Source organism: Vulpes lagopus, chromosome X (assembly GCF_018345385.1).
Source record: "Vulpes lagopus strain Blue_001 chromosome X, ASM1834538v1, whole genome shotgun sequence".
NCBI lineage: Eukaryota > Metazoa > Chordata > Mammalia > Carnivora > Canidae > Vulpes > Vulpes lagopus.
In genome coordinates, this window is record NC_054848.1 from 116,288,182 (window position 1) to 116,432,360 (window position 144,179).

Below are 144,179 nucleotides of genomic sequence, written 5' to 3' on the forward strand. Positions count from 1 at the left end.
GGTGCCACCATCCGTATTAAACACATACTCCTGTCTGTGTACACATAAATATACCCTGCCATTTGGAAAACACTAAATGTGTCTATGTAGTTTAAAAAAGAAAACAAAACTTTTGATGTCGGTTTCTCCATAATAAAATAAATGATGGGTTTGTAGGTAGAAGGTGCCTGAAATGGCTGTTGTGGTCACTTCAAGAAACTTGGGCATACCCTAGAAGAAAGGGTAGAAATGGAGATGTGATCAAGACAAAGTTCTCCTCCGTGTTAGAATCCAAAATAACTTCCTGATGCAGGACAGTCTCTTCTACATTGATGGACTGCCTCTCCCTTCCCCCGACGCCTCCCTTGGAAAAATCCATCTTCATTTTCTACCTTTCTGGTTTTTCATTCTCCTGCTGGTTCTCTGCTATCTCTTCTGCCTGGTTCTGGGCTCTTCCAGGGCCAAAAGAACTGAGCACAGTCCATTAAATATGGTAGGTAAAACCAATCTACGAGTAATTTGATTGTGTTTTCCTGGTTTCACAGTGGGCTCCAATGCTGCATGTGAATAGCGTGTTGACATCAGCCTTGAGACTCCACTTGGCTTACTCAGGCATTTCTCCCATCTGATCGCGATCTTAGAGCTCCTGCCTTTTAGAATCAATATACTGATTTGATCCCTGTTGAGTCCATTTGTCTCGTGGCCAAAAATAGCATCTTTCCCTCATGACCTTCTGATGCCTCTGTAACCAGTTATTCTGAAATAGCCATTAGCAGATGCGAATCTTGATTGCTCAGAAAGCTTAACAGGTACTAATATTTAAATCTTCAGCATCTTTTCCACTGTATGTTTATTTAAGGCTGTTAAAAAATTTTATTTGGGGGCTATTTAGAAGTCTTTACAGCGCTCCTGGGTGGTACAGTGGGTTAAGTGACTGACTCTTGGTTTCAGCTTGGGTTGTGAGATCGAGCCACACATCAGGCTCAGCACTCAGCAGCATGGAGTCTGCTTGAGATTCTGTTTTCCTCTCCCTCTGCACCCCCCGCTCATTCTCTCAATAAATATTTCTATTTAAAATTTTTTTCTTTCCATTTCTGAGTACTTGCCAGAAAGAAACAGGGAAATCCTTTTTTTTTTTTAATGTTGACTTTTATGTTAGTGAGAGAGGCCTTAAAACTCTTTGCAAGCTGCACTTGCTAAATGATTAAAGACTAAGCTTCAAAATGGAGTGCTTGAAGGCTTTCCCACCAATTTGTGTATACCATAGACTTGATTACAGGGGTAGGTTGAAAATTGGAAGGAAGATTGTCAATAAGAGATGGTTACACAGAATCCTGGAAATTGGGGTATATGATGATTCAGCATCATTCAAAACTTCGATGGCTCATGTGGGGAGGGAAAAAAAATCCAATGTTATTTCTTCGGGTATCCAGTTTCTTTGGTAAATACTAAGGCATCTTTGTCAGATTTCCCTGGAAATCAAAACCTATAAAATACTGCATCAAAGAACAGAGTGCTAGTGCTCAAGGAATATATATCATTAAAAGTTGCAAATGCAGTGTAGCTACTACATGACAAAAAGGGACATCGGGAGTTATGCTGTGGAAAAGGGAATTGTGGAGTAGATTCCACCCTTGACCAGGGCACAGACTAGCTCTGTGGTAACTGAGTAAGTCATTTCATTTCCATGTGTAGGCTTTTCCATGGGTTAAAGAAATGGTTGCTAATAAGTATTTGTGTTTTATATGGAGAAAGCTACAGAGTCAGTGGCCATGAACCTCACCCCTGGTTTCATCTGGCTCTCTGTGAATAGTCCCTGAATATTTACTAAATAGGCACTTCACAAGCTTCTTGGGAAAATGGGCAGTATCTGAGACGTTCCAGAAGTTCACTGTCAAGTGGGAGAGCTAGAATCAATGGGCAGCTGCAGCATCTGGTATGGAAGATAATAAAATGCACAGGGTGAGGTGGGAGCATGTAGAGGGACCTGCCCAAATCAGGGTGGTGTAGAGCCAGTAAAGGGCTTCTCAGGTGAAGTGAATCTTACTTAAAACAGATTGGAGGTGTTAGCCAGGTATAAGGATACTGTGGGCATTAATCTAGGCATGAGAAACTATTTGGGAAGTTTCCAAGAGTTCCTCACGGCTAAAGCACAGAATTTGAGGAAGAAAGAGAGAGGAGATGTGCTGTCAGAGGCCTACGGTGCCACGTTACAGGTTGGACTTCAGAGAGCCTTGGAAGGGTCTTAAATGATCAGATTTCCACTTGGGGTGTGGTGGGATGGGCAGGATTTCCCCATGGCTTTGGGAGCCCCTGTCAAGTTACCTTGTAACCAGCTAGCAGGAGGGACTGGGCCCAAATCCAACTTCCAGGACGCTCCTCTGCCCCACAGTCCAAATCCAGCTTCCCACAAGGTCACAGGTGCCAGCGGTCTGTGTTTCCAGATAGCTCCCCTGACAGCCGGCAGTTTTAAGTCCTGACTTGATCCTCCGAGTACAAGGCTGCTCCCAGGCTTACCGTGTGGAAGGATAGGCGCCCAGAGAGGAAATAGCCGCCTCCCAGAGTACAAACCCCAAGGTGCAGCCAGCAATGCTGTGACCTTCGCATCTCTGCGAGAGAACATGGGCATCAACGTACCTCTCCTTGCTGGTAATTTTGCCTTATGAAAACCTCTTGCTTTTGTCTGGTGGAGTGCTGTTTGCCTTCACCCACTGTTTCACAGATGGTGCCCAGCGTGAGGCAAATGCCACTTACTCCAGCTCCGACCTCTTGGAAACTGCAAAAGGGATCAACTAAGCCATTCCAGGATGGACAGCGGCCCTCCAAGAGCTAGTGGGAATCCAAGGGTAGTGGGAAAGCTGGCTGAGCTGAAATCACAGGTGAACATGTTTTTCCAGTGGCCATTCCACGTGCCACAAAGGCCATGGAAAGCTCTCTGTGTATGGCAGATTGAAACAGTTTGATCCCTCAGCACTCTCAAGTCAGCCATCCCTGTGAGCCCTAAGAAGGAAGAAATGGGAGGAAAAGAACCTTTGGCCCCAAGTGCCATTAGAAGAGTCGATAGAGTCTAACCTTTTGGATCTGAAATCTGTCATCGTGCCATGTAGCACCCAGGGGTTGTCAGAGGTGGGATGGAGGTGCATTAACAGTCACAGGGATCCATTGAGGTTTGAAGTGCTTGCGGGATGAAGAAGCTGCATCCACGAGGTAAGTGACAGAGTGGCCAGCATTTGGGGTTTACCACGGGATTCCCTTTAGCGGAATGAATTCGCTAGTAGAACCAATGAGGAGGGAGCAAATGTGCCTGCCCTGTGCTTGAACTGGATGCTCATGGAAATCCGATTCACACAGCTGCAAGGAGGAGACCTTCCTGAGGCACTGAATGCAAAGTGAGACATGCCTGCTGAGGCCACAGCAGCTTTGGGGCACCCAGGCACTATTTACATGGTTGTAGGAAAACTCTGGGCATTGAGGATAACTTGTAACCAAGTGACTTTAATTCAGAGAGTGCTGGCAAAGCTGATGGCATCTTACATGAGGAAAAGATCCCTAATTTTACCCCCGCCGGGGAGTGAGGGGTGGGATAGTCTGAGGGCTGACTTAAGCCCCATCCAAAGCCGGAAGATGAGATAAGGGCCCTGTAAGTGCACCAGGTCTCGACAAAAGTGGAAAGGCGGAAGAGCACCACTCCAGGCCACTTCTGAGGCTCTCTCAGGCAGCATGTTCTGGCTCTGGGTCTTGAATGAAGGGGTTCCTAAGTCAGGAGATAGATGGGGAAGGTAGAGAGGCAAGTGGGGTAAGTAACCTGGATCACTGTGAGGTTGCAGAGAGAACACAGGGAGGTATGCAGGACAATAACTTACTCTTTTAAAATTCATTATTTTAGAGAGAAAGTGAGTCAGCGGGGAGGGAGCGAGGGCAGTGGGGGAAGGAAGAGAGAATCCCAAGGAGACTCCTCATCGAGCACAACCGGAGCCCGACTCAGGGCTCCATCCCACTACCCTGAGATTATGACCTGAGCCAAAATCAAGAGTCAGACATGCAACCAACTGCACCACCCAAGCACCCCATTCATAACTGATTTTACACCAAGGACACCCCTATAGAGAGCTGATGCAAGGAGGTCCTGGGTGGGGGGATTCCCCTTGGAGATGGAGGCCAGTTGTTTTCCCTACTGCCTGGCCAGCAAATCAGCAATTCAGCTTCTCACGTCCTTGGAGAAGGCTCCAGAAGAGGAAGTTCAGTGGTTAGCCACATCGTAATGCTGCTGAAAGAAACTCAAAGACCCCATCTCCAACAGACCTCCGTGCCACTCAGGAGACTGATTTTCTAATCCAACTGCTGGAGGGCCTTCCAATTCAGATTTGAGTTCATTCCCAAGCAAACTTGGCCCAGGGCCCAATCCTCTGCCCTCTTCAGGGGGTTGCTGACTTTCTGTCCTGGTCCATGTCGCCTAGAGCATGTGTGGGGAGGATCCAGCAGACCTGGACCTACCAGACACTAGCGCCCGAGGAACCGTTGTTCTGGGACCAGTAAGTGCATGGTCAATGAATTTCCCTGGGCGGCTTTGGGGTTGGTTTTATTACAGCCAAGAGACTCGGCACAGTTACTGCATATGCTGTTGGTCCCCCTGTCGGACTGCATGACAGGTATGGACGTGCCGGGCTCCCTGGACCCAGCGCAGCGCACTGACCCGCGGAGTGGGTGCGGGTATTGCCATCTTTCCCTGTGAATGCAGAGCCTCTTGTATTTCCGAAGCCTGCCGGGATCATGCAGTAGGTGAGAAAGAACACATTTGAGGCCTATTCCGTTGCCAGGAGGCAGTGGTAGCCCCCCCAGTACCCTCCAGTTCCCAGCCCTCTTCAGCCAGTGAGTAAGTCCAGCATCTGTGGCCCCTGATTGCAGATCATCGTGTTTTTAGTAGTGGCCACCAGGACACCCAAAGCATCTGATTCACCAACAGGCCTTACTGGCGCTTGGTACGTGGCCGTAGAGTTGCACTGTCCAGTTCTTCAGCCACTAGACACATGTGGAGGCTGCTCAGAGCTTCTAACGTGGCTGGTGTGAACTGAGATATCCCGCCCTGAGCCGAAGGCCGACTCTCAACCACTGAGCCACCCAGGTGCCCCAACAATTCAGTACTTGAATATAAAGAATAATTAGGAAGTCTTCAAAATCCATCGTATATTCTCTCAGGAATAAATAAAATCTTAAAAAGAATAAATACTGAATTGTTAATATTTTGGACCTGTTCAGTCCATTAGTTATACCTACCTGTCTCTTCCTGTTTTTCTTTAAAATAGGTCTACTAGAAAATTTTAAATTCCATGTGTGCCTCACATTATATTATTCTTGGACAGAATTGCCCTACATTTTGCTAATGTCGTCTTCTCCAGATTTCTCTAGGAAGAAAAAAAGTACTTTGTTTTCATCTGGCAAAATGTTAATTTTACCTTTATCATCGTGCCTCGGGCATTTTGAACTTCCCCAGCAATAATTAATAACTGGAATATATCAGTAATGAGTAGGGTAATTCATTACATTATGTTGATGATATTTTAGGGGTTTTATTGTTTTTATTATTTTTATTTTTTTAATATTTTATTTATTTATTCATGAGAGAGAGAGAGAGAGAGGCAGAGACACAGGCAGAGGGAGAAGCAGGCTCCATGCAGGGAGCCCCATGTGGGACTCAATCCTAGGACTTCAGGATCATGGCCTGAGCCAAAGGCAGGCGCTCAACTGCTGAGCCACCCAGGCGTCCCTATTTAAGGGTTTTTAAAAAATATTTTATTTATTTGAGAGAAAGAGAGAGAGAGATCATGAGGTGGAGGGGCAGAGGGAGCAGGAGAAGCAGACTCCCCGCTGAGCAGGGATGTGGGGCTCCATCCCACTGAGATCATGACTTGAGCTGAAGGCAGACACTTCACCAGCTGAGCCACCCATGTACCCCAATATCATCTTTTTATATAGGCTCCATGCCAAGCCTGGTGCCCAACACAGGCTTAAACTCAAGATCCTGAGATCAAGACCTGAGCGGAAATTGAGTTGGACCCTTACCCGACTGAGCCACCCAGACACCCCTATTTTTCTGGTGGCCCTCACAGCTCTCTAAGCACAGCTGTGCACAGATGGCTACACCTTGAATTAGGATGGAGACCAGGACCAGGCCACTTGAGTGCCCAGCTTGGGGGCTACATGAGCAGCTGTCCAAAGAGCTATTCCACAACCTAATAAGAAAAATTGTTGCCCTTGCAAACACTAGCTACACAAAACAGCCCTTCTCACCTGTTTGGCCTCTGGGTATTAGAGGCAGCACATCCTGCACCCAAGAATGTTACTTAAGAACCCACTAAAGTCATCAGACAGGTAGACAAATGTGATTGGAGGCCTCTGCAGTAAAGCCATGGAAGGAACACAGGTAGCAGTAAAATAATACCTGCTCCACCCCCAGAACTCCTTCTGATCCCATGGAGTTTTAAGTACCGGGAACCTGTCTCACATCTGATGCCTCTGGCAGTAAGACTCTGCCAGTATATGGATGGGTCATACCTTTGCCATGGAATGGTACATGCCTTTTGGGACAATTACTGGTTCTGGTGGGGACAAATTGTCTCACTACAGAAGAAAGTGTGATTCTCAGTTCCAACATTCCCATCTTGCCATGGGGTGTGGTCACTAAACCAATATTGATCACGGTCCAATCAGGAAACCAGAAATCACACCAGTGTTTTTAATGGGAAATTTAATACAGAGATTGGTTAGACAGACATTAGAGGATTGAAAATTCAAAACAGGAACATTAAGGTAACAGCAGAGGTGGAGTCTGCAGGAAGCATCTGCCATCTTGAGGCCTGGGGGAATGAAGGGATGAGGCTCAAAGGAAAGGCCCACAGATTTAAACCCCTGAGCTCTAGGAAAGGGATGCTGTTGGTTGATACTGGTACCTTGGTAACTCATGGGAAGGCCTCCATGGAGCTGGGACTTAGACCATTGAGGAGGGAGTGGCAGCCAACTGGTTGATGCTGGTGTCCCTGAGGAGATGTGCTGATGCTGGTTCTGATGGGGGGGGTGCAGGGCGGGATCTGGAAATTGAATTCAGCTGCTGTTACTGGAGCAAACCGTTCCTGCCACGGTCTTCCAGCCTGCCTCCCTCTAGAGCCTCTTATCAGCAGAACCTAATAGGCAGCACTGGCAACGGAGAAATATGGTGTGCGGAGTCCTAGCCCCAGCCTCAGAGAGCAGAGCAGAGGATGGAAAGATGGTTTGGGACTGAGAGACAATAGCTTAATCATTGACAAAGTGCAACAAGCTGAAAAAATGTTAAATGGAAGCACAGCCAATTGGGGGTTAGGCCACTTGCAAAAATAGGTTGGCTACCCTCTCAATAGGAACTGAGATGCCCCCATTGGCTGCTTTGCTTGAGTTACTGGCTTAATAGGGGCCTCAATTTTGAGACTTGGTACCATACAAGGAAACATGTCTCACTGATGGGTGAATAAGTTCAGTAGAATACTAAGCCATCTGTTATAATGATGGTTAGTGCTGACAACCCGTGGCATTAGTTGCTCTGCACAATGGGTGGAACTGCAAAGTGCTGCTTTCAGCAATAAAGCATTCTGCTCCTCAACGAATGAAATACACCTTTTCATAGACTCATGGGCTGCTGCTAACGGCCTCACTCCAGTCAGGCCATTGAGCGACCCAGGATGAGACCAGTAAAATCATACCCTATGAAAACAAATACAACTCACCCACAGGCTCAATAAGTCACATAGGTGTTTGTCTCCTAGAAAGGGCCACATCCTGAGAAAAGCAAGGCATCTGCAAGAAGTAAGTCAATTGAGGCCGCGAGACATCAGTCATACCCATATCCATGATGACCTACTAGATCTATGTACAGACCCACAACAGTAACAAAACCACCACGAAGGGCTGTCATTTGACATACAAAGAAGCTACCATTGCCACCCCCACCCCCACCCCCACCAGAGCCTGCACTCACTGACAGCTTCCTAACCCTGTAATTCAGGGTGAACTTGGTCACACTACAGAAGACCAGACTGGCTGGCTCATGCTGACAGACAGACTTCACAGGCCCCCTGCCCTCATGCCATTTGAACATGCTCTCTGGGTGTAGGGTTGCTGTCCCCTCCTCCAATCAGATAGCCCATAGAGATTTAAGGCTCTGATGGACCACCTTGCCACATGGCAGAGGAGGTCAAGAGAGACTTTCAGACCATGATGCAGATCTGACATTTAAGAGGGAAAAGGAAGGAGGAAGATTGAGTAGGAAGGATCTTAGAGTATAACAAGGTTCCAAGCAAGTTTCTACCAGGCTGATGGGGTTTCTTGAGCCAAAGTCACCTGTTACAGGGATTCTTCTCCTCATGAGAATGGATCCACATTTGTCCCCCGCCACTGTGCTCAATTATTGGCTAGAGGTGGTCTATAGGAAACATGACCTTGGCACAAACAGCCATGAACGCAGAAGGGTAGCAAGTGGGGCTGTCAGACAATCATGCTTGCCACAACAGACTGAAGTGGCACACTTGCCACTTGAAGTGGGCACCACACTACATAATAATAATTCCCCCTTTCTTTGGACCTCCATTGACTACAGTGAGTAGCTGGATAATTTTTACTACATAGATGAAGGAAATGTGGATGAACACAAATTTAAAATGGCATCTGGTGTCCTTTCCCACCAGGCAGACAACTCTGACACTGGGTATGTCATAGACCTCCTTTGCAAGTCGAGGACACTCCTGGGGCTCTTACGCTCATGCAGTAAGTCACTTTTACACCGTAGCCATCTTCCTTGATTTCAAGAGACTGCCTTTGGTAATTGAATTGTTAGCCCTGGGTCTCTGTGGAGCTTTTCACTCCAGCCTATAAAATAAGGCCTGGTTCATTCCTGAGGGGAGCTCATGGAACCCAACTGTTTGGGCATGGACAGATTCAATTCTAGGAAGCAAGTAGAGGATTAAGGGGCAAATAACCTCTCTTTTGTGAAATAAGTCAATCGGAGAAGGACAAACATTATATGGTCTCATTCATTTGGGAAATATAAATAATAGTGAAAGGTAATAAAGGGGAAAGGAGGAAAAATGAGTGGGAAATATCAGAAAGGGAGACAGAACATGGAAGACTCCTAACTCTGGGAAACGAACTAGGGGTGGTGGAAGGGGAGGTGGGCGGGGTGTGGGGGTGACTGGATGGCGGGCACTGAGGTGGGCACTTGATGGGATGAGCACTGGGTGTTATTCTGTACGTTGGCAAATTGAACACCAATAAAAAATAAATTTATTATTAAAAATAAGTAAATAAATAAATAAATAAATAAATAAATAAATAAATAAATAATAAAAAATTCATTACTTGAAAAAAAAAAAATAACCTCTCTTTTCCTAGGCCAGATATGGACAGATTGTTCCCATCTGGGGCAGTGACCATACTGCCAACTATCACAAAGCTTGATATGTCACCCCCAATTTGATTTGACTGTGGGGGATCTTATGACCACCCCACTATCAAACAGCAGCTCCAGTGTTGCTTCTACCAGGCAGAGGACTGAGCCACTCTTTGCCTGGATTTTCTACACTCATGTACCCATTGCCCATGATGTCCATGCTAAATGAGTACAGACGTTCACCTTGGACTGAACTCAAAGCAGGCTTTGTGTTCTTTTCACTCACTTCCAGGGACAGCCTCCATTGCCTCCCTGCCTCCTGCCTGGACACAGAGCTTCCTGAGAATAGCCATACAACTCTTTGGTAACCAAAGACCCAGTGGGCACAGGCTATATATCCGAGATTCCGGTGCCTTTAGCAGGATCTATCTGGGGGCCTTAGGGACACAGTTTATCATCATTTTATATGGGCTTTCCTCCCACCAGGAGGTGTTTCTAAGGTAAACTTGAGGAGATTCCCAATGAGATAGCTGGGGTCTTAATATCAAAGATATTCTTGATCCCTCGTCTCTGCTTGTGTTGGATACCTGCCCAGCTTTGCATTATTTACTGACTAGACAGTTTGCACTCTGGCCAACAGCTCCTGCTGTTTCTGACTGAATACCTCACTGCAAGTGAAGCTAACGTCAACTATAGGCACTAGCCACATGGCTCTAAACTGCCTCCCACCTAAGCCCTACAGTTTTCACGATGAACTTTGTGTTCTTCTTTAGGATCGTCTTCATTTTGCAGTGTCTTGTTTGCCATTGTCACCATTTCCAGAAACTCCATTGGCAAATCCAATTAATGTCTTAGTCCAATGGGAAGGCAGGTTTCACTGTGGGATAATGACAGAACATGAGACCATGTGCCTCATCTCACTAATACTTAGGCTTCTGAGGTACCCCAATTAAACCTATTCTTGTGCCCACTGTACAGGACTGGCATCTTCTTTCACTCACCTTCCAAAGATAGATTAAATGGAGCAAAACTAGAGGCAGGGAGGCCACGTTGTTGGAGTAATGAGTCACTGAGAATGAAGATGGTGGGATCACTATGATATTTAAGAGCTAGAATCAGTGAGACTTGGTGATTGATTATTATGTATGGGGAAAGAGAAAGGGAAGAAACTAGGGTTACGATTTACATGGTTTGGGCTTGATTAATAGTTTTCTTTCAGAGGAATGGAGATTTATTCATACAACGAATGTTTATTAAACATATACCATGAGTCAGGCAGTGTATTTGATGTGGAGATGCAGAAGAAAATGACACTCGGAAACAGAAAAATCAGCATAAAATAATATATAATTACAGGGACAAAGAGATAATTGTGCCTCTTCATATGATGCAATGAGAAGGGCACAACTCACTCAGCAGTGTTCCTGTTAAAAAAAAAAAAAGCTTAACCTAATAATTCGGAAACATCAGACAAGTTCAAATTGATGGACATTTTACAAAATAAAAGGCTGGTACTTGTCATAATTATTGAGGTCATAAAAGACAAGGAAACACTGAAGAACTGTTCCCAATCAAAGCAAACTGAAAAGACATGACAGTTAAATGCAACATGTGGTCCTGCATTGGATCTTCAACCAGAAAATACTGTCATCTTCTGTTACAGAGGACATTATCGGGAAACGTGGCTTATAAATCAGGTCTGCAGATTACGTGCTAGGACAATGCAAATTTCCCATTTTTGATAATTGCGCTGTGATTATATAAGAGGATGTTCTTGTTTTTAGGAACTACATGAAGTATTTAGGAGCAAAGGGCTCCGATATGAACTGAAAGAAGTTTTGAGCAGCAGCATAGCGGCTAAGCATGCTTAGGCTTTGGGGTTAGACTGCAGGAGTTCCAATCCCAGCATAGTTATTTACTACCTATGAGGCTTTGGCTTTGGGCAAGTTATTAAAACATTCTATAGTTTAAGATTCCTCCCTGGTAAAATGGAAGATGTTAATAATAGCACCTAACTCACAGAGATGGCATGAGAGAGAGATTGCCATATGTAAAGCACTTAGCCCCGTGTCTGGTATGTATGCATAACCAATGCTGGCTGGATTTCAGCTCTTTTGCCTCTACCCTGGAAATACAGAGAGAAATGGGATATGGCTCCCTTGTTCAAAGAGCCACAGTCTAGTGGGAAAAATAAGGTTAATAGATAATAACAAAACCACGTGATGAGTGTTCTGCTAGGGATTTGAGCTGAGTGCAACTGAACCTAGGACAACGAGTTCTGCAAGAGGAAGTCAGGAGAAGTTTCACAGAGGGCTTCTGGTTTGAAATGGATCACCAGGGGTGAACAGGAGTTTGCCAAGAATGCACTTTTTCCCATTTTTGTCAGGCCCAGGACATCACTGGTGCAAAAGCACAGAGCTCTGGGAAGGGCATTAAGTAGTAAGTAGAGTACAGCTTTGACCATGCAGTAGTGGTTGGCAGAAGGGCCAATATTGACTGCTAGTCAGTTGACACGGGTTGAGATCCCAGCTTAAATATCACCTACAGCCTCAAACAAAACAATCTCCCTAAACCTTGATTTCCCTGAAATATGGAAATATTAACACTTCCCTCATGCCTGTTAGGAGGAATAAAATAATATGCTTAGCCCAGCGCCCAGGACATGGCTCATCCCCAATAAAGGATCGTGGTTAGTACCAATGCTAGTGTTAGATATTTCTAGGGTTTGCCACGTTTCCTGATTCTTCTTTCCTAGGCACAGGCCTCCTTTGAGTGAGGCTTGGCCCTGTAACTTCCTCAGGCCCACGAGGTGAAAGCAGAAAGGATGCATGCCCTTTTTGGGTCGAGGCATTCAAGAGCCAGGATGCTGTGATTCTCCACACTCTCTTCCCCTGACACAGCGATGTGGAAGCTCAAGATGAGAGGGTGCCATCAGAAGACAGGGGCACATCTGTCAATCCAGTTAACGGTGACAACAATGAGCAGAGTGCTGCCTGCCAATCTGTGTTGGGCATGTAGCTTGAGCAAGCAATAAACCCTTGCTGTTTTAAGGTACCAAGACTTTGGCATTTTATTATCTTTATCCACCCTTATAAGCCCTGAGGAATAAGTGACTTTTTCTAGATCCTTTGGTGTCCCATGCCTATTCCAGCTAGGGGAAAATAGGCATTCATCACTCTCCCACTTTGTTGATGGGGTGATAAAAACGGATGGAAGATTTAGAAGCATGTGTGGTTAACAGAGGAATTCAAAATCATTGTAAACAAAGAAAAGTCATCCTGTCTTGCAAAGACTCAAACAGTGAGTGGAGGAGGTGATAAACATGGAGCAGATCTTTCTTTCTCTGAATTAACTACGAATTTGGTTTTTCACATTCAAGCACCATAAGATTAGTGATGTTATAACCTAACCTTCTAGGGAAGTATCAGGAGGGACTATAATCTTGTCTGGGGCTCAGGAAAAGTCTCACGAAGAAGTGATATTTGGGGCGCCTGGGTTGCTCAGTTGTTGAGCGTCTGTCTATCTTGGGCTCAGGTCGTGATTCTGGGGTCCTGGGATCGAGTCCCACATCAGGCTCCCCACAGGAAGGACTATGTCTCTGCCTCTGTGTGTGTGTGTGTCTCTCATGGATAAATAAATAAAACCTTTAAAAAAAGTGATATTTAAACTGAGGCCTGAAGGAGGAAGAGGACAGGAAGAGAAAGTGTGTGAAAAGGTAGCAGAGAGCATCATGAGTCTGGGCGAGCTGGGTGTAGCCATAAGAGGAGGAGCTGAGGCTGGGGTGGTCAGCAAGGCACAGAGCAGGTGAGGTCTCATGAACCAGGATCCAAGGAAAGGAATTTGGGTTGTCAGGGCAATAATAACTGTCGAAAGGTTTCCAGAACGGGAGAGGGATGTGATCCGATTTATGTCTCTGCAAGTACACGGGGGTCACAGTGCGGTGAATGGACGGGAGTGGGCAAGGCTACAGGTAGAGACGAGCTGAGACTATCTCAGGAGTCCAGGGACAACGAGGGGGAGGCATTGGAAACAAGAACAGCGGAAGGAATAGAGACCTTGTGTATCAGTCAGGGTTCTCCAGAGAAACAAAACCCATAAAATATGTAAAATCAATATAGATTTAGTTTGAAGAATTGGTCTATGCGATTATAGGAGCTGACAAGTTCAAAATTCCTAGGGCAGGCTGGTAGGCTGAGAACTCAGGCCGGAATTGATACTGCTATCTTGAGGCAGGATTTCTTCGTCAGGGACATTCCGATTTTGCCCTCAGGGTCTTTCAACTAATTAGATAAGGTCCGCCCAGATTATTGAGGCTAATGTCCTTTACTTAAAGTCAGCTGATTGTAGATGCTAACACACAGCTATAAAATACTTTCACAGTGACACCTAGGCTAGTGTGATGGACTGACTAGGTTCTACAGCCTGGCCAAGTTGACACCGAAAACAAATCGTCACACATAGTTTCAGAGTTAGAATAGAGAGCTGTTGGTGACTGAATGAATGGGGATTGGAAAATATGGAGGACTCAGGGGCACCTGGGGGGCTCAATGGTTGAGCATCTGCCTTCGGCTCAGGGCGTGATCCTGGGGTCCTGGGATCGAGTCCTGCATCAGGCTCCCAGCAAGAAGCCTGCTTCTCCCTCTGCCCTATGTCTCTGCCTCTTTGTCTCTGTGTCTCTCATGAATAAATAAAATCTTGGAAAAAAAGAAAGAAAAGAAAAGAAAAGAAAAGAAAAAAGAAAAGAAAAGAAAAGAAAAGAAAAGAAAAGAAAAGAAAAGAAAAGAAAAGAAAAATATAGAGGACTCAGAGAAGACTCCCAGATTTCCCACTTGAGAAACTGGACAGAAGGTAGTACTGCTGATTAAGATAGTGAACAGTGCAGAAAGTGCGGGTTCGTGGTGGAGAATCATTGAATTTTGGATGTGAGCTGTTTCAAGTGCTGCGAGTCAGCCAAGCAGAGATGCTTAAGTGAGGTTAGGGAGAGAGATCTAAACTGAAGTTTTGTAAGTAATCAAGATGTAAGGGCAAGTCAGCTGCTGGAGCGTAGTGATCCTTTGAGGGGACAGTGTAGAGTGAGGGAGGAAAAGAGAAGAAGGCCTAGCAGAGGGCCCAGCGGAGGGGCCTAGAGGAGGAGCATCCAACAGAGTAAATAAAAAACACATAGGAAAGGAAAATGAGGAGGCAGCAATCTGAAAGTGCCAAGGGCTTCCTGAAGGAGGGAACAGATTTATTGTCATCATTTAGACTGTAGCCTTTAGGGAGCCAGCAGAGGTTATTTCAGTAGGAAGAATCATTTGACTGCAGTGAGTACGATGGGTTAGAACTGTGAGACTGTGGTGGAGAGATCCTTTAGGAAACTTTTGCTGGTCGAGGGAAGAAGTAACTATGCAGGTCTAAGCTAGGACTGTTTAAGTAGAAATAGAAGGGAGGAATGGGACTGAGGAGTATTTTGAAGCAAGATCAACCGGCATCTAATTGGACATAAGGGATTAAGAATCCCAAAAAGCTCAGAGGTAGTAAATCAAAGGGATCCAAAGGATGAGAACATCTACAGGAAAAAGCAAGTCAGGAAGAAGTACTGGTTTGGGAGAAAAAGATCGGAAGGCCAGGTTTGTACATGCTTCGAGGTATAGCAGAGTATTTACACCTGCCTCCCAAACACACCATATCTATCATGTCCTTCCATTCCTCTGGGTCTCTGTTCGGCCTCTCCTCCATGAAAAAAATCTCCCCCATCTTGTTTGGCTGGACATTTTCTATTCAATCTTCAAAACTTAAATTAAATGTCACTTTTCAGTAGCTTTCACTGACAGCCTCAGGCTGAATTATTTGCCCTCTCCTCTCTGTTCCTATGGCACTCTGATCACACCTTTGTTTCTAAGAGCATTCATCACATTGTGTTATAATTGTATTTTACATGCCTGCTTCCCACCCTAAAGCAGAGCTCCCAGAGCCCAGGGCCTCTGACTTATTCCATCTGGTTCTCCTAGAAGCAACAACATTGAACTTGCTTTGTTGATCTCGAGTTTAGAGCTCAGAACAGGGGTGAGGCAAGATATATAAAGATGAAAGCACCACTGACACAGAGTGATCAGCGAAGAAATGAAAATAAATATATCACTCAGGAAAAATCCAGCACAAATAAGTAGCAGTGGGCTAAATCTCAGGGAATGCCTACATTTAGCCAATGGGCTAGGGATTAGAAGGACATGAGATTTGTGCTTTGTCATAGCAATTATCCATTAAAATCTATTTATTTAGTGGATTCTGTGTGCCACTCACTGCGTAGGCATTAAAACTACATCAGTAAATAAGAAGCAAGATCCCTGCTCTTACAGAGCTCACAGTACTGTGGGGACACATGGTTTCCTCAGGGAAGGAAGAAAATTAACAGTTTCAAATGCTGCAAAGTGTTTCAAGGAGGATAAATACTTCAGTGGCTTTCGGGTTTGAAAATTGGAAGGTGGAGGAGCCATCTAGCCAGTTTCATTGCAAGGATAATGGCCAAGAGTTGTGATGGAAAGGAAGTCAGAGAAGTAGAGAATACAATTTTCTGGAATGTAGTAGGCCCTTGAGATGCAGAAAACGAAACAGGTGGTAAAATCAGATAATGTGAGTCCCAAACAGAGGAGATTGACCACAAGCATTGAAACCATGGTCTCAGAGAGCAAAGGGATCTAAGGTCTTTTACTGACACTTTCTCTTTACCTGGAAGTAGAAGGAGGAGCAGCGTCCATCACAGAGGGTTTTCAGGACAGTGATGAACCCAGGAAGGGTTTGTCAGTAGGAAGCTAAACTTCAGCTAATTCAAGGGGAAGGAGAACAGGGAAAAGGAAAAGTGTGAGGATTTAGAATAATTTCTCTGCATTAGGATGGAGAGGTAGGATTCTCTATACCGTAGGAGGCGCAGTGGAAGGAGCTGATAGAGCAAGTCAGATGTGGAACGTGCCTGGGTGGTAGTAGCCCTGAACTGGCTGGGTATGAGGCTATTGAAGGCGATAGAGGCTCACTCAATCTTTGGGGGTTTGCCTCCCTATACTACAGAAACTAGAAAGCTAAACACTACATTTCCCATATTTCCTTGCAGACATGGTTTTGGATGTGACTTAGGTATGACCAATTAGACAAAATTATATTATGCTTGAATTCCAAACTGAGCCAAATGTGGAGCAAAGCATCACACGCAGGGCATTCATTTTGCTGGTGAGAGTCTGGAGTCAACAGTTCTGGCAGCAAGTTCCCAATCCCCAGGTCCCAGCTAATGTAGCATTTTCCTAGAACCACCAGTTCTAGAGCCCCAGTCTCTAAACTAGAGCAAAGGTAGTAGTTCCTTTTATTGGATGACAAGGATATCTCACACGAGATACACTGGAGTGGATTGTTTTTTAACTTGGCTCTCTTCTATAGCACACAATTACTTTCAGCAATAATCATTACATGAAATGAATAAATATAAATAGCCAGGAAAGAAATGCACCCAGTGTGAAAATTTTCTTTTACTGAACTTCATATGTATCTATATATATATATGTATATATATATAGATATTAATAAATAATAAAGGAAATATTAGAATCCGAGTGCAAAAAAGAGAAGAAAAACAATGGGTTAATACTTCTTAATTACACTGATAATTTTTGGGGGGAAAAAGGGAGAACAAACTTACATCTATATATTGGTCTGTTGCAGTAATGAATAATAGCATTCTAGTTTAATAAAAATCAAATAACAAGAATAGCACTGTACAAAGAAGGATCCATCTCAATTTTAAAGATTTTCAAATTTGGTAAAATCGTTCGTGAATGAACTGTCATTTCACATTTACACTTACTAAACAAGCACAAATATTAGAGACATGAACTATACCTGAAGTGAGCTTGCAAACTGTGATGAACTAATTCTCAAAAACGAGCGTATGTTGTTGGGTCCAACAGGTGTTAGGGATTGACCAGTTGGAAGTTCTCTAAAACTGGAAGTTCTGCAACTTAACTTCCATGTAAATACAATGTTGATTAAAGGATATGTCATTAAGATGTGCTGAATTGAAGCTTACAGATCTATTATTATGACTCAACAGTAGTCGCAGCAATTTGTTTAGAATATAGTCCAATAAATGATTTTTTTTTTTCAGAAAGTAAGCCAGACAGGAGAGCAAATGCTTTGTGGTCTCATTTATATGCAGAATCTAATTTTTTTTTTTTAAAAAAAGTCAAACTCGGGCAGCCTGGGTGGCTCAGCAGTTTAGGGCCGCCTTCAGCCCAGGGCGTGATCCTGGAGACCGGGGATCAGGTCCCACATCGGGCTCCCTGCATGGAGCCTGTTTCTCCCTCTGCCTGTGTCTCTGCCTCTCTCTCTCTCTCTCTCTCTCATGAATAAATAAATAAAATCTTTAAAAAAAGTCAAACTCCTAGAAAAAGAAATGGAGATTAGAAAAGAGATTGCCAGGAGCAGGGAGATGGGGAAAATAGGGAGAGGTTGGTAAAAAGGTTATAAACTTTCAGCCATAAGATGAATAAAGTCTGAGGATCTAACATGAAACAAGGCGACCACAGTTGGTAACACTGTATTATACCACTGAAATTTGCTAGGAGGATAGAACTTAAATGTTCTTGCCAAAAAGAAAAAAAAAAGAAAAAAAAGATCCCCCCCCCCCAAAAACAAACGAGAAAGAAAAGAAAAAAGAAACAAAACAAAAGATGAATATGTACGGTAATGGATGTCTTAGTTAACTAGATGGAATCCTTTCACAGTGTACGTGTATATCAAATCACTATGTGCACATTTTAAATTTCTTACAAATTTTTTTTAGCAGTTATACCTTAATAAAGTTGGAAAAAGAAGAGGTTGGCTTAATAGAACAGTGAAGTCACCTCTTGAAAACCTAGTATGACACCACCTAGGAGAAGGCACCTTGTGAGTTGTACACTCTGAACTAGGGCCAATACTCAACATACAGTGTGGTTTCTTCCATAACCGGAGACGTGAGGCTAAGAACTAAGGGTGGTGGTGAAAGATACCTGATGACTCACTTGCAAAAATTTTGTGCTTTGCTTCTCATCCCCACAACTCTGGTTCCTGTCATTTTAGAAGCTTATTATCTAAGAGAGGACTTTTTCTTTCAGGGAACACAACAATGGTTTGCACTGAACTAGAAGCTGGGACTGCCACTTCATGCCACCAGGCAAAGTAGTAAAAAAGAAAAAGAGAATAACTATGTTGGCTAGGGTGATCGATCCTGATCACCATTAAGTACTATATGCTTAGGGGAAGGAACTACGCTGTGTTTCCATTTCCCTACTGAGGCATCCTTTAGATTGCTTTCACTAAACCAATGAACATCTTTGTACATGTCTCCTTTTACACATGGATGACAGGATAGATGCCTAAAAGTGGAATTTCTGCATCACAGACTATGTGGATATTTAACTTTACAAAGTGTCATCAAATTGCATTCCAACGTGGTTGTACCCACTTCCATCGCCACCAGCAATGACTGAATTTCTATTTCTGCATATTCTTATGAATATTTATTAATTTTTGCCAATCTGATGAGCATAAAATGATATCTTATTGTTGATTAATTTGCATTCCCCTGATTACCTGAGGTTGAGCATCTTTTCATGTCTGTCTATAGCAATATTTAAAAAATAGTGTCAATTCTCAATTTCCCACAAGAACAGTAGTCACATTCTGAGCAGTGGTATGTACCACCTCATGAAGCAGTTCTTGTATTCATGCCCATATGACAGATTTTCCTCCCTAATTAGGTCTGGGTTGACTAGTATCAAATTTAGCTCCCTCAAGAATATAGAATGAAAGAGGAAAGCCAGTGCAGAATTTTAAATCACCATCTGATAATCTTCAAAATGGCCACATCGTATGGCTTTTTGTGTCCCCAATCTTGAATTAGTGTTATGTAATCCAGGGATTGCTCAGGCATAATCTTAGGGATTTTGTCCCTCTGAGTTCCAGTTAGTAATTTGGGTTTCTTTTTTTCTAAGATTTTATTTATTTATTCATGAGAGACAGAGAGAGAGAGAGGCAGAGACACAGGCAGAGGGATAAGCAGGCTCCGTGCAGGGAGCCCGACGTGGGACTCGATCCTGGGACTCCAGGATCACGCCTTGGGCTGAAGGCAGGCGCCAAACCGCTGAGCCACCCAGGGATCCCCGTAGATTGGGTTTCTAATGGCTTAGGAGTACTGGCATTGTTGTAGAACTGCTGTGTCTTGCCTCTTTGCAGCAACTGCAAATGCTACCATCCAGGACAAGTCACAGCAAGCTAGAGCGAGAAGGAATCTTCGTAATCAGGCTGCCCATAGCCCATGCTTTGCAGAAGGGGAAACGGTCTCAGAGAGCATAACCTGTGAAGCGGTCAAGAGCTGAGTGCCCAACCTGCGTGCTCTGGCTTAATCCCCTGAACCCTCAGGGTGGTTGTGTGGTGCTTGGTCACATGATCATTCTCCACATGTGCTATGACATGAACAAGGTTGCTGTTGGGAGGCAACTGTTCATGGATTTCTCAAGTTTCTGCATGTCTCAGGGGAGCTTTTGTCGCTTTTGTCTTTTGTCTCTGACCCACTTGTGTTGCCTCTTCTGCCAGCATCTAGGAAACTGCAGCAGGCCACCCTGTTACTCGCAAGTAGGCTAAAATCTCCAACACTTCAGCTTCTTAGAGTTGCAAGCAGTAGTTTCAGAAGCTGTTAATAGCGTTTTGTGGGGCAGGTGTCCTCTGGTTAAATTAGTTTGGGAAAAGCTGAGCCCAAAAAAATCATAAAAAAAAAAATACAAGGAAGGAAAAGCAGGTTCTTTTCTTGTCAGATCCTTTAAGAAACTAAAGAGCCCTGTGAATTGCTCCTGGATGTGGGGATGGGGTTGAGCGGGCTAATTTCAAGAATTATTTGCATAGAAACTTCCCTCCCTCCTTCCCCCTGAGGAATGACTATTAACAGTGGAAAGAACAACAGGAACAATAGCATAAAATCAGCAGAAAACCATTTGGAAATCCAGAGTAAGATATTGCAAGAATAGGGATGGAAACGCAGTGGAGAGGGCCAGTTTTCACATCCCTTGAAAATTGAAATGAGGCAGGCTACAGTTAAGCCAGCATCAAGCACTCGCTCCTCTCGCAGGCCTGTCCAAACCGTGCAAGCTACTGGGATTTTGCCCGAGAGTCCGATTCGAGAGTCAAAAAGGGGGCTTAGAGACGATGCTGACTCTCTGTTTAGACATTGCAGTGCTAAGGCCCCAGGAGGGAGGCACTTAGGGCCCCCCCCTCCGATTCTTTAGTGGCAAACGATGGGAATAAAATCTAAGTGCTCTTAGAGATACTCTTTAGTGTTCCTCGCACGTTCTTTGCTGTCACGTTGTCCTGTTTCATCTGTTTGTACCCAAACCTTCAAATCTCTGCAGGCAGGTATCATTTCGGTCCGCTTAGAAGCTCCGAGGACTGGATTGGCTACAGTCACTGCGCACGTCCAGCGCCGCCCGCTCCAGCTGCCTGCCGGGCCGGAGTCGGCCCAAACCCGCAGGGTCCCTCACGGCGATCGAGCGCTGCGTACGTGGCTAGTGTGACTGCCAAAATGGCTTCTGGATTCCGTTTCATTTTAGTGACCTAGAGTTAACATCTAAGCAGCCCCAGGGGGTAGCGGCCACCGCAGGGACTAACGGTAGTGACCGCAGAGCGCAGAGCGGGACGCAGGGGCCGAAAGCGAGCGGGGACGAGGCAGCAAGGCCGGAGTCGGAATTCTCGCGAGGCACTGGGCGGCTCGGGGACGAGCAGTCCCGCCACAGCGGGCAGGCCTCAGGCCGCATACGTTCGCCGACAGCAGGTTTCACAAGCAGCAGGAGGGCCAGGCTGCGGCGGGGGGGGGGGGGGGGGGGGGGGGGGGGGGGGCGAGTGGCGCGCAAACGCGGACAGTCGTTAAAAAGGGGCGGGGCCTGGGGGCGACGGCTGGCACGTGCCACGTGCAAAGTGGGCCACGTCAGCGTCACTGTCCCGGGGGATTGTGGGGCGTGAGTCAGCGACATTCGAGGTCTCACCTCAGCGAGGCGGCGACCTCTAGCCATGCCTTCCGAGGGGAAGTCGATGCGGGGGAGGACCCGGTCCAAGTCCAGGGTGCTGCGGGGAGCGCGCTCCAGGCTCAGCTCTGAGGCGGGGTGCGTTGCGGAGGATCCGGCGACTGGGTCGCATCCCGGAGGTAGCCTCCCGGGCCGCCAGGCCGTCATGGCTGCCACGCCTCAGCCTGGCTGGCAGGCGTCTCTGTGTGGCCTCCAGGCCGAGACTCGCCACTCTCTGGGAAGGATGTGGGCCCACAAGCGCTTCGCGCTCCTGTTGCTCGGCATCTGGGTCTTCGTGCTGTTCTGTTACTACCTGAACACCGGTGAGTGAGGGTGGCGGGCCCCTGGCAGCCACGCGCTCGCGCCGGCTCTCCTGCCCTTTGACTTCTACCTGCCTCGTTGCCCCTGAGAGCCCCTCAGAAAGCCCTTCCCTCCCCGACTTCCCCGCATGAGATTCTAACCGCCCTCACCCCCCCCCCCCCGCTTTTTGTTCGAAAAGTAGCGGTGACCTTCGCCTCCCGTGAAACGGACTTGGCGGCGAGCAAGTGAGGCTGTTTAGTAGATTCCAGCGTTGCCGAGCCCCACGCTGCCCAGTTCCAAAATGTGCTCGTCGCCCCGACCTGAAGCCCGCGTTCGTTCGTAGAGCGGTTGCTCCTCATCTCCCGGCCCCTGGCAGCCACCGCTTTGCTTTCGGTCTCTGTGGATTTACCCTCCCTGGACATTTCGTATAGACTTAACATAGAATATTTTTTCTTTTGTGTCCAGCTCAGTTTACTTAGCATAATGCTTTCGCGATTTATGCCTCTGCTACTTCGCTTCATCTTAATGGCTGAATATTATTCTGTTGCATGAATATACCGCGTTTTGTTTATCCATTTATCATCTGTCTGATGGGCATTTGGGTTATTGCCAGGTGTTGGCTACTATGAATAATATTGCTGTGAATATTCATGTACAAGTTTTTGTGTCAATGTGATGTGAATTCGCTTGGGCGTATACTTAGGAGTCGGACTGCTGGGTCATAGGGGAATCCCATGTTGAATTTTTTGACGAAGCCCCAAATTGCTTCACAAAGTAATCGAACCATTTTACATTCCCACTAACAATGTGGGAGGGTCCCAATTTCACCAACATTTGTTACCACCCCTTTTTTTAAATTTTTTATTTATTTATGATAGTCACACACAGAGAGACAGAGAGAGAGAGAGAGAGAGGCAGAGACACAGGCAGAGGGAAAAGCAGGCTCCATGCACCGGGAGCCCGACGTGGGACTCGATCCGGGGTCTCCGGGATCGCACCCTGGGCCAAAGGCAGGCGCCAAACCGCTGCGCCACCCAGGGATCCCACCACCCCCTTTTTGATCATCACCATCCTAATGGATAGAAGCGGTACCTTATAGTGCATTTCATTAGTGTTTCTATAAAGACTACTGATACTGAGTATCTTTTCATGTGCTTTTTGGGCGGTTGTATGTCTTCTTTAGAGAAATGGCTGTTCAAGTTCTTTGACCATTTTTTAACTGGATTGTAATGTGGTTTTGTTATTGAGTTGTAACAGTTATTCATGTGTTTTGAATGTATTATTTGTACATATTGTCTCCCATTCTGTAGGTTGTCTTTTTTACTTTCTTGATAATGTTTTTTTTTCATGCACAAAAGTTTTTAATTTGAGGTATCCCGGGTGGCTCAGCGGTTTAGGGCTGCCTTCAGCCCAGAGACTGATACTGGAGACCCAGGATCGAGTCCCACATCGGGCTCCCTGCACAGGGCCTGCTTCTCCCTCTGCCTACGTCTCTGCCTCTCTCTGTGTCTCTCATGAATAAATAAAGTCTTTTAAAAAAGAGTTTTTAATTTGAGGAAATGCAATGTATCTGGTTTTTGAATTTTTTTATTTTGTCACTTGTGCTTTTGGTGTCCTATCTAAGAATCCATTGCCAAATCCAAAGTTAGAAAGATTTATTCCTATGATTTCTCTAAAGTATTTTTTGGTTTTATTTTATTTTTTAAGTTTTTTTAATTTTTTAACAAAATTTTTGGTTTTAGCTTTTCTATTTAGGTTGTTGATGCATTTTTGTTTTTTTTTTTTTGTTTTAAAGATTTTTATTTACTTATTCATGGGAGAGACACAGACAGAGAGAAAGGCAGAGACACAGGCAGAGGGAGAAGCAGGCTCCATGCACCAGGAGCCCGACGTGGGACTCGATCCCGGGTCCCCAGGATCGCGCCCTGGGCCAAAGGCAGGCGCTAAACCGCTGCACCACCCAGGGATCCCCTGAATTGATTTTTTTAAATAATAAATTTATTTTTTATTGGTGTTCAATTTGCCAACATACAGAATAACACCCAGTGCTCATCTGAATTGATTTTTGTATATGGTGTGTGTTAGGGATCCTACTTCATTCTACATGTGGATATCCAGTTGTCTCAGCACCATTTGTTGAAGAGACCATTTGTTCCCCATTGAAAGGTCTTGGCATCCTTGTTGAAAATTAGTTGGCCATAGATGTATGGGTTTATTTCTGGACTCCTAAGTTCTGTTCTGCTGATCTGTGTATCTATCCCTATGCCAGTACCATCCTTTTTTTGATTACTGTAACTTTATAGCAAGTTGAATAATTGGGACATGTGAGTTCTCCGGTTTTGTTCTTTATTCATTAGGTTTTGAGCATTCAAGATCCTTTGTAATTCCATATACATTTGAGAATCAGCTTTTCCATTTATGCAAAAAAGCCACTAAAGTTTTGATAGAAATTGCAATGAATCTGTAGATCAGTTTGGGCATCTTGCCATCTTAACAGTATTAAGTCTTTCAGTCCATGGATATGAGATGTCTTTCCATCTATTTATGTCTCTCTTAATTTATTTTAGCAGTGCTTTGTAGTTTTCAGGGTACAAGTCTTTAACCTCCTTGGTTAAATTTTATTCCTAGATATTTTGTTCTTTTGAATGCTATTGTAAATGGAACTATTTTGTTGATTTCCTTTTTCGATTGTTCATTGCTGGTGTATAGAAAAACAATTGATATTTGCATGTTGATCTTGCAGATTCTGCAGAGTTGCAGGGTACAAGGTCAACATGCAAAAATCAAAGTACTAGCCTCCATTTCCCCTCTCTTAAAGTTCTTCTACCTCTAACCTCATCTTACTAATCCCCCTTACCTCACCTCTCAAATTCCTTTCTCCATCACCTCCCTTCACAGAGACCTTTCCTTGCTCACTTCCCCCACACCAAGGCCTTTCCTTCTTTTATGGTTTGCCTTCCCTGCCTCCTCTACTTTCACAATTGACTTCCCTCTTTCACCTTCTGCCTCAAAGGCCTCGTTTCCTCAAGCCCTCTCACAAAGTGGGAACTTCCCTCTCCTCACATAATACTAAACTTTCACCTCCTTTCTTTTTTTTAAATTTTTATTTATTTATGATAGTCACACACAGAGAGAGAGAGAGGCAGAGACACAGGCAGAGGGAGAAGCAGGCTCCATGCACCGGGAGCCCGACATGGGATTCGATCCCGGGTCTCCAGGATCGCGCCCTGGGCCAAAGGCAGGCGCCAAACCACTGCGCCACCCAGGGATCCCTTTCACCTCCTTTCTTAAAGGAGTGCTCTTCTGTACTTACAGAGGCCTTCTCTCTGTCACCTCCCTTCACAGATGTATTCCCTCTCTCATCATTGCTCCAAAGTTCTTAACTTTTAGTCAAGGTCCTTTCACTTTTCACCTCCCCACAATGACTTTCCTTTGCTCACGTTATAGGCATCCTCTTCCCTCACTCAAAAGCCTTTCTTCTTTATCTCACAAAGCCCTGAACTCCCTTCACTCATTCTTCCTTTGAAAATGCCTTCATTCACCTCACGCTGTCTTCTCTCTAACTTACTTTCACAAAGCCCTTCCTTGCCTCAGTCAAAATCCTTGTCTTAGCTCCTTATTTACCCTTCTCCAGGCCTTCTTCACTCACTGTCCTCTTAGATGCCTCTTTCAGCCCTCCAAAAGCCCTCCTTCCCACTCACAGCTTTCCGCTCCACCACTCAAAGGCACACTCTTCTTCCCCATAGTCGACTTTTCCTTCTTCTACTCAGTGGTCTTGCTGCCTCACTTTCCTCAAAGTCTTCCCAACTTTCTTCTCCAAATATGTCTTGCCCCCTCACTCAAGTACTTTTCTTTTCCCCACAGCCTTCACTTTTTAGCTCCAAGTTGGCCTTTTTAGAAGCACCTTCTCTACCTTACCTCCCATGGCCCACCCTCCCTTCCAACTCCCTCTCAATGGTATCCTATCTCCTCATCTGTATAAAGGCCTTGGCTTTCCCATAGTCTTTCTCCCTCCCTCAAACTCTAGCCTCAAGCTCAGCCCTTCCACCATCCACCTCTAATCTCAATGACTTCTCTTTCCCTGCCTGCTCCAGGGCCATCCATGCCCTCAACCAAGGTTCTCCCACAGCCAAAGAAGGGGGCAAAACATGGGGAGATGCATTGTGAGTAAATGGAATATAGACCTGTATATACTATGTTGTAACTTTGTGGGTTTATGACTTTTGGTGAGGGGTGAAATTTAAAACTGAATAAAGTACATGCTATGCATTCTTTTCCAGCTATTTTATATAAGCTGGGAAAATAGGATTTTTGTTCTTTCACAAATATCTCAAGATACTTTTAAAATGATTGCTTGCAAATCATATTACTTCAAATTATTCGTATTTATTTTTCTTACTATTCATCTAAAATACCAGAGTATTTCTGAATTACTTTTACTGTATTTGTAAATGTTAGTTACAAATACATTTGAAAGCCTTACAAACTGAGAGCTTTTTCATTCTCTGAAAAAGTAAGTTAAAAACAAAACTATAAATTGTACATCATTTTTTCTTAGTCCATGATTTCTTCATTTTCTATTTCTATTTTGGGTAGAACTCTTACAAAAAAAGAATACTGTTATTCAGTGTGATTTCTTTATTTCCATGGGGACTTTTTCCAATATAGGCTTAACATGTTTTCTCCTAAAATAATCCATGATTCATTCTTTATATTGTCAGATTTCCCAGATTCCCAGGAGGTGATATGACACTGGATGGATTAAGTACCATTTTGCATTTTAAATGATTTAACTTAATTAATTTAACTAAATGCGCTGTGTTATGGGTTAAATTGTATCCCTTCCACAGAAAAAGTTGGAATTTTAAACCAAAGGACCTCAGAATGTGACCTATTTGGAGTAAAGGTCTCTATAGAAGTAATTAAGTTAAAATGAAGTGAACCCTAATCCAGTATGATTGGTCTCCTTATAAAAAGGGGAAATTGGGACACAGAATTAGACATTCATAAAGGAAAGACAAAATTAATAGAATAGGGAGAAGACAGCTGTCTATAAGCCAAGGAAAGAGGCTTTTTTTTCTCAGCCCTCAGAAGGAACCAATCCTGTTGACATCTTGATTTTGGACTTCTAGCCTCCAGAACTGTGAGACAATAAGTTTCTGTTGTTTAAGTCACCCAATTTATGGTGCTTTGTTTCAATAACCCTAGGAAACTAATACACACTGAAGATTTAAATAATTTGGCCATGGCCTGGAGTATTATGGTGAAAGCAAGGCATGTGGTCTTAGAGCTAAATTCCCCTTCTGCTTACTAGACAGACCCTTCTGAGTTCTCTCTCTCTCTTTTTTTTTTTTCTGAGTTCTCTTAGATTTAATGCCACCAATGGAATTTGAGGTTGAGGGACTTGAGGTAGATCTGGGATATCTCTAGTTTTGTATTTTCATTTGGGCTCCCAAGACACTTTGCTTTTCAGGTTCTGTTTATGTAGAAGATATGTAGACTAGAGGCATACAGAATGAGGAGACTAGCCGATTGAGGACTGGGAGTTTGATCCCACCTATTCCACCGATTCTCTGTAACCTATTGAATCAGTCCTCATTGCACATTTTTTCAGGGAGATTTAAAAAATAAAATAAAGATTGAATAATAGGTAATATTTTCGGAATGCTTTAAAAGCTCTATGGACAAAACCATGTGACTAGTTTCTCTATTATTATATTAGAATACTTCACTTATCTCCTATCCTTGGGAAATGAATGAGACGGTGCATATGGTCTGGCTACCTGCTGTGTACCTCATTAGGCATCAAGCTTGCTCTTGCCTTAACCATTTTTGTGTGTGATATGGTTAGAGAAGCTCTGAATTAGGAGTTAGGAGACCCAAGTTATTTCGATTCTGCCACTGACTTGCTGTGTGACCTTTGATGAGTCACTTTACCTCTTTAGGTTGCAGTTACCTTGTCTAAAAATTGAGATTTCACTAGATGAGTGTTTCTCCTGACTCAGTCATTTGTATAACACCTGCCTGGCTCTTGGTTATCTTACTGTTACCAGTTTTTCATATTTTGTTAAACTGCCTATTTTTTTACATAAGTATATTTATTTTAAAAGAAAGCTGTAGCACAACTGTATGTGGAAAACTGATCATATTTGCTATCAAGAGAATTATTTATAAAAATAAATATCCTGAAAACAAAGTAATGTTATTACATTTACAGTTCTAAGCAATAAAAATAAACAATGAAAGACATATGCCAAAATATTTACTCGTTCTACATTGTACTTCATTTAATCCTTACAATCCTTCAAAATAAATATTATCCCCATTTTGCAGATGAATAAAGTGAGGCAAAGAGAAGTTTACTGACTTGAAGTTCTCCGACTAGTCTGTGGCAGAGCCAGAATGCAAATTCAGGTCTATTTGAGGCCAAAGCCCAGAAAGACTGCAGCATAGATAGACCCTCAACTTACCAAAGCCCCAGCAGAATCTTCTCCAACGTGAAAACATGAGCCACTGTTCCCATTCTGTCTCCTCACTCTTTAATTCAGTTCCTCATCTGAGAGACCTCCCTGCAGAGTAGGGCTGACAGCATAATTCATATAAAGAAAATTCAGGGTCCTTTGTTCAAAATTTATTATACATTTCAAGATGATAACAGAACCATGAGTAGGGTCCTTCTAAGAGCCAGACTCTGTAGATTGTGCAGGTCTCATACCCGTGAAGCCTGCAGCTTTGAGTCTGTTGTTTTTTTTTTTTCTGAAATGTAGTTAGATTTTCAGTCTTTTTTTATTTTTATTTTTTTTTTCAGTCTTTTTTTATAACAGGGAAATTAAAAAATGAAATTCTTTGTGATGGGGAAACATAATTGGTCCTTTACCATTTCTTGCTGCCATTTAAGGAAGCTGGCTCCTAATCTTTTGTTTGCTGAGCATGTTAATGAGTGTACAGATGCAAATTAGAGGTAGAGAGGATGGAATTATTCTGCCTATGAAAAGCAGTGAAGGAGGGTAAAGAGTCTGGAGTCTACTAGAGTGAAGAGGAAGATCTGAGAAGACTTGGGTGAGGGCTGATGGGAGATTTTGGAGAGAGGAAAGGACAGTTGAATTGCTCCCAGGGATGAAAGAACAGAGATGTTAAGGAGAGTTTTATAAAGGCTTGCCATATGGTGAGTTATGTCAACCTTGTTGGGTGTCATGGTAGTTTTGATATGCTAGATTGATCTATCTACCTATCAATCTGTTGTGTGTGTGTGTGTGTGTGTGTGTGTATATACATATGTGTGTGTATATATACACACACATATATATATATAAATGAAAAAGAGAGGAAGAGAGAAACAACCATATATTTCTTTCTGTGCTTTTAAAGTAAATACATAAATAGCAAAAAATAACTACATACGTAGATATTCAACTGTGTTCCTCCTAAAATTAACTCATGTAATACTTTTGGTACTCATGCCACACTTTGGGAAGTACTGCTCAAGATAATTTGTAAATAATTATCTTTCAATATAGGGAAGAAAGAAACCAGTGGTAGAGTGCACCTTAAAACATGCTGGAGAATTTTGTTTCAGGCTGTCACCAATGGTGCCTATCTGAGTAAAATGTTTAATTGTCTCCTCTATTTCAAATGTCCATTGAAATGACCAAAAGATCTGTAATGGTTGAAAACCAAAAGAACGAAGAAGGGTGCCATATGCCATCAATATGCCAGAATTTTGGAGGGTTTTCTGAAAGATAGACAGGAGGCCAGGCCAGACACTACTAAGGAAAGTTGCAGCAACCTGTGTTTGACCTCAGGCTTAGGCCAAGCCTATCTGGTAGGGCCTGGAGACTAGGGTACTTTGAGTTGGGGATCGATCTCTGTCCTAGAGGGACACCAGAAAGTACAACCTACTATAGAAGTTAACCTAGAGTGGAAAACTTAAGCCACATTGTGCTATACTGCCAGCCAATGCTTCCTTCATATGATGCACCAACAAGGACAGTCAGTTGGGGAAGAGGAGCACCAAGTGAACAAACGGCAGTTTCTGGTCCTGTCAAAGCCACTTATAATTGATTTCTTTTCTGTATGGTGTACAACAGTGAGCCCTCTACTCTATTGAAGTGTGCCTGGCAATATTAATCTCATTTTTTTGTACCCAGTGCTGGAAGCACTCTTCTAAGCCCTTGGTGTGCCCAGCTGCTTCTAATCCTTTTTTGAAACTTAAATATCATCTCAGATAGGCCATCCTCTAGTTAAAGTAGGTCCCTTACCTTGTACTGTATTGGTATCCCCTTTCTTCACAGAGCTCATTACAATTGGTAATTATTTAACTTCTTAGTTTACTTATTTTTTTTCTGTTTGCTCCACAATACTGTAAGCTCCAGGAAGGCAGGGTTCTTATTTGATTTGTTGTATTCCCAGAACCTAAAATATAGTAGTCATTAAATACATATATGAGTAGGAGTTAGGAAAAACAAATAGAACAAAATGGGTTATTTTAAATATTGTCAAGATATGTAATATACAGTGAAGATAAAACTTTAATGAATGAATGTTTATGCATAGTGTTAAAATACATACAACAAATGGTTTTAGAAATTCAAGTAGAAATGGACAAAAACCACAGTCACTGTGGGAGACTCTAATACATATCTGTTAGTCCTTGACAGAAAAAATAAAGATATTGAGCATTTGAATAATACCCTGTAGCTTGATTTAGCATTTATAATAAAGTTCATATTCATGTAATGCATTTCATATCATAAGAAAGTACTCTACAGGTTGAAAATACACACTCAAGTGTATGTGTATGGAAATTGGTCTCATTAAAATGAGAAGGGTTATTTTCATTGATGTAAAGGAGATTTAAAAATTATAAGTGGATATTATTATGATTCCATTGTAATAATTATTTTGTAAGTGGCTGATTTCCTAGAAAAACATGAAGAAGTGAAATGCTGTTCAGGAACTATTCTCTCTACAAAATACAGTCAGACTATTTATGGTGACTTTTCCCAAACTTTTAATGGATCATGCATTTCTTGTTCTGTTTAAATTGTTTCAGTATAGAAAAAAGGATGGGAAGCTTCCCAGATTATTTTATGAAGCAAATATAAACCCCACACCAAAACATACAGAGAGATAGCACAAAAGGAATTGCAGGCACACTTAGAAATGTTGATCCACAAATCCTACGTACAGTGTTAGCACTATGGGCTTTATTTCAAGAATGTAAGAATATTTTAATATTGGGAAATATATTAATATTCAACAGTTAATAGGCAGAGGGAAGTATGATTGTGGCAGTAAATAAGAGCATTTGATAAAATCCCAGTTCTGTTCTTGATTTAAAAGTAACACAAAATAACAACAGAAAATCTGTAATAAATCAGGACTAGAGAAATGCATCCTTAGTTTAATAAAAAATGTCTGCCCTAAGCCAGAAGTCAAAGTTATACTTAATGCTGAAACACTAGTGCATTCCCATTAAAGTCAGGATTGACTGTAGTATGCCCATTATCATAGCTCTTTTTCACCATAGTTTCAGAAGTTCTAGCAATACAGTGAGACAAAAAAGAATGAGCTGTTAGTATTAGAAAGAAAGGAGACAACACCATCTATATTTAGTGATAATATGATTGTATAGATCTGGAATGAAAGTGAAGAAGAGTGGAGAGCTAATGAGTCAAATAAGGTAGTAAATCAGAATATACATGAACCAGGGCCACCTGGGTAGCTCAGTGGTTGAGTGTCTGCCTTTGGCTTAGGTCATGATCCTGGGGTCCTGGGATGGAAGCCTGCTTCTCTCTCTGCCTTGCTCTTTGTGTCTCTCAAGAATCAATAAAATAAAAATTTAAATATATATATATATATATATATATATATATATATATACCAAAATCAATAGCCTTCTTACATACCAATAGTAAATCAGTAAGAAAATGTGATGATACAGATCATATTTGCATAGCAAAGTATATATGATATAAGGGAGTAAACATAGTAAGAAAGGTATGGGACCTATATGAATGTAACTATAAACCTTACTCAGAGAGAAAAGAGAGTTGAATGAGTGGAGAAAGCAAACCTATTATTGGGTGAGAAGATTTTGTACAGTTATCACTTCTCTCCAAATGAGTTGACATATAACTGAATTCATGCCTAGCACATGAGACATATAATAAATGCTTTTTAATGAATATTAAGTAAGTGAACATAATTACAATAAAAACATTGCTAGATTTTTTTGACTTGACAAAATGATTCTAAGCTTCATCTAAAAATGTTCTTCAGAGTTAAGAATAAAAGTTTGGTAATGAAGACTAATGAAAGGATTGCCAGATCAGTTATTAAAACATATAACAGTGTAAGATAAATTATAACATTTATTGGTGGTATTGGTGCGTGAACAGATAGATTCATGGAACAGAGTAGAAAGTCAAGAATCAGATTTATAATTGTTTAATGACTTAGAATATGATGGTGAGATCATAATTAGGAAAGGGTGGATGTAATGTATTTGGACAACTGAAAAAAAAAAGCATCCCTACTTCAAAATATATTCCAAGTGGATGAATGACTTACATTTCCAAACTGAAGCTATAAAAGTGTTAGAAGGAAATATTGGAATTTAGAATGTCTTTCTAAACATGACCCAAAAGGCAGAAATAGTAACAGAAGAGATTGATCTATTTGATTACATAAAACACCTAAAATTTTGAACTTCCCAAAACATCATAAAAAATATAAAGGTAGCTGACTATCTTGAAAAATATTTGTAACACATGTGGTAGACTAAAGCTTAAGTTCTCTATTATACAACAAATGTATGAAAGATGTAAGCTCTCTGATGACTAAAGGTGCAAAGTAAAACAAAAGAAATACCATTATTTTGGCCATCAAGCTGGCAAACAACAACAGAGAAGTCTGGGGTGCAAAATAACTGGTATTTGCCTGCACTACTGGTAGAAGTGTACCTTTGAGCAGCCTTCCTAGAGGGTAGTGTGACCAAAATCAAGAGCCATCCCTTAATTATTTATCTTAAGGAATTTTTCATAGCTATTTGCAAATACAGAGTTCCAGTGGTAATCATTACAGTGTTGTTTATTTCTTATCTTCTTTTTTTTTTTATTGAGGTATAATTGATATATAACATTGTTAGTTTCAGGTATACAACATAATGATTAGATATTTGTATATATTTCAAAAAGATCACAATAACTCTAGTTAACATCTGTCATACGTAGTTACAGAATTTTTTTTCTTGTGATGAAAACTTTTTTTTTAAAGATTTTATTTATTTATTCATGAGAAGCAGAGAGAGAGGCAGAGGCACAGGCAGAGGGAGAAGCAGGCTCCATGCAGGGAGCCCGATGTGGGACTCAATCCTGGGACTCCAAGATCGCGCCTTGAGCTGAAGGTGGCGCTAAACCGCTGAGCTACCCAGGCTGCCCTGATGAAAACTTTTAAGATCTACTCACTTAGCAACTTTAAATATGCAATATGGTGTTCTTAACTATACTCACCATAGTATGCATTACATCCCCAGGACTTATTTATTTTGTAGCTAGAAGTTTGTATGTTTCGATGTTTTTAACCCATTTCACCTACCTCCACCGCCTCCCTCTGGCAACCACCAGTCTCTTCTGTCTATGAGTTGTCGTCGTTGTTTTGTATCTATGAGTTCTATGCAGTATTTTTCATAATATCAGCATCTTGTGAATAACTGAAATGTCTTTCTATGTGGGAATGGTTAACTCAGTTGTATTAGAGCCATATAATGGAATGCTGTGGGATTTTTAAAAAAGATTTTATTTATTTATTCATGAGAGACAGAGGGGCAGACACATAGCAGAGGGAGAAGGAGGCTCCTTGCGAGGAGCTTGATGTGGGACTCAATCCCAGGACCCCAGGATCATGACCTGAGTCAAAAGCAGATGCTCAACCGTTGAGCCACCCAGGTGCCCTAAGTACTGTGAAATTATTAAGGATAGTGTTGAAAAATATTGAATGATATAGACAAATCCATGCTACAGAGACAAAAATGGATATACTTTCCTCTGATATAAAAGGAAATGATGCAAATAAAACTAAAAGCAGTTTGTTTGAAATATTAAGGAAGAAGGATAAGGAGAGTTTTACAATGTCTAAGGCCTTGATTTTTGTCTGTAAATAAAGATACCATCAATATATGCCAAGAGTTTCTGTGATGGAATCTAATTTAGTTCGGATACATACTGTTTCCAAGTAGTTAATTGATTGGGCCTCTGAGTGTTAATGCTGTTTGTTGGGGGCAAGTTCAGTATTATAATTCAGTTTACAGCACGAGATGTGTTAGCCTATGGCTTATGCATTTTAAAATTATTTTTTAATCACAAATTTTAAAAAAATTAATAGTTTTACAGTTTCACAACAGAATCACATTCTGATTATTAATAATAGTACCTAAGCTATTATGAGATTTAAGTATAATATCTGTTAGCTCTTAGACTTTTCATAATCAAATTAAGCAAAGGGTAATTACTATTAAAAGGTCATAGAAAGTGATCAATGCTTTGTATGTTGGGATTAATAATTTCACTTTTTCTTAAGGGTTCTTGAGTTTTGTGTCTCCAAGTGAATATATTCTGTGGAGCAATGAAGATGCTGATGGACAGTCTCTGGAAAAAATTTCTGCATGGGAAACTCTGTTGAATTTTTTCCTTCCAACAAGTAAGTTCTTTGATTTTTTTTTTCCTCTCAATGTCCTCGTTTTGAAATGAGTAGTTAAATGTTTAGGAGGCAGTGTGGTCCATTGGCACGGGGGTGAGACAGACCTGAGTTTCTTTTTTCAAAAGATTTTATTTATTTATTCATGAGAGCCACAGAAAGAGAGGCAGAGATATAGGCAGAGGGAGAAGCAGGGTCCATGCAGGGAGCCTGATGCGGAACTCAATCCCAGGACCCTGGGATCAGGCCCTGAGCTGAAGGCAGACATGCTCAACCACTGAGCCACCCAGGCATCCCCAGACCTGAGTTTTAATCCTAACTCTGCCCTTTGCCTTAGGCAGGATAGCATCTCTGAACTTCAGTGTCCTCATCTTTAAAATGAAAATATTTACCACGAAGAATTGTGAGGATGACTTAAGACAATCCATAAATGTTTGTTATTCTTTATAGAAATGCTTTTCCTTCACAAATATCTAAACCTTTCACAATTTACCTTAGTGGCATTGTTTGAAATTTAGTCACTCACCCAGTACTGTGAAATCAATGTCTTCTTTAGCATTAACCAGAGAATTTTGTGGCTCTAATATTACGGAATATACCAGATGTTTTGCCATCTGTTTTAATGATAAAAAGTTCAGGTTTCAAGTCACATCATCTTTTTGTGATTCTGGATATAATGTGTTTATCAAGCACATGATGACCCCTGAGAATTATTAACCACAAATAAACATGTTTCATTTTCTACAGCATGTGGTGCCCTTTCAAGGAGAAGCTTCAAATAAATTGACATGTGAATTACAAAGATGAAACTTTTATTAAAAATCATTAAAATTTATTCTAACAAAATTTGATGTACATATATAAGCACAGAATTATATTCACTGTTTAGTTTCAGACTCTACCACTTAATTCTTCTATGATCTTGCATAAATCTCTTCACATTTCTCTATACTGGTTTCATCAAGTATAAAACAGGCATAATACCCACTCTAAATGAGAATAGCAAAACAAATGAGGCCCTTAAATAAATTTTAAAAACTGCCATGGTCAAGTTGAGTGAAGAAAGAGAAATTTGAAGGGTTTCCTGGCTGGCTCAGTTGGCAGAACATGTGACTCTTGATTTTGGGGTTGTAAATTTGAGCCTCATGTTAGACGATAGAATTTACTATAAAAAAAAAATAGAGGTGCCTAGGTGGCTCAGTGGGGTAAGTGTCTGCCTCTTGATTTCAGCTCAGGTCAAGATCTCAGGGTCTTGAGATCAAGCCTCTTGTGGGGCTCCACACTCAGCAAGGAGTCTGCTTCTCTCCCTCCCCCCCACCCCTGCTCATGCACACACTCTCTCTAAAAAAAATAAATCTTTTTTAAAAATAACAAAATCTTTTAAAAACAAGAAAGAAATTTGAGGGGGTAGTATGTTGTGAAACTAAAAAAAAAAATGGTTTAGTGATTGCCAAAATTGGTCATAAATGACAACAAATGATGATTTAAGCTTTAGAGCTTATGAAGATAACAAACTGTTCCATAATTGTCTCTGATAACATTATATAAATACTGCAGCCGCCTTTAAAAATAGTCTAAATAAGAATATCTGCATTTCCAAAATATTCCTTCATCCTGGTTGCAGTAAGTTGAGTCAAAATCAATTGTATGAGATGCCCAACAAAATCAGACTATTCCATTTTAAGAGAAACATTGGACCCAGGTTGATTCAAATCTTTCAGAAACAGTGATTAAATATTTATAAAATGTATATGCTATCTCTTTGAAAAGAATAGCTATAAGTTCATAAAATGTGAAATACTTTTAACCAATTTTTTCCTCCCCTGTATAATTGAAAAGGAACATTCTTCCCGCTTAAAGCGTGCGCGCGCGCGCGCGCGCATACACACACACACACACACACACACACACACACACACACACACAAAAGCCTGCCGTTTTGTCATCAGGCTGTTCATGAAAGATTTATCTCTTGTGCATTAAAGTGATAACCTTGAGACAGACTGGCAGGGAATCTTGAGAGGTTACACAATCCTCCTCTCTTTGGACAAAATTATATACTTAAACCTGATAAAAAGTATTCTACCCTTTTTATTCTTTAGAATGCAGGTGTCTCAGTAATTTAAGTCTGAAAGTTAATTTTGGTATCTGGCATAAAGTCCATCAGATGCAATTTCAGTTTAAAATAACAGAAGCTCAGCATTAGGTGAGATCTTAGAGATCACCCAGTCCAGTCTCTTCTGTGATTTAAAATCTCTTCTATGATTTCCATTCCTGGAAGGTGGTCTTTGAGCAATGCCAATAGTGAAGAATTCAACACGCAGTAAGTCCATACCATTTCTGACTAGGCCTGACTATAGTCACCCTTTTCTGAGTGTGTGGTGCCTAGAACTGAAAATGGTATTCCAGATGAGTATCCAACCTGGGGAGGAAAGTCACTGTGGGCCTGGCAGAATTGAAGAATAGATTGCCCAAGTGTATATAACAACAAAGTAGACCAAAGTGTCACATGTCTAAAATGTTTTGGAAATGAATATCCAGGCCAACTGGTAATGCATTAAATTTGTGGCCTTGCACAGGTTACTTTGATCTTCATTTCTTTATTTCTAGAATGGGGATTGTATGACTTAGAGAGTTTTTTGTGAAAATTAGAAATAATATGTGTAAAGCGAGGAACCTGGAGCAAATATGTGCCTAGTGAATAGTAGCTATTATTTTACCTTAGTTTCAGGAATTGCCAATCTTTAAAAAGGAGGCTATAATAAAATATACCAAGAGAGAAAAGTGTGCCTGTAACCATGACACTGTTCTTTGCTGATGTTAAAATTCTTTGGGGTGATCATAAAACATCAGTTATTAACTTTTCTAAGTCTGTAGTTGTTGATGGTATTGGAGATTGAACTAAATCTATGCTGGCTTTAAGCCATAATGTGGAAGTTTTCTTTTTGAATAAAACTTTGGTATCTTTTTGGTTGTCATTTGTTTCTCTTATAAAGCAGGATTTTTTTTAAGCAACAGCTATTTGAGCTTGCAAGTCTTATAGATTCAGATATATATGAATTTATTACAGTTGCATGAACTTTGGTATTCATGCCATAAGTTTTTGCCTACTGAAAATTAGAGAGTCATAACTTAAGGCCAAAAGGGAGAGACTTAAAAAATACTGTAGTGCCAATATGGTAAGTGTTCACAGGAAGTAGATCAATACCGATAGTATCCACTTAACCTTACGCTCTAGCAGTAACCTGTGAATTTTACTTACATTCCTTTTAGTTGACATATTCAGTGAGTTTCTGTAGCTTAGTAAAATTGAGTGAGAGGATATATATGATATTTTAACAAGGTGTTAGTTTTAAGGACGTTTGGTATTGTTATTTAGCTCCTTCTGTGTTAGATTTGCATCACTACTACTCAGCTTATGATCCATAGTCCTTTTAAAACTACCTTGCCAATGACCTCTTAACAATTTATATTTTTCTGCAGTTCATCTAGAATTGAAAGTGTGATGTTAAATAACTTTGTGGTAGTTTTTAGCTTAACTCTTATTTTTTCAGCATTCATCACTATTTGTATATATCATCTAGTCTGTACCAGTTTGATTGTTTATCTTTTTTGTTTTGCAGTCATCATTTAATTAAGGAAAGTGCTTATTAACCATACTGAATTCTTTTTCTTGGATTTTGTTTCTAAAAGCTTGCATTCCAAAGGAGAATGAGGTGCTGAAGGCTTGCAATGAACAGCGAGATTATAACAAGAGTGAATGTTTGGAATACAAATGCTGTTATTCATCCTCCGAGACTAGTAACTTCAGCTGCTTCGTCCCATTAAAGGATAGTAAGTTCATCCTCTTACGTTTATTATATTTCTATTTTTAAAAATCAAATAAATAGGTCACAATGGCATAATTTTAAATTTGGATCTCCCAGGGACTCCTGGGTGGCTCAGTGGTTGAGTGTTTGACTCAGGTCGTGATCCTGGGGTCCCAGGATCAAGACCTATATGAGGCTCCCAGCAGAAAGCCTGCTTCCCCCTCTGCCTATGTCTCTACCTCTCTCTCTCTCTGTGCCTCTCATGAATAAATAAGTAAAATCTTTTAAAAAAAATTTTTGGATCTCCCAGCTTAACACTTAAAAGTGTGCTCCCAGCCCTAGAGCAAAACTGTCTAAAAGTCCAGAGGTGGTCAGGCCTCTATCCATGAATAGTTTCTGCTTAGTCCTTAGATGTGACTTTGGCAGTTCAAAATTAGTTTCACCTTTTCTTTTGCTTTAGTCACTCTCTTTCTTATTCCAAAGATTCCAGACTCGAGATGTAACCCTCAGTGTCTGGAGAAGATACCAGTCAGGCATGCCTTAACTTATTTTTCTCTTCTTACCTTCTCTTCCTACTTGAGGAGAATTCTTCCCATTTTTTAAAAAAGTTTTTTTTAAGATTTTATTTATTTATTCATTCATGAGACACACACACACACGCACACACACACAGAGAGGCAGAGACACAGGCAGAGGGAGAAGCAGGCTCCATGCAGGAAGCCTGACGTGGGACTCGATCCCAGGTCCCCAGGATCAGGCCCTGGGCTGAAGGCAGCGCTAAACCTCTGAGCTACCCGGGCTGCCCAAATTCTTCCCATTTATCTTGTCTTCAACCTCTCAGTATGTAACAGTAGACTCGAATGTTCCTTGTTAAGGTTTGTTTATTAGCTTCTCTTTGTTCTATTGTTTTTGAATCAGGTTCTTAAGATTTTTTTTTCTCTACAAAGTTTTAAGAACTAGGCCATCTGTTTTTGTGCCTGCATTTGGATAGTGGGGACGTATTACCAATTGGTCCCATCATGGACATATTAGATATGATTAAACACCAACAAATTCTATAAAAAGGATGCATACAAAACAATGTTTTAGGTTAATGTAGTCCTTATTCAAATTATAGCTCTTTATTGAACATCTAGCAATAATAATGGAAACTGAAATCCAATCATGAATATAGTATTATAATTTCAACACTGTCACATGGTGTTTATAATTCATTCATCAGTTTAGCCTTTATATTATATGTGAAGACATTTGGTCTTTGTAGAGGAAAAAATTAAAGTGTGATTATAATTCCCCAATCATATAGAATGCATTTCCAAATGAATATGAGAATAAAATATGCTTGAGGCACCTAGGTGGCTCAGTTGGTTGAACATCCACCTCTGGGTTTCGGCTCAGGTCATGACCTCAGGGTCATGAGATCAAGCCCCATAGTGGGCTCTGCAGTCAGCATGGAGTCTGCTTGTCCCTCTCCTGCTCCCCTTGCCACTAAAATAAATTAATTAAAATCTTAAACAAACAAAAATGTTAAAAAGAATAAAATATGCTTATTCACCTGCGGATTCTTGATTTCTGATTTAATGTTTTGTAATTTGGAAGTAAACATTTAAGAAGCCATTCCTTTAACAAGTTAACTATTCATAGATTAATTCACTCTTTGAGTGCTCGAGGATGTATAACATACGGCCAAGGAAAAAAACACACTTAGGCCATAGGAAGAAATATATAGTATGAGTCATAATAGTCTCAACAAAAACAGTAGCATCATTTTGTTAAGGCTTCCTTTGGGAGGCATGTATTTCAAGTGTAGTATTTAGTTGTATTTCAAGAACATTTCATAAACTTTTACTACTGATAGAGTAGCGAAAATATTTACCTGTCATATAAGACTACCTCCTTATTTTGCTTTATTCACTGATAGTTTTTTATAAGGACTTTATGAAAGAGCTCAGATTTGCTTCTCTTGCTTAAGTCATAAAAGTAACAGGATATAATTAAACCAACAGAGCCCACACAGATGTTCCGGATGTTTGGGTTTGGTATGATCAGCATGATCATGCTGGGATGTCTGCCCATTTATTGCTGTACTCTTTGCCGGAGGAGGTAGGCAAACATAAACTTTTATTTGCTGATTGCTGAGTGTATTTGGATATTTCTGTGTAGACACATTTATTCATATGCACTAGAAACACAGGGATTATGTTTGGGTCCCTATTGTTTAAAAGAAGGTAGCTTAGGAAAAGCCTCAAATAGAGTTACCATAATATTCTTAAATACATGTTATTTTATTTTTCCATAAATTTAGACATTCTCTTGCATAGTCTGTAATTCCCTCATCAAACAATTGGAAGGAAAAATACATCAGTGTACTGGGAGTGTGTGAGTGGAAGTGGTTATTAACTGCAAGTCAGAAGAGTTCCCAGAAGTGTCATCTCCATCTAGTAGACGGTCATCTACAATTGGGTCTTAAAAGCCTTGGTCTGTCTTCAAGCCAATTTGTATCAGATTTCTTCTTAGCATCTTATAAAAAATCCCGTGGCCTATTGGCATGATGCTTCTAAGGTTTTTAAAAAATAGCTCCCTACATTCTGTAACAGTGGATATAGAGATAGAGAGCAGGACCAGGATTAGGGGGGGGTGGGTGAGGCAGTTGGAGCACAAAATTTAAGGAGGCACTCACTCTCAGGTTTGTGCAAGTGCAGGGTTGGCACTAGCATGACCCCGAGAGTAATTATTTCCCTCAATTCTCCAGTAAAGAAAAGGTACTGGGGCACATGGGTGGCTCAGCTGGTTGTCCAACTCTTCACTTTGGCTCAGGTCGTGATCTCAGGGTCATGAGATGGAGCCCTAAGCCCCGTCTGATGCTCTATGCTCAGTCAGGAATCTGCTTCTCTCCATTTGTCCCTCACTACCCTTCACCCCACCCTTGCTCATGCATGCATATGTGCATTCTCTCTCTCTCTCTCTCTCTCTCTCTCTCTCTCCCAAATGAATGGATAAAACTTAAAAAAAAATAAAAGGTACCTGTTGAAGATTAAGTATCTTTTATGTTTTTATTTGAGTTAATGAGAAAGTGGTATCGGAGATACCAAAAATTGTTTAGATTTCACTGGAAGATTGACACTACACACAAGTTACCATTTTCCCATAAAGATCATTAAGTCTTTTTTCTTTTTTCCACCTTTTCCTGGAGTTTGGTGAATGTGTCATATTCATCACTGTATTTTCAGTCCATAGTAGGTTACCTCATATATTAAGGTGCTTATATATTTTTGTTGAATAAATGAATGGTTGAATGAATAAAGTATAGTAGATGGCATTGGCTAGCCTGGAAGTCAGTCTTACAATAACTTAAACTTTCTCATAACTTAAATCATTTTCTTAGACCATTTTATTGCAATGGGATTGTCCTCTACTTACCCTTTCTTTCTTTTCTTTTTTTTTTTTTAAAGAGTTTTATTTATTTATTTGTCACAGAGATAGAGCCAGAGAGTATAGTCGGGGGGGATAGCAGAGGGAGAAGAAGCAGCAGCCTCCATGCTAAGCAGGGAGCTCAACGTGAGGCTTGATCTCTGGACCCTGGAATTATGACCTGAGCCAAAGGTGGACACTTAAGCTACTAAGCCATTTTGAAGACACAGTGGAGTCATAGCCTTTCAACTCCTCCAGTTTGCTATCTGACAAGTCAGTTCTCTCACTTTTCACTTGGTTTCCTATATTGAATGTGTAATCCCTAGGCCTCTCTCATTTTCTTTCTTTCTACAGATGATTGAAAATAGAAGTAGAGTTTTTGACCCTTCCTCTGTAAAGTTTGATTTCAGATAAAAGATAACCCATGAATAAAAATTAAATAATACTTGCTAGAAAATAGTAGCTAGGATTATACCATGAAATTTACAGTGTCTTGTATAATAGGCCTGGTATAATAATTTCATTATGGCCCCTCTATTGTGTCTCTGTCCAGGAGTTTAATGGGAAAATTCAGGGACACTGGATTTTTCTTTAAAATGAAATTCAAAGGATTATTCCTTGATAAGAATGTATTTTCTTCTTTCTCCATAGTATAAACTACTTGAGAGAGTTGAACAATATGAATAGTATATTTATTGAACACTAAAAATTTTGGTTTACTCTCATTTATTCACTTGTTTGTTTTTTAAATTTATTTTACAATTTTGGGTAAGAGTGGTATGTTTCTTCAGACATCCTGGGTTGTTTGTTGCAACCACAGAGTATGTGCTTATTAGCAGTTTTCTGCTTAGCTTAATTTCCAGGAACAATGAATGTTTGAGGATGGATGGGGCATTGTCAAGCTTTTCCTGGTAAGCTGATTTTAGAGGCAATGGGAAAAATTGTGTTAGATAAAGATCCTATCCTTGATGCCAAACAAGGAGCTTAAATGAAAACCAAAGCCTGCTAACCAGCACCCCCTGCCTTTTTGGCTTAAGATATCCCTTTAGAAGTATCTCCTTAACTCACTTGCTAGTCTTCATTTCAAATAATAAAGGGATAGATAAAATATTACAGTAGGAAAAAAATATTACAGTAGGTAAAATAAATAACCACATAAAAGGGAAATAGATGCAGCAGTAAAATCAATATGTAGTGGTTTTAAAGAGAAAAGAAAGTAGCCAAACACAGTTGTTTGTCTAAATCAGAGGGGCTAAAAGACAAAAGCAGATCTGCAGTAACATGATCTGGGCCTATTTGTTGGAAGAACTCTTGAGGCATTGGAAGATACTCTTAAGCTCCTCCTCTGGTTGGATCCTGTCCTATGCATTAAATATACATACCTTCATATGTTGTACCTCTCCCATCTCGGCCTTTAGTTGGAAGCCATAATAAGTGATGTTTTGACATTCCTCAACTCCTGAAATTTGGACAGTAAGTTTTATTTACAGATTGCTTTAGGACCTAACAACTAGCAAGAGTTGGAGGGAGTAAAAACGAGAAGTAATATGAGCAGGTGGGAGAAATGAAAGCAGTTTAGGGGAAGAGGATAAGCACTTTCCAGAACCAAATGTATTTTATTCTTTTGGTGCCTAATTCGTGCTTTCCACAGTTGACCATATTCAGTCACTGCTTGTGCTAGGGAAGGATACAGAAATGTCTAAGACATTGGTCCCTCTTTTAAGGAGCTTAAATCTACCTTTAAGTCCCAAGCATGACATGTTAAATAACAATATAAGATGGAATATAATTAAGGACTAAAAGAGTAATGGCAGTACCTTGTCAAAGTTCTGAAGCAGTGGGGATCAAGATGAGTGGGAAAGGACAGAGTGGGCTCCATGGTAGAGGTGCTATTTGAGCTAAGTTTTGAAGGGAGGTCAAGATTTAGGTTGGAGGAGGCTCCCACAGAATTCATTACATCCAGATGGAGCCTCCTCACTATAAACCCCTTAACTGCTTGTCATTTGTAAGCAGAGGTGACTGAACTTTGCCCCTGGAGTAATCTATAATGGAATCTCTAGCTAACTTCTACTTAACTTGAGTTCAAGAGTGGTACAAACCAGGTACACTGAGAACTCAAGCCAGCTTGAGCTGGTTGCACATATGCAAAAGGGAGCAGAGAGCATTAGTGAAAAGCTTTCTAAGAATTTGCTACTAATAGCCTTATTAAACTTGCATATAAGATGAGTTTTGAAATTCATTACATCTTCAAGGTTATGTAAGATCTATTTTTATTCTCATTAATAGAGATCAGAAGCCTCATTAGGTTTAAGTGTCACTGGCAGGCTTAAGACTTATATAGAGATGAAGGAAGGAAAAGATCAGGTGGATGAGGACAAAAGGAAGCAGAGGAGGGGGACTCTAGTGGGAGAGAGGAGAAAAGTGGTTGGCTGAATTGTTCCCATTACAGTAATAAAGTACCAATAATAGAAGTCTCAAGTGCCAAATTCATTTTCTAATTTTTATCTGTTTTTAGATAAAGTTTAATCTCTATGCATAGGCCAGTTAAACATCTGTGTATTATACAGTCATATGATGCTTGAGTATGTACATAGCTTTGGTAAGGTGGAAAATTCAAACAATACCATGCCTATTAAACTCAGATGGAGTGCATTTTCTTGTTTTTTTTCTTCCTATCAGATTGAATTTGCAACTTTGAATTAAGAAAAAATTCAGAACTCAGTCTGCAAATGACAAAACTATGTTTTCTTTCAACTAATAAAAAGCCCTGTTTTTTTTTTTTAAGATTGTAGATCATCTGATACACAGATGATGTAAATAGCACATCCCCCATACACTTTCAATATTGCTACTTGCCAGATGGCTGTTACTGAAAATTTCTACATTTAGACAAATCCTGCTGCGTGATTCTCTGTATTATAATGTGGTTTTCATTATGCAGATAGTCTTAATACCACTTAGTTTCTTAGAATAGGAGGTAAAGAATTGGGAATAAATGTGTCAAAAATTGCCTAAAAATCATCACCCATTGAATTTTAAAAATAGGCATTTACATTTTCAAATACCCATGTTTGTGTGTTTCATTATACTGTACAATATAATTAGTAATGTTATTTTGAAAAGCTTTATGCAGTAATTAGCCAACTGCTGAAAGGTTTGAAGTTCTTAGGATTATATACATATGAATTCAGAGAAAGGAAGTAAAGTCTATAAATTTTAAAAGTATGGCTAGTCTCTGAGAACTTTGATAAAATATGATCAGATGAGAATGTGAGCAAACTGGAGCCCTGCTCTAACATGAGTCACTATAGATTTGAAACTCACATAAAGCCTGTTCTTCTTGGACCGTGTTCAAGGTAATTTAGTTACTGAAATAATAAGAGAATCTCATTATATGGGGATTATATGTCTGAGGTGTTCCCATTGCAAGGACTCCAAGGGCAACATTTTAGAGAATTCTGGAATAGTAGGTACTATTAAAAAGAACATTTTGTTGCCAAGTAACTAATAACCTCATTGCAAAATGGCAGTGGCCTTTTCTCAGTTCCTATCCAACTTGACCTTTTTGTCACACAGTACACTGCTGACTGCTTCCTTCTTGAAACTTTCCTTCCTTGGATTTAATTGTTCACCTTACCATTCTAATTCATCTCAGTTTGCTTTTCTTTGTTTCCTCAACTGGGGTTGTCGAGTCAACTGCCTTTGACTCAGGTCCTAATCCCAGGTTCCTAGGATCAAGCCTGGTATTGGGCTCCCTGCTCAGCAGGGAGTTTCCTCCCCCACCCCCTACTCTCAAATAAATAAATAAATCTTTAAAAAAATGAATCCTGAAATCCTTACCTCTACCTCTTCCATATTTCCAATTGCCCTTGTGAATTATTTGTTCTGTTAGCATCTTAAATGCATCATGTAGAAAACTGAATTTATCTTTTTTGCTCTCAAATCATCTCTCCTTGATGCCTGTCCATTTTTGTCAGTGATTTCTTTAGTCTCCCAGGCCAGAAACCTTGGAGTCATCTGTGACTATTTACCTTCCTTTATTTTCAATGTGTGATCTACTCTTTTAGTCCACTTATCACTTTTTGGTTTCCTTTGGAATGAGTCTGAAATTTGCCTCTTCTCAAGTTTATTGTTACAACTTGGTCCATGTCTTGTATGCTGTCAACTCCTGTCCTTGGTAAGTGGTTTCAGGAAAGGAGCAAAAAGGAACCAAGGTGTATTAGTCTTCTAGGGCTGCCATAGCAAAATACCAGAGACAAGGGGACTTTAACAATAGACATTTAGTTTCTCACAGTTCTGCAAGCTAGAAGTCCATGATCATGATGCCAGCTGATTTGGTTTCTGGTGAGAGCTCTCTTCCTGCAGATGGACATCTTCTCACTGTGTACTCACATGGCCTTTCCTTAATGCATGGGAGAAGAGGGAGAAGAAGAAAGCAGATTTTCTAGTTCTTAGTTTAAAAAACTGAAAAATTGGGGCACCTGGGTGGCTCAGTCAGTTAAGCATCTGACTTTGGCTCAGGTCATGACCTCAGGATACTGGGTCCAGCTCCCTGCTGGACTCCCTGCTCAGCAGGGAGTCTGCTTTTCCTTCACATTCTGCCCTGTCCCCCTGCTCATGCTCTTTCTCTTTCTCTCTCAAATAAATAAAATATTTTAAAAATAAACAACTGAAAAGTTAGGTTTTTTTTATAGTAACATTCATTTTACTGATTGAGGCTCCACCCTTATTACCTCATTTAAACTTAATTATTTCCTTAGAGCCCCCAATCTGCAAATATAACTGCATTGGAAGCTAGGGCTTAAATATATGAGTTTTAGGGATATAATCATTCAGTCCCATAACACAAGGCTAGCTAGCATATAGAGGCAAAGAAAGGATTGAGAACTGCAGAGGGCATTGGAATGAGGTATTTAATCCTTAGAGTTTATACAAGAGAGACTATAATAACTAGGATGGGACTACAAGTGAGATTTGGAAGATGGCTAGGAGTTGAGTACTGGGGAAGGTTCCTGGCACTTTAATAGGAATTTATGGCTTAAGAAGGGGAGAGTTAGTTAGAATGCTTGCCATGCAAGTTTGGGCATATACCTGGATTCCTAATCTATGTTCCTTCCAATACATCCTATAATGTCCTGCCAGATTAATCTTCCAAAGATAGTATTATTTCATTTCATTATATTTTTCAAGAACTTCTAATGTATCCAAGAATATCTGGATTCCAGATCTTGTGTTAGGTAATGTAAAGGACAAAAAGGTGATTCAGAGCATGCTCTGTTCTCAAGGGACACATAGTCTAATAAGGGATATATACAAATACCCAAGGTAAAAAGTCACACTCCCATTAGAAAGGTACAGGTAAAAACAATTATCTTATTCGACCTTTTCCAGTTTATGTAAAGTTTTCACATACTTTGTCTTATATGACCTTCAAAACAGAGATGCAGGAAGGTTTGGTCTCTTGCTCAAAGTTACATAATGATAGAGCAAGGATTACAAACTATAATCTGAGTTTTTCTACTATAGAAAATAGGAAGAAAAGAAATGTAGATAAAATACAATGGCATCTTGTTGCTTCAAGTCCACTCAAAAGGCTGTGGCTTTCAAAGTTGTCTATATTAGATTCATTTTGTAACTCCAATGACATTTCTTAGAACTGTCCATGTACCTTGTGTTCTGTCTAGGGAACTATCTTTACTTTTCTTGGCATACCCCCGGCTTTATTATTGCCTCTATTGTTTTGCCCATGTGGCTCCCAAATTTTGGGATTGTTCTTAATCCTCTTCACTAATTTGAATTCTCTCTTACCTTAATATTGCAACTGCCCCGATTCGTCCATGAAGTGTTCTGCAACTGCTCCACATCCCAATGTTTTCTCTTTTGTTGGAGCCTCTCTCTACATTTGTGTTTTTAGCCACATAGTATAACTCATAATTATCCTTTGTCTTATGTTACTAGTTTTCTTTCTCTGGCTGAATTGTAATTTCTGTGAGGACAAGTTGCCAAGCTTTGTACTTCTTTGAGTGTTGATCTGTGATTTCCCAAATGGGGTCCCTGCACTAGTATCATCATCATCTCCTGGGAGCACGTTAGAAATACATGTTCTCTAGCCCTACTCCAGACCTACTGAATCAGGGGCCTGAGGGTTAAAGCCCAACAATTTGTGTTTTAACAAGCCCAGCAAGTCATTTTCTCTTTTTTAAAAAATAAATTTATTTTTTATTGGTGTTCAATTTGTCAACATATTGAATAACACCCAGTGCTCATCCTGTTAAGTGCCCCCCTCAGTGCCCATCACCCAGTCATCCCCACCCCCCGCCCACCTCCCCTTCCACCACCCTTAGTTCGTTTCCTAGAATTAGGAATCTTTCATGTTCTGTCTCCCTTTCTGATATTTCCCACTTATTTTTTCTCCTTTCCCCTTTATTCCCTTTCACTATTTTTTATATTCCCCAAATGAGTGAGACCATATAATGTTTGTCCTTCTCCGATTGACTTATTTCACTCAGCATAATACCCTCCAGTTCCATCCACGTCGAAGCAAATGGTGGGTATTTGTCCTTTCTAATGGCTGAGGAATATTCCATTGTATACATAAACCACATCTTTTTAATCCATTCATCTTTCAGTGGACACCGAGGCTTCTTTCACAGTTTGGCTATGGTGGACATTGCTGCTATAAACATTGGGGTGCAGGTGTCCCAGCGTTTCATTGCATCTGTATCTTAGGGGTAAATCCCCAGCAGTGCAATTGCTGGGTCATAGGGCAGATCTATTTTTAACTCTTTGAGGAACCTCCACACAGTTTTCCAGAGTGGCTGCACCAGTTCACATTCCCACCAACAGTGCAAGAGGGTTCCCTTTTCTCCACATCCTCTCCAACATTTGTGGTTTCCTGCCTTGTTAATTGTCCCCATTCTCACTGGTGTGAGGTGGTATCTCATTGTGGTTTTGATTTGTATTTCCCTGATGGCAAGTGATGCGGAGCATTTTCTCATGTGCTTGTTGGCCATGTCTATGTCTTCCTTTGTGATATTTCTGTTCACATCTTTTGCCCATTTCATGATTGGATTGTTTGTTTCTTTGCTGTTGAGTTTAATAAGTTCTTTATAGATCTTGGAAACTAGCCCTTTATCTCATATGTCATTTGCAAATATCTTCTCCCATTCTGATGGTTGTCTTTTAGTTTTGTTGACTGTATCCTTTTCAGCAAGTCATTCTCATGTACACTCACATTTGAGAACCACAGGTCTCTAGAACATGTGGTAGGGAACTCAGTAAATAATGATTGAAATAATCTAGTCAGCCATTTTAGTGGATTTTCTATCTTTTCTATGTTGCAAATGATAAATTACATTGAAAAGTTTTTTATCTATAAGATTGATGTTATGTTCTTTAACTGTCTTAAAGAATTTATATTAATTACAGTTTTTTAAGAAACATGGAAAAATCAACCTACTAGACCAGTATCTATGATGCTCTAGTCTGTAGATGACTTGTATGGAAGAACCTTGGGAATGTATGATAATATAGATTCCCAAGATACACTCGAGAGATTCTGGTTTAGTAAGCCTGGGATTTGGACCTGAAATGTGTATTTTCTGAAGCACCCCAAATGAATCTGGTACCTAGCCCATGTGGAACTACACTAGACTCTCTAGTTCAATCATTTTTACATTCATTCTTTCTGCAAATATTTATCGAGTTCTTACTTTGGTCTGGGCACTTGCTAGGTATTACATTCTTCATCTGATCATCAACCTGGGCAGCCTCACTTTCAATGTTACAAGCCACCTAAGCCTATAGCTTCAGGGTTCCCTGATTTACTAATTCTGAGGAATCTCTCTTGTATTGGCCACCCACTTTCATGCCCATATCCTGAATCTTGTCATTCACAAAAAATTAAACCTCTGAGTCTCTGAAATCTTAAACTTTAAAATCTGAAACTACTCTTTGACCATAGGTGCTTTATCCTCTAGGTTTTTTCTTTCTTTTAGTCTTGTTACACCTGTTCTTATTGGGACCTCTAGGCTCTTTAACTCTGTTTTCCTCTATCTTTTGTCTTTTAATATTATATGGTTTTTCTATCCAGCCTCTGGATCCTGTTGTCTGATACGTAAATCCATTTTTTTCTAGCTCCTTTGTTTCATTGAAATTGAATCCACACCACTTGTCTGCTCCTAGATCTCTAAGTTCCTGGGAATTCTTAGAGAAAAAAAAATCTCAAAACTGTATAGATCTGTATCACAAGAAATTAACAGTGAGCCAATTACTGTTTTCAACCCCACACTCTACTTGATGTTTACAAACAATATACTTCTTTGCCACTCTGGTCTTTTCATACAGTGTACCACCCACCGATTGAAATGCTTTTATACATCTTCCTATCTCTACCCTTCTTTTATCTGGCTCACTCCACTCTGGATGCAGACCTCAGCTTAGACATGACCTCCTCTAGGAAGCTTACCCCAAACCTCTGGCCTAGACTGCTTCAGCCGGACTTCTTCCTATTTGTCTCCTACCAATCTCTGCTTACCTCTGTTTGATTATCTCAATGTATATAATTATCAGCTTATAAGTATCTGTCTTCTCTTCTAAATCTTAAGCTTCTTGGGGGCAGGATCCATATATCGTTCATCTTCATGTCTCTAGTGTTTAGAATGGTGTTTATTTCATAAATGAGCAAATGTGTTAGTGAATGAATATGATATAAGTTGACCTATATATTTCTTTTTTAAAAAAAAGATTTTATTTATTTATTAATGAGACACACACAGAGAGAGAGAGAGAGAGAGAGAGAGAGAGAGGCACAGGCAGAGGGAGAAGCAGGCTTCATGCAAGGAACCCAACTTGGGACTTGATCCCAGGTCTCCAGGATCACACCCCAGGCTGAAGGCAGCACTAAACCGCTGAGCCACCAGGGCTGCCCCTGACCTATATATTTCAAGTGTGAATATGCTGGTCACAATATGACATTTTACATAAAAAGAAGAAAATAACCTCTAGGACTCTGGACAAATCATTTCACCCCTACTTTCTCCCTAATGAGAATGAGCATTCTTATTAGATATTGGATAGAATATCTAACATTGGATCTCAATAATAAATAAGTCTGAACCTAAGTCCTAGTTCTCTGCAACCTAAACTAGTGCAGTGCATTTCAAAATAATAAGGCCATGTTGCATTTTCTTTGTCAATTAAGGTGAAATGTATTCCATTAAATTAAAAATAAAATCTATGGATAAAGAAAACATTTTAATTACATGAAATAAAATATAGTGAAGTCACATTAGAAGAAAGCAAAAGTTCCCAATTTCTTATCTAAAATTCTGAAGTTCAAAAAGCTCTATAAACCTAAAGCTTTTTTCCTAACTCATTTGGTAGCAAAACCTGAGCTGACCTGACCTGAGACATTTTCTAGTCATTATTTAATCTTAGAGTGAATCTTTATATATTTTGTTGTAGAAAATTAATGTGTTTGATCATGAGATGTTTCCCCAGACCTTATGGGAGTATCATGTAATATTCAGTATATCATGTATATTACCTTTCTAAAACCCAAAATATTGGACATTCTGAAACACATTTGGCCCCAAGAGACTGAGAACTATGTAGTTGTTTCAGTTATTCTTTTGAGACTGAAGTTAATAGCACTACAACATAAAGAGGCCATAGGTAAATCATAAATATATTTTTGGCCTTCACCAACTATTTCATTTATGCCTGGAGACATTTTTATGATTAATCGAAGAAAAAGTATTTATTTGCTCCATATTTGTCTTACCTAGTAGAGCTCAGTGACAACTCCGTAATGCAGTTTGAGGGGAGAAAAGTGAGTTTTATCTTCAAAGTCATCTTTTCAAAGGCAGGCTTATAAGTCTCTGGGCCCTACATGCTAAGAACCTGGTTGCTCTGTATAGCTAAGTAACACTGTCAGGAGCCAGGTGTCCTCTTCTGTATACTATCTAGTTTTGAGCTGAGGATAAGACTATGTATTTGTCATTACCTTTTCATAATATCATATGGAAATCTTTCTTTCTCTTTTGGGTTTCTTTGAGCATTAGCTTTGAGCATCTCTAGTTTTGCTTCTTGGCTTGTGCTTAAATCTTTGGAAAGTGAAAGATCTTGAAGCACCTGGCTAGCTTATTCGATAGAGCATGCAACTCTTGCTCTTGGGGTTATAAGTTTGAGCCCCACAGTGGGTATAGAGATTATTTTAAAAAGATTTTAACAAAATCTTTTTAAAAAGAAAGTGAAAGCTCTTATAAACATAAATATCAATTAACATTTCCTTAACCCTCATTGGGTACCAGGTTCTGTGAGATATATAAAGTTACAAGGTAAGGCTCTAGCGTGAAGATTTTTTCCAAACTCTGAGGGGGGAAAGAGACAGGTTTGCATAGTTAGTGAGAGATTGCTCTTTAGATTTAGGCAGATGTGTATTTGAAACCTGGCACCACTACTGAATAGTCTGGTGACCTTAGGCAACTTACTTTCTCCTCCCTGGTGCCTCAGTTTTCCCATCTGAAAAATGGACATGATAGAACCTGCCTCATCAAGTCATCATGAAGTTTAAGTAAGATCATGGCTTATATACAGGCCTTGGCATGTGGAAAGTCTGTCATACTTGTTGTTGTTAGTCATCATTCACTAATACTGCAGTGTGGTCTAATGGAAAGAGGCTGTGTTTTAGAGCCAAACAGACCTTGGTTCAAATGCTAGCATCTCCGTTTACTACTTCTGTGTGACCTTGTGTGAGTTATCTTTCTTCTCTAAGCCCCAGCTTAATAATTTGCTGAACAGGAAATACAATATCCATCTTATAGGATTGTTATGAGGATTCAGTGAGATAAGGTATGTAAAGTATGTAAAGCACCTGGCCAAGTTACTAGCCTGTGATAGGCTCTCAGGCACCCACAACCCTGACTATTCATGCAAGTACAAGGAAGTACAATATTGAATACCAGATGATAGCAATAGTCAGTGAAAGTGCAAGCTTCTAAAATAGTAGATGATAATCTAATAATGTGAACTATTACCATTTAGTTTTGAAATTAATAGGATGGAAGAATCCCTATAGGCTAGGAGTAAAGGGAAGGTTTTCTTTTTGTTTTAAGATTTTATTTACTTATTCATGAGAGACACAGAAAGAAGCAGAGACGTAGGGCAAAGGGAGAAGCAGGCTCTATGGAGGGAGCCTGATGTGGGACCCAATCCCAGTACTCCAGGATCACACCCTCAGTTGAAGGCAGACGCGTGTAACTGCTGAGCCACCCAGGCATCCCAAGGGAAGGTTTTCTAGGCAAATATCTTGAAGGGTGAGTAACATTGATATCAGCAAAGGGGAGTTAGGACAGCATTCCTATTGTGAAGGATCAAGTGATCAAAATGACACTATGTAAATTGATAGTAATGGTTATAATGATAAATATGAATGAGCCAAATGCAATATTTTCTATCAGATTTGCTAAATATGGTGAGTTAAACAATCAGGTGGGACTGTGTAAAGAGTTATATGAGTAAATAGCCTTTTCTTTATAACCCATCACTTTTTTTATAACCCATAATTGTTATTCTATCTATCACTGTTCTATCACTGTTGAAAAATAAGGCTTCACTTTGAACTTGGAATATTACAGCAAATGGGCCAATCCTTTACGAAGGAGAGTCAGCAGAATTTTAAAGGATATGAAGAAACAAAAAATGAAAATGAAGAGGGATGCTGAAATGTCAGGGACAGCAGAAGAGGAGGAAGGTGCAGGTGATGATAAAGAGCAAGAGACCAAAGGTAATTAACAGTAGGATATAAGATTTAAGTATTTAATATTTGATTCTTGTTACCACCATCTTAGTTCAGTTATATATTTTTTTTACCACATAAATGCTTGAACCACAGAAGTATTAGTTTCTAAAACTAATTGTTTTATCACTAATTGAGATATTTGGATGCTAGGAAGGTGTACAAGAAATGTGTCAAGTTGTTTGGGTACCACATTATTTAGTATATATGGTTTAACCCTTTAGAAGAAATAGTGGAATGCCCACTCTGACTTTTAGGCTCCATGAAAGATACCCTTGCTAAATAATAAAGGCTTTAGTTCCCCCATACGCGTTGACCATGACAAATATCCAGGGGAAGGAGGGTAGCTTCGGTAATCTGACAGATCTACAGTCAAATCCTGGATCCTAGCTGTTAATGTCAGCTACCAGTTCGCCAAACTTAAATAATTCAAGAGAGGGGATCCCAGAATCATACACCAGGGACTACCTGACCCTCAGGCTTACAGATTCCCTAGGCTTGGCCTGGGTTTCCTCCTTCCATAATCATTATGAAGAGCCAACTAAGAATAAAATGGCTGGTGAGAAAAGAGGTATATTTTCGGGAACAGAGTATAGGATTTGGTGAGGGGATGGTCAGGAGACTCAGGCCATTAATTAGTGGACAAGTTAACCTTTCAACAACTTGATACCATCAGCAGAAATTTTTGTGTAGCTTAAACAATATAACAAATATGAAAATGCTTTGAAAATTGTAATGCATTACTCAAATTTAAGTTGTTAATTTCTAGCCTCAGTTACAGAGATGCAGAGGAATAGAATAACAGACAATTGACCTTAGTGTCAGGAGACTCTGGTTTTAGTCTCTGTTTTGCCATTACATACAGCGGGAGCTTGAGCAATTCCCTTAACTTTCCTGGGCTTCAGTTCACCAAGCTGTAAAATAAGAAGTTTGGATTAGGTGAACAGGAAATGTGATTAATCTAAGAAAAAACAAAATCCTTATACAAGGTATATATATAAAAAATATATAAATTCATAATATATGTAAGGTTATATGTAAGTATATATAATAATTCTACATGTCTATATATTACTGATTTGTATAAATTTAATACATACATGTGCATATGTATGCAAACATAGACACACATATATGACATTATAAATAGAATAACAAAACAATTTCTGTGGGCCATTTACTGGGGCATGGAAGTTCACACCAACGACAATTCAGAAATTGTCATTGTATTTGCCACAGTGTGTTTTATTTTTATGCCTCACAGTAATATGAGATGGTACACTGACAAACTGAAAATACGTGAGTTAAACATAGCATTGAATATATAGAGTTTGAGAACTTCGTCGCAATCATTTCCTTTTCTAACAAAGCGTGATGTATGTATATTAGTCCTATCAAGTTGTTTAACTCTACTTTGCTTTTCTCCAATAGCATTATTTTCCCACTAAGAAGAATGTGAACCATTCAGAGCAGAGGAGACTGTCCCAGTCATCTAAACCTGATGGAGCATTTTAGTACAAAAATTAATTATTATTTTTGTCATATTTACTTCCAAATATAAAATAAAGTTGATAGTTCTGTTTCTATGCATCAAACCAGGCTCTGAATTCTTCTTATTAAAAATAGTTTCAGAATTTAAAAAATATATGAAAAGCATTGGTAGCATTTCAGGTTCTAGATAGTGACAGGATTTTTGCAAATTGGGTTATGTTATAAACATATACTTCTGTTAGGGTTAAATAACACAGAGATTTCATGTTCATATTCACCTTCTAGCAAAAGCAAAGTGTGTGTGTGGGGAAACTTAGTGGTCATTTTTCACTTTATATGATAATGTGTTTATTTTGAAAAAAAGAGGTAACAATATTTTGTAGTAGGGTTCTTATTTTGTAATTTATAACATTATTTTTTCCACTATGAAAGATACACTCATAGAAAATTTGATAAATACTCTAGAAGAAAGAAAAAAATCATCCCATAATCCTACTACCAAGACCTGAACACTGTTGTTACTTTTTTTTTTTTTTAACAACTGTGTTCTGTGACATACTTGAATTGGCTTTTAAAAAGTTATATTTTCTTTATGATTCACTTTCCTCTTTTGAAATGTGTGGGGCTCAAGTTTACCTGGGCTTGTTTCTCACTCATTCAATAAGAATTGATTAAGCTTCTGCTATGGACAGTGCACTTTCTATGTGCTAGGGATATAGTCATGAGGAAGGTAAAGTTGGCCTTTCCTTCATGGAGCTCACAGTCCAGCTGGAGAGGAAGCCAGATAAAGAAGTAATGACAAGATTCTGATAGGAGTACCAAGTTCTATGAGAGTATTTAGCAGGGGCACTTAGCCCAGACTTCAGGAAGAGGCATAAAATGAAAGGTAAGAAGGACCAATAGGTGTTTCCCATGCAATCGCGGTGTGTTGGGAGGAGTGTTTCAGATATGAAGGCCCAAGGACATGGAGTATTTGGAATACTGCAAATAGTTCAGGGTGGCAGCAACTTCAACTTAGATGTTAGATTAGAAGAACTTTATTTTTGATTGATTGATTTATTTGAAAGAGAGAGCACAAGTTGGGGGAAGAAAGAGGGAGAGGGACAAACAAAGTCCATGCTGAGTCAGATGTGGGACTTGATCCCAGGACCCTGAGATCATGACCTAAGCCAAAATCAAGAGTCTGATACTTAACTGACTGAACCACCAGGCACCACTGATGAGAACTTTATAACCCAAATTTTAAAAATGGGTTTAATCTTGTAGACAGAAGGGAACCAATGAAAGGTTTTAAGTACAAGAGTGGTAAAGGTTAATCTATGTCCTTAGAGGTCACTCTGACTATTGTGTGGATAACTGGAAGTAAGTAGCACTGGAGTCAAGAGAATCAGTTATGAGGCTATTGTATTAATATAGATGAGAAAATATGGTGTCCTGGGCAAGGGTTAGTGGCACTGTAGATAAAAGTAAATGCATCTAAGAGCTATATATATGGCATGTAGCATTACTAGGACTTGGTTATTTGGGGAAGCAATGAGGGGGTTGAAATGAAAGTATGAATTTCAGGTTTCTAAATGATGAACCAACTGGAAAGATAGTGGTCTTATTCCTATTCAGTGAGATGAGACAATGGGGAGAAGGACAGGTATGGCAGGGGAAGATGAGTCATTTTTGGATAGGCTGTTTGAAGTGCCTTTGGAACATCCAGGTAGAGATGACTAGTAGGCAGTCAGATTTATGGGTCTGGAGCTCAGGGGAAAAGTCTGGCTGTGTATAAAAGTTTAGGAATCATCAATATAGGGATGATAATTGAAGTCCCAGTTAATGATTGATATCAACCAACAAGAATAAGAAAAAAAGAGAACACAAGCTTTTAAAGCATAGTCAGAAATGGTGTAGCTGTCAGTGGAGACTGAAAAGTATGAGGATAAGCAGGAGAGAGTTGTTGGGGAGGAAACATTTTTATACACATTTCAAACTCATTTTGGCTGATCTAAGAATAAAATTGAAAGAAAAATTAACAGGAGAAAATAAAATTAAATTATGTAGACACAGAGGCTCTATAAAGAATTTGAGGCCTATAGGCAGTCAGGCAATTGAAGCTTATATGCCATTCAGAGCTAAGGAGAAATAGGATAGGGGTCTGGGACTTCAAAAGGAAGACAATTCACAGGTAGATAAAAAAGAGTGAATGTTTAATAAATGTTTGCTGGGCCATACAGAAGCAATGGGATACACAGAGAAATTTTAACAAACTTTGCTAGATTCCTCGTCTGCCACACCTAGTCCATATTATACTGTAGTTATCTATGCTTAGTAGGTCCCTTCCTGGAGTAGATCCTCTATCTAAATCTTTTAGGCAGTTAGCAGGAAGGCAAAAAAAGAAAGAAAAGAAAACCTTCTTGAGTTTTTTCTTAAAAAAATCAGCCTAAAATAATCCACATGCCAAAGAGACATATTTTGGGGTGGCAAGTTTTGCTCCCCTGCAGAGTAGTTTAATGAAATCCAAGAGGTGGCACATTTCAAAGAGGAGGGAATGATCAACAGTATCAGAATTCTGATTGATTTCCACTGGATTTGGCAACATGGAAGTCATTGGTGACTTTGGCAATAGCAGTTTCAGTGATGAGGTGGGAGCAGAAACTAGGTAACTTGAGTTGCAGAGTGACTTGGAAGTGAGAAAGTGAAAGCAGTGTGGACAGCTTGTTGAAGTTTGGCTATGAAGTGAATCAGAGAAACAGTGGTATAGTAATTGGTAGTTTAGGTTGGGGAGAATTTTTTCAAGATAGGGAATAGAAGGAGCAGAGTGTAAAGGCTGGCGATGTGGGGAAGTTTCAACTGATCCCCAACTTATCCTGTTCTGTTTATTCCATGGCATTTATCACCTGTGAACATACCATATAGTTATTTGTTATGCTTATTGTTTATTTTTTGGCTTCTACCAGAATATAAGTTCTTCTAGGACAGAGGTAGTTTTAGGTATACAGTTAAGGGATATATCCCAAGTGCCTAGGACAGTGTCTGGCACACAGTAGGTGCTCAACAAATAAAATACCCATTGGATGATTGGATTGGAAATGAAGATATTTTTGTAGTATTCTTCACTTTTGCTATGATTAGTGGGCACTTGCAAGGCAAACTGAAGTCTTAGGAAAAAAGCCAAACTGTACAATAAATTATCACCAAAGTTTAGTAAACAAGTGGTTGCTTTCAAAGCTATTCTCCAAGAATCTGATACTGTTGCTCTAAATTTTAAGAGCTGCATTCAGGGGAAAATTAAATTAAGAACAACCAAAAAAGTTCTCTGGGTAGAAATAAGTAATAAAACAACTACATAAGGAAATGAATACTTTATAAAATTGAAATTTTAGCAAAAGCAGTGGCAATCTATGGATATAAGCATAGTGTGATGCAGTACTCTGAAAGCAATAGGAACATCTGCAGTGGTTCTCTAACAGATTAGAAACTAGGTTGCAGGGGACACTGATAGAGATTACCATTAAGTGATAATGTGAGGGGAAAGAATGTGAGTTTAGAGTGGCAAACAACTATAGATGCAGAGTAAATGCTGGGCCAGAAATGAAAAGTTGAAGCAATTTAGGGTTGTTATTATTAAAGATTAAAAGTCAAAGGGAGCCTCGTGAGAGTGGGAAGGAAATAAGTTTTTCAGAGAGCTGTCTCCAACACCAGTGCCTAGTGCACTACTAAATCATGTCTGACATGGCTGACCAAGTCCTGCAAGAGATAGATTGGTAGATAAGTGTGTCACTAGCATGCAAACTTTAACAGTCACAGAATCATTTCCCTCAATCTATTACTGTATCTGTGCCAAATGAAAAGACACTAGCTAAATAAGAAGTACTTTTGATGCAGAGCCTGATTACTTAAACTGATTAGGGTGACTGCTTTACAAGCAGAGATGATGAACATTCTCCCCAACTACAGAGACATTGAAACTTTAAATCAAGAATGACCGGGCAGCCCGGATGGCTCAGCGGTTTAGCGCCGCCTTCAGCCCAAGGCCTGATCCTGGAGACCCTGGATCAAGTCCCACATTGGGCTCCCTGAATGGAGCCTGCTTCTCCCTCTGCCTGTGTCTCTGCCTGTCTCTCTTTCTCTCTCATAAATAAAATCTTAAAAAAAAAAGAATGACCAAGTGTTCAAAACCAAAGCTCTTCCACCTTACCCCATGGCCAATCAGATATTGGTAGAGAATCTGGATAGATGTAAAGTTTAGTTGTTAGGAAATGAGGATAAGATCTCTCTTAGATATCAGCATCATGGACAATAGAAGTGCTCCATAAAATAAGGGCTTGTCTTTAGTATAAGAAGACACATTTTATTCATTATGGCATTTTGTAAATATTTCTCATCTATTTATGGTCTAAATGATGTACAACTTCCTTTGGGAGGACTAGGAAAACTGATAATACCTATTATAGGATTGGCAGGCTGAATTCAAAGCCTCAGATCAAGCTGTAATATGTGGGTTAGCTGTTGTCTGTCCCAGATATCAGGCAGAGGACTTGCCAAAAAAACGGAGCTGTATGTGGGCTTAGCTTCAGGGTAAAATGAGCAGAAGGAGGTGAAACTCAAATGGAAAATTATTTAGGAATAGCAAGACTAGCTATATAATATGTGGGGCCTAGCACAAAATGAAAATACAGGGCTGCATGTTCCCAGTTACTAAGAGTTTCAAGATAGTGACAACAGAATTATTAAACCAAGCACAGGGCCCTTCTAAGAGGTAGACCTGTGCACAATTGCATAAGTTGCATGCCCACAAAACCAGCCTTGAGGGATAGTTGTCATACATGACAAATTTAGTTATCATATATGGATCCCTCCCCACCTTCACCCCTGCCAATGCCAAAAAATGATAAGGAGTTAATGGAACTCAGTGTTAAACTTAGCAACTAAAACTCTATCGAAAGCCTTAGAGTATGGTTAATGTATGAAGGGGAATGCAGGTGTTGGCCAGGGCCTACGGATGGCAAAGTGGTTAGGGTAAGGGTTTCTAGTTGCACTCTTTACTTTCTCTTCATTGTGCCCAGAGTCAGATTCCATTTTTAAAAGGTGAATATTACTGAAATTTCAAGAACAGATAATCCCAATCTTACACAAATTGTTCCAGAAAGTAGAATAACAAGAAAAGCTGCCCATCACTTTTATGAAGCTGGTATGCTATAGATACCACAACCAGAAGAAGATAGTGCAAGAATATTAGAGAATATTAGAGGCCAATTTAACTTAAGGACACAGATCCAAAAATCCTGTGTGTGTGTGTGTGTGTGTGTGTGTGTGTGTACTGAAGCCAACAATGTGAATGCATAGGGATATAATTACATTAATGAACTGAAGGAGAAAAATTACATCATTTTCTGAAAAGGTACAGAAGAAAGCAACTGATAAACATCAACATCCGTTTATGATTTAGATATCTTAGCAAACTAGAAATAGAAGGAAAAACTCCCTTAACCTTTTAAAAGAAAATAAACAGTATTAATGAAGACAAGTTAGAGGTATTCCCTTTAAGGTCAGGAACAGGCAATGAAGGCTGCTATCACAGCTACTATTTTTGTTTGGTTTTGTTTAAGTAAATTCTACCCTCAATGTGGAACTCAAACTCAAGACCACATGATCAAGAGTTGCATGCTCCACCAACTGAGCCAGCCAGGCACTCCCACAACTGCTGTTTAACATAACACTAGACAATCTAGCCAAAGAAGTACTTTAAGAAAAACAAATATATCCTTTAAAGACTAAAAGAGGAAAACTCTGTGATTTGCATACAATATTGTCATTTACATAGAAAATACAAGAGAATCAACAAGCAATTGGGACTAATCAAACAGTTAAAGATTGTTGTAGTCAGCACCTAGAGTCCATAAGAAGTCTTATTTTATATCAGCTTCCGTTCACTTACTGCGTTGGGAAAGGATAACCACTCTCCTGGTTGCCCAGAAGAGAGGGGTTTTCTTGGATGCAGGACTTCCCATGCTAAAACCAAGACAATTACCCTAGCTCTGCCTCTGATTTCTTTCTTCCCTTATAACCCCCAGAAATTTACTTTCCTTTCAAGCTAGTCTATGTATTAAAATTTGTTTGGGTATTGTATTTTATTCAACATTCCTAGATATTTTTAGCATAAGGTATGGGTCTACATCAGCTCAATCTGCTCTTTTTTCAGAATTCTTCATAATAATCCTTTAAGAATAATGAAATGTTCAGTTACATGGGAAAATGTTCGTGTGTAGAGTGAAAAAGATGATAAAGCTATAATGAATAGCTGAGTACCATTTTTGTTATAAAAATATATCATGTATTCATATCTTTGAAATTTTTGAGATTTTCTTTAGAGAATTTCTGCAGGTAAAATTGACTTTAGTGTCTTTTGGGGTGGTTTATTGTGGGTAGAGGAAAAAAGAAATCTGATAGCTTGTTGAGCAGTTGAAAAAGGGGAAGGATGGGATGGTAGAAGAAAACTGGTGAAGATTGGGAGAAGTAACACAGAGACAATGTTACCATTGTGGTGAGAGGGTTTATATTATAAACATTTATGACCCACAGCTCTTTCTCTTTTTTCACATTACATGACTCTTCTCTCACATTGGAGAGAGAAAGTGATCAAATGTTATTCCTCAAGAGCCCAGGATCCAGATGGCATTGTCTTATTGAACATGTAACTAGGTCATTGGAGCAGGCATTTTGAACAATCACTTACTAAAGGGATTTTGTAAAATCCATGCTTCAACCAGAACAAAAATATAAGTTAACTAAGATATATTTGAATGTCAAGTATTCCTAGAAAGGCTCTGACACATCTTGGGGTTTTTTTATGGCAATAAAGCAAATTGGTAGCTGTGAACCCAGGTTCAAAACAGTTTTGATGAGTTGTCAGGTATTTCTTGGTTAGGAAAATGGTAGAGATATGTTCTTGGAATTTTTAGGTATATGTGTGTCACAGGGAAATCCTGTCTGAGGCAGTTTCTTCTTCTTTTTTTTTTTAGATCTTATTTATTTGAGAGAGAGAGAAAGAGAGAGAGCGCGCGCACGAGAGAGCACAGAGAGGAGGAGCATAGGGAGAGAGAGAAGCACACTCCCCACTAAGCAGGGAGTGTGACTCAGTGCTCTATCCCAGGACCCTGGGATCATGACCTGAGCTGAAGGCAGATACTTAACCAACTGGGTCACCCAGGTTCCCCTGAGGCAGTTTATTCTTTAAAGAGTTAAACACAGGTAATGTAGAGAAGAGTGGGTGGGTATAACGATAAAGGAGTAGCACTAGGAGATCTTTGGGGTGATGGAGTAGTTCTGTATGTATCTGGACTGCAGTAATGGTAACAGTGAACTTACACATGTGATAAAATGACAAAACTGTGCACACACATTGTACTAATGTTAATTTCCTGGTTTTGATATTGTACTATAGCTATGTGAGATGTAACCATTGAGGAAAACTAGGTGGTGGATATGTGGGACCCATCTATTCTATCCTTGCAGCTTCCTGTGAATCTCTAATTATTTCACAATAAAGTTAGGAAAATTAGGACCAAATTTTCTAACCTAACCAAAAGTTAGGACCAAAAATTAGGTCATGTAGACTAGCATCACCCAGGAAAAGCCAATGTAACTCCCAAATATTCTGTCTACTTTGTCTTAGTTGAGCACCAAGGCTTGGAGAAGAGTTTTGGGCTGACTGATATGTGTGTGCCTTGCCAAGCAGTGTGTTAGGCAATGGAAAGGTAAATATAACCTGAAAATCCTTGTTCGTTTTCACTTTTATAGGCCACAGTGTCTTGCTGCAGTTAGAGAAATGACCTTCCAAAACATTCCACAATTGGTTTATTTAGACTGTTTAGTCAAATAACCAATTGATTCACTAGAGGGTGAAAAAATCACCTAATGAATTGAATGATCAGTTAGAATGTTAGGTTCTTCACTCAAGTATAGACAGACATGGGATGCATGTTCATGATAAAATGGCTTACAGAACAGCTTTTATACAACTTGACTTACAATTTTTTTAAGTAGAGGGTCATACTTGGAACAAGCATTAACAACAACTAGTACATTGGAGAATGGACCTTAACCATCTAAGCTAAGTTTAAATGTAATAAAAATATTTAGAATTAGGAAAGACCAAAATTCTCTAATTGAATCACCTCATTTTATATGTAGTAGAAGTTTATATCTGAGTAAAAACTAAGATTTAGACATATCTAGGCATCCATTTTCATAGGTTCATTACATCAGGCATGGGACCTGGTTAGCTTTGTACTAGCCACCAGCTAGCAGAATCTTAGTGATGGATGGGTGAGTAGAGTGTGTATTCCTCTGATTGTCTCCATAGACTAGGCCCGAGCCCTATGGAGAGAAGAGCATTCTTTCCATTTCTCCTTGGAATATAATATGTATTAAGGGTAAAGCAGAGAAGAAACAATAGGCATAATAAATTATGTGATATGTTAGAATGTCATTAATACTATGGGAAAAAGTAAAAAGTACAGCAGAAGGAGAGGGGCTCAGGGAGGCACAGATTGCACTACTGAATAATCAGGATAGCATTCATAAAGCAGGGACAATTTGAGGAAAGATTTGAAAACATTAGCTGAGCTGATATCTATGGGAGGTGCATTCCAGCAGAGAGGATAGCTACAGCAAAGGCCACGGGCAGGAATGTGCCTGGCATGTTTGTGGAACAGCAAAGAGGCCTGTGTGGCTGATTAAGAGAGCAAAGGGAAGGGTATGAGGTGAAGAGGTAAGAGTGGTGGTCAGGGCCAGAGGATAGATAGGGTCTTATAGGCCATGGTGAGGATGTGGGCTTTCTCTGTATTAGATGGGAAACTGGTGTGGGGTTTTAAGAAGAAAAGAAATGGGACCTGGCTTGTGTTTTAATAGAATCACTTAGGTTGTTGTGTCGAGAATAGACTTTAGAATGGCAAGAGGAGAAAGAAGCAAGGACACCAGTGATGAGTGTGTTGCAGCAATGTAGGTAGGTTAAACCAGAGTGGAATCAGGTGAGAAGTGATGTGACGAAGGTCTGATGCTGGGGAAATTTTGAAGAAAGGGTTGATAGGATTTCCTAACAGATTGGATGTGAGGTATAAGAAAAAGAGTAATCAGGGAAGAATTGGAAGGATGGAGTTGCTATCAGTACTGATCTGGGGAAGGTTGCAGGAGGAGTAGATTTGAGGAGATGATCAGGAAATATCCATGTTGAATTTGAGATGATTATTAGATATTCCAGTGGAGATGTTGACTAGGTCATTGCGTATAGGAGTCGGGAATTCAATATTGCAAGAATTATCAGCCCGTAGATGGTATTTAAAGCCACAGGATAGAATGAGTAAGATAAAGAAGAGGACCAAGGAGTAATCTTTGGGGCATGCCAAAATTGACGTAAGGAAAAAGAGGAGAGCTAGCAAAGGAGACAGGGAGTGTCAAGTGAAGTATGAGGGAAACCCAAAGTGTATGGTGTTCAAGGGAGGAAAAGAGGAAAATGTGATCCATGGCCAAATGCTGCCAATAGGTCAATAAGATGATAGCTTACACTTGGAGGCTTATCAATACTGAGGTCATTGTAGACCTTGATGAGAGTGGTGTGGTGGAGTGGGTGGAGTGAAAACCTACTTCAAAGGAGTTTATGAAAGACTAAGAGGAATTAGAGACACCAGATATAGGCAACTCTTTTGAGAGATCTTGTTTCAGGGGGGAGCAGAGAAATCAAGCGATAGTTGATAGGTGGTGGAGACTGAGATAAAGAAAAATGTGGTTTTCTTAAGGTAATGTATATCATAATTGGAAAAAAAGATCATTTCCCCATTTGAAATTTATTGACAAATGCACAATTAATGCAGATTGTGTTGAATTAAGACTAATGGAAAAAGAGGGAGTAAAGCAGCAGTTTTCAAAGTGAGATTCCTGGAACAGCAAGATCAGTATCGTTTGGGGGATGTGTTAGAAATGCAAATCTTGGCACCTATGCACCTCCCACCAAGACCTACAGAATCAGAAATCTGTACTTTAACAAGCCCTTCAGGTGATTCTGCTGTACACTGAAATTTGAGAGCCACTGGTGAAAGCACCATTATCAGGTGAGTGTACTTCAAAATCATCAACAGAATATCTCCATTTCTTCATTAAGAGCGGAAGGAATGTTTTTTTTCCCTCTCCCTTCCCATCTCTAGGTTGCTCAAGTGTCTTCATCCTAAAAGAAGTCTCTGTCTCTCTCATGGGAAAAATAACAGCATATTTGTATGCTGATGGGAATGATCTAGTACAGACTAAAACACTGATGATATAGGAGAGAGAGTTGTAAACTTGTTGGAATCATGTGCTTCAACAGGCGAGAACAGAGATCTGATGCTTAGGTGGCATTAGGAGCAAAGAAAACATCTATGGTAATAGGCAGGAAGGCAGAGAGCATGGGCACAAGCAAAGGCTGTGGAAGTTCTTATTGTTCCAATTTTCTCAGTTAACTAGGAAGCAACATCATTAGTTGAGAGTGAGGATGGAGGAGTTTTGGCAAGCTTGGCATCACATTCTGTGAGCAATACTCTGCAGAAACAGTCACTCTCAAACATTGCTAGTGGGAGTATGGAATCATTATAAAAGGACTCCTATGGAGAAAGATTTAGCAAGATTTTTATCCTTTGACACAGCAGTCTCACTTCTAGTAATTTAGCCTGAAGATATCCCTCCACAAATATGAAACAACATATGCACAAGGTTATTTATTGCAGCATTGTTTGTAATAGCAATATATTGGAAATACCCTGACCATCCACAGAGGACTGGTTGATGGACTACCATGCATCTGTAGAAAGAATAAGGAAGATAACTATAAGCTGACATACAGTGATTTCCTGGCTATATTATTAAATGAAAAATGCAAGGTACAAGAGAGTTTATAGTATGCTACCTTTTGTGTAAGAAAGAAAAGGGAATGAGAATATATACTTATTTTTTTTACAAAAAGAAACGGATAAACCAGAAACTAAAGAAAATTATTACATAGAAGTGGTGGGTAGAAATAGGGTAAAGGGAAACAGAGATGGGGATAAGACTTCTCTCAAGTGTCTCTTATCATATTATAGTCTTATTTAGATGTAATTCAATATATAAAGTTCACCCTTTCAAAGTGTACAGTTCAATGGTTTTTAGTATTCACAAAGTTTTTCATCAATAACAACCATCTAATTCCAGAATATTTTCATCAGTCCCAGAAAAACCCCACACTTGTTAGCACTTAAACCCCTTGCCTTACCTCCCCCAGCACCTGGCAACCACCAATACACTTTCTTTTTTTTTTTTAATTAACTTTTATTGGTGTTCAATTTACCAACATACAGAAAAACACCCAGTGCTCATCCCGTCAAGTGTCCACCTCAGTGCCCGTCACCCATTCCCCTCCAACACCCGCCCTCCTCCCCTTCCACCACCCCTAGTTCATTTCCCCGAGTTAGGAGTCTTTATGTTCTGTCTCCCTTCCTGATATTTCCCAACATTTCTTTTCCCTTCCTTTATATTCCCTTTCACTATTATTCATATTCCCCAAATGAATGAGAACATACACTGTTTGTCCTTCTCCGATTGACTTACTTCACTCAGCATAATACCCTCCAGTTCCATCCACGTTGAAGCAAATGGTGGGTATTTGTCGTTTCTAATGGCTGAGGAATATTCCATTGTATACATAAACCACATCTTCTTTATCCATTCATCTTTCGATGGACACCGAGGCTCCTTCCACAGTTTGGCTATTGTGGCCATTGCTGATAGAAACATTGGGGTGCAGGTGTCCCGACGTTTCATTGCATCTGAATCTTTGGGGTAAATCCCCAACAGTGCAATTGCTGGGTCGTAGGGACCAACACACTTTCTATCTCTATGCATTTGCCTGTTCTGCATACTTTCTACAAATGCAGTCACGTGACATGTGATCTTTTGTGTCTGATCTCTTTCACTTAGCATGATGTTGTCAGGGTTCATCCAGGTTATAGCATGTGTCAGTATTTCTTGACTTTTAATGGCTCAATAATATTCCGCTGCATGGATATACCACTTTTTGTTTATCCATTCATTAGTTCATGGACATTTGGGTTGCTTCCTTCCAATTTTTGGAATTATTATGAATAATGAGATTATGAACACTCATGTACAACTTTTTGTGTGTTTTCATATGTCTTGAGTATATATCTAGTATATACCTAGAATTGTTCGGTCATATGGTACTACCGTATTTAACATATTGAAGAACTGCCAAACTAGCAATGTATTAGGGTTCCACTTGCTCCAAATCCTCACCAACATTTTTTATTTTCTGTCTTTTTGACTGTAGCCATTCTAGTGGGTGTGAAGTGGTATTACACTGTGGTTTTGATTTGCATTTCTCTAATGGTTGTTGAAGTTGAGCATCTTATATGTTTATTCTAATGTTTAGGTGTCAATTCCATGTCATCTTTAGAGAAAAGCCTATTCTAATCCTGTGCCCAGTTTTTTAAAAAAAATTAATTTGTTTGATATATATATATATATATATATAGAGAGAGAGAGAGAGAGAGAGAGAGAGAGCGCACAAGTGGGAGAGCCAGAGGGAGAGGAAGAGAGCCTCAAGCAGATGCCACAGTGAATGTAGAGACCAAGGCAGGGCTTGATTTTACAACCTAGAGATCATTGACCTGAGCCAAAACCTAGAGTCAGATGCTTAACTGATTGTGCCACCCAGGTGCCCCTGTCCAGTTTTTAATTGGGTTGTCTTTTCACTGATGACTTGTAAGTCTTCATGTATTTTGGATAAATTCAGATTTATGATTTGCAAATATTTTTTCCTCTTCCATGGGTTGTTTTTTAAATCTATCTATCTATCTATCTATCTATCTATCTATCTATCTATCTATCGAAGAGAGAGAGCACAAGAAGGAGGGGCAGAAGGAGAGGGCAAGAAGCAGACTCCATGCTGAATGGGGAGCCAGATGTAGGGCTTGATCCCAGGACCCTGAGATCATGACCTGATCCAAAGTCAGATGCTTAACCAAGTGAGCCACCCAAGCACCTCAGTCTTTTCACTATCTTGATAGTATCCTTTGAGGCATAAAAGTTTTTCATTTTGATGAAGTCAATTTGTTGATTTTTATTTGGTTGCTTGTACCTTTGGTGTCATATTTAAGAATGCATCACCTAACCCAATGTCAAGAAGTGTAAGTTTTCTTCTAATGTTTTTATACTTTTACACCTTACATTTAGATATATGACCCATTTTTACTTTATTATTCTATATGGTATGATGCAGGGGTTCAAATTCATTGTTTTGCTTATGGGTATGCAGTTGTCCCAGCACCATTTGTTGAAAATATTATTCTTTTTCAATCTGATTGTCTTATAACTCTTATTGAAAATCAATTAACTGTAAATGTAAGGCTTTATTTCTAGACTCTCAATTCTATTCCATTAATCTTTATTTCTATCCTTATGTCTATACCACACTGTCTTGATTACTCTTGCTTTGTAGTGAGTTTTGGTTAGGAAGTGTGATTCTTCCAATATTGTTCTCTTTTTCAGATTGCTTTGGCTTTCCCAGACCTCTTGTATTTCCATTTGAGTTATAATGTCTGCTTATTAATTTTTTCAAAAATGGCAGCTGGATTTTGGGTGAGGATTTCACTGAATCTGAAGATTGTTTTGGGGAGTACTGCCATGTTAAAATATTAAGTCTTCTAACCCCAATCATAAGATGTCTTCTCATTTGCTTAGGTCTTTAATATCTTTCACCAATGTTTTCTTTTTTCTTTTTTTTTTTTAACTGATGTTTTCATTCCAGTTTTTAGTGAAAAAGTCCTGTACCTCCTTGGTTAGCTTTATTCCTTAGCATTTTATTTTTTGATGCTATCGTAAATGAAATTGTTTTCTTAATTTCATTTTCTGATTTTTTTTATTGCAGTGCATAGAGATACTGTTGATGTTTGTATATTGATTTTGTATCCTAAAACTTTGCTAAACTCATTTATTAGTTCTTTTCAAAATATTTTATTTATTTATTTATTTATTTACTTACTTAGGAGGCGTGCATGTGCTAGTGAGCAAAAGAAGGGTAGAGGGTGAGAATCTCACTCAGACTGTGCTGAGTGCAGAGCCAGATGCAGGGTTCAGTCTCATGACCCTGAGATCATGACCTGAGCTGAAATCAAGAGTTGGATGCTCAACCAATTGAGCCACCCAGTTGTCCCTCATTTATTAGTTCTAATAGATATTTTAGCAGCTTGCTTAGGATTTTACATATAAAAGATAATATTTCCTATGTATAGATAAAGATAGAAAACAGTTTTAGTTCTTCCTTTCTGATATGAATGCCTTTTATTTCTTTTCTTGGCTAATTACCCTTTCTAGAACCTCCAGTATAACATTGAATAGAAGTGATAAGAGTGGACAGCCTTGTCTTGTTCCTGATGTTTAGGAGAAACATCCAGTCCATCATTGAGTCCAATGTGCAGTTTTTATAAAGTTGTCCTTTATCAGGTTGAAGACAATTCCTTTTATTCCTAGTTTGTTTCTGATTTGCTGTTGATGAAGTGTTAGATTTTGTCAAATGCTTTTTTCTGTGTCTATTAAGATTATCATGTGATTTTTCACTTTATTTTATTGGTATGGCATATTACATTGATTTTCATATGTTGAACCAACCTTGCATCCTTGAGGTTAAGTCCCATTTGGTAATTATGTATAATCCTTTTTATACACAGCTAGATTTGGTATTTTGTTGAGGATTTTTGTGCCTATATTCATAGTGGGTATTGGTCTATAGCTTTTTTTGATTGTGATGTCTATGTCTTTTTTAAAGGATTTTATTTATTTATTTGAGAGAGAGCATGAGTTGGGGGGGAGCATAGAGAGAGAGAGAGAGAGAGAGAGAGAGAGAGAGAGAAAGAGAGAAAGAGAGAGAGAGATGGGGACAAGCAGAATCCCCACTGAGTGCAAAGCCTGACATGGGGCTTGCTCTCTCTCACAACCCTGAGATCATGCCCTGAGCTAAAGTCAGATGCCTAACTGACTGAGCCACCTAGGCATCCCCATATCTTTTTCTTTATTGTGGAAAAATTTAGATTTAGCCAGCTGGACTCAGTTTAAATGATCCCAATTTTGTTGGCAACATCCAGAGCATCATAGTCAGGAGCCATTCAAACATATACCTTCTTCTCTCAATCAGGCCTGATCAGGGTGTTGACTATGATATATCTATGTCATAGAGCTTCTTCACAGTCTATTTGATATGGTGCTTGTTGGCCTTGACATCTGTAATGAACACAAATGTGTTGTTATCTTCTATCTTCTTCGTGGCTGACTCAGTAGTCAGGGGGAACTTGATAATGGCATAATGGTCAAGCTTGTTTCTCCCTGGGGTTTCTCTATTGAGGACATTTGGGCTGCCTTCAGAGATGCAGTGTCTGGAGCCATTGGAAGGTAGGTGACATTCAGATCTTTATTCTGTGACTATGGACACCTTTCAGCACTGCTTTCTTGGCCTTCAAGGTATTTGATTTGGCTTCATCTTTGGGAGGGGCAAGGGCTTCCTTCTTTGCAAACTTTGGCACCATCTTAATGAAAGGGCTATGTCTGGTTTTGACATCAGAGTTATAATCACCTCATATAATGAGTTGTGAAGTGTTTCATTTTCTTCAGAAAATAATCTGAAAGGGATTGTGGGACTTGGGCTTCTGTTTGGGGATAGTTTTTAAATTACTAATTGAATTTCTGCTTTTTAAAAGTCTATTTGGATTTTTTTATTTCTTTGTATTATTGAGTTTCAGTAATTTTTACCTTTCTAGGAATTTATCCCTTTCCTCTAAGTTGTCTAAGTTATTGGCATATAATTGTTCATAGTATTGTTTTTACTTCTGTATCCTTTTTTATTTTTGTTTTTTAAAAGATTTTATTTATTTATTCATGAGAGACATGGAGAGAGAGGGGCAGAGACACAGGCAGAGGGAGATGCAGGCCCCATGCAGGAAGCCCAATGTGAGACTCGATCCCTGGACCCTGGGATCATGCCCTGAGCCGAAGGCAGATGCTCAACCACTGAGCCACCCAGGGGTCCCCCTTTTTTATTTTTGTAAGGTTGATAGTAATGTTTCCTCTTTAATTTCTGATTTTAATAATTTGAATCTTCTCTCTCTTTTGCTTGGTATTGATATAGTTAAAAATTTGTTAATTCTATTGACCTATTCAAAGAACCAAGCTTTGGTGTCATTGATCTCTATTTTTCAACTTTCTATTTTATTCATTTCTGCTCTAATCATTTCTGCTCTCTTCTGCTTGCTTTAGGTTTAGTTTGCTCTTCCTTTTCTTGTTTCTTAAGGTGGAAGATCAGGATATTGATTTGAGATTTTTTTCTTTTAATATAGGTCTTCAGAGTCATAAATTTTCATCTGAATTTGTACCTTATAAGTTTGCTGTGTTGTGTTTACATTTTCATTCATCTCAAAGTATTTTACAATTTTCTTTGTGATTTCTTCTTTGACTTTATGGTTATGAAGCAGTGTGTTGTTTAATTTCTACTCTTTTGGGGTACCTGGGTGGATCAGTCAGTTAAGTGTCCAACTCTTGATTTCAGCTCAGGTCATGATCTTGGGGTCCTGGGATCAAGTTCCACGTCAGCCTCTGCTCTCAGCATGGAGTCTGCTTGAGATTCTCTCTCTCCCTTTCCCTCTGCCCTTCTCACTCATGCTCTCTCTCTGTAAATAAATAAAGTCTTAAAAAATAATAATTTCTACTCTTTTCATATAGTTTTAGCTTTTGAACCATGTAAATATTTGACATATCCAAAAGAGAATTAAGAAAAGCAAATTAAGTTGAAAGCATACAAAAACAAATGATCCCAACTGTCTATCAGATTGGTAACTAAATCACAGAAGAAAGAATTCAAGTAAATTTTGACTCTAAACAATCTCAGTAGGATATATCCTAAAGATATAAAAATCAGGTGATTATATAATTGTGGTTTATTCCTATACTTTTAATTTTGTTTCATTGATCTATTTATCTATGCTGTCCCCAATAGCACACTGTCAAAACCACACTGTGGGACTTGATATCTGGTTGTGTAATTCCTTCAGCTTTATTCTTTAAAGTTGTTTTGGCTATTCTTGACCTTTTGCATTTCCATATAAATTTCAGTATCAGCTTGTCAGTTTTCCTAACAAAGCTGCTGCAGTTTTATTTGGATTTCATTGACTGCATAAATCAAGGAAGAATTGACATATTAACAGTGTTCCCCATGGGGGCCCAGTGTACAATGGCTGCAAACAGTATCCTCCTTGGTAATGTGTGGGTTGGCCTAAGAAACCTTAGAGACAGCCCTTTCCTGTGGACATTGATGTCTGACCTCATACTATCTCCAATCTAGTCTCCAGACAGGTATGCAGGGTACCTTTGGAAAGCCCAGGACATGGTGGCCAGGGTCTACATTGGCCAAGTCATCATGTCCACCTATATCAAATTGAAGACAAGGAGCATGTGATTGAGGCCCTATGCAGGGCCAAGTTCAAGTTCCCTGGCCACCAGAAGATCCAGACTTCCAAGAAGTGGGGCTCTACTAAGTTTAATGTGGATGAATTTGAAGACATGGGTGGCTGAAAAGTGGCTCATCCAAAATGGCTATGGAGTCAAATTGTAGCCCTTTGGACAAATGATGGGGTCTGCACTCATGAGAACTATGGCACTGCCCCCTCCCTATTCATGCTCACCAATAAATCCTACTTCCTGTCAAAAAATCCCTAGTATTAACAACACTGAGACTTTAACCTATGAACATGATATATCCCTACATTTATTTAGGTTTTCTTCAATTTCTCTCAACAATATTTTCTAGTTTTCAGTGTAAAGATCTTACAGATCTTTTATTAAATTTATTCTTAGGTATTTGATAGCTTTTCGGTACTATTGTAAATTAAATTTTTTTCTACTTGTCCTGATCTATATAAATTAAATTGATTTTTACATTTTAACTTTATATCAACATTGTTAAATACACTTATTAGTTCACATTGCTTGCAGATTCTTTTGGATTTCTTATATATATAATCATGCCTCGTGTTAAATGATAGCTTTTATTTCTTCGTTTCTACTTCTTTTACCTTTTATATGTTTTCCTTGCTTAATTACACTATCTAGGATCTTCAGGACAGTATTAAATAGAACTGTTGCTAGCAGATATCCTTGTCTTATTCCTGATCTCAGGGGAAATTAAAAAATGATTTAAATAAAAAATAAATGTTTTTTTTTTTTTGGTAGCTATTATTTATTCAGACTAGTAAAGTTGCCTTTCCCACCTGCATGGCTCAGTTGGTTAAGTGTCTGCCTTTGGCTCAGGTCATGATCCCAGGGTTCTGGGATTGAGCCCTGCATCAGGTTCCCTGCTCAGCCAGGAGTCTGCTTCTCCCTCTCCCTCTACCCATGCCCCCCACTCATACTCTCTATCTCAAATAAACGAATAAAATCTTAAAAGAAAATTGCCTTTTCTTCCAAGTTTGCTACAAGTTTTTTTGCTATGAGTTTTTTTTAACATCAAGTGGGAGTAGAATTTATTACATGCCTTTTCTGCATCTGTAATTTTCTAGCTTTTTCCTATATGCTAAATTATACAAATTGATTTTCCCACAAACCCCACTTCATTGAGATATATTATCATTGTTAAATATCACTGGATTAGATTTACACATATAAATCAATGTTTTTAATTTTCATTTTTAAGCCACTTACTAAGTTATAGCTGCCACGTTAAAAGCTGTACCTATATAATATATTGATGAGTATAGGTACAATATATTGTACCTATTTAATAACTTGATGAGTTTGGAGATAAGTAAAAACCATCAAGACCATAGACATATCCATCACCTTCCAAAGTTCCTTCCTGCTCCCTTTATTATTATTATGTGATTTTCATTCCTTGCAATTTTTTTCAAGTTTTGGTTATGCTGGCTTCATAAAATATGATGGCAAATATCACCTTTTTTTTTCTGATCTCTGGAAGTGTTTGTATAAGATCAATGTTATTTCTTCTGTAAGTGTTTGAAAGAATTTACTAGTAAAGCCATTTAGGTCTGAGGTTTAACTTAGTTGCAAGGTTTTTTTTTCAGGAAGAAGGTTTTTAATAACAAGATCATTTCTTACACACATATAGGACTCTTTTCGTCTTGTGTCAGTTTTATTGAATTGTGTTTCTCAAGGAATTTAATTTGTCTGCTTCTTCAAGGGCTGCTTCTGATCTATTCTCTCACTTTTCTGAGTCTCCCAAGTACACTCTCTACCTTATCTCTTATGTTTCTCATATGTCTAATTTCCATCCTTTTTGCTCCCCATTCTTCTTTCTAGATATTATCTATTGACCTATCTTTTAATGCACTAATCATGTTTTCAACTTTGCCCAATCTGCTGTTAAATCCATGTGTTAAAGTCTTAGTTTTAGTTATTTTATTTTCTGTTTCAGAATTTCCATTTGGCTTTTTCTTATAGTTTCCAGTTCTCTGGTGAAAATTTCTCTCTTGCTATCTATTTTGTTGAACCTATTTATCACAATTATTTCAGAGTCTGTGTCTGATAGCTCCAGTATCACCTATGTTTCTGTTTCTATCCTCTCTCTATTGCTCTTTGTCTTGTTTATTTGTATGTCAATAAATTTTGATTGAATGCCCAACATTATGTATGAAAAATTATAAAGACTTCAGATCATGTTATCCTCCTCCAGAGAGGATTACTCCTCTCCTCTGGCAGATAGCAGAGATTCAGATCACCTTATTTCAACTACAGACTTTTCTGACTCAAGGCTATTTTGCCATCTTTATATGTCCAGGTTTGCTTCTGGTTCACCCCTATTTCTAGGGGTAGCCCTCTGGGAGTTTCAAATAAGAATCAGGGTTGTTTGCTAGGGCTCCTTCTACTTGGCATATTATAACCTCTTTTTCTCTCTCCAGCACTGTGAGCCTGTCACAAACTTGCTCTGCTTTGCTGATGCTTTCTGCCTGACTTCTTGTTCTCATTCTCTGCACAACTTAAACTGTAAATAACTTTAGAAGAAAACTGGTTCCACATGTTAGGTTCTATTTTGTGTCCTCCTATCTCTCTAGGATCTTGGTCCCTCAATAGTCAGCTAACTTGGCAACTCCAAACTTGACTTTTATAGTTTTCTGAGCCCCTTAAAGGCAACCTAAAGCTGATCTTCTGGCTTCGTTGTCTCGTGCTTTATGCCAAAATGATCCTGAGGGAAAAATAGTGTGCAGAACGTAAGGATTACCTTAATGAGCTTCTCTTCTTTTTGGATTTGATCTCTCAAATCTTGGCTGTCTCAGTAGTCCCCTGATTCTTTCATAAAAGATATTTTTTTTAAACCGGACTTTTGTAGTTTTTCTTGTTAGAATATTGGTCTGCTAGAAGGCTAGTCTATCACAGAAGTCTTCTGAACTCACGATTAAAATGTGTATGTGAATGCATGTATTTCCCCTTATCTCTATACATTGATCAAAAAGATATAAGAACAAAAACTCCCCAGTAACAGTGAACACAGCTAGCAATCAGATCTTTGTTTCTGTACATCATTTCCCACTAAGATGAATTAAGTTTCCTTGAAGAAATAGCTGATTTCAAGGAAAGCACAAGATGAGTCTGAGTAGCTTGCTGGACCAGAAATTAAGAAAAAGATCAGAGAATGATGGGAACATGTCATAAGGACACAGAAGCCAAACTGAAGAATTCCACCCACTGGCTAAGCCTGGAATAATTTGAACACCAAAAATAATAATGATGAGGAAACAAAAGCAAAATGAACTATTGGAACTTCATCAAGATAAAAAGCTTCTGCACAGAAAAGGAAACAATCAACAATACTAAAAGGCAGCCTACAAAATGGGGGGAAATATTTGCAAATAATATATCTGATAAAGGGTTAGTATCCAAAATTTATAAAGAACTTATCAAACTCAACACCCAAAAACCAAGTAATCCAGTGAAGAAATGGACAGAAGACACGAATAGAAACTTTTCCAAAGAAGACACCCAGATGGCCAACAGACACATGAAAAGATGCTCAACATCACTCATGATCAGAGAAATACAAATGAAAATCTGTCAGGATAGCTAAAATTAACAATACAAGAATCAGCAGGTGCTGGCAAAGATGCAGAGACAGGAAACCCTCTTACACTGTTGGTGGGAATGCAAACTAGTGCAGGCACTCTGGAAGACAGTATGGAGGTTCCTCAAATAGTTAAAATACAAATCCAGCAATTGCAGTACTTTGTATTTACACAAAAAATACACAAATACAGATTCGAAGGGGCATGTATACCCTGATATTTATAGCAGCATTATCAACAATAGCCAAACTATGGAGAGAGCCCAAATGTCCATCGACTGAGGAATGATAAAAAAGATGCTGCATGTACACACACACACACACACACACACACACACACACACGGGGAGAGAGAGACAGAGAGAGAGAGAAAGAGAGAAATATTACTCAGCCATCAAAAAGAATGAAACCTTGCCATTTGCAACAATGTGGATAGAGCCAGAGTGTATTATGCTAAGTGAAGTAAGTCAACCAGAGAAAGACAAATACCATATTATTTCACTCATATGTGAAATTTAAAAACAAAAAGATGAACATATAGGAAGGGGGGGGGAAAGAGAGAGGGAAACAAACCATAAGAGACTCTTAAACATAGAAAACAAACTGAGGGTTTATGGAGGGAGGTGGGTGAGGGATGGGCTAGACAGGTGATTGGGATTAAGGAGAGTACTTGTGATGAACACTGGGTATTATATGTATGTGATGAGCCACTGAATTCTACTCTAGAAATCAATATTACACTATATGTTAACTAACTAGAATTTACATGAAAATTTGAAGAAAAAAATGAAGACAATTTAAGAAAATAATCATGGTAAGGGTTCCTGACTGGCTCAGTTGGTAGAGCATGTGACTCTTGATCTTGGGGTCATGTGTTTGAGCCCCATGTTGGGGGTAGAGATTACTTAAATAAATAAGCTTTAAAAATAATGGTGGTCATAGTGTGTAATACATTGAGTTATGTAAAATCCATGAATCCATGGTGATATTTAAAATTAAAGGAGAAGAGAATAAAAGAGGAGAGCTCTGTTTTTGTTTTGATGTTTACCGAAGAATGCCAGCTATGAAATGTAAAAGGAATGGTTTAATTAGAAAATTGCTGTTTTGTAATCCTCAAAGGAATAATTGGTTTAGGTAAGGATCATCAGCTGACGCAAAATGTTCTTGGGGACAAGTCTCATATCGTTACTCCACAGATTACTTTTAATAAAGGGGAAAATGTGCTCTTATAGTGGGAAAGTTCAGTGGTTACCACCTTAACCAAATGGTCAAGCCTGGCAATGCCAGTAGTGGTTTGACAGAGTACCTCCAGTATGATCCAGTGGGAGGTAGAGAATGTCATTTATGTGACACTTATGTGACAAGAACAATGTGATGTTCTTGCTAGAAATATTTTACCTGAATTTTATCATGAGGACACAGGCAGTTCTATAATGTGGGGAGTTATGAAGGACAACTGATGTGGACTCTTCAAAGGATTTGATGTCATGAAGGACAGAAGGAGTCAGGGGGATTGTTCAGGATTTCAGGACACTAAAGAAATACAAGCCAAATGCTCTGAGTCTTGAATGGATCCTGGATTGGAAAAACAGAAGCCACAAAGGACATTTTGGGGACAAAAGTAGAAATTGTAGTATAGACTTGATGTTGGACATTGAATTTATGGTGATTTTTTTGTAGAGTGTGCTAATGTAGTTAAATAAGGGGATCCTATTCTTGGGAAATGGAAACAAATATTTCATGGTGAAGTTTCATGATGAAAGTAGGCTTTCTATGATTTGAAAAAAGGAAATGTGGGTATGTGAGTGTGTAGCTGGATGGATTGAGTGTAGCAAAATGTTAACAGTTGATGAACATAGGTGAGGGGTACTTGGGTGTTGAAAATGAGAAGAAAAAAACCCCCTTGCAGCTTTTTACTATTTTTTCCAACAAAATCCACAAGATGGCAGTAGAGGAATGTTCTTAGAATATATTTCTGCGCAGCCTTCTATAAGGTGACCATATTCCTGATTTGAAAAGCAGGATGTGAAATCCAACAAAAGATTGTTTTTGCCTTGTGAATACATTTATATGAAAGTTATACAAAAGCGTGAACACAAAATGCTATTTAGCTGTCTCATTCTGTGGAATGCTTTTATTGAAAGGCCATTTTGTTAAATTTGGTCCAAAAAAACCCTCCTAAACCGTATCTAAAATGTTGTGTGTATGGCACTTTTTCTGGCGAGGATATCCACAGCTTTCACCATGTCTCAAAGTAGTCAGTTATCACTCCCCAAAATGAGAAGGTTGAAGGGTTCAAGAGAGCAACACTAGGTCAATGCTTTAATGACATCAGGGTTGGTACTGTTTGAGTTTAGTGTAGTGCCCTGGCAATGAGTATTTGTTAAGTGGATTGATGTAGGAATGGATGGATGTAGATGGATGGGAAACCAAAGACCTCGGTGTGAATGTGACATTATGTGTCCCTCTTTCTTACACTACCCTCCCAACCCACACACCATGACCAAATGTATTTAGCAAAATATTTGTGGCCACATAAAGCAATTTCCTACCAAACAGAATCAGTTGTTTGCATCTGTTTATTGTTTTACTTCCCAAAGAAAAATAGTTTATTGGTCAATGGAGATGCTAACCACATACAGCTTTCTTTTTATAAACATTTATCAAAAACGTTCATTTTTTTTTGTAGTAACATGAGCCAAGCTTCTTGTGATTACAGAAAGCTTCTACTGTCTTGTGAGTGTCACCTGTGCCTGGTTGGTTTCCTCCAAGAGTTCCTGGTTTGGATCACAACTAGATATCTACAAATTGCAATATGGGCATCTTGCAATGTGAGAGCCAAACCACCTAACACTCTTCACTTTTTCATTCACTAACTAAAGAGCAGGCATTGTTTTCTTTTTTTTTTCTTCTTTTTTTCTTTTTTATTTTTTTTTATTTTTTTTTTTTTAATATATAAATTTATTTTTTGTTGGTGTTCAATTTGCCAGCATATAGAATAACACCTAGTGCTCATCCCATCAAGTGCCCCCCTCAGTGCCTGTCACCCATTCATCCCCACCCCCTGCCCACCTCCCCTTCCACCACCCCTTGTTCGTTTCCCAGAGTTAGGAGTCTCTCATGTTCTGTCTCCCTTTCTGATATTTCCCACTCATTTTTCTCCTTTCCCCTTTATTCCCTTCCACTATTTTTTATATTCCCCAAATGAATGAGACCATATAATGTTTGTCCTTCTCCAACTGACTTCTTTCACTCAGCATAATACCCTCCAGTTCCATCCACGTAGAATTCTATGGAATTGAAAACAACCTGGTAGATAGCTACCTTAAAAACTTGTATATTGACTTGATTGTAAAAGAAAGTCCCTGCTAAGTGCCTTGATCTGGGTATCTGGGTGGTATGGATTTTTTTAAAGGCTTATGTATTAGAATCAACCAAGGGAAAATAGAATGGCCGTTTAAGATGTATTGGCAGTTTGTAGTTTCTTTAAAGTGTCATTTACTGAATTCTTATAATTTTTTTGCTCTCTCAACTTCATTAGTGTCAGAGAATTCCTTATTGAGGATTATGAGCTACCAGTAGTTAGCAATGTGACTGCAAATGAGAGACTTAACAGTAAAATAGGCATTTCTTTAGAAAAGAACTTTAAACTCCTCTCCCCCTACATTTTCAAGGATTTTTTTTAATGAAAATTTGGTCTAAATAAATAATGATATAAGGGGAGCATATGTTGCCACAATCCTCTGAGACCTTCATATGCTGAATGTAATTGTTGCTCAGTATAATCAGTTCTGTCATTCATCTTGAACAGACCCAAACCAAAGAATGCCAATTAATTAACTTATAAATTATATCCTTGCTACATTCAAAGCTGTTTACATTATTAAAAGATCTGAAATGGAACAATAAAAATAAACGTATAAATTTAAAAAGACAAATTGTTTAGAAGAAATGAGATAACCATTTAGAAGGAAGGAGATAACTGTACCAGGAATCTGGAATGACTTCTCTACTGAAGAGTTTAGCTCTGAGCTTTCTGGTTCCGAAGTAAAAAAGACAAGTAGGTTGGCTCTGTTGTTTGTATTTGTGTTTTGTATTTATACTGAAGAAGGAATAAGAAATTTATTTTTTTATTTTTTTTTTGGAATAAGAAATTTATTGTATGATATTGTCTATAAACAACAGTGAGTGACATATTGGACAATGTTTTTTTTCTATGTTTATAAAACACACAGAAACCTTTGAGTGAATATTTTCTCCATTTACCCTTTATAGAAACACAGACAAAATATCAAATCACAACTTAATCACTGAAAATTTTTTTTGGGAAACTGAGGGAATGTATTCTAGGAGCATATTTTCCTGATGATCTAAACAAATCGTTTTCAAATCTGGCTGCACATCAGAATCAACTAAGAATTGTTTAGAAATTCAGATTCCGTGGTCTACCATGCATCTTCAGAGGTTCTCATTCTGAAGGTCTGATGTTGGACCCAGGAGCCTATAGTTATTGATTCTCTGTGCATACACTGATGCAAATCCTGCTTTGGGAACCATTGATCTATGATACACAATAAGCATAGTGTGTTTTCCTCTAGCATACATTTTCTTCAAACGTAAAAAATTTAAAAACATTTTTTTATTAAAACAAACATGAATTATAAATCAGAATTCAAATTTTGCATTCATTTCTGAAATAAAACATGAGCCTTACACATTTCATGCATGTAAGGGTTCATTTGGGGCTGTATTCCCAGACCCTGAGGAGATAGAGTTCGTGCCTCACTACTATTAAAGTATTTTGATAGAAAGGCTTTTAAAGCATATAGGGAATTGTATCAGTCAGGGTTCAGTGCTTATAAAATCCTTGGAAGGACTAGAAGTTTGGGGATCAGGAGGTAACACTGTAACTGGGACCCAGAGGCTAGGAAGCTGCTGCTCCAGTCTCTGCCAACAGTGCTGCTGCCTACACTACCTCCCAATGACACTCAACCAGCAGTGATAACAGCACAGGAAGATGACCTTTGTCTCACTTCCACCTCCCAAGATTTGGGACTGCAAGTGCATCTCATTGGCTATAGAATTCACATCCAGAATTGTAGCTGTAAGAGAGCCTGGGAAATTGACTTTTCAGTTTTTCCATCCCTGTGGTTTATAAAAAGGTATATGGAAGAGGTAGGAATGGGTACTGTCTAGGGATGCTGTCAAACATGATCACGAGTCAAAGTGCTAATGAGCTGGATCTAACTGGCTAGGGAAGGTCTTGAGGTTCATGAAAATGGAGATATTGCCATCCACTTGCAAAGCTGAGATAGTCTTTCTAAACACAGGCTAAAATGGAAATTAATTTTTTCCGTTTTATGGAAGACATTCTATAGATGACTCTGTCCTCCAAATGGCATTTGGTATTGGCACTGGCATTTGAGCCAAATATCTTCAACTGAGAATTTATGAATCACATTTTCCCCAAATAATAAGTTGCTCATGAAAACATTTTTCTTTAAGTATGTATGTGATTGAATCTGAGTTATATGTGAACTGGTATCCCATTTTTTTGTTTGGCGTGTGTGTGTGTGTGTGTGTGTGTGTGTGTGTGTGTGTATGTGTATGCACATGTGGTTTCTGGAAGGCTTTACTGAGCTGAGAGATAGGCTGGCAAGTCCCCTGATTGTCCAGACATGGGTTATCCAAGGCTGACTTTAGCCTGCCTGTATTTGGGTTGGCTTGGTATCAGAAGGGACACTTCTCTGAGTGGATCACTGTAATAATAAATATTTATTGAGCACTTGTTTTCTGGTTAACATTCTGCTAAGTGCTTGACATATATTATTTCTCTAATCCTTATAACTCCTTGAGGTATATGTTACTACCCTCATTTTACAGATTAGGAAACATGCACAAAGAGGTTAAATAACTTTCCAAGGTGACAGAGCTAGTAAATGGTAGAGCCAAAATTTGAACACAGGTGTCTGATGCTAAAGCATCACTGTGTTACATGACATTGAAGAGAACTGCTGATATCCCTTTTCTATTTTATGCTTATTATCCTTTTAGTCCCTCGATTTTGGTCCAACGAATGACCAGGTTCAGAGCTGCAATATTGAGAGTAATAATGTGTTTAGGAGGGGAAGGGAATGTTTTTACTATGAGCTAAGATATGCACCCAAAGATTCAGGCAGACCAAAATTCTGTGATTTTTATTCTGCTTATGGACTAATCAATTGTTCCAGAGCAGACACAAGATGAGAATCCTCTTGTTTTCCCTCCTTTCATGCTATTTGCAGTATACAATTATGGGGGCTATAGTACCTTCTGTGTATTCCTGTAATGCTTGGCATTTAGATAGCAGAATATATTGGAAAAAAATAATAACAAGGTAGAGAAATAACATGCATTTGTCCATTGTTTGAACAAATTCTGAGTAAAAGAGAAAGTTTCTCTCAGAAAACCATGAATATTAAATAATGGGAATTTGTTGCTTGTCATTGGAGTGATAGCAACAGAATTGGAGTGATTTCTGCTCCTTCTTTACCTTGTTATCCCATAATTCCACTTTTGTGTGTGGCACAGGTCCATACATAGTCAAAGGGAGGATGCAGACAACAATTTCTATCCAGTATAACATACCTAGCCTAAGAGTAAAATAAGTACAGCTGCCCTTATCTCACAGGCATCTGGTACAGTTCTTCTCAAATAAGGAATAAGGTACCATTTATACTTTGGGAGGGATGGTTCTATTGGCAAGGGCTGTAAGTAGGTTGTTTAGGGTCTCTGACTTCAGTGCACTAAGTGTCAAGTAGCCAAGTAGCCCTGACCCCATCCTGGAGGAGCAGAAGGGGCCAGGGCTCTGCATAATCCATGTGAGAATAGGGAATGCTGATTTTCTGAGGGACGTCTCTCTGGAAAAAACCGAATCACAGAGAATGAGTTTGCTCAAAGCAGAATCCCCAGATACAATACAGGGTGCCCAGTTAAACGTTAATTTTAGATAAACCATGAATTTTTTTATATTATAAATTTAATATAGACTTTAACTGAATGCCCTGGATTTTTATTTGCTGAATCTGGCAAGTAATCTGGCAACCCAAACCCAAGGTCAGTTGCAGATCTGTGACTCAATAAATGATAGATCTTCGCCTTGAAGGCAGGCCTGTTTATCTTTATTTTTTTCAGGGTAATCTCTATACCTAATGTGGGACTTAAGTTCACTACCCCAAGATCGAGAGTCACATGGGCTCTACCGACCAAGCCAGTCAGACATCCCAAAGGTAAGCCTGTTTAGTGTGACTTCAGCTTGCATGTTTTCCACTGCTCTGTATTGCCTTCCACCTTTGTTGACCAGCTCTCCTGTGCAAAAACCATGCCCCGAAGGATGTAAAGATAGGGTTATGATTCCTGCCTTTTAATTATTTGGCTTCTCCATAATGAGAGAAGGGAGTTGGAAAGAACTATGTATTAGGGCTATCTTCTTGAGGACCTACTATGTGATAAAGCTGCATCAGTTTACATTCTAGAAGAATTTAGAAAGTTTAAACAGGGAACTTATTTTATGCCTTCCTCTGAGGAGTCTTCGTAGAAACATTCAGATTATTTTATGGAGTGAAATATCTATAGAAGCAGCACCAAGGGTGGCCCTTCCTGAAAGTGACTTCCTATTTTTCTTTTTTGGTTCAAGGGGTAGCTGATTAGGAGGCTCAACCAAGGTCAGAGGCTTACGTTCATTACTGGATTTCACATGTTGGGCAGGATAGTGCTACAGATATGAATACAACCCACCCAAGTAGCTTTCTCAAGTAACTAAGACTTTACTAAAAACTGTGGATTCCAAAAGCTGAAGAAGCACTTTTTAACATGTACACCTTTATCTTCCCATTTGCCTTTATTAATGAGGCTGTGTATATGAAAGTGCTCTGCAAACTGGAGAAGAATTTGAATGACATAACTGTGAAACACTATCTTGAGATGTGTGTTTTAAATGTGAAGGAATAAACATCAGAAAAATTAAAGTTACAGATGAGTTAAACAGGTAAATAGATGGTATCATCCTGCACATATGTTTCTGTAACTTGCTTTATTCACTCAACATTGTTTTTGAGATTTATCTGTGTTAATATATATAGGTGTACACCGTTAATTTTAACTGTAATATAGTATTCCACGGTGTGCGTAAAACACAGTTTTACTTATCTGTTCCCCTACCGATGGAAAATTGGGTTACATTGACTTTCTGTCTCGCTAAACAGTACTACAATAAATATACTCTAAGGTACATGTCTCATTAGGCACATACATTAAAGTTTTCCTAGGACTGAAACCTAGAAGGGGTCGGTTTGATGCTAGAAAATTAAGTCACCCAGAACAATAGTATATATTGCATATGAATGCATACATATAGAGACCAGAATAAGAATATTTATGGGTATACTTACCATCTGACCTATTACTTCAACAAACCAAAGACAAGTAATTTTATATAGGTTAATAAAAGACATGAACTCGGGCAGCCCCCGTGGCTCAGCGGTTTAGCACCACCTTCAGCCTGGGGTGTGATCCTGGAGACCCGGGATCGAGTCCCACATCGGGCTCCCTGCATGGAGCCTGCTTCTCCCTCTGTCTCTTTCTGTGTCTCTCATGAATAAATAAGCAAAATCTTAAAAAAAAAAAAAGACATGAACTAAAAAAAAAAAAGGAAAAGGAGGGAAGATACGGGAGGGGTTTGGAGCTTAAGCTATAACATTTTAGATCTTAAACAGAAAATTCAGAAGCATATATGGCGAAATGTTAACTTCTGTTAAATCTGGGTGGTAAATACAAGAGTGATATTACTTTTTGCATAATATAAATATTTCATAAATGGTAAAATGAAAAATATTAAGTTATAAAACTAAAAATGATTAAGTTGAAGGAATTCAGTACATCATCCTCTGCATCTGACCACTAGCTCACACTCTGATAAAAATTGAAGAGTATAGAATTCTCCTTCCCTTTACCCCAGCAGAGTCACTTCCTGATGTGCCACACTTCCAGAAACAGGGGCATGCTTGTTCAAACCCAAGCAAAATATACCAAAATAAAAAAAGGTGTGCAGGGAATTTCTAAACAAATCCCTGTTCAGTCATATTTCATGTCCTCTGATGGAGTTGAGGATCCAGTCAAATTTCTTCTGAGATCAGTGCTTTAAGATGGAGGCATGGCATTTCTAAACCTGAAAGAACTGGATTTTTCCATTGGCAGTTTCTTAACAATTGTAGTAACAAATCACATGGGGGAGCTCTGGGCAAAGGGAACTAGAAAAGGGTGCTGCGGGAGGAAGGAGATTTTTGCCCTAGAAACAGATTCAGACTGTCTGAGAGCCCTAACTACCTTTCTTAGGCCACTTGTTTTTTGAGCAAGGGTGAATGCTGTCTTGCAATTGCACAGCTGATCTGAAAATAAAAGAACAATAGGAATATTTTACCAATTCCTCAATCCCAAATCCAAACCAATGCAAAACAGCAGGTAACTAGGGCCCAAATGCTAAATTTTAAGAAAAGACATTTTCCTCCTTAATTAAATACAAGTCTATGTCACTATTTGATGTTACGGACCAGGAGTTGTAGGGTGAATTACTGAATTCTGACACATATTTATTCGATTAACAAACATAATAATGTTAAGAGACAAGAATAGAAATCCAAAGACTCTATAAAGCAGGGAACAAAAAAATCACATTGGTGCCTAATCAGAAGGTTATTTAATGTTAATCAGCAATCATTCATTAATTAATGTAATCTAGCAAACCAGGGTGTACTTTATTATGGTTTGCTGACCAGAGCCTAATCAATGCAGAAGCCATTTTACTTTAGATAAAACTACATTCATGTGAAAATTTTCTGCTTTATATTTTACTGCCACATAAATCCATCCCCCATTGCGTCTCACAGATCAAATTAATCTACCAATATTAATAGCAGAAGTGAAATTAAAAATGAGATCCCAGCCACTCATCCAAACTACTTAACCAGCACAGAATTAAGAAGGAGCTCTGTGTTTTCCTTTCCCCAGAACCCACGCACAGCAGAGGGCTTTGTCCTGGTTGCAAATCTGACCACATAGGAGAAATTTGCTAAAGTGGCTTTTGTGCATGCAGTGGCATCATCAGGGCTGGCCACTGCTGTGCTTCTTTGCCAACAACTGCTACTGAACATTTGCCACCTTCCCTGCTGCTGCTGAGGCTCAGGATTAGATGCAAGGAAGCCAGCAGCCCTCACAACTTCATCTGTTGGCGCTGCAGGCAGGCAGGAGCCAAGCAGCATGGCAGAGGGAGAAACCTTAGAAATCATCAATTTGAAGATCCTGCCTCGAATTGGCAAGTCATAATGAGATGGAAGTAAACGGGACTTGAAGGCAAAGGGCCCCTGAAGGCTCCTCAGAAGGAGAGAGAGTGAGAGAGAGAGAAAGAGAGAGAGAGAGAGAGAGAGAGAGAGAGCCCTTTGGGAGCTGATTGGGTAGAGAGGGACTGTCTTCTGATGGGGAAAGTGTGAGAGGCAGACAAGGTTTTGTTACCGTGGCACAGGGGTCTCAAGTTGGCACTATGCGCCAGATATTTCTTTGTTGTAGGGGGCTGTCCTGTACTCCTATACTCTGTAGGATGTTCAGCAACATCTCTGGCCCTTCCCCATTAGATGCCAGGGGCACCTTCCCTCTCACTCCATCAGATCAGACAACAAAAATGTCTGCAGACATTGCCAAGTGTAAGGGTCCCCGGGTGGGCAGGCTTGAGAACCACCAGTGTATCATGTGATGGCCTCTTCAGCAGTCTGCATTGTGGATTTTTTAAAAAAGATTTTATTTATTTATTCATGAGAGAGAGACACACAGAGGCAGAGACACAGGCAGAGGGAGAAGCAGGCTCCCTGCAGGGAGCCCGATGCAGGACTCAATCCCAGGACCCCAGGATCATGCTCTGAGCCAAAGGCAGATGCTCAACCACTGAGCTCCCCAGGTGCCCCCGACATTGTGGATTTTGGTACAGCAAATGTGGTGTGATTCACCTCTATTATGAGTTGAATTGTGTCTCCCCCCAAAAGACATGTTGAAATCCTAACTCTTAGTGCCTCAGTATGTGACCTTATTTGGAAATAGGCTTCTGCATCTGCAAATAGTTAAGATGAGGTCATATTGGTATGGGGTAGGTCCTGACCCATGGCCGATGTCCTTATAAAAAGACAGAGATGCACACAGGGAGAAGGGCATGTGACGGTGGGGCAGAGGCTGGGGTGAACAGGAGGCCTGCCAGCAACGTCAGAAGTTAAGAGAAAGGCATGCTAAGAGAAAGTGCCCTGCTGACACCTTGAGTTTGGATTTCTAGCCTCCAGAACAATAAGACAATAAATTTCTCTTGTTTAAGCCACCTGGTTTGTGGTACCTTTTTTATGGCAGGTCTAGCAAACAAATACAACATCCCTGCTAACTTGGGTCTGTTAATGAAGTTGCCTTGTAGGGAGGATGTTTTCAGGCCGGGATGTCAGAGACCTGCTAGTTCTCTCCAGGCCTACATCTGTTTCCTTGTGGTATATACGTCTGATCCTATCCTTTATCCCTCTCCTGCATCTTCCTCTCCAATTATTTCACTCATGCTAAGTGCAATAAGTCAGTCAGAGAAAGACAGATACCATATGATTTCACTCATATCTGGAATTTAAGAAGCAAAACAAACGAACATAGGGGCGGAAAAGGACACAAACCAAGAAACAGACTCTTAAGGATAGAGAACAAACTCAGGATTGATGGAGGGAGGTGGGTGGGGGATGGGTTAGTCGGGTGATGGGTATTGAGGAGGGCACTTGTAGTGATGAGCATTGGGTGTTGCATGTAACTGATGAATCACTAAATTCTACACCTGAAACTAATATTGTACTGTATTTAGCTGGAATTTAAATAAAAACTTGGGGGGCGGACCTCACAAACCATAGAGTAAGCATTTTTCTTCTTTCCCTGACAACTGGCATTAGTCTATGAGAAACTCAAATCCAACCAGCCTTTCATGCTTGTGGTCAAACAGTGGCAAAATTAATTAGGATCTCGAGCTCCTGGCACCTCTTCCGTAAGCTCTCCTTCATGAAAACTGTGGCTCAGTGCAAAAACTGACTACAAGTGAGGTTGTGCTTAAGAGATACAAGGAGATGACTCAACGGGAATTGGTGAGGGCTGTTGATAGCTTAGATTTTCCTTCTTTTAAGATTTTAAGACTAGGGTCTTTGACATGTTCAGAACTACCCTAGTCCTTGGCTTCAGGCTCTTCCCTGGTGTTGAAGTCCCTTACAGTTTTCAGTCCCAAGTCCAGGGAAGGTGGATGGGCAAAAGGGCGAAGTCAGGATGGGAGGCAGTGAGCCCCTGGAGTGGTCCTTGCCCCCACTGGGCCTGTGGCCTCTTAATTTAGCTCTTACTCTGCCTTGGCAGAGCCAGCTGGTCACACAGAAAAATTTGCTGTTTCAAAGTGGAATAGAAGTGTCAATGAGAGTAATTATGTCGAACAAAGCTTTCCTTTTTTTCTCAGAAATTGGGGTGTGGAGACACATGATAACAGCTCCCATTTCATGTGTGCTTTTGATGTGCCAGGTGCTTTACAGACCTGCCTCATGGAACTATGACATCTACCCTTGGGAACTGGAGATTATTAGACCTGTTTTCAGATGATATAACTGAGCCTCAGAGAGGTAAAAGGGTTTGCTCTAACTCTGTGCAACTGCAAGGAGTAGAGACCAATTTGAATCCAGTTTGGCAAGAGAAGAACTCTTTTCATGTCACCACATTGGTCCCTGCTCATGAGCCTGCAGGGCTTTACAGTGTGGATAAGTGAAGCTGTCTGGAGAATCTGGACACCGTGGGCATAACAATGACCCCCCAGATGTCCATGTCCCCCCAGAACCTGTGAATATTGTACCTTACATAGCGTTAAGGATCAAATTATGTCCTCCGCCAGAAGATATGTTGGTGTCCTCATCCCAGATACCTCAGAATGGGGCCTTACTTGGGAATGGAGTGATTGCAGATGTATTTAAGATGAAGTTATATTGGAGCAGGAAAGGCCCTTAACCCAATATGACTGGTATCCTTACATAAAGAAGGAAATTTGGACATGGGAGCATACAGAACAGAGAATGCCATATGATGATGGAGGCATGGATTTAAGTGCTCAGCTGTCAGGAACATCTGTGACTACCGGAAGTGGGAAGAGGCAAGGAAGGATCTTTCTTTGGAACCTTTGGAGGGAGCATGCCTGGTGGTACCTTGATTTCAGTCTTCCAGCCTCCAGACTGTGAGAGAATACATTTCTATTGTTTGAAGCCACCCAGTTTGTGGTACTTTGTTATGGCAGCCCCAGAAAATTAGTAACACATGGAAAAGCGATTTTGCCAATGTGACCAAGAGTACAAACCTTGAGATGAGGAGCTTTTCCTGATTTATTGGGGGTAGGCCCAATATAATCATAATCGTAGTCCATGTAGGAGGGCAGCAGGAGCGTCAGGAGAAGAGAGATTTAATGATATTCTGCTGCTGGCTTTGAAGACGGAGGAAAGAGCCATAAGCCAAGGAAAATGGGTGGCTTCTAAAAACTGGAAAAGGCAAGGAAATGGGGCCTCTTTTGTAGACTCAAGAGGGAACATAGCCCTGACAACAACTTGATTTGAGCCCACTGAGACCCATTTTGGACTTCTGACCTCCAGAACTAGGAGATAATACATTTGTATGGCTTTAAACCACTAAGTTTGTGGTAATTTGTTGCAGCAGCCATAAGTGATGAATACAGTGGAAAAGCTGGCAGCCTTGCCTCTGGCCAGCATCCAGCCCCCAGCACCCAGCTGCTGTCTTGGACACCAGGGTTAGAATGAGGACCTGCACAGTTTCACTCACATATCTCTGGGTATATTCTATGAAAAGGAACAAAACATATTTACAAAGCAGATGTTTCTCCAGACACTGACAATAATATCTAAAAATATGAAAAGAGAAAGGATAGTACAAGATGAATGAAAAGAAATGTGTAATTGTTAGTAACACCTACTAGGTGTAGAGAACTTTACATTTTGAAAAATGCTTTCTCCTGTATGACTTCACTTCTTTTTCGTGATGCCACTAAGATGAAGATAGGTTAGGGATCCCAACATGTGGATGAGAAAACTGAGTTTCTGAGAGGTTAAATGACTTGCTCAAGATCACAAAGCTAGTAAATGGTAGGACTGCCACTTGGTGATAGTTTCTAAGTAGAAGCCTTTTCTCCTACATCATGCCTTCTTTAGCCAATGTAGTAATGTTTGGTTTAAAAATGATTATACAGTAGATACAAATTTCATAGTCCACACAACTCAGTTGCACAAGTTAGCTCACTATTTCTGTAAGTGAATTTAGCTTCTTTCTTAAGTCCCGAATCTGCCAGATAGCACAAAGTGTAATCTCAGCCACTTTTAGGTCTTGGCTTATATCACCATCCTCCTCCTTATTCTCTTCCCTGACTGTCTTCTAAGTTATAGGAGGTTCATAAAATTTTGTGTCATGGGGAAAGGGAGGGCATGCCTGCTGCTGCTGTGATGTATGCCATCCCCTATGGTTTTTGTCCACTGTCAAGAACCTATGGTTCTTGCTCCACCTCCATGGAGCAATCTCTGAGACAGTTGCATCCCCTTCTGGCCCCCCACCATATGGCCCATGCCACTTAGCTAGCATTGTCCCCTCCTCACAATCACATGACTCTTTTGGGTCCACCAGCTCATCCTTTCTCTTAAGAGTATGGGGACACCACCATGCTCTCTCTCTCTTTCACACACCATTTGGGGCTGTTTCAGAGTCTAGTTTTGCCCTTAGCATTTCCAGACATTATCTGTGCTGCTCCCATGCTGTGGTGGTGTAAGGAACTCCTACCAGGCTGTCACCTTACATTCACTGTTTCTACCATGGGCTTCAAAAGCTGATACTCAAAAAGGGAACATTCACATGTTTTTCTTTTCTACATCTCTGCAGTGACAGTCCTAACATGAAGGCAATGCATGTGGAATTCTCTAGCTGTTTGGGCTTGACTGGTGCAAGGGCATATTGGTGTGGGAAAACATCAATGAATATTTCAGAATATTCTGAGTCATCTTAACTCAGTTATCAACTATCTGGAAATGCATTAGAATTTGGGAAGTTTTGGCAGCCCCGGTGGCTTAGCGGTTTAGTGCTGCCTTCCGCCCAGGGCGTGATCCTGGAGACCCGGGATCGAGACCCACGTCAGGCTCCCTGCATGGAGCCTGCTTCTCCCTCTGCCCCTTTCTCTCTCTCTCTCTCTCAAATACCGACTTCAGAATAATTAAGTAGGTCATGTTGAATGCACATAATTTAATGGCCATTAAATCTCAGAGAAGTTGCTTAATTTCACTTAGCTTCAGTTGCTGTCTGTAAAATGGGGGTTATCAGGATCAGATCCAGGTTTTGTGGGGCTCAAAGCTTAAACTGTTTGGGGGCCCCTTTTAAAAAAAAGTAATAAAAAATTACAGAACCAAAATTAGGTATAAGAGGGGATATTTGGCTTATTATTTTCCAGCTTATCCATTTGGGGGATAATAACAACCTCTGTGCCTCAGAGTTGGTAAGAAGTCCAAAGATAATAGATGTGAGAATGTTTTGTAACCTGTGAAATGTGGTATGGCTACAAGATTTGAATGAACTTTAGAATCATAAGTTTGATTTGTTACATGGAAATTCTTGGTCTAAGTAATTACATGTAGGGAATTTTAACTGATCTATTTTCTGAGGTACATCCCATGTTATCTTGGAAAAGATAATTTCGATGTAAAAAGGAAATCAGTTAAAAGGGGGCTTTTGAACTCAGGGCTTAAAAGAGTTTGAGCTTACACTAAGAGAAACCAGACTATTCTAAAATAGGTATAGAGAAAAGAAAAGAAAAAAGCACAGGTTTGGAGGTGACAGTAACTTTTCTCTGTGTTAGTAAACCTGAGTACTATTTCAGAATTGGAGTGTGGTAAGTGAACCTAGAATTGGGGTTCAGAAGAGTTGGATTCAAGTTTGGCTTTGACCTAATTCATTGTGTGACCTTAAAATGGTGTCTTATATCTGATTGAAGTCTCATTTTCTTACACATAAAATGAAATGATTATACTAGATAGACCTCAAATTTACTTCTTCATTCATTTAAAAAAAATTTTAAAACAAATGGAATTGTTTTGGTGTAAATGACAAATTTGAATTACAAATAATTTAAGGAAAAAAAATTTAAGGAATAAAAAAAGTACAAAAGAAAGTTAGAAAGTCACCTTTAAATAATTAAAATCTGAAATCCAATGACTATATTAGAAGATTAGACACAGCTGGAAAACAAATTCATGAGTTGGAAGACAGATCAGAAGAAATTCTCCAGAATATAGTTCAGCAAGACAAAGAGATGGGAAATGTGAAAGTAACACCAAAAACATGGAAGACTGAGAGATTTGATGTAATTGGTGTTTTGGAGATAATAGAAGAAAAGGCAATATTAAAGAATTAACTTTTCAATTTTTCAATATTGCTGAAAGAAACCAATCCTTAGGTCCAGGAAACCAAAATGAATCCAAAGCAGAAAAAATTCCCCATTTAGAGGTATTGAAGTGAACCCATAGAACATCTAAGAAAAAAGAGCATATCTTAGAAGCAGGCAGAGAGAAAAGATAGATCACCAGAACAGGAACACCAAGGATGAATGCCATCTCAACAGCAGCAATCAAAGTGAGAAGGCAGTAGAATCATATCTTCAGTAGGCTAAGAGGAAATAATCATCAATCAAGGTTGTACACACAACAAAAATATTTTTCAAAAATGAGATAATTAAAGATATCTTCAGAAAAACAAAAATTGGGATCTTCAAAAAAAAAAAAAACAACTTGCTAGTTTAGCACTGTGTTCGGTCCAGGGCATGATCCTGGAGACCCAGGATCGAGTCCTACATCGGGCTCCCTGCATGGAGCCTGCTTCTCCCTCTGCCTGTATCTCTGCCTCTCTCTCTCTCTCTGTGTCTCTCATGAACAAATAAATAAAATCTTAAAAAAAAAAACCTCACTAATGGAAAAATTTAAGGCTATATTTCAAAGAGGAAGAAAATGATCCCAGATAGAAAGCCTGAAAGATAATAAGGGACATGAGTACAGATATTGGTTAATATCTGTGTAAATATAAAGGAACACTGATGGTATTAATTAACAAAGTATCTAATTTGTGAAGTAAAAAATAGTTCAGAAGTAAAACATTGGACAATGATAGCATATAGCATTATGAACTAGTCTGAACACCTGATCCCTGAGGTAGATATAAACTTTAGATCTGGATCAATATCTGCTGCCATTTGTTGAAACCATAGGAAATGGGAGACTCATGCAACTGGCTGCCCTTTGAACATTGGGCATGGCTCCAAGCTAGTCAGCTGCGCTTATATTTTAGCTGTTTAGCACTTCATCCTGGTGGTTCTATAACTAAGGATAAATGGAAGAATGGATATTGGGTTAGACACCTAGAAGTCACTGCCACAGCTACATAGCTACACCTGATTACCTCGAGTTGTGGCTGGGGAAGAGGAGGCTCAGAAGAGTCACCAGGCTGATGATGATGGCTGGCAGAGAAGAGGCAATAGTCTGGTTCCTCTGACTCTGAGTTTAGTGTTCTTTTTCCAGCCCCAGCCAAATTCCAAGAGAAGTTATTTTTCATCTACAACTCCTTGACACAAGTGTGTTTTGTTAGAGGCTAGCATTTAGATCTGATGTCAGACACCTGTCTGTGGATTGGCATGTCAGCTGAACCTAATCTATTAACTATCTCAAGGGGGATGAACACAGGCTATTTGAGCAGACTATTGTTCATAACTTTCAGCCCACTCTGAAGGGATCCTCCAGTGAACTGGGAAATAGCTTTCTTCCTCCCAGGAATACTTTAAACACCAGCTCTCAGAGGTCTCAGACCCTTGACTATCTGGGGGTGTCATCTGAATTTGGAGTAATCCAAGACTGTGGTTTGCCTAATTGACAAGAGGGGATCATTTTAAGTTTGTGGGACTCTGTGGGTGCAGATCAATTACCTGGTGTAATATTAGAACAGACATAAATTTCTAGGCAGCCTTGGTACTTTTAATAAGAGAGTCGACATTTGATGGAGAGGTTAGTGAGAATCTACAATTAGTGAGAATCTACTTGGGGTCTTAGGTGGTCAAAATAGCAATGAGAATATAGTGGTTCTAGCAATAGTTTATGCTGGCTTAAGTCAGAAAAGCTGACTGCAAAATTTAGAAATAGACCACACGTGAGTTAATCTTCAGAGACTTCAGGAAAGGGACTCTCTAAGGTGCTAGGAGTATGGCTGACATACTTTAGAGATAATTGAATTGGCTAGTATCTTTGTGTTAACAATAGTTGCTGGGAGGAAGAAAAGGTTCCCTGAAGAGACCTTGACATTCTGGCATTTGCTTACACCACTCAACTCTATACTTTTATGTCATGTATGAATTTTTACTTAAAATAGTTCTTTTTTTTCTTTTACTTAAAAAATAGTTCTTGATGGGGGTGCATGGGCACCTCAGTTGGCTAGGCATCTGCCTTCAGCTCAGGTCATGATTGCAGGATCCTGAAATCAAGCCCTGCATTGGGCTCCCTGCTCATTAGGGAGTCTCCTTCTTCTCCCTCTCCATCTGCCCCTCCACCCTGCTCATGCTCTCTCTCTCTCAAGTAAGTAAATAAATAAATCAAATATTAAAAAATAAAATAGTTCTTGATAATATGTTGCTTATTCTTTTTAAAAATTCTCCTTGCTGATTATCTCTACTCACCTATTTTTATACCTAGCTCAGATGACATTTCCTGTAACAAGTGTTGTCAAGCCTCCATATCTGGGAGAGGTCTCCCTTTCCTGTGCTCTCACAGTTACCTGCATGGATTACTGTGGTATAATTTCCTGTCTACTTGTCTATCTCTATCCCCAGTGCCCTGTGCCTGGCACATAGCCAACTTCAGTGAATATTCTTTGGACAGAGGGAGGGAGGCCTGGCTGGCTTACTCTGGAGAGCATGCAACTCTTGATCTTGGGATTTTAAGTTCAAGCTTCATGTTGGGTGTAGAGATTACTTAAAAGTAAAATCTTTAAAAACTATATTGGTTGAACAGAAAAATGAATGAATGAATTGCAGTTAAATATTTGTGAAGATTTATAGGAGAATGGATTTTCATCTCATTAGGCAGGATATAGGATACTCTCTAAAGGATATATAATTAGAAATATTTTTCAAGGGGCACCTGGGTGGCTCAGTCAGTTAAGTGTCTGCCTTCAGCTTAGGTCATGATCCTGGGGTCCTGGCATGGAACCCTGCATTGGGCTACCTGCTCAGGGGGGAGTCTACTTCCCCCTCTCCTTCTGCCCCTCCCCCTGCTTGTGCTTTCTCTCTCAAATGAATAAATAAATAAATAAAATATTTTTAAAAAGTAAATAAAAAATAATAAAAAAGAAATACTTTTCAAGAATATGTATGATAGGGGCATGTGGGTGGCTCAGCTGGTTAAGTGTCTGCCTTTGTCTCAGGTCATGATCCTAAGGTCCTGGGATCAGGTCCTGAACTTGGCTCCCTGCTCAGCAGAGAGTCTGCTTCTCTCTTTGCCCCTCACCCCCTCATGCTTGTGCTCTTTGCCTCTCTCTCTCTGAAATAAATAAATAAAACCTTAAAATATTTTAAACTTTTTGGGGGCACCTGGGTGGCTCAGTAGGTTAAGCAACTGCTTCTTGGTCCCAGCTCAGGTCATAATCTCAGGGTCCTGGGATCAAGCCTTGTGTAGGGCTCCACTCTGAGCATGGAGTCTGCTTGGGATTCTTCCTCTCCCTCTGCCCCTCCTCTCTTTCTCTCTCTAAAATAAAATAAATAAATATTTAAAAATTATTTTAAAAAGAATATTGTGGGATTTTATAAAGGTGAAGTGGCAAGAAAAATTCCAGACAAAGGAAACATCATAAGTAAGCCACAGAGGCAGGGGGGGTAAAGTATAATTATGTAATGGCCAGTTCATATTGGCTAGATTCGTGGTTCTCAAACTTGAGGTACATTAGGATCACCTGGAAGACTTATAAAATTCAGATTTGGGGTGCCTGGGTGGCTCAGATCTGCCTCTTGATTTTGGCTTGGGTCATGGTCTCAGGGTTAAAGATTGAGCCCTGTGCTGGGCTCTGTGCTGAATGTGGAGCCTGCTTAGGATTCTCTCTCCTTCAGCACTTTCCCACTTCTCTCTTAAAAAATAAGTAAATAAAATATTTTTAAATACCCAGATTGCTGGGCCCCACCCCTAGAGTTCTTGATTCAGTAGTTGTGTGGTAGGTTCCAATAATATGCCTTTCTAACAAGTTCCCAGGTAATGCTACTGCTGGTGCTCCAGAAACCATACTGTTAGAACCACAAGCTTGGAGAACAGTTTATTTAGAAGGAATGGTGGTAGATAAAGCTGGAAAGGTAGATAAGACAGGTTAGGGCTGTAGTGTGGTTGGTCTTTAAATGATAAGTTGCATATTTTATTTTATTGGTTTTATTGGTGTAGGGGAACCATTAGAGATACCTAAATGTGTAATTTGATCAGAGCTATTGCTTTTAGGAAAATTAATCTTGTGGTAACCTAAAGGATGACTCAATGGAGGTGGGTAGTTGGGGGTTGAATGGAGAGATTGGAGACAGAAAACCAGGTAGGAGGGGATTTCAATAATCCAGGTTTCAGTAAACCATTCTATATTGCTGAACCTTACCTTTTAAAATGTTAATCATTTTGGATGGAAATCTTCCTAAAATATATTACACACTTTCTGCTCTCCTACAGAGAGAATCCTGTACATAATGCATCCTCTTGATGACTCCAAGTTATCGTTATAAACATCGATGATTGCACTGGGTTGTAACACAGTGTGCTCTCATGGGTATGGAGGTGTAAAGAGCTTTTTGCCCAATTTTAAATGCCCTAGAACTGCTGTGAATTTTTAGTTTTGTGTCTTCTATTGATAACATTTATAACTCTCCCTTGGCAGCTCCTCTCTTCATTCTAATTGGCTGATTCTAATCTGCAATGGGCTGGAAAACCAGATATAATTGTGTGTAATGTAAGAGTAAATAGAGTGTGGGTGAAGTACTATTCTATGAATAAAGTCTATAAGCTTTGGGGTGTGAACTCTGCAACATTTATTTGGGCTGCTTATAGGTCTTTCATGGTTCTTCCTTGAAAATAAAATATGGCTCCATTCCAGGTAAATGAGATTGCCAGAAAGATGAGAAAGTAAATGTGTTGTCAATGGGAGTATCATGTATTTTCTTTCCAAATAAGAATACTTGAAAGAATTTATAAAAGTCATAATTCTGAGTAAATTTACTTCAAAAATGGGGAGGTGATGGATAGCATTTATTTATTTTTTATTTATTTTTGATGGATAGCATTTAAAAAGCAAATTGTTTTCAGATCAATCCTCCTTACCCCTAATATCCTTTACCCTGGTAGAAGATAGAAATTATACTCTAGACCACAAGTCATTTGTGATATTCCTCTTGAGAAGCCACCACAAAAGATGCAGAAAACTTTCTAATGTTTGAGATGATGAAGAGTGTTTATTGAAGTTATAAGACACACCATATCTTTGGTAGACTCAGGAGGCAGGAGAGTAGGGAAGATTCCCATTTGATAGCATATTGAGTCTCCAAACAGCCTGCCTTTCCAAGGGAAGCGGAGTCCTGCAAAAAGTCTTCAGGCAACTGCATATGGGCCCTGTGAAGTTTATTAACTTGTTTTTCACCAAAGTGTAAATGTGTAGATCCAAAAGCAGCAGTTGGGGGAGGGAAAGGGAAGAGAGAATGCTAGATCAAAATATTTATTACCACAATGACATTGTAAAGAACTTAGGGAACATTTATTTATAAGTTCACACACACACACACACACACACACACACACATTATTGACAGAAGAAATTGCTTATGAAGTCATCAAATTTTTATCCTTAAAAGAAGAAGCCAGAAAACAAGACCACAAATGACAAAACATCCTAGTTAGAGCCCAGATGGCTGCATAAAATAAATAGCCATTTCCTTGATGGAAGCATAGGCAATTTGGCTGTGTGAAGCTGCAATTCCAGCAGAGATCCTTGAAACAGATGTTGATATTGCTTGTGCATCAAAACTTTCTGAAAGAGCAAGATGTTCAGGTAGGATGAGAAACAAATAACTGGTACCTTCAAACTCTTATGTCAGTGTCACAGGGAGACAGTGCTCTCCCAAAGGGAGATTGCCTTGAGATACCCAGAGTAGAACACATAGGAACAAAAATTAGGGAAGTTGGAATTTTTCTATTTCTATTATAGACTGGGAACATCTCCCAAATCTCCATTTTCCTTGTGTTCATTCTGATCCTCCCATTCTGCCTCCCTGTGTAGCTCTGCCTTCCTGAAATCATGTCAGAGAGACTACTACATCGGCTGTTCCTTTGGGGGATGATAAAGAACCGTAGGAAGGAGAATGAAATTCTCTCGTGTTAGGAGGAATAGTTGCTTATGTGAGAATGGTTGGGACTCTAACAGATGGAGATAGGTGAGGAAAAGCTGTGCAGATAGAGGAAATAGTAGAAGCAAAGACTAGAGGTGAGGGAATGTGATGTGTTTGTGGGACGGTACCAGAGAAATAGAGCTAGGATGTAGGGTTTGTAAGAGAGGAATGGAAGGTTAGAAAGAAGACTGAGAAAATTTCATGAAAAATAATTATTGACACATAATGAATTCAAAAACATTCCAGGAAATCTTATAAAAACAGTGACAGTTTAGTTAAAAGTTTCCATCTGATATCTTATTTGAGAAGAAGCACTGAGTTCCAGTAACTCCAGAAATATTTACCTTTAGAATAGGAACAAATATTAGGAATTTTAAAAGTTAGTTATATTTGTTAAAAAAATTCAGTTATCAGAATAAAATTTTTTTTACAAATAGAAATCGTGTATTTTTTATACACGGCCAGTAAAATATCCTTTATAAGAAATGAAAAAGATGTCACTAAAGATGCCTCAGATATTAAAGAAATAATAAATAGTTATGAAGAACTGTATGCCAATGAACTAAAAAATTTAGATAAAGTGGATGAATTCCTAGAAAATATAAACGTACCAAAACTCATTTGACAAGAGTTAGAAACCAAGAAATTGAATCACTAATCAGGAGCCTTCCCACAAAGAAAACTCCAGGCCCAGATGGCTTCACTGGCAAGTTCTACCAAATATTCAAGAGAGAAAAAAATTCCAGCTTTGCACAAAACCTTCCAGAGAACAGAAAATGAGTGAACATTCTCTGACTTGTTTCATGAGACTAGCGTAGTCCTGCCTTGGTACTGATGGATAAAACATTTAGAGAAAAGAAAAATGGAGGACAATCTCCTTCATTCTAACAGATGCAAAAACCCTAAGCAAATATGAGGAAATACGATTCAGCAATAAAAAATAGAATAAATCATCATGACAAAATAGGATGTATGCCAGGAATACAAGACAACCATTAGAAAGCCAAACAATGTAATTTACTACATCAACAAATTAAAGGAGAAAAATCATATGATTATCTCAATAGATGCAGATAAATTATGATAAAATTCAACATCCTTCATGATTAGAATTTTCAGCAAGCTAGGAATACAAAGAAAAAGCTTTAATCTGAAAAAAGGTATTTATTAAAGTCCTACAGTAGAAGTGGAGACGCCCAGAATGACAGAGTAAGGACCTCCATAAATCCTGCCTTCCCATAAAAACAATGGAAATTCTGGCAAAAAAAAAAAAATCAAAATCAACTTTTTTAGAGCTCTGACAATTAACCAAAGATTACAACAATTTTAGGAATAGTTTTTCAAGAAAAACTGCTGAATCTCAATAAGGACAGCAGTATTTGTGGCTTTTAAACTTCTATTCCCACCTAACTCTCCACAGTTCCATGATACCCTTGAAAACTATTGGATGCTGTGAAAACCAGCAGCCTTGCAGCCATTGGAGATGAACACTAGTTTTGTAGCTCCTCAAAAAATCCCATCTCCTGAGAATTATCACTATTTGACCTGTCTGGAAGGTCCCTAGAAAAAACCTATTCACAGGTTTGTCATTATTTGACCAGACTCAGTTTACTCTTCAAGAAAAGCCTTAACCCCAGGACATTTGTTGAAAACAATCAGTAGTTAGTGATTGTTTCACCTCACAGCTACATGAAGCTGTGATACCAGTTGGAGTAAATAAGAAAATGATAAAAAAAATATTAACAGAAGATCTGGAACTACATGTCAATAGGAGATTTGAGAGCTCTTAATATATTTCTGGAGATCTTAGAAGTCCAGGCACATGTGCTAGGCTGAGAAATCCTGAATTCAAACCAAATAAAATCAGATTCACTTTTAGTGAAAGTGAAAACTGATACTCGTACTTTGGAAAATAATTTGACATTTTCTAATGAAGTAGAAAATGAAAAAAAAATGAAGTACAGCATGGACTCAGAACAACTACTCCTATGTATATTCCCTAAATCAGTGCACGCTTATAGTCATGATAATATTATTCTAAGTTGCCAAAAGCTGGAAACAAACCAAATGACCATCAGTAGAATGTGTAAGTAATATAAAACAATAAAAATGAATTAACTGCAGCCAAGCACAACATAGCTTAATCTTGCAGCTATTATGCTGAGTGAAAAAAAGCAAGACCACAAAGAAACATACAGGGATTTCATGTATAGAAATTTCAAAACCATGGAAAAGTATACTGAAAGGTTTGGAACTCCATACATACAGTTAAACCATAAAGAAACGCAAGGAAAGTTATATACAATTTAGGACAATGACATCTTTCAAGGGGTTATGGTAATATGGAGGGGGTACATATGGGTTTCTGTGCAACAGCAGTAATCTTTTTTTAATTTGGTTGATGTGATACTGTGATTTATAAGAAATACATATTTGGTTATTCAGATGAACAAAATATATATCTCATGTGTATTTAGATAGTGTCTATGATTCCTGGCTCGCAGCTCCTAAAACCCTTGAAATTCCCTATGGTAAGAACCATGAAGGTATCTTGTGCTATGTTAATGAGGTGACTTTTGGAAAGCTTGTAGGTAACCTAACTGTGGGTGTTGGGTGCCAGGAGAATAGAACCTTGTGATTAGAGGGCTGGAACTTTCAGCCTCACCCCCTGACCTCCAGGGAGGGGCGAGGGGCTAGAGATTGAGTTTAGTCAACAATGGCCAATGACTTAATCAGTCTTGAAGCTTCCCTAAAAACTGAAAAGGACAGCTCGGAGAGCTTCCCAGTTGGTGAACATGTAGAGTTGCTGGGAGAGTAGCACCCTAGAGAGAGCATGATAGCTCCATACCCCTTCCCTATACCTTGCCTTATGCATCTTTTCTGTCTCCCCATTCCTGAGTTATATCCTTACTAGATCAACCAGTGGTCTAGTAAGTAAAATGTTTGAGTTCTGTGAGCCACATTAGCAAATTAATCCAAACTGAGGAGGGGGTCCTGGGAATCTTCAATCTGTAGCTGGCTGGTCAGAAGCATGGGCAATAACTTGGGCTGGTGACTGGTGTCTGAAGTGGTGGTAGAGGCAGTCTTGTGGGACAGAGGCCTTAACCTATAGAATCTGGGTAGATAGTGTTAGAATTGAGTTGAATTGTAGGATACCCAGTTGGTGTTTGGAGAACTGCTTGGTAGTGGTTAGGGAGCCCCTCCTTTCCATGAATTGTACTTGGGATCTGGATGCTTTTAATTTGTGTCAGAAATGGGATTTGCTAGAATGGCTCTGGCTCAAAAACCATGTGGTTTGGGAAGAGAGAGGATGCAAGGGTGGGAGATGAAGAACCTTGGATTCCTGGGTGGCCCTGTGGTCACCCATGGTATGGAGCAGCAGCTGGGCTGCCAGCAGTTACTAAAGGTAAAAGTTACTGATGGACCTCAGAAATAGATCCAATTCCTGGTAATTAGTTCATTTGATGCATAAGGAAATGCAAACTAATAAGAAAAAAGCAAACTATCCAATCCCTTGGTTATTTTTATCTGTAGTAGCTAAGCTGAGAATAAAAGAAAGGGATGGGTCCAGCCTTGCTGCTAAACCAAGATCAGATTTGGGTAGTCTGAGTTTGACCACTAGTCTCAAATATCCCCAGAAAGGGGAAAAATATGCAGGAACAACAGAAGATACCTCTAAAGAAAGGACAAAACCAAGAAACTATTGAAACCAGGGGGTACAGTTTGAAGGAGTTGTTTCATTTATGGATTGGTATCATCAGCTTCCTGAGGAACTCCTACTAACTTGGATTATGAGAGTAACGAATTTGGAAGCTGTATCTTTGGTTTTAGATGTTGCAGAGTAGAAGAACATGTTTGGATTGATACAGGACCCACAGCTGACTATGGAACAATCACAGATGGACCATTGTAGAACCAAACTAGAATGGAGTCACTTATGTCAAGGACAAAATGGAGATGGTCAATACAGGTGCATAAAGGAAATGTAACCTTACGGGAATTTACAACTCTTCTCAGAAATCAGCAGAGGACACCAGTTAATCCTCAAATGTCAAGTCTGTTCACACCATCTTTAGACTGCCTTGTTCCCCTGATTCAGCTACCCTGAGCCAATTAGGGAAGAAGACCACTAATTAACCAATCAGCTGAATAAGCCAAAAAACCTTTGCATTTAATTCATAAAAATCCCTTAGTTTGTGAGCAGCTTGAAGCTCGTTGTTCCCATAGTCTTGGGTGGGTCTCTGGCAGTGTCAGCTTTACCTGAATGTTTTATGGGAGTGGATATTATGTCTGGCTGTCGAACACTTCCCCCACCTAGTATTTTAAAACCCAAACCTGTTAAAGAAGTCCTAGTGGGTGCTACAGTTAAGGAATGTAAGGGAAGGGTTGATGGAATTAAGGTAAATGTTTGTAGGAGAATTGAAATGTTTGAACAGACTTTATGTGTACTGTGTGTGTCTCTTTTACCTGACGGTATTATGGGGATGGACATTGTGTCTGGCTGGGGAACACCTTCCCTATGTAATATTGTAAAATAGAAGGCATGTAAATCCACCCTTCGAGCACTATTAATTGGACATGCTAAATGTGAAACAGATTGCCTGAGCCCACACAGGATAGAATAGAATCTGGAGTGTTGGTAGAAACAGATTCTTTGTGTGATAGCCTTATGTGGGGTATAGATGGGCTTATGGTAAAAACCTGTGAACCCCTCCCAGGGATAACTATGGGACTTAGGACTAGAGGATTTCCATGCAAGTGGAATTTACTACCTTGTTGTTGGACATTATTAATTGAGGCTGCCCCTATGACTGAAGAACATTAAAATGATCTTAAAATCTGAAGTACCCACAATGTGATGTCAGAGGAACACTGTAATGGGGAATGGCAGTGCCCAGAAGAGCTCCATAATAAAATTGACATTGTTTTATACAGGATTATGCTGCCTGGGGAATGCAAGGAGGATACTCACTAACAGAGAGCCTCTTTTCCCTTAGAACTGACTCTGGAACTGCATGAGGAAATGCCAGATTCTATCATCACTTGGACAGTGCCCTATAAACAGCTCTCCACAGACAAGGAGCTGCTTGGTTTGTGGATGGCAGTTCCAGGGTGGATGGACAACATCCTGTTTGGGAGTCTACCACTCTATAGAAGGTAAAAACAGATGAGCCTGGTGGGTTGGATTGCATGCTGTTGTCCCAGCAGTTCTGGGAAGAATTGAACAGTGGGAAAGGCCCCTGTGTTTGGCGATTTACTGACTTATGGGTGGCGGCCAATGGTCTGGCCATATGGTCAAGGAGGAGGGCAATAGAAATCTGGCTAATGAAAGGGATGCACGTGTAGGGCACAGCCCCATGGCAGTTTGAGAAGTGTGTTAAAATACAACATGTGGATGCCCATCAGAAGAACCCCTCCCAGGGCACCTGGGTGGCTCAGTGGTTGAGTGTCTGCCTTTGGCTCAAGTCAAGATCCCAGGGTCCTGGGATCAAGTCCCGTATAGGGCTCCCCACAGGAAGCCTGCTTCTCTCTCTGCCTATATCTCTGCCTCTCTCTGTGTGTCTCTCGTGAATAAATGAATAAAATCTTTTTTTTTTAAAAAAAGAACCCCTCCCAGGTTTAGAAGGTAATTGATTGGAATCGATTAGCACCTATTCCCATGTGCTCACTTAAGGTAGTTAGCTGGTAGTTACCACTTAAGGTAGTAAGTGGACATTGGGGGGTTCTGCAGCAATGCAGAGATAGACTGAAGCTACACATACTCCTTTTGCAGCCTCTGAGGCACCAGAATTGTTCTGCCTGCCAGCAGAAGAGACAGAGTGCGGAGTGCAGATGGCTATGTGGCAGATTCCCCGGTGGGAAGGCCCTGAGCACAGCTGGCAAGTGACACTCCTGCTAGGAGCCTTGGGTGGTTACAAATGGGTCTTGACAGGAATAGACACTGACCCTAGACTGGGTTTTTGCTCACCTGGTGGTAGATGCACAAGCTCTAAGTGCCATAAAAGAACCGGCACAGAGGTATTGCACTAATTTGAACCACTGAACATCCTGTCTTCAGGCCAAGGAACATATTTTATAGCCTATAAATGGCCAACAATGGCCAGAGAGCTACCCTTCTGAGACAACTAGTTTGATAGAGAGTTGGAATGGGCAAATAAAACGTTGGTTGTCCAAAGCAGCAGGAGATAAAAGCATGGAGGGCTGTTTTACGTACGTTCACAAGTGTAAGCTCACACTCAGCATGAGCATGAGTGCGCCTAAAAGGAGGGTTCCCACTGGATGGATTTCACTGTTTTCCTGGTGGAGCTGGTGGAAGAGAGTGTGGAGAAGGTACGGAATATCCCCCATCACCTCAACTTCCCTGCCCCCCCCTTTGATGCGGTAGACCAGGAAGGGCGGGAAACAGGGATGATTCCCAAGTAAGAAACTATTACTGTTTTTTTTAACCATTACGTCACAATTCCTAGGAACCTGAAGGGACAGGATGTGCTTTTACCCCTTCTGACCAAATTAGGGCTAACAGTGAATGAGACTATATTGCCTGGTAGTAAATATAGCATTTATAATATTGCTGCCTGCTAACTACAACAGCACAGTGGCTGAACCTGATGTCCCTTCTAAAGGTGGCAAGAGTTTGGGTATAAATGGGGAGAAGGAAAAATAGTAGCTGACAGTAAGGGAATGAATAAATGGGTTATGTAATGAGGGAAATCCAGTATTGTATTGACTAACACCTCGAAAGAGGCTCAGAGCGATAGATGGTATGGTCTCTTAGCTTAAGTATACCAGATGCATGAAAGGGTGACGCCACATATTGCTGACACCACTCCTGCTTTTGGAAACTGACCAGATAGAAAAGAAGCCTGCAACCCTTGTCCTGGGAGACATATTCATAACATATGATTAAGGACTGGATAACTATTAATGACTGAATGAGATTCTAGTAATGTGCCAGCATCTTTTGACCTTTGTGATTGTTTTACTGTAAGGGATCCGTGTTCCAAGGCCAGGGGGTGGACAGCCAAATTGTGATTTATAAGACATACATACTTGGTCATTCAAATGACCAAAATATATTTCTCATACTTATTTAGTTTTTGTCCAAGGTTCCTGGCTCTCAGCTCCTGAAACCGTCTGAATTTCCTGTAATAAAGAGCCATAAAGGTATCTTTTCTCATGTTAATGAGATCCTTTGGAAAGCCCTTAGGTAACCTAAGGATGGGGTTGGTTGCCGGGAGAACCAACCCTGTGATTAAGAGTTGGAATTTTCAGCCCCAGGGGAGGGGAAAAGGGCTAGAGATTGAATTTAATCATCAATGCCCATGATTTCATCAATTATGCCTATGTAATGAAGCCTCCATAAAAACGCAAAATGACGGGGTTTGGAGGGCTTCTGGGTTGGTGAACATGTGGAGGTGCTGGAAAGGGCGTGAAAGCTGTGTGCCCTTTCTATATCATGCCATGTGCTTCTCTTTCATCTGACTATTCCTGAGTTATATCGTTTTATAATCAACAAGTGATCTAGTAAGTAACATGTTTATCTGAGTTCTGTAAGCCATTCTAACCAATTAATTGGACCTGTGGAGGGGGTTCTGGGAACCTCTGCTTTATAGCCAGTTGGTCAGAAGACAACATGGGCTTGTGATTGGCATTCTGAGTTGGAAAGGGGTTTGTTGGAACCTCCAATCTGTAGCCGGTTGGTCAGAAGTTCGGGGAACACTTAACCCGTGGAATCTGATGCTGTCTATGGGTAGAAAGTGTCAAAATTGAGCTGTAGTATGGGACACCCAGTTGATGTGTACAGAATTGCTTGGTGTTGGAGGGAACCCCTGGCCCCATGAATAGGATCTAAATATTTTTTAGTTGAGGTGACATAGGTATTTATTAATTCATTTTCTTTATGTATGGTGTATTTACAAAAATGTAAGAAAGAGCTGTTCTTACAATTCAGCTAAAAAACAAGAAGTTACTGTTTATTATAATATTAACCTTAGCAAAATAGAACTGTTGAGGTGATTTTGCTGCTTAAATAGTCATATATAAAGCATGAGTCTCCATTTCTCTTCTCCCATGGCTTACATATTTCTGTTCATTACATAAGGCATAGTTATATGTCTATTAATAAGCATGTGCTATGTATATATTTCAAGATACATTGTATAATGGAAATATTCACAGCATATATTACATATTATGAATATATTAAATATATATAACTATATATATCCATTCTGTTTCTAGCAAAATATATATAATACATAGATATGCTATATAAGGATAAACAAGGTGCTCTAAGTATTGTTATTTGTATTAGTTGAACTTACATTGATACATGTAAGGACAGGGAGGTGGAAATTATATATATCAGTATATCAGTGCAAGTTCTTTTTTTTTCTTAAAAATTAATTTTCTATTGGTGTTCAATTTACCAACATACAGAATAACATCCAGTGCTCATCCCGTCAAGTGTCAGCGCAAGTTCTTAGGAATTAAGGGACACAGGCTGTTCCTTGATTACCGAGATGGCAGTGTAGACAGGTCATACTTATGAGTGAGGCCTTTTAATGGAGGGATCATTGCTTTTAATCTATCTAACCATTGTACTCAGAATCCTACTTGTAACTTCTGATTTCCAGTACATATAAAACAGTTTATAAAATGCTCTTGAGAGCAGCCAGGATGATTGCTGAAAAAGCATGAGGATTTTTTGGGCAGTGGTGCCAAGGGATTCTCAGAGGAAAGTTATCTTGATATAAAGGAATTATCTTTAAGGCCCTGGCTTGCACTAATGATCTGATTTGGCCTTTCTAGCATTTATAGTTGTAAAGAATTCAACTACAGATAATGTCTGTCTACTTGAAGCTTTTGAACTTCAGCTACTAAATCAATCCTGGAGACTGAAACACAAAACACATTTCTTTTACTATGCAAACCTCTCACCAGGCTGCATCTACCCAGTAACCAATCTGGTTCACTCTAGGTGTCCTTAGAGCACAATTTCATCAACATTGCTACTTTGTATGTCTAGAGAGCGAATTCTCTCTTGGCTAGGGTTAAATTGGTAAGTATCCCATGCTCTCAAGTCTGATCCCTTAAAAATTTTCTGCACATCTACGGGTTTTTTTCCCCCATGATCTTCAAATAGGTACTTATTAGATATGTGATGGCAAGTAATAGGGCATGAGCATGGTGTTGGGCAAATATAAGTCAGGGGACCAAGCAGAGTACATCTAATTGGAATATCCTCTAATTTAAGACTATGCAAGTCATTGGATAGGACGCAAATGATCTAACTAAAAAAGAGGACAGGTCCTGGGGTCAACATGCATCTCTCACACCTCTGTAATGGTCAGTCACATTCTCTGCTCAGAAAATGTAAATAGATGAAAATGACCCTGAGATCACCCACAGAATGGACTGACTCCTTTGCTGATCTTAATATTGATACTTTGCTTTTCCCATTTTGTTTCTTTAAAAAATCTTTTGCAGGATCACAGCCTGGTAGATGTGGGAAGGATCCTAGGGAAATTCTAATCTGGTGCTTATCCAGTTGTGCTCTGAGAACATTTCTCAGAGCCACCACAGAGGGGACTCCAGACTCCCCTATTCCAATATAATCAGAATTCTGTTCATTTATTCATCAAAGAAATATTTTCTTAATACCTATCGTATGCCAGCTCACCACACACCCCGACTCCATGTGTGTGTGTGTGTGTGTGTGTGTGTCTATGAGAATACCCAGTGGCAAGAGAAAACATGAGTTTTTGGAGGCACTGAAAGGTGGGCCAGTATGACTGAGTACAGAGTAAGGATGGGAAGGCTGAGGTGGTGATAATACTGAAGCAGAGAAAGTCTGTTTTGTGTGGTGGATCTCCAGTCTCCGGACTCACTAGATATTATTTTTATAGCAGAATTTGGGGACTGCTGTGGCTTACCCATGACCATCTCAATAGTCTACTCTTTCAGGTGGCAGATACACTGTCAAGTATTCATTTGGGAGAACACCTAGGAAGGTGTGATGTGTCTTTGATAAAAGTAATTTCTTTTTATTTTATTTTATACTATTATTATTATATTTTATTTTATTTATAACTAACTCATTTTGCTTGACGGAAACTATGCCTACTGATTAGTAACTTCCCACTTCCCTGACAGCCACCATTCTACTTTCTATGTTTCTGTGAATTTGACTATATATGACTTACACTCATGAGAGTGAAATCATGCAGTATTTTTCTTTCTGTGACTGGCTTATTTCACTTGTTATAATGTTCTCAAGGTTCACTCATGTTGTTGTGGTATTGTAGAATTTCCTTGTTTTTAAAGGCTGAATAGTATTCCATTATCAAAAAGCCAAAGGTGATAAGTGTTGGCTAGGATGTGAAAGAGATGGAGCCCTTGAACACTGTTGGTAGGAATGCAAAATGGTGTAGCCACTATGGAAAACAGTATGGAAGTTCCTAAAAAATTAGAAATAGAACTACCATATGATCTGGCAATCCCACTTCTGGGCATTCATCCAAAAGAATCAAAAATCTTGAAGATACATTAACACTGTCATGTTCATTTCAGTACTGTTCACAATAGCCAAGATGTGGAAACAACTTAAATGTCTATCAACAGATAAAGGATAAAAATGCTCTTGATAATAAGGAGGTAGTGGCTAGATAAGAAGAGTGTTAAAGATCTTAACCTCCAAGTCCTGGCTTCTAATTAACTGAATTTTTTCAACAGTTAGTTCAAATCCAGGTGTTATTTCTAGAAATTTTCCATGGGAATCATGTGCCAGGGTGGGAATATGTTGCTTTGGAACAATGATAGCTATGATATATGAGTGGTACACACTCTTATGTACATTATCTCACTTAATCCTTACAATAACCCTATGAGGTAGACACTATTATTGTTCTCATTTTCAGGTTTTGCAGGGATTAATTAACTTGCCCAAAGTCCCATAGCTAGGTGTTCCAGAGCAGGGGTTTGAATGTTTTGGACTTGACACACAGAATCAATTTTTGAAAAAGATGCTATCATTTCAAAAGTATATTTAATTGAAAGACATGACCAGTAGCAGTGTCAGGAACTCCCCCACTATACCTCAGGGTGCCTAGTTTTCTTCACTTATGAGCTTAGTCAAAGCTATACTTTGAAGTCTGGAGCTACAGCTCCAGAAAGGTGTGCACACAGTGTCCTTGCCTGAAAAGGCCTTTGGTCTGTTTCTCTGGAGACCCCTGATTAATACAGGAGGAAGTATGACAAGCAAGTTAATGTGGGAGATTCATTTAGGAAGCTTAATTTCAAGTTGACAGAAAGGGAGAGGTTTGAGAAAAAGAAAAAGGGAGAAAGAGAGAATGTAATTTCAATAGCTAGGGAAGGATGTAGGGAAGGAGTTGATACTGTATTACTACTTACATAAACCTGTTGGGATTAAGTTTGGGGTAGTAATCCAAGGCCAGGAGAGGGTTCCATGGTGAATATTCCTGAACCAAGAAAGAGGGTTAGCTGGGAGGAATATATAGAGGACTGCTTTTTACCACAAGGATGGTCCGTAGGAGAGAGCCAGGGATTTGTCTTCTACCAGAGTAGTACCTGGCATTTAAGGTCATGGGTTGAAACCCAGGAAGCAGTGCCAAGAATGAGATTTCTACACACCAAAGTAGGAGCTGCAGGGTCACACAGGTTTCGAATTAGGATAAATCAACCTGTGGAGGGGGTAATGGAAGGGCTGAAATCATGAAATGTAACAAATGGGAGCAAGGGGTGGGCTAGGAACCTAACTGATGGTGTATGAAGTAAAGAACGGAGCAAGAAGCGGGCCAGGCAGGGATGGGAGAAGCCAAGTGAGGAGTGACTCATTGAAAGGAGATTTCAAAGTAGAAGGGAATGCTCTTGGCTCCTGCTTTTTGGCTCTCAAGGTCCTGGTTCCAGGTGGTAGGGCAAGTTAAAGGCATGCAGCAGAACTGTTGAAATTGGTGATTCAGGTATAGGTTTGGCATTGCCCTCTAAATTAGAATATATTTCTTGATTGTTGACAATTTCCAAAGTAATATACAATGTAAAAATTGCTTTAAATTTCAGCCAAATTCATAATAGAAATTTGGCAGATTTTCTGACTAAAGTTCCATAAGGGCTGGGCTTTTGTCCATATGGCTCATCCCTGTAATCTAAGAATAGTATCTGGCGAGAAGTAGGTATTCAATAAATGCCGAATGACTTAGCAACATGGCTGAACATGCTTAAAAAGAAGAACGAGGATTTGAGGAAATAGTGTGAAGAGGAAATGGACCAACTGATGCTGAAGATTTAAATGAGCTTAGAAACAACCAGTAGCAAAACCTTTAGAAAGATGTGGTGGAAGGTAGAATTTAAGAACAAGAACAGGGAATTGTAGCATCTTCTTTTTTTTTTATTTTTATTTTTTGGTATTTTTTTTTTGTAGCATCTTCTAGAATGGCTGAAAACCAGGAACAGCAACAGCAGCCTAAAGCAGATTAGAAACAACATGAAACGGAGATGATGTAGTTAAAGCAAAAAGAAGTACTCAACACCCATTTCCTCTCTCAGTAAAAGCGTATTTCAAGGACCATCATTGAATTGTAACACAGCTCTTTAAAAATGATCTTCTGGACTTTTGGGGTTGGTGTGCTTAAGGAGGAGTGCTCTCCAGTAAGAAGTCTTATACCAAGGAAAAGAGGAAACAGATTTTGTTGACAAATGAATGGCTGTACATGGGTGGCTTCCAGGGAACAAAAGAGGACCATACTAATACTAGCCACAATTAATTGACTTCCTTCACTGTGTCAGGCACTTTATATACATCATTTCTAATCCCCTCCCCAGTCCTCCAAGGTGAACGTTATTATCCCTGTTATACAGATGGGGAAACTGAGGCTCAGATGTAATAAGTGTTTTGCCTTAGGTCCTGTACTCAGAAATGGTGGACCTGAGATTCTCAACCATTGTGCTGTGCTCCTGACTCATAACCAAATAGTTCTTCCACCAAGAAGGAACAGAAATAACTGGAATCGCCTCATGAATTTCCCTTGTACAGCTTTTTAGGAATCAGCAATCCAGGAATATGGCTATAATTATCACTGTTGAGCTTGTATTCACTTTCTTTTTTTTCAATTTCAAGTTTTTATTTAAATTCTAGTTAGTTGGGGGATCCCTGGGTGGCTCAGCGGTTTAGCACCTGCCTTTGGTCCAGGAGATAATCCTGGAGACTTGGGATCGGGTCCCGCGTCGGGCTCCCTGTATGGAGCCTGCTTCTCCCTCTGCCTGTGTCTCTGACTCTCTCTCTCTCTCTCTCTCTCTCTGTGTGTGTGTGTCTCTCATGAATAATTAAATAAAATCTTTAAAAAAAATTCTAGTTAGTCAGCATATATGGCAAAATTGGTTTCAGGTATAAAATTTAGTGATTCATCACTTACATATAATACCCAGTGCTCATCACAAGTGTTCCCCTTAATCCCCATCACCTATTTAACCTATCCTGCCACTCATCTCCCTCCATAAACTCTGTTTGTTTGCTATAGTTCAGAGTCTGTTTTATGGTTTGGCTCTCTCTCTTTTTTCCTTTGCTCATTTGTTTTGTTTCTTAAATACCACACGTGAGTGAAATTATACGGTATTTGTCTTTCTCTGGCTGACTTATTTTGCTTAGCATAATACACTTTAGCTCCATCGTCATTGCAAATGGCAAGATTTCATTCTTTTTGATGGCTAAGTAATATTCCATTGTGTATGTGTATCACAACTCCTTTATCCATCAGCCAGTAGACATCTGGGCTCTTTCCATAGTTTGGCTATTGTTGGTAATGCTACTATAAACATTGGTGTGCATGTGCCCCTTCAAATCAGCCATTTTGTATCCTGTCGTGCAATTGCTGGGTCATAGAGTAGTTCTGTTTTTAACTTTTTGAGGAACCTCCATACCATTTTCCAGAGTGGCTGCACCAGTTTGCATTCCTGTGTTGTTAATTTTAGCCATTCTTCCATGTGTGAGGTGGTATCTCATCATGGTTTTGACTTGTATTTCCCTGATAATGAGTGATATTGAGCATCTTTTCATGAACTTGTACTATCAAAGATACACAGGTCTTGTGAAAAGGTAACAGTGAAAATGGTAATTGAAAGGATTTGGAGCAAGTATTATGTTAAAACCTCAAGATTTCTGGACTTGTCTCCTGGAGAGACTTCCCCTACACAGCAGAGGACACTGGTGCCACATGGCATGCAGAAAAAATGTAGGTAAAAATGTACTGTAAACAAAAAAGCCCTATGCATCCACTTTGTAGAGTTGTCATGAGGATTAAATGAGTTAATACATGTAAAGCAGTTAGAATAGTGCCTGGCACATGGTAAGCCCCTAATACATGTTAGCAGTCACTGTTCTCTCCATTTGTCACCATCATCATCACCATTGCCAACTAAGCACAAACAGTGAGCAGGGCTGTGCTGATGCATATATATTTTTTAATTTGGCATCTCCAGCAAGTCTCTTGATTGGCAGCAGCAGAGGTTTCTTCAAGAAGTAAGGAAGTGTCTTTGGCTGTAGGAGGAAAACAGTGAAAACAGTGGCACTCTACCCAAGCAGAAGTGTTGGAGTGAAGCAGTAGAGAATTCTTGCTTGGAGTGAGGATATCTCCATGGTCCTGATATTGATTCTATACTAGGAACTTGCTGTGTAATCCTGGGTCCATTTAATCCATTTAACCTCTCTGAACCTCAGTTTCATCATATGTAGAGTGGAGATAGTTATATCTAGTGGTTAAACATTTTATCTTCCCCTTGAAACTCTACGATATAATTATGTTGGGTGTAGATCGTAGCAAGGTGGATTCAATAGCCAAATATGATACATTCCTTATGCTAGAGAGTACCAAAGTCATCCAAACTATTTATTTACAAGCATGGTTTTGCCAAAGAGCCTGAGGAGAAATGGGCCCCCCAAAAAGAATCCAAGTAATTACAATGTATTGCATTTCAGGACTGTTATATAAATGGAATAATAGAACGTATAAACTTTTGGGACTTTTCCAATTAAGCATAATGCCTTGGAGATTTACCCAAGGTGTTGTATGTATTGCTGAATAGTATTCCATGGTATGGATGTACCACAGTTTGTTTATCCACACATTTGTTGAAGGATATTTGGATTCTTTTCACTATGGGGATATTACAAATAAAGCTGCTATGAATATTTGGTACAGTTTTTTGGATGAACTTAAATTTTCACTTAATTGAGGTAAATTCTCAAGGGTGCAATTGCTGGGCTATATGATAACTATATTTGGTTTTATGAGAAACTGCTGATCTTTTTTTCCAGAGTGGCTGTATCACAATATATTCATGCCATCAATTGGTGAGTCATCCAGTTTCTCTGCATCCTTGCCGGCATTTGCTGTTGTCACTATTTTTCAATTCAGCTATTCTGATAGGTTTGTAGTAACTTCTCATTGTAGTTTTAATTTGCATTTCTCTGATGGTTAATGATGGTGAACATTTTTTATGTGCTTATGTATCATCTCTATGTCCTTTTCCTTGAAATACAGCTAAATATCCTTTGCCCATTTGTATATCCTGGAGAACAGATTAGTGGCTGCCAGGGGCTAGGGATGGGGTGGGAGGGGGAGGAGGAGAAAGGTGGGTATGATGATAAACGGATACAACACAAGAGATCCTTATGGTGATGGAACTGTTCTGTATCTTCACTGGGACTGTCACAAAGTTACAAAAGTACATAGAACTAAATACACATGTGTACACAGCATGCAAAAACACACAAATGAGTTCAAGTAAAATGGGGGATATTTTAATAAGTTGGGTGGACTATATCAATATCAATAACAATATCAATATCCTAGCTGTGATATTGTACTATAGTTTTGTAGAACATTACCATCAGGGGAACTAGGCAAAAGGTACATTGAAATTATATATTATTTAACAACTGGATGTGAATCTGCAATTATCTCAATACAAATTTCAATTAAAAATGTAATTGGAGACAGTAACTGTATTAAAAGCCTTGTTGTTTTGTTTCAAGACATCACCTTTTTCCTAAGGACTGATAGATTATTCAGTGAATTAGGATCATTGCCATAGCCTATATCAAAATGAAAGGAATAAGCAGAGTACAGGGAACCATTTGTAATAGCTTAGGATATCTTAAGCACCATTCATGATTAATTAATCATGTAATTTACATAAAGTTTACCTCCTAATGTAGCTTTTTGTATGCATAGCCTGTGGCTGCATATTTTACTTACTTATTGCCTGGCTACACACTAGTAGATGCTCAATAAATATTATACTAGATGGATGAATGAACGAACAAATGAACAAACGAATGAGTAAATGTTGTCCCAGAGAAACTTGTCAAATGTAGATGTGAACTTCCAGAGGACAATGGAGCACGAGATTAGCAATTACAATGAGAACAGGGTTATCTGAAGCTAACATGAGTAGCTTTCATTTTTCACAGATCATAAAAAAATATATATTCATTGTAGATAACATGAAAAGCACAAAAAAGTGTAAAGCCATGAATAAGTAATTTAATAATTTTGCCACTAAGATACTTGTTAATGCTTTGGCCAATATTCCTCTAATTATATATTACATATATGCATATGCACACAGACACACACAGACACTTTTGTGAATTGCTATATATACCTGCCTTTGATCTCTCTTTCTGGTAGGATAATAGCATTTTTCTTTTCAATTTGTATTGCTCTTTATATATTAAGGAAAATTACCTTTTGCCACATTTGTTATTATATTTCCAGTTTATTATTTGCATTTTAATTTTGTTTATGATATTTGGCATGCAGGAGTCTATTTTTTGCCTATAGCCAATGTGTCACTCTTTCAAAAAGCAGTGCAGTGAAAAGCATAGCTTTGAGTCGGAAACTGGACTCTGCCAATTGCTACTAGCAGTATGACTCTGGACAACCTCATAACTCTATGACTAAGTTTCATTAGCTGTAAAATATAGATAATGATACCTAAATTATAGTTTGTAAGGATTAGAAATAATGTCGTAATAACATGGGGAAAATACAGCCTCTACTTTATAGCTTTGTTGTAAAGACTAAATGACAATAACGCATATGAAAGGTGAGCATAGTGGTTCCGGTTCAAGATGGTGATGTAGGAAGACCCTGAACTCACCTCTTCCATAGAACATACCAAATTACACCTATTAATAAAACAATTCCTCCTGAAGAACTGAGGGCTGGCTGAACAGCTACCAGACAGCCAAAGACAAGACAACAAGACAACGGCAGGAGAGATGGAGACATAGTAACAAGGAAATCACCACTTCCCACACTGTGAATGGCAGTGGGGAGGGAGAGTATTAAGGGACTGGAAATAGATTTGTTTGTCCTTGGGCATAGAAAAAAGCCCCAGTTTAAAAAAGCAACTAGCATATAAAATAGACAACACTAGGGCTCTGCCAAGCAGTGCAGGAGCTGTGGGAATCTCTCCAGGTCAGAGGAACTGGAGAATGACCTGGTTTACATTCCCACCCGAGCCTAGGGTCCACAAGCCCATACAGCCCCCATTGTACTGGGGCACAGAAAAAGAAGCTGAGTTTTAAAAGGGCCAAGAGGCTGTTGGTACACTCTTCTCTTCCTCTGCCTTAAAATCCTCAAATTAAAAAAATCTAATTTATGCCTAAATGAACTAGAAAAGAAGAACAAATAAAGCCCAATGTGAGTAGAAGAAAGAAAATAATAATGACCAGAGCAAAAATAAATGACATAGAGGATAAAAAAAAAAAAGAAAAAAAATCAGTGAAACCAAGAGCTGGTTCTCTGAAGAGATAAACAAAATTGATAAACCCTGAATCAGACTCATCAAGAAAAAAAGAGAAAGAACCCAAATAAATAAAATCAGAAATGAGAGAGGAGAAGTAACAACTGACACCACAGAAATACAAAGGATATAAGAGAATACTATGAAAAACAGTATGCCAACAAATGAGACAATGTAGAAGAGACAGATAAATTTCTAGAAACATACAATCTTCCAAAACTGAACCAGAGAGAAATAGAAAGTCTAAACAGATTGATTTCAAGCAATGAAATTGAATTTATAATAAAAAACCTCCCTCAAATAAAAGTCCAGTATTAGATGGATTTGCAAGTGACTTCTACCAGACATTTAAAGAAGAGTTAATACCTATTCTACTCAAACTATCCCAAAAAAGAAGAGGAAGGAAAGCTCTCAAATACTTTTTATGAAGCTGCATTACCCTGATACCAAAACCAGACAAAAGCACCACAAATGTCAGAATGGTTAAAATCAAGAAGAGAAGAAAAAACAAGGGTTGGTGAGGATGTGGAGAAAGGGAACTTTCATGCACTATTGGTGGGAATGTAAATTGGTATAGTAGAAAACAGTATGGAGTTTCCTCGATCCAATAATTCCACGATTGGGTATCTGCCCAGGGAAAATGAATAGACTAAGTAGAAAAGATAAATGCACCCTTATGTTTATTGCAGCATTATTTAGACTAGCCAAGACATGGAAGTAACCTAATTGTCCATTGATAGAGGAATGCATAAGGAAAATGCACAGCCATACAAAATGGTGGGATTGTGCTATTTGAGACAACGTGGATGGACCTACAGGGTATTATGCCAAACAAAATAGGTGAGACTAAGAAAGACAAATACCATATGATTCTATTCATAAATGGAATCGAAAAAAAAGGAATAAAATGACAAAAAGCAGAATCAGATTTATAAACACAGAAGACAAATTGATGGTTGCCAGGGAGGAAGAGGAGGGGTGGGAAGTTGAGCAAAATGGGTGAAGGGGAGAGGGAGATACAGACCTCCAGTTATGAAATGAGTAAGTCATGGGAACAAAAAGAGCATAAGGAATACAGTCAATGATATTGGAGTTTTTTAGTCCCCCACCCCACCCCTCAATGATACTGTAATAGTGATGTAATAGGACAGATGGTAGCTGCATTTGTGAACATAGCATAATGTATAAACTTGTCAAATCACTAAGTTGTACACTGGAAACTATTATAACATTGTGTGTCAACTATACTCAAATAAATTTGAAAACTTGAAAAAATCTTTACTATTTATAAAGAAAATTAGCATGGTACCTGGCACATGATAAGTGTTCAGTGTTATTATTCTTTTACTGCATTTATCCATGGGAACTCTTTTTCGTTCAGCCAGAAAATATCCATCCATATTTTATATATTTTAGCATATGTGTGTGTATGTATATATATACATATTAGCATATGTGTGTATATGTGCACACACACATTTTTTAAAGTAATTTTTTCTACCTTTGTCTCTTTAATCCCTGTGGAATTTGTTTTAGAATGATGCTATAGCTCTCCTACCAGGATGACACTTTCCTGGCACAATTTATTGAATGAGTGTTTGGTTGGTTGAAACATCCCCTAGTTTTTTTTTTTTTTTTTGGTCAGATCTGAGAATGAGTATTTTTCTAAGCTTTGCTTTGATGTTTGTGGGAGCTGGTGCATCAGAATCTGGTGTGGGTAGAGGTTTGTGACAGGGCCTTTATGATGTAAAATTTCTGTAGTGTATCATAATAAAAATTATTTGAAATGGAACGACGTTTGTTTTCTATCCCAAAGAACTATTTGGTAATAATTTTAGGCTTAGCTCAGCCACATCCCTGCTCCTCCAAAGTTGACCAGCAATATAGGCATAGTGTGGGAGGTTGTTAGAAATGCAGAATCTCAGGCCCTTCTCCAGACCTGCTAAATCAGAATCTGCATTATAGCAAGAGCACATGGAAGTGTGAGAAGTACTAAGCTAGATCATACTTTACTGCATATATATAAACACACATACATTTTTTTCTTACAAAGTAATGAATGTTCATTGTATAATATGTGGAAATTCTAGTAAAGTGTAAAGAAGTAAAAATTACATAAAATCCAGCCATCTATAATTAGCATCTGTGAATTTGATACTTTTCTAGAATTTTATTCATTAATTTTTAAAATCAGCATTACAGTATACATATCATTGTGCATCTCAATTATTACCTCGCATTTCCACACGTACTAAATATTCTTTAAAATCATGATTTTTAAGCGGCATGAAAATCTACCCTATGGATGAGGTTCATTTACTCAGCCATAACTCCATTGTTAAATAGTTTCTATCTCATTGGTATTGTGCTGTGAACATTCTTGTACATGCATTTTGAATAAATATTTGATTAACTCCCAAAGATAGAGTCTTACAGGATTAAGGAGCAGGAATAATTGTAGGCATCTTAATATCTATGGCCCAATTATTACAACAATTTACCCTTCATAACAGTACACAAACTTCCCTGCTGTGCTATATCTTCTAGGCAGCGTTTCTCCAATTCTTTATTTTGAAAAGAATATATAGTCTGTAGTCTGATGATTATAGATTCATAGAAAGTTGGAAAGTAGTAAGTAGTAGAGTCCCTTGAACTCATCACCCAGTCTCCCAATGGTGACATCTTATGTAACTGTAGTTCAATATCAAAGCCAAGAAATTGACATACAATACTGTTAACTAGACAACAGATTTTATTCAGATTTCACGAATTTTTATATTTACTCATTCGTGTGTGTGTGTGTGTGTGTGTGTGTGTGTGTGTGTGTGTTTACCTCTAGGCCATTCAATCCATATATAGATGTGTGTAATCGCCATCACAGTCAGGATACAGAACTGTTCTGTCACCACAAAGGAACTCCCTCGTGCTACTCCTTTATAGTCACGCTCATCTACCCCAGTCCCGGTCCCCTGGCAATCATTAATCTCTTCTCCAACTTTATGGTTCTGTCATTTCAAAAATGTTATATAAATGCAATCATACAGTATGTAACCTTTTTATTTTATTTTATTTTTTAAATAAATTAATTTTTATTGGTGTTCAATTTACAAACATACAGAATAACACCCAGTGCTCATCCCGTCAAGTGCCCCCCTCAGTGCCCATCACCCACTCACCCCCACCCCCCACCCTCCTCCCCTTCCACCACCCCTAGTTCGTTTTCCCGAGTTAGGAGTTGTTTTCTTCTCCCTTCCCTTATATTCCCTTTCACTGTTATTTATATTCCCCAAATGAATGAGAAAATGCACTATTTGTCCTTCTCCGATTGACTTACTTCACTCAGCATAATACCCTCCAGGTCCATCCACGTAGAAGCAAATGGTGGGTATTTGTCATTTCTAATGGCTGAGGAATATTCCATTGTATACATAGACCACATCTTCTTTATCCATTCATCTTTCGATGGACACCGAGGCTCCTTCCACAGTTTGGCTATTGTGGACATTGCTGCTACAAACATCGGGGTGCAGGTGTCCCGGCGTTTCATTGCATCTGTATCTTAGGGGTAAATCCCCAGCAGTGCAATTGCTGGGTTATAGGGCAGGTCTATTTTTAACTCTTTGAGGAACCTCCATACAGTTTTCCAGAGTGGCTGCACCATTTCACATTCCCACCAGCAGTGTAAGAGGGTTCCCCTTTCTCCACATCCTCTCCAACATTTGTGGTTTCCTGCCTTGTTAATGTTCCCCATTCTCACTGGTGTGAGGTGGTATCTCATTGTGGTTTTGATTTGTATTTCCCTGATGGCAAGTGATGCAGAGCATTTTCTCATGTGCGTGTTGGCCATGTCCATATCTTCCTCTGTGAGATGTCTGTTCATGTCTTTTGCCCATTTCATGATTGGATTGTTTCTTTGGTGTTGAGTTTAATAAATTCTTTATAGATCTTGGAAACTAGCCCTTTATCTGATATGTCATTTGCAAATATCTTCTCCCATTCTGATGGTTGTCTTTGAGTTTTTTTGACTGTATCCTTTGCTGTGCAAAAGCTTCTTATCTTGATGAAGTCCCAATAGTTCATTTTTGCTTTTGTTTCTTTTGCCTTCGTGGATGTATCTTGCAAGAATTACTGTGGCCAAGTTCAAAAAGGGTGTTGCCTGTGTTCTCCTCTAGGATTTTGATGGAATCTTGTCTCACATTTAGATCTTTCATCCATTTTGAGTTTATCTTTGTGTATGGTGAAAGAGAGTGGTCTAGTTTCCTTCTTCTGCATGTGGATGTCCAATTTTCCCAGCACCATTTATTGAAGAGACTGTCTTTCTTCCAATGGATAGTCTTTCCTCCTTTATTGAATATTAGATGACCGTACATTTCAGGGTCCACTTCTGGATTCTCTATTCTGTTCCATTGATCTATGTGTCTGTTTTTGTGCCAGTACCACACTGTCTTGATGACCACAGCTTTGTAGTACAACCTGAAATCTGGCATTGTGATGCCCCCAGATATGGTTTTCTTTTTTAAAATTCCCCTGGCTATTCGGGGTCTTTTCTGATTCCACACAAATCTTAAAATAATTTGTTCTAACTCTCTGAAGAAAGTCCATGGTATTTTGATAGGGATTGCATTAAGCGTGTAAATTGCCCTGGGTAACATTGACATTTTCACAATATTAATTCTGCCAATCCATGAGCATGGAATACTTTTCCATCTCTTTGTGTCTTCCTCAATTTCTTTCAGAAGTGTTCTGTAGTTTTTAGGGTATAGATCTTTTACCTCTTTCGTTAGGTTTATTCCTAGGTATCTTATGCTTTTGGGTGCAATTGTAAATGGGATTGACTCCTTAATTTCTCTTTCTTCAGTCTCATTGTTAGTGTATAGAAATGCCATTGATTTCTGGGCATTGATTTTGTATCCTGCCACGCTACCAAATAGCTGTATGAGTTCTAGCAATCTTGGGGTGGAGGCTTTTGGGTTTTCTATGTAGAGTATCATGTCATCGGCGAAGAGGGAGAGTTTGACTTCTTCTTTGCCAATTTGAATGCCTTTAATGTCTTTTTGTTGTCTGATTGCTGAGGCGAGGACTTCCAGAACTATGTTGAACAGCAGTGGTGAGAGTGGACATCCCTGTCTTGTTCCTGATCATAGGGGAAAGGTTCCCAGTGCTTCCCCATTGAGAATGATATTTGCTGTGGGCTTTTCATAGATGGCTTTTAAGATGTCGAAGAAAGTTCCCTCTATCCCTACGCTCTGAAGAGTTTTGATCAGGAATGGATGCTGTATTTTGTCAAATGCTTTCTCTGCATCTAATGAGAGGATCATATGGTTCTTGGTTTTTCTCTTGCTGATATGATGAATCACATTGATTGTTTTACGAGTGTTGAACCAGCCTTGTGTCCCAGGGATAAATCCTACTTGGTCATGGTGAATAATTTTCTTAATATACTGTTGGATCCTATTGGCTAGAATCTTGTTGAGAATTTTTGCTTCCATGTTCATCAGGGATATTGGTCTGTAATTCTCCTTTTTGGTGGGGACATTGTCTGGTTTTGGAATTAAGGTGATGCTGGCCTCATAAAACGAATTTGGAAGTACTCCATCTCTTTTTATCTTTCCAAACAGCTTTAGTAGAATAGGTATGATTTCTTCTTTAAACATTTGATAGAATTCCCCTGGGAAGCCATCTGGCCCTGGACTCTTTTGTCTTGGGAGGTTTTTGATGACTGCTTCAATTTCCTCCCTGGTTATTGGCCTTTTCAGGTTTTCTATTTCTTCCTGTTCCAGTTTTGGTAGTTTGTGGCTTTCCCGGAATGCGTCCATTTCTTCTAGATTGCCTAATTTGTTGGCGTACAGCTGTTCATAGTATGTATTTAAAATGGTTTGTATTTCCTTGGTGTTGGTAGTGATCTCTCCTTTCTCTTTCATGATTTTATTAATTTGAGTCTTCTCTCTCTTCTTTTTAATAAGGCTGGCTAATGGTTTATCTATCTTATTAATTCTTTCAAAGAAGCAACTCCTGGTTTTGTTGATCTCTTCCACAATTCTTCTGGTCTCGATTTCATTGAGTTGTGCTCGAATCTTTATTAACTCTCTTCTTCTGCTGGGTGTAGGATCTATTTGCAGTTTTTTCTCTAGCTCCTTCTTGTGTAAGATTAGCTTTTGTATTTGAGTTCTTTCCAGTTTTTGAATGGATGCTTGTATTGCGATGTATTTCCCCCTCAGGACTGCTTTTGCTGCACCCCAAAGATTTTGAACGGTTGCATCTTCATTCTCATTAGTTTCCATGAATCTTTTTAATTCTTCCTTAATTTCCTGGTTGACCCTTTCATCTTTTAGCAGGATAGTCTTTAACCTCCACATGTTTGAAGTCCTTCCAAACTTCTTGTTGTGATTTCGTTCTAATTTCAAGTCATTATGGTCTGAAAATATGCAGGGGACGATCCCAATCTTTTGGCATCAGTTCAGACCCGATTTGTGACCCAGTATGTGGTCTATTCTGGAGAAAGTTCCATGTGCACTTGAGAAAAATGTGTATTCAGTTGAGTTTGTATGTACAGTTCTGTAGATATCTGTGAAATCCATCTGGTCCAGTGTATCATTTAAAGCTCTCATTTCTTTGGAGACGTTGTGTTTAGAAGACCTATCAAGTTTAGAAATTGCTAGATTGAAGTCACCAAGTAGAAGTGTATTATTATCTGAGTATATCTTGACTTTGGTTATTAATTGATTTAAATATTTGGGAGCCGGTTACAGAGGGTTTACAACTGTGGGCTGCGTGCTACTGCAGGAAGTGAATGCCCCCAGGGAGAAGCTGGGGAGACTGAGCCCAGGGAGACCTCATGAGCTTAGAGGTCAGCAGATGCAGAGCAGTGAGTGGAGTCATTCAAGCACTTTATGTACCAGTGAAAAAATATACATTTATTGGGATGCCTGGGTGGCTCAGCAGTTAAGTGTCTGCATTAGGCTCAGGGCGTGATCCCGGGGTCCTGGGATCGAGTCCCACATCAGGCTCCTGGGGAGCCTGTGTCTCTGCCTCTCTCTGTGTGTCTCTCATGAATAAACAAATAAAATCTTTTTTTAAAAAATGCATTTATTTATAATTTTCATTTAAAAAAATAAATAAAAAAAATAAATATTTGGGAGCTCCCACATTCGGGGCATATATATTGAGGATTGTTATGTCCTCTTGTTGGATAGATCCTTTAAGTCTGAGATAGTGTCCCTCTTCATCTCTCACTACAGTCTTCGGGGTAAATTTTAGTTTATCTGATATAAGGATGGCAACCCCTGCTTTCTTTTGAGGACCATTTGAATGGTAAATGGTTCTCCAACCTTTTATTTTCAGGTTGTAGGTGTCCTTCTGTCTAAAATGGGTCTCTTTTAGACAGGAAATAGATGGGTCCTGCTTTTTTATCCAGTCTGAAACCCTGCGCCTTTTGATGGGGTCATTAAGCCCGTTCACGTTCAGAGTTACTATTGACAGATATGAGTTTAGTGTCATCATGATATCTATTCAGTCCTTGTTTTTGTGGATTGTTCCACTGAACTTCTTCTTAAAGGGGAATTTGAAGAGTCCCCCTTAAAATTTCTTGCAGAGCTGGTTTGGAGGTCACATATTCTTTCAGTTCCTGCCTGTCTTGGAAGCTCTTTATCTCTCCTTCCATTTTGAATGAGAGCCTTGCTGGATAAAGTATTCTTGGTTGCATGTTCTTCTCATTTAGGACCCTGAATATATCCTGCCAGCCCTTTCTGGCCTGCCAGGTCTCTGTGGAGAGATCTGCTGTTACCCTAATACTCCTCCCCGTAAAAGTCAGGGATTTCTTGTCTCTTGCTGCTTTAAGGATCTTCTCTTTATCTTTGGAATTTGCAAGCTTCACTATTAAATGTCGAGGTGTTGAACGGTTTTTGTTGATTTTAGGGGGGGATCTCTCTATTTCCTGGATCTGAATGCCTGTTTCCCTTCCCAGATTCAGAAAGTTTTCAGCTAGGATTTGTTCAAATACATATTCTGGCTCTCTGTCCCTTTTGGCACCCTCGGGAACCCCAATTAAACGTAGGTTTTTCTTCCTCAGGCTGTTGTTTATTTCCCTTAATCTGTCTTCATGGTCTTTTAATTGTCTGTCTCTTTTTTCCTCAGTTTCCCTCTTTGCCATCCACTTGTCTTCTATGTCACTCACTCGTTCTTCCACCTCGTTAACCCTCATCGTTAAGACTTCTAGTTTGGATTGCATCTCATTTAATTGATTTTTCATTTCTGCCTGATTGGATCTAAATTCTGCAGTCATGAAGTCTCTTGAGTCCTTTATGCTTTTTTCTAGAGCCACCAGTAGCTGTATAATAGTGCTTCTGAACTGGCTTTCTGACATTGAATTGTAATCCAGATTTTGTAGCTCTGTGGGATTGAGGACTGTTTCTGATTCTTTCTTTTGAGGTGAGATTTTCCTTCTAGTCATTTTGCTCAGTGCAGAGTGGCCAAAAACAAGTTGTATTGGGAAAAGGAGCAAAAGAGAGGAGAGAGAAGGAAAGAAAAGAGAAAAAGAAAAAAGAAAAAAAGGAAGAAAAAAAGAAAAAAAAGAGAAGAAAAAGAGAAAGAAAAAGAAAGTAAGGGGGAAAAAAGGGGTGGGGGAAGCAAACTATTCAAAAAGAAAAAAAAAAAAGAAACCCGGGGGAGTATCTTCTGATTCTGTATACTTTAAGTCCCTTGACTTCCCCTGGAACTGGTCCATCTAGTGGTCTTCTGGGGGAGGGGCCTGTTGTGCTGATTTTCAAGTATTAGCACTTGGGGGAGCTGCTCTGCCCCTGCCTGGTGCAGGGCTCATTGGGGGTTGTTCACCCCGTGAGGCCCCAGGAGGAACAACCGCAGTGGCGGCGGCAGCTCTGCAGCCCTGGAGTCAGCTCCCGCAGTAACTCCGGGGCTCTCCGTCTGCAGGGCCTGGAGGCTCCAGGGGGGGGGGGGGGCGCTGATCTGCTCAGCTCGGGGCAGGAGCGTCCTCGCTGTCCTGGGCCCTCCCGGCCTCTGCCTGTCCCGGGGGGAGGCCGGATCCTGGGCTGTGTCCCGGCGCCCTGTGCTCCGGGGCCTGTGCTGTTGGATTCGCTCCCGCCCCGCAGCCCCCTCCGCGGAGCCGCCGCCCGAGCCCCTCCGAACTGTTCCCGGAGCCGCGCCGCCCCCTCCGCGGAGCTTCTTCCTCCGCCCGAGCCGCCGCCCCTGAGCTGCTCCCGGAGCCCCGCAGCCCCCTCTGCGGAGCCGCCGCCCGAGCCCCTCTAAGCTGCTCCAGGCCCCGCCGTGCGCGCTGCAGCCCTTAGGGAGCTCGGCGCACTCTCCCCGGGCGCAGGTGCCTGTTAGTGTCCCAGGGAGCCCGAGGGCATCCCCACCCTCCTGGGTCCTGCTCTAACTCCCCGCGGGCCCCTTTCCGCCCGAGAAGGTTGGTGCAGCTCCTGCTCCTCCGGGACGGGGCTCTCCTGTTCTGGGGACCCTCGCCCTGGCCTCAGCCCGGCTCCTTGGGGCCCCTCCCCCTTGGAGGCCTTTTGTGTCTTTATTTCGTTTTCCCCGTCTTCCTACCTTGATAGAAGCGCGAACTCTTCTCACTGTAGCGTTCCAGCTGGTCTCTTTAAATCTCAGGCCGAATTCGTAGGTTTTCAGGACGATTTGAAGGTCATCTAGGTAATTTGGTGGGTACAGGTGTCTTGGGGACCCGACTCTTCCACCATCGTGCCCCTCCTCCCAGTATGTAACCTTTTTAAATTGGCTTCCCCCCCCCCTCGGAATGATGCACTTGAGATCTATTCAAGTTAATGTATGTATCACTATTTCACTCCTTTTTATTGCTGAGTAATATTCCATTACGGGTATATTATCAGAGTTTGTATCAGAGACATTTTTGTTGCTTCCAGTTTTCAACTACTATGAATAAAGCTACATGAACATGTATGTATACATTTTTGAGTGGACCTAAATTTTCATTTATCAGAGATAAACACCCAAGAGCGCAATTGCTGGGTTTTATGGTAAATGGATATATAGTTTTATAAGACATTGCCATACTCTTTTCTAGAGTTGCGGTATCATTTTATATTCCCGTCAGCAAGGTATGAGTGGTCCAGGCTCCATATCCTCTCCAGCATTTGGTATTGTCACTATTTTTATTTTAGCCATTCTGATAGGTAAGTAGTGATATCTCATTATAGTTTTAATGTCTATTTCCTTGCTGGCTAATCATTTTTAAAAAAAATATTTTATTTATTTATTCATGAGAAACACACACAGAGAGGCAGAGATATAGGCAGAGGGAGAAGCAGGCTCCCTGCGGGGAGCCCAATGCAGGACTCAGTCCCAGGACCCCAGGATCATGCCCTGAGCCAAAGGCAGATGCTCAACCACTGAGCCACCCAGGTGCCCCCGCCCTGCTGGCTAATCTTGAACATCTTTTCATGTGCTTATCTGCCATTCATAGCTTCTCTTTGGTGAAATGTCGGTTTGTCTTTTGCACAATTTCTAATTAGATTGTTTTCTTTCTACTCTTGAAGTTTGAGAATTTTTTATGTATTCTCTTTGAGGTCTGTAGTCTAGTTCACAGGGTTGTACTGATGTCAGTTTCTTGATCTTGATATTGTAGTACAGTTATATAAAATGTCACTGTTGGTAGAGATGGGGCTAAGGGTTCAGGGGCCTCAAGTACTAAAGTGGTTAACTTTTTCAGATATGGGGTTTGCAGATATTTTATTACCTTTTTTGTAGTGTTTGTAATCAGATAGGAAAGCATTCCTTCCTTAGTGGTGTTGCACTGATCTGGCTTCATCTCCTGCCTCAGGTTGCAGGGCCTACTCTGCCTCAAGATTCCAATCTTGGGCAGGAAATATATTAAGTGTCTCTCTCTCTCTCTCTCTCTCTCTCTCTCTCTCAGAAGGCCTTCAACTTCTTGTTCAGCTTCAATCTTTCTTCTGGATGTTTCTTGATCTCTTGGTGTATAAGCCTTATGCCTGGCTTTATGCTTCCAGAAACCTGGGTTCCCAGGCTCTTTTTGATGGCTGGCACTGGCCCAGTGTCATTCCTTTGCTACCCTTCTGGTCTTGACTTCTAACAACACCTGATCTGCAGTATCTGCTACACTGAAGTAGAATACAAAAGCTGTCATAACACATAGCTGCACAGCCTTGTGAAAGAGTCGTTTTAACCTAGAGAACCCAAGTTAGGAAAAACTGCAAGATTAAGTTCCAATCTATTTGAAAGTAAAATCGAGGATGGCGTGTATGCTGTATCCATCAGTGGCTAGGGATGAAGACACAAAGGGTACATGAACAAGGCACTGCACCTTGTAGGGTCCTGCCATTCTCTACTTGAAGGAAGAGAAAATGTATGAGAAAGGGAAGAGAATAGAGGGAGACAATGATCACATTTATTCTTTCTGAGTTCAGTTATCATGCATCATAACTAGAACCAGGATCTGCTTTTGTTTGATGAACATGATTAATCTTACAAATGAACAATCATTAATTAGAGGAAATGACATTCATTCCTCTTGCCTGTCCAAGAGTTACAGATTTAAAGTCATTCTGTGAATTGAAGAAATGTTTAATGAATGCCAGTGTTGTGCTGGAGCCAGCAAGAGCTGATTGCACGTACCTCTTCCCAACTCTGCCTTCAGTGACATAGTGTTAGTAATCTGAAGTCAGCCATGGTAAGAATATTTATGCCGTGAGATCAGCAAACACTACACATCAGGACTTTTTTTTTTGTCTCTCATGGGGAGTCACTTGCTCAACATTAACCAGTTCACCACGGGATGCCTACAATTGGGTAATTGCGTAGACTCTGGGAGATGAGCCATAATCTTGCTCTCTGGGACCTCAAAATCTAGGAGTCACAACCCCCTTTGGAGCCCTTGGAGCCCAAACCTCTTCTGTCAGCAGTTTTCTTCAGCAGTCCCACCCTTGACCACCTTTTCCTTCCTTTCCCTCTTCTCAGCCCTTCCTCTTTGACTTTGGGAACTCCCATTTCATTGTTAAGCAGCTTCCTTATAATCTCATTACTTTCTCTGACCATCTCTTGCCTTGCCTTGATTGAAGAGTGCATTTCTGAGGGTAGCTTTTTTTTTTCAACCCTCTCAAGTGGAACCCATGCTCCCATGCCCCCAGCCTATAATGGGTCTCAAGCAGTGGCTGCCATTCTGTTGGTTTTCTGTGGCTATTTCAGACCATTATTACACCCTTTATTCAATTGCCCCTCTTCCCATACTATCCAATTAGACTATCTTCCTTTCATTAACCCAACGAGGGAACACAGTAGGAGGAACAGGTTTGGGAGGGAAGGTTTTTGACTTGGTAGGTACTGGTGGGAGGTATTGCTGGAACATGAAGGTGGGAGATGTCCAGCCAGGTATTGGAAATGCAGCTTCCAGGGGCCTTTGTAAGCAAGAGACTTTGTGGGATTTTCCTGGAATCAGTACAAGGGGTTCCTTTTCTCTTCCTACTTCTTTTCTACCTACTTTTTAGCACTGGATAAGGAAAAGACAACAGTCTACCAGAGATAAGAAAAGATTTTGTTTTATCTTACAAAGCATCAAATTAAAATGAATTTATATCTAGTGTAGTTTTACTAATATATATTTCATTTTCACTTCAAAAATTGAGGATCCAGAGCACCTGGGTGGCTCAGTGGTTGAGCATCTGCCTTTGAGTCATGTCATGATCCCGGGATCCTGGGATCGAGTCCCACATCAGGGTCCCCACAGGGAGCCTGCTTCTTCCTCTGCCTATGTCTCTGCTTCTCTCTGTGTGTCTCTCATGAATAAATAAATACAAATATTTTTTAAAAATTGAGGATCCAATGGTTTATGGAATACAGTTGTGGTTTACTACATCTATAAAAACCATTTACATGCTTGACAAGAAAATATTGTCAGCATTCTCAAGGATTCAGTTAACCAAAAAAAAAAAAATCCCTTTCTGAGCATTCTGATTAATTAAAGTATATTTTAATTCAGAGGTCCAGAGTAACAAAATAAAAGCTCGCACTTTGGCAACCTTGATCTGTTTCACAACAAATAGCAGGAAAGAAGAGAGGGAATCATAACCTCCACTGGGATCTCTCTCCATTTCTACATGTATGAGCCCATCCTGAGAATGCATACCCCAGTCTGATACAGGTACTTTAGCAATTCACCTCTTCTTTTCCCTGGAGCACACTGGTTGACATTGGAACACCAAGAGCTTTTTGACAGATTTCTTAAGAAGAAAAGCCTCTCCTAACAGCTTTATTTTCCCTATCCTACCAATTACTGTCTAAATGCTTTCAAATTCTGAAAGAGCAAGGCAAGAACATGATACAGTTATCAGTCCAAGTACTTTCAATGCACTCTTCTGTCACCAGAGTGGTTTTTATTGTTCTTTTATCAGCAATCGTGATTTTATAAAGTGTGCGCTGTATTAATAATAGACCAGGTTGATGAGTTACTTTGCTATCAATCAATTTACTGAGCAATCATCATTACAAACCACTTAATCTTCACTGTGACAGCTTCTGATAATGCCAGAAGAACTTCCATGATTAATTTACAGTTTGCAATCCATATACATCAAACAGATAGTGCATATAGTAATATTTGCCACAGTTAATGCAAAAAGTGAAGGCAGCAAAACAGTTTCATTATGATGTGGAAATGCACCTTTCTAGGGAGAAATGAGGATTTAAAGTGTATTCATGCTCATATGTAATCCTTTGTAAATATTTTGGGTTGTACATGCCAACCAACCTTATACATCATTATGAATATTTAGCTAAATGCTAAAAAATGTTGACCCCATTTTACACATATAGAAATCAGGACATATACAAGGGTTTGTCAACATCCTATAAATAAAGTAGCATATAATTCTACATTTCTGATTCTAAGCAACTTCTGAGTAGTATTAACATGATAGAAATATTACAGACAACAGTATTGAAGGTTTGGAGGAAACCTGGAGACATTTTATTTTTCATTTTTTTTTTGCCTAAATCTAGTAGGATGAGATGCAGTATAAAATAGTGGTTAAGAATAGGTCTCTATCATGACACTGCCTGGGTTCAGATTTTAGCTTCAGTATTTATTTTATTTTGTTTTTTAAATTTTTATTTATTTATTTAGCTCCAATATTTCTTTTTTTATTTTTTATTTATTTATGATAGTCACAGAGAAAGAGAGAGAGAGAGAGAGAGAGAGGCAGAGACATAGGCAGAGGGAGAAGCAGGCTCCATGCACCGGGAGCCTGACGTGGGATTCGATCCCGGGTCTCCAGGATTGTGCCCTGGGCCAAAGGCAGGCGCCAAACTGCTGCGCCACCCAGGGATCCTGCTCCAATATTTCTTAACTGTGTGATATTTGATAAGTAGCTTAACTTCTATGTGCTTTAGTTTCCTCATCTGTAACAGTAGGGATGATGATGATGATAATGGTAGTACATGCATCATTGGATTGCTAAGAGCATTAAACAGTCAACATTTAAGGTGCTTAGAATAGTGTGCATATGACAAATGGTGTATAAATATTAGCCAATATATATAACGATTTTGCAGATCCTTTAACTCATTGGCTAAGTACCTGCTGATTGACTTTTGTAGCATGTCTAGACAGACTTTGTTGGTTTGTTTGTCTTGTTCCATCCAGAATAGATACCATTATCACTTCTATGTAGTCCTCCTTCATTCTCTAATTCAAGATTAAGTTCCCTCCTAGGCTTTCCTGCTTCAAGTTAAAATAATTACAGATCTTTTCATCTTTCATTGTAGCTTAGATTTTCCTATAACCTTGATTACCTCTTTCTGGTGTCCCTAACTCATATCAGGAACGATTTTGCCTGTTCATTAGTGTGACTCTGGATGCCTTTTTAAAAAAGGTTTATTTATTTATTTTAGAGAGAGAGCAAGCGAGTGAGGAAAGGGGCAGGGGGAGAGGGAGAAACTTTAGCAGACTCAAGTGCTGAGTGCAGAGCCCAATGTGGGCTGATCTCAAGACCTGAGCCAAAACCAAGAGTCCAACGCTCAACCCACTGTTTCACATAGAGGCCCCTCTGGATGCTTTTATTATTCCAGGAATAATGGTCTCCAAGTTTTGAAAGGTCCACAAGAGATTGTCTAAGGCAATGTCCCTCAAAATGTGGTGTGCATCAGAATCACCAATGGCTCTTATTACAAATAAGAATGCTTTAGACCCACCCTAAAAATTCTGGTTCAGTAGGTCTGCTGGGGGACTCTGACAGCTTTATTTTTCTTTTACAATCTTACAGGTGATTCTGAAGCAGAAAGGTTGGAAGCCACTGCACTAGGGCATATATTTCCCTATAGACAGAACTAGCTAGATGTACTGGGTCAAATACTAAAGAGACTCCGTAATGGGAAGCTGGAGCTTAATGCAGTCAGGTATAATCCCATGTTCTCAAGGGGCTCTGTTGTTATTATCATCATTAATAATATTTAAAATGGAATAATAAAGTTAACACTTATATAGCACTTATTATTTACCAGGCGATGTTCTAATGCATTATATTGACATACATCTATCAAGGTATTTCATCTCCATAACACTGTGACATAGAGGCTACGTATCTTACCTTATTTAGCAGAACTACCTACCATCCTTGTTTTCAGAAACAGAAACAGAGACATAGAGAGGATACTAGCTAATCGTAGGGACCACTTACCCTTTGTCAGGTTCTGGGCTCAGTAATTCTTTCCCATGCATCTAATCTTCACAACATTTAATGAGGACAGTGAGACCTCAGTGAGGTTAAGTTCTTTTCCAAAGCTCCTGCTACTGGTGGGTGACTGTACCACAACAGTTTAGGTTTTCATTGATCTCAAAGTCTGCGAGCCCTAGTTGTCAAGCTAGGTTATTGGCTTTTTTTTTCATAATATGGAGAGTAATAATGAGCATATATCCATCTCTGATTTGTAGACTCTTTCATGGTGAGATAAAGGAGTTGGGAAAGACGTCATTCTTTGAAAGGCCTTTTGAAGCCCTGTTCTGAAGAAAGTAGGAGTTTCATTCAGTAAATTCTAGAGACAGGTCCCCCTAAGAGTGAATCCAATAACCTAGGGCAGGAACCTCTACCATGCCTTCCTCAAAGGAGTCTTTATAAAAATGTTCGCAAAGCCCTAGGTTTTTCAGAGAATGAAATGGAAGAGGAGGGGTTAGTCTCAGGGGTTCTTGGCTGAAATTTTTCACTTTCTCCTAAGTCTTGCAAATGTTCTCAAACCTCAAAGCACAGGAGAAAAGGTGTTGGTGATGCATCTAGGTATGAAAGGCAATGCCTTTGGGTTTCAAAATACTGAAATTTAGGGGAACATTTTTGATATATTAAGGAGACAGAAAACCCTTGAGCTTGGAACTGGACTAGAAATCTGCTCACTGTGTACTAGTTGGGAGGCTTATACAGATTTTGACATTCTTATCTAGGAGTTGTGTGATCCTAGAGATAAGACAGGAAAGTTCTTGCTATAGTTCTTTGAGTGCCTGGGAGATTAAGAATACTTTTCTCTTGGGCAGAGTTTTGGATTGTCCCTGCTGTTTGTGGGCAGCTGCATTTTGGGACTGGATGAGAGTCTACAGATTCAAAGGAGACAACCAATTTCTTTGGGTTATAGGTATTTCCTGTCCTTTACTAACAATAATATAATAAAAAGGAACAGGCAACACTAATAAGAAGCAACAATATATAAATAGATATGTGGAATTGAATACAAGAAATAGTCTGCCAATGTATAGCAAAAAAAAAAAAGTAAATAAATGAGGTGGCAAAGGCCATGTCCATGTGTGGTGACAAAGATGGACTTCTTTGTAGGAGAGATTATGGTATTTGGGGGAGAGGGTAGACTTGCTACTCCAAGTGTGATCTGCAGACCAGCCACATGGACCTTACCTGGGAGCTTGTTAAAAGCAGAATCTCAGGCCCCCTTCTAGATCTATTGAATCAACATCTGCATTTTAACAAGCTCAGCAGATGATTTGTTCTCACTTTAAGCTTTGAGAAGTGCTGGGGAGGAAGAGTTATTTAAGGTCTCACGTTTGCTGCTCCAGTTTTGTGTTTCCTCGATGAGGAAATCCCCCTTTTTTTTGTGGCAGGAAAAGGGGAAATGAACCTCTTGAGTGGTAAATGTAGAGACCAATCTTAGAAAAAGCACAGAAGCATATTACTGTTTGCTTCTCTGGTCCTGACAATGAAAGAAAAATCAAGAAATGGTTAGGTCTTTCCATTTACATTACATGTTGTAAATAGGCACACAAAAATCATTACCTTCTTCTCCATAAACATCTATGAGCAAGGCTTTGTGCATGTGACACTTACTTGGTTGCGACACTTTTATTCATAGCTGAAAAGTATTGAGAAGCATCCCTAAATCGGCTTCAGATTTGGGGTAGGTGAGGAACTGCTGGGGGAAGTTAAATGAAGTTGGTAAAGAATCATTCTGACAGGATAGGTATTAAGACTAACTACTTGTGTAATGCTATGGGAGCCTGGAGCACTGGCTGTAATTGAAAACCTGAATCTCCCTTTTGTATACAAGGAGACAGTGAAGGCCCCATAGCTGAAAGTATTCGAAAGTTGTTTTCAGCCTATATAGGGACTTTGCCTTATAGTAAAAAGCAGCAATATAAAACCTTTTGTTTTTATTCAATAAACTATTGACCGGTGGAATCTGTGTGGCTTTCTCATCATGGAACTGAGTGAAAATACCAGCTACACAGTTTGGGTTCTGATTGTGGTTAAGTATATATCTTAGTAAAAAAAGTTTTGGGCAGTCAAAAAATCCAGGGGTAACCACCTGCTAGTGGTGCAAATGGAGCTGTGCTTCGAAATGTAACACTATTTTGCCAGGCTTCCAGGGACTAAAGGATACCATGAAACATGATTTATGTGCTTAAGTCCATTGTCACATTGAGACAGTTCCTAAACAGTATTTACAAACAATAGCCAGACTTTGGGTCCTCAATAAAATGACAAAATGTATTGATAGTCCTGGTAAGTCTGTGACTTCCAGCTACTCAGCCAAGGCTGCAGTTTGTTTAAGAGTACATGGGGAATTACATCAGAATTTGAATCCTGATCCGACTTACTCAATGAGACCTCACAATTATGTTTTCTATCAATCATTAGCAATGAATGAATGGCCTTTCTTGGTTATATCTCCTGGAAAGAACTGAAGAATCATCTACTTATGTCTAGGAAAACCTACCAATCAGTCAATGAGCCAGTCTACCAACCATGCAGCCAATTTATCTGAACACCAATCAAACAAGCAACAAATCAATTGAATTCCACAAATTCTTAGGCTCTTTGTACCAGACACTGTGCTAGGTGAGGATGGTATAAAATTTAATAAGATAAGGTCCCTGGTCTTGAGGAAAAGACAGGCATTTAAAGAAAAAACATTATATGATAAGCGATAAAATAGAGGACACCATGTTTTCTGCCTGGAAATAGTGGTGAGATGGAGGGACAGGTCCAGGTAAGATATATAAAGGAGATGACATTTCAACTTTGTTTTAAAGAATGAGTCTGAATGGTGAGATAACCTCTCCAGAACTAGGTCACAGCATGAGCAAGATCATGGAGGCATCAAAGGTCATGGTTTGTTTACAGAACAGTGAAGAATGAAGATAGCATGGGGGTGGGGAAGTCATGTCATATAAGTGCCATCTTCCACATGCCTAAATAGATTAATCTGAGCTCACATTACAGCTGCTCAGCAGCTGGATTTCTCTAAAATAACCCAAATAGGCTTGAAAAATTGTCATTTCCCACATGGAAGAATTTAGACCCCTACTAAGCCAAATGTTTTCATCTGAATATTAAAAGGTTTGGGTAGCTAGATCATTTCTAAGGGCTCTTCCAACCCTAATGTTTTTAGTTTCCATGTTTATGTTCAAAAGATGGGTAATTAGATAGAAATGCTTATACCTTAAAGGAAGGAGGTATATTTCAAGCTGAAAGGTATCATTAGGTATTTAAATCTGTTCTCGATTTCTGCCTTAATGTCACAGCTCTAAGATGTTAGTTTGAACTCTTTGATAGTTCTTAACTTTGACAAAGATGCTAAGGAAGGCATGTGCCAAAAAAAAAAAGGGAAGGCATGTGCCTTGTCAACTTTTTTTTTCTTTGTCTTGTGTTTACTTTTTCTGATTTAAAGAATGGCTTGTAAGGAAAATACATTCAAGTGTCTGTGCTGTGTATGTCATTGTGCTGATTTGCATGAGACTTCTTAGCTGCATGGTGATTAGAAGAAAGAACACAAGGCCCTAGAAGAGGGAGCTATTACAAAATGTCAATGAAGATGATTCATCATAGCAGATGACCAGGCTTGTCTCTAGGCCTACTGACCAAGAGAAAGTTTTATCTGTGATACCTTCTCATTTCCCCTTTCTATATCCTTGTCTCCCCTGCCTTTTTAAAAGATTTTACTTATTTATTTATCCATGAGAGACACAGTAAGAGACGCAGAGACAGAAGCAGACTACCTGCAGGAAGCCTGTTATGGGACTCGGCTCACTCAGGGTGTAAGCCGAAGGCAGCAGCTCAACCACCGAGCCACTCAGGTGTCCCTATCCTTGTCCCCTTTTTTCTCCTTTCCCTTGGAAGTACCATATAGTCATCTGGAAAGAGGAGATATTTTTGGCAAGGAATTTACTAGCATCCCTTGACTATCATTACATGGATAACCACCTATTCTATCTACTTACATGTTGAGCCCTTAATAGGCCTACCTGCTTGTAAGACAGTCAGATGTCTTGGCAAAGATTTTCTCCTTAACCAAACTTTAGTCAGGTTCCTCTGAGTCTTCTTCTCAATTGGGTCTTGACCTTGGCTGAGCCCAGTTTTAGTGAAGAATTCTGCTAGGGCAATATATCAAGAATCCCCTCACCTTTGGAATCTAATCAAGCTCCTCTTTTCTTGTTTATGTGTGATCAAGCCCCTCATTGCAGGAAACCTATCAAGTCAGTTTAGTAGGAATCTCTCTACCCTTGATATCTAATCAAGTTCCACGTCACAATTTCCCCTTCACTGTTCTCTTCCCTCTTCTCATTTGCCATAAATCCCCAGTTGTCTTTGCTGTATTGGAAACTGAGTTCAGGCTCTCTCCCTTATTGTGATAGTCTCTTCCTTATTGTGGTAATCTTGAATAAAGTCTTCCTTACCATTTTAACAACTGCCAGAATAATTTCTATTTTTTTAAAGATTTTATTCATTCATTCATGAGAGACAGAGAGAGGGGCAGAGACACAGGCAGGGGGAGAAGCAGGCTTCATGCAGGGAGCCTGATGTGGGACTCGATCCCCAGCCTCCAGGAACACAACCCGGGCCGAAGGTAGCGCTAAACCACTGAGCCACCCAGGCTGCCTGCCAGAATAATTTCTCTTTGACAGTCTGCATGAGTCTTTGTGGTAGGCAGGATTCTAAGATAGCACCCATAACCTTCACCACTACCCCCAGGCTCCAGGTGTTACTCCCGTGCTTATGTTGTTACATAGCCAAAGGAATTTTGTAGATGTAGTTAAGGTCACTAACCAGTTGACCTTAAGGTAACGAAATTGTGGTGGCTGGCTTAACCCAATCATGTGAGCCTGTTAAAAACAGAATTTTCCCATCTGGTAGCAGAAGAGGAAGTCAGAGAGATTCAAAGAATGAGAAAGGATTTCATGTACTATTGGTGATTTGAATATGGAGGAGCTAGATGGAAAGGATCTGAGAGTGGCTTCCAGGAGCTAAGAGTAGTCCATGGTCAACAGCTGGCAAGTAATGGGACTTTGGTCCTATAGTTGCAAGGAAATGAATTCTGCCAACAACTTGAATGAGCTTGGAGATAGATTCTTCCCCTTGAGCCTCTTGATAAGAGCCCAGGCTAGTTCATCTTGATTTTTTCAATTGTTGATACCTTGATTTTGGCCTTAATGAGACCCTAAGCAGGGAACTTGGATGAGCCTGTTTTGACTTCTGGCCTACAGAACAGGGAGCTAATAAATGGGTGTTATTTTAGGCCACAAAGTTTGTGGTAATTTGTTACACACCAATAAAAAAAACCCAATAGATCTTATTGACATATCACAGAGAAGGTTGATTGACTGCCAACTTTTAGTCAGCTCTGTAATCTCCTCTATGTGGCATAAAGCCGTACGGCCAGGTTTTTCTTAAATTCAGTCAGCTCAACTCCCTAATTTAAAAGATAGGTAAAATCAACTTTAGGATTTCACGTGGCATGAGAAATTGAAAATAGAAGTCAGTGGCATTTATGACACAAACTCATTCATTCACTTAACAAATATTTATTGGAGGTCTACTATGTGTAAAGCACATATTATATTCTGAATGACCCAGGGTTTTATAGTCATCTGATTTCTTACACCTGCTTTTGTTTGTTTGTTTGTTTGTTTTTATAGAATTAGAACCTACATGAGGACAATCATTTTTTTGCTAGCTGTTGCTTACCCTACCTGTATTAGTCAGGGTTATCCAGGGAGACAGAACCAATAGGATTGCAGATGTAGATATATAGAGAAACATAGATATAAACAAAAATATATATAAATCTAGATCAAATATACCTGTATGTTTTTAATCTCTATCTCTATCTATTTATCTAGATATTTAATTTAAGGAATCAGCTCATCCCATTGTGGAGGCTTGGCATATCTCTGCAAGGTATGCCATCAGGCTGTAGATACAGGAAGAGTTGCAGTTCAAGTCCAAAGACAGTCAGCTAGCAGAATTCATTGTTCTTTCAGGGAGGTCAGCCTTTTTCTCTGAAAGCCTGATTAGATGAGGCCCACCCACATTATGGAGGGTGTTCTGCTTTACTAAAAAATCTACAGATTTAAATGTTAATCTCATTTTAAAAACATCTTTATAGGGAAGTCCTGGTGGCTCAGAGGTTTAGCGCCGCCTTCAGCCTAGGGCGTGATCCTGGAGACCCAGGATCGAGTCCCATGTCAGGCTACCTGCATGGAGCCTGCTTCTCCCTCTCCCTGTGTCTCTGCCTCTGTGTGTGTGTGTGTGTGTGTGTGTGTGTGTGTGTCTCATGAATAAATAAATAAAATCTTTAAAAAAAATACCTTTATAGAGACATCCAGAATAATGTTTGACCAAATATCTGGGTACCGTGGTCTGGCCAAGTTGATACATAAAATTAACCATAGCACAACCTGTCATGAACGGAGTAGTTGAAGATCAGGCTTCTACCTTTTTCTGACAGTCAACAGGGAAAGAACCATATTTATTCACTTGCCAGAGACAATTTACTGCCAGAGACAGAATGAGAGAGTTCCCTTGCCTACCCAGTGACTTCTGTCCCATACCTAGCAACGTGATGAACCTTTCTTCTTTTCTTGAAGAGGATCCAGGAGAGGGTTGGAGAAAAGAATAGTAAGTTTCTCATAAGCTCCAGAGATAACAGAAATGTCCTGAGACAGGAGCTTGGGGAGTAGAAGAGTTCTTCCAAAATGCAAAAAAAACAAAAAACAAAAAAAAAATGCAGTGCCTGCCTTCAAAGAGCTTATAACCTAATTGGAGTAATACAGAAATGACTGGTGACCCTTGCATCTCCTGGTTTTGGGAGGAGAAATCAAAGAATTTGTATAATCAACATCACACAATTGGCCTTCTTTATCAGCGGTTTCCCTTTCCATGGTTTCAGTTACCCGTGGTCCACTGCAGTCCAGAAGCAGATGATCCTCCTTCTGATGTATTGTCGGAAGGTCAATAGTAGCCTAACACTACATCACATGCCTACTTACGTCATTCACCTCACATTATCCCATCACATGGGCATTTTATCATTTCACTTCATCACAAGAAGGGTGAGTACAGTACCATACAGTATTTTGAGAGGGAGACCACATTCACATTTTATTACAATATGTTGTTATAAGTGTCCTATTTTATTATTAGTTATTGTCATTAATCTCTAATTTATAAATTAAGTTTTAGCATAGGCATACATGTATAAGAAAAAAAAATGGTGTACGTAGGGTTCAGCACTGTCCGCAGTTTCGGTCATCTCCTGGGAGTCTTGGAACATATGCCCCATAGATAAGGGGGAGACTATTGTAAATCATGTATGGAAGAATAATTCCACCCATGAGTTATAAACTCAGTGATTCAAAGTTATCAATTGGGCAGGAAAAGGTCATACTGCTACTTTCTTCAAGACCAACAGAGTCTTGGGAATAAGAGCCTGAGCTCAGATAGCCCCGAGTTCAAATAGTGACTAGGGCCACCTGCTGTGCGTGCGTGCATGTTTGTGCATGTGCGTGTGTGAGGATGCATGTGTGTCCGATCCATAAAATGGGGGTATGCATACCCACCTCACACGGCTTTTGTGAGGATGGTTTAAGATATCTTATGGAAGGAAACTCAAACAGTGCCCAGAACATAGTAGGAGATTGACAAGCTGGAGTTTGGATTATTGTGAATAGTAGCAGATCAGGAGAGCTACAAGAAATGGGGTGCGTGAAGTGAGTCCATTCTTTAACATTCCCTGAACAGTACGGGCTTGTTTATGGACCTACTCACCTTTGTCAGTGGATAGCAGATGGCGAGCAATGGATCTTTTCTCAATCCTTTCTTCTTGTCTCATAAGTGACATTAACAGGACCAGTACATATGAAGTAAATATGAAAAATCAAAAATATGTATATTGTTTACCTTGCACATTATTTGCTGTCTTATATTGTGCCATGACTTTTGTATCAAGCTTTGTGACCTTGAATGGAAACAGCAAGTTACTTTGGATTTAATTGTTATAATTTATTGCTTTTTCTGCCTTCAGCTGCTGACTGTAAATTTTTGTAGAGAAACACAAAATCGCTTCCTGTTCTTGACACATAAAGGGCTTTTTCCCCCTAGTTATGCTCATAATTTTATGCTGGGTGACCTTTGCATCTGTGGCTTGGTTTTATGATTTAAAAACTGCGCTTTGGCTGACAGACAATTCTGGAAATGATTTTTTTTAACCTAATGCAAATTGGCTGAGCCCAAGACATAACGCGAGTTCCTCTCTTTATATTTCCTGTTAGCATCACCAGCGTCATGCTGCCTATAAATCAATTAATCTGCCCTGGATGAGAGGCTCAAGTCCTGTGAAAACCGCTTGAGAAAATACCTTTGTTTCTACCAACTTTCATTTCCAACATGGAATTCCTGTAAAATCACATTAAGAGGCAGTTGGAACTAAAAACAATCAATTAGTTTCTTGTTTAGATAAAAGGCTCAGTTCTGATCTATAACGAGGACCATCTGAGTGGGAAAGAAGAATTTTAGTACTGATTATGACTCGGTTGTGTCTGAAGCCTTACCCTCTCTTTCTTCCCCTGTTGTGTGTGAAGAGAAGAAAGCACCATAGGTAATTGGTATATGCAGCCCCCGCTGGTTTTTGATTGTGGAAACACAGGCCAAGGCCTGAGCATCTTGTTGACTCAGTTGAACAGATGGAAAGCATGAAGATTCACCCTCATCAGCAGGTTAGAATTTGGCAACTTGAGCTTATGAGATTCAATATGCATATGAATAAATAATAAGGAAGAAAAAGTATCCCCAACAAACTTAAATAATTGTTCCTTTCACAAAAATGCAATAAAAGCAAAATTAAAAGAAGTATTTTATTTTCTCATAAGCACTAATGAACAAGGGCAAAGTGGTCCTGGACTTGGAACTGTAGCTCATAAGACCCATTTAAGGCTGTACCACCCATAAACCCCTTAGCAGGCCGATTTCCTGTTGAAATCTACGGGGAATTCACCAACTTCTGGAGGAGAAGATCAAGTCTCAGAGAAGCTTCTGCCTGTAAATTCATTCACTTCCCTCTCTTCTTTTTATGGTACATATATTATGATGATCAGTTTTATTACTGCTAGAGCTATTTAAGAGAAAACATGCTGGCAGATGATTAAGGCTGACCACGTCCAATGGTGAAGTTACCACAAGGCCTTGCAAAAGGACAGTGCTAACCTGTGCACAGACTCGTTTGATTTTTGCGTTCACTTCTTTATATATATTATACGCATACACAGGGAACAAAATGTGAAACTAAGGGGGCAGAGCAGACATTAAGGGGTGGAAAACATTTTCACAGCAGTATCTTGTCAGCTTTCCAGTATCCTCTGACTTATCAAGATCCAGACTCTCACAGCTGGTGCACATTTTGATGCCAAATGACCGGCATGGCTGAAATTAGAAGTCACCACGTCTCCCTGTATCAATTTAGTCTTCTCGTTGTCCCGGGTAACTTCCGAACATAAGTTTGGATTTTAAAGAGAATATATTTTTTGGAGATGTGGGCTTTTTGAACTTAAGTCTAGGCCAAGTAGATATATGGCTGAGAAGTAAAGTGAAATGAAAACCCTGCTAAGTGCCTTCTTTTAAGTTGTCAACCAGGGATGTGCCAAAGCTATTGGCAGAAGTTCAGGTTCTTTCGAACAAGGGCAACTTACCAATCCAAGAACCAAGGACAGCAAAGGAACTATGTGCTTGTGCTCTCCCATATTGGCTCATTAGGTTTGAGTCACCCATTCTTAATAGGAATCATTCTCTGGCTGCTAACAATATCGAGAGCAGGCCCAAATTTAGGGTTCTTAAGGGCTTTTAAGAGGACAAGGGAGCAACAACAGCAATTCTAACAGTAGAGAGGTTGAACTATATGGAGACAAGAGTGGTGGTGTATCCATCTGAGAAAAGGTGTTCTGAGTGTCTGATTCATGGAATCAATTTGAAGAGTAAAACAAAATGCTTTAGAAGGTTTCCAGATCACATGTGCATGAATGTGTGTGTGCGCACATATGCACACTCATGATGTCTGTGCTTGCAAATAGGGATCTCATAATGTTCTCATGACATCATCTTCTGGAGAGAAATGTTTTTTTCAGCTATCAGGTTTTGAAGGTTTGGTCCAGTCCAGTTTCTGAGCCCCTCCAATGTGAAGAGAGCCAAAAGATCCTTGTGGTTGCAGGATTTTAGAATTAGCCTCATTTCCATTGGCCTTGAACATCTAATGTGCTTGGTGGTGTTTTTAGTTCCCTCATATGCTTACCAAATCATAACTTTCCCACTCCCACCATGTCCACCTGGCTTCTGTGCCTGAGGTGTAGTTTTGAGTTTCCCGCTGGGACTAAGTTTGTTTTTGATATCTGCTCACTTGGCTCAGTTCTTATACTCAGATACTGACTCTTTCCTTCACCAAGCCCTACATTTAAGAGTTCCTTTAAACTTGTGACATTGGCCTGCCTGCTGCTCTAACAAATACCCTACAGCTGAATCAGTACCCCTCACCGTGGTTGGACAGACTGAAGATTTGTTTTGCCTCCTCACTCGAATAGATTGAAAAGTCAGAGCATGCCATTCACCTGAGATTTTCTGCCTGATGACACTCAACATCGGAAAGTTCATACTTTGACAAAAAAGGCATGTTGAGGTTGAGAATACCATGAAATGTCAAAATGAATGAAAGTATTAAATAACAAGTAATCTTAGTGTGTTTTAGTAGTATATAACCTATTTGTATATAGTTTCAGTTTTTGAACAACTAATCACTGGCCTAATGTACTCCTAGTTCTGGCTCTGATTCGGTCATTAACAGTACCAATTTATATCAATGTTTCCTTTATATATGTTACAAACTTTATTGCAAAGTTTATAAGCAATGATTGTCACACATATGTGGAAGTGAGGTATGCATTTTAATGAAATATGTCATATATTTATAATTAATTGAATACAAGAGGTAGGAAACATACTGGTTTTATGTAAACCAAATTTAGAATTTAAAGGATTTCTAAGTTGGTCTTCTTTATTTTTTAATTTTTTATTATTTTTTAATTTTATTTATCTATTCATGAGAGACACAGAGAGGGAGAGGCAGAGACACAGGCAGAGGGAGAGGCAGGCTCCATGTAAGGAGCACAGTGTGGGACTTGATCCCAGGACTCCAGGATCACGCCCTGGGCCAAAGGCAGGCACTAAACATCTGAGCCACCCAGGGATCCCTATTTTTTAATTTTTTAAAGTAACCTCCATGGCCAATGTGGGGCTTGAACTCATGACCCTGAGATCAAAAGTTGCATGCTCTACAGCTTGGTGTTCTTTAGAAAGAGACTGGGGGGCAAGAGATAAAAGATAAAGGAGGAAGAACTTAATTATGATGAATCATTTTAGTAACAGAGAATATATTTCCCCATTATTTCTCTACTTTTCTGGGTTTTCATAACAGTAAATATACTATATGTGGTAATTTTATAAAAGTGCCAAATTATAAATGATACCTCCTTTTTTTAAAAATTTTTATTTTTTTATGATAGTCACAGAGAGAGAGAGAGGCAGAGACACAGGCAGAGAGGGAGAAGCAAGCTCCGTGCACCAAGAGCCGACGTGGGATTCGATCCCAGGTCTCCAGGATCGCGCCCTGGGCCAAAGTCAGGCGCTAAACCGCTGGGCCACCCAGGGATCCCTAAATAATAACTCCTATCACTGCTAAACCAACAGAGGACTTTTAAATCTGTAACCAGTGCTAAAATATGACATTTTCATAAAATACATTTCCATTTTCTCGATGTTAATACCTTGTTATCAATAATTCCCCAAATCTTATAGTGGGACCTAAATAGATTTCTACATACCCAGAGGAGGGGAGGGATGGTCCTACCTTCCAAAGCTGCCAGATTTGCTTCTTTGGGGTCTCCTGAAGCGTGCAAGGGGGAGGTCAAGCAAA

At 39.6% G+C, this 144,179-nt stretch overlaps 1 protein-coding gene and 1 pseudogene across 1 annotated transcript; both read left to right on the forward strand.

The window, feature by feature from the left end:
• Positions 1-21,694: 21,694 nt before the first annotated feature.
• FMR1NB (FMR1 neighbor) lies at positions 21,695-40,362 on the forward strand. The gene is made up of 4 exons (XM_041740509.1): positions 21,695-21,773; positions 34,330-34,449; positions 38,140-38,280; positions 40,262-40,362. The coding sequence occupies exons 1-4, from the start codon at positions 21,695-21,697 to the stop codon at positions 40,360-40,362; spliced, it is 441 nt and encodes a 146-aa protein (XP_041596443.1).
• Positions 40,363-72,206: 31,844 nt separating this feature from the next.
• LOC121483708 lies at positions 72,207-72,311 on the forward strand (annotated as a pseudogene).
• The last annotated feature ends 71,868 nt before the right edge of the window (positions 72,312-144,179 follow it).

What these genes read in the sequence shown, in the direction of transcription:
- FMR1NB (XM_041740509.1), top strand. Translation starts at nt 21,695, where the DNA reads ATGTGGGCCCACAAGCGCTTCGCGCTCCTGTTGCTCGGCATCTGGGTC. An exon ending in CTGTTACTACCTGAACACCG is followed by an intron (nt 21,774 to 34,329) that starts GTGAGTGAGGGT and finishes CTTTTTCTTAAG; the next exon opens with GGTTCTTGAGTTTTGTGTCT. An exon ending in GAATTTTTTCCTTCCAACAA is followed by an intron (nt 34,450 to 38,139) that starts GTAAGTTCTTTG and finishes TGTTTCTAAAAG; the next exon opens with CTTGCATTCCAAAGGAGAAT.